We start from the raw sequence: 144,179 nt of genomic DNA on the forward strand, positions 1-144,179 counted from the left end.
TATGCAGCACAGCGTTGCTCCGGAGTGGCTTCCTTCTCAGTGCGGTGCTGGTTCAGCACGCAGCTCTACAGAGATACTCCAGATACTTTACTCTATGAGTGATGGATAGATTTGGTGCTGTGTCTTGTGTGGTGCGCGCAGCGTGCGGTGTGGACTGATTCGGAAAAGCAGTAGAGATTTACTCGCACGCATGGTCACATGTGCGAGTGAGTGAGCGAGTGAAGAAACTTTATTGCAGGTCCAGCAAGGACGCGAACTCGTCACGCACCCGGCTGGTCCCACGTCGTGACCGGCAGGTCTAGCCCATGCACCGGCCAAGTCGCGGGCACGCCGGACAGCCAGGATTTGTTTTTCTAGAGCGGGGCTACGCAGAAGCGAGTCCCATTCTTCCTTGATGAACTTCGGGTATGTCGACCCTCGCTCCCAGAGTCTCGCATGCCATGTGGCTTCAACAGGCGCGACAGGGCATGTCCACCCCGAATTAATCGATATAAGCGTGGCAAACACCCGGTATGTCTTATAAAAATCAAATGGTTAACATCCCCACTGTACCCTGCGTGCAAAGGGTGGGGATATACAGCCCACGTAACATACGCTTGCAGGCAGTATACTCTACAAAGAATGGCTCTGCTATATATCCGCTGTCAACATTCGCCGCCTGTCGTCTTTTGAACACTTAAATTACACGTCCTTGGTCCACCCATTTCACTGCCTTCGCATATCGCGCAACGAAGGCGCGTTGATGTTTCCTTCGAGGCACTGGCCTCAATGAGACGCTTCTGCCGATTGTTAAGGGCGTGTTTTGTTTAAGTTGTGTATAGTTGTTGCGAACTTTGAGCATTATTTAATTTTCAGTCTTCTTCGTCGGGAGTAGCATGTTAGGCATGCCGCCAGGCAAACCACTCATCATCAACACCTCTCTCTCTCTCTCTCTTTACTCCCGTCTCCCTTCCACAATGTTGACTAGCAGGTGAGAACTTTGATTCAGGCCGATCTCTCAGCTTCTCTACCGTTTTAAATGTCTCTCTCTCTGGAGAGAGAGTCACTTAGATATATCTCTCTCTATAGATACTTTATTTTTTTCTATCCTATATTATATCATTTAAACGAAACAGGTGTAGCTGTCTTCAGAAAGCGTCAAAAACCACTCCTCTGTTTATATTCATCTATAAAAAAGGAAGCTTTAGGGGCGTGTGAGCGGCGAACTAATTAAGGTATCACATTCGCATAAGTATTGTGTAAGCATACCAAAATTTTTATATAGTAGTGTCTGAATCCCACCCCGAAATCTTGAGATCCGTGTTCTGTCGTATATTGCGGGTGCTCGGCAGTATGCTCGGGGCAGTTACTATTGTAATAAGGAGAAATCCGACAGTGACGACGAGTGATGTTTGGCTCACCATGGCTGTGATGCTATATACTTTATTTTTTTTTCAATTGAGAATATATTGCTTATTCGCTCTCTCCCGGCGAAAATTTGGTGAGATAGCAATGAACGGCATTGCATTTGGAATTTCTAAAATTAAGAAAATATGTGTGCCTGTTACAATCGAGGGTGCGCTCGAACTGTGTAAATACGGTATGTAGCAGAAAGCAATGGTTAGAACAAGATTGAAGCAAAATACTATAGAAAGGTGTACACTAGATATGGTCCGAAAGACTGAACAACAACAACAAAAAAGAAAAGTTGCAGAAGACGCAGAAATTCCACATAACTGCACGGTCATGCACTACGATGGTTATAACGTGACGTTACAGAAATAATTTCTTCCTGCAAGCTAAGCTGCGGTATATTGGGTGATCGGAGCATTCGTATTTTTCTTCTTTAATTTCTTGTCCTCGACTGCTCCGGGCTCGTGGAAAGTGCACGGGAGGGGACGCGATGGCAACATTGTGAGTCTGAGAGCGAAAAAAAAAAGTAATAAAGAAAGAGAGGAAACTGCCGTCATGCTCTAGTTTGTCATACGAGCTTTGCACACACGAGTGTTGTGCGAACGCTGCTGCTTGGGAGGTGGCGGATAACGACGCATTCCCGGCTGTACACTTCCACTTGTCCAAGTCGAGGAGGAAGGCGGGGATGTTCTTCCCTCCTCTTCCTCTCGGTCGCGCTGATCTTCGCCGAGACACTCACACGGCCGTCCGACTCAGCTGGCTTTTCGACTGCTCGGTGACCTTGTCGGCAGCTCTCCCGTGTTCCCAATTCGTTGGACAACGCCTCCCTTGGCCGCGTGCCCTCTGCGCCCGTTTTATTGTTGCCTGTGGCTTTTGCAGCGCGCTTTCCTTTTACAACCTTCTGCGGCCTTTTTAACGAGTTCTCCGCGTTTCCCTTTTCTGTACTGCCGTTTTGTTTTCGGCATTGGTGGGTCGTTCAGTACGAGCTTTTTACCGGCCTTCCTCGCCGTTTTCAACTTGTGTTTCTTCGCTTAGTTTGTTCGCGCTCTCCTGTTCCCGTGTAGAAGCGCGCGTTGCTTTCGGCATGGTGGGATTCGGCCGGCAACAGAAATTAGTCGAAAATTTTTCTTGCGCAGCCACCCCACCTTCCACCCCCGCAGCTTCTACCGCTCGCTCTTTCCTCCTCACCCTGAGCAATCACGTGCAGAAAGGTCTTGTCGCGGCCATTGAATGCTATTCGCGCGTCGAAAAGCCCGCCTTCTTTGGCCGAGAGACCACGCCGGCGCCTGCGGCGAAACATTTGTGCGGTCTCCTTGAGTGGTGGTAGCCGCCTTGTTTCTCTCTTTTTTTCTTCGGCCGGCTTCCGTCGATTCTTGCAGCCCCTCTTAGCCCTAATTTCTATACTTAGAGCCTTAAGCAGGGCTCGTGATCGCTTTCTGGGGCCCGATTTTGGCTCGGACTATCAGCGTTGCTTAGCACTCACGGCTCAGTTTAAAATGTGAGGGAAGCATTTGCGAAGTTTGTGTGACTATCGGCATCAGCCTCGGGCGTGCTTTTCTTGTGGATCAAGTGGTTTAGGGTACAGAAAACAGCTGTAGCGTAATGCAACAGCCTAAGACACCTTGTACATTAGATTTAATGTACATTGCGTTCACTTGTGTTTTTTTAATGAAGTAGAAAGCGATGCCGTAAAATGATAATCCCGGGCATGATGTCAGATATTTAGCGGAACTGCATGAAAATTTTTAATCGTGATCTTGCAGTTGACTTTCGAGAAAATTGACCCTAATTTGTTCTAGACATTTCTGTCGTCACAAGTGGCGAAAAGCCACCGTAAAGTCTGAGAAGAATACCGCGAGATGGCACGAAAGCCCAGGATGCGGCGCCAACGTGCCGCCCCGGCAAACTATGACATTTATTTCTCTGTTTATGCAAAGAGGCCTTAAATAACAATAATACCTGGATTTGGGTGAGTTAGTTCATTTTGCTGGCAACGTTCATAACAGTGAAAATAACAAGGACGAAGCGGAACACATGGGACACGATGGGGGCTAAGTAACAGCAACAAATAATGTAATAACAAACAAGAGGTGTCGGCTTAGAGCTTGCCCGCCTATAGATATCGAGATGATGTGTTCAGAACCTAACCATGGTATTTAAATAAAGAAAAAAAGATTGTTTTCCCGTTCCAAGCGTATTGGTAGGTAATAGAAACCAAATTGAAAAGCGATTATATTACTAAGCTGTAGCCTTTGCGAGTTGGTGGTGGATAAAGCTTCAACAGCAGGGAATGGCTTTGTACACGTTTATTCCGCTACGCCTTATAACTGTCTGCATGTATTTGTGGATGCGCGATGTCAAAGGTTTGGACGGATGAATGACGCTGCATTGAATGATGGGATGGTAGCTGCATGCTACAACGCAAAACAAGCTAGTCGGTGTGATGCTGCGCAGAAAGTACGCCGGAAATTTATTCCGTGTCGCTTTCGAATTACGAGTCGTACTCTTGCAGAAGTCGGATATTAAAGACAAGTAGAGAGAACGCGTTGTTGGACACGCAGGGCGTTAGGATATGGCAGATGGTTTCCGAGACGCTGTTTGTTGTTACCGTTATTATTAGTATTATTAACGTTATTGACTAACGGTTAGCGCGCGTATCGTAACTGAAATTCCACCCAGTGAATGCGCACGTCGTATTCTGTTCAATACAAATTTGGACATTATAGCAGAAGTTCGGCAATATTTCTGCCCCGAACTGCGGAAATACATTGGCGTTCCACGATTCCTTGCCCGCAACAGGTAAGGACGGTTTGTGCGATGGTTCCGGGAATCGGAAAAGCCTCAAACTGCTTTGGAAATGTGCAGGTAAGCGGCTACTGATTTCGGAGCTGTTAGTCCGTGAAAGCCCCAATAACTTGCAGCGCATGCCCATGGGGCAAAGAGGAAGGCGCACACGTGTACACATGCAACAGTTTATACCGTTTTCGTTCAGTGCAAGTCACTGATCATGAAACAACTTGCTCGGCAGTCTATTCTGGCGAAAGAGTTATGTTGGTGTCTGTACTCCGTAAATTACGTTCCCATGACGCGCGTTCTTAGGGTTGCGTAACAATGTGTACTTCCGCTATTGGATAGATGTCGTACTAATATGACTACGCGAGTGTTTTGCTGAGTGATTTTGTGCGTGATGTGATATGAATAGCGCGCTTTGTCGCTGTGAAATGGCGGCGCATTTGTTTTTTTAATAACTTAAACCAAGTGAATAAAGCCAAATATTGCCAGCAACAACTCTGTAATCAGCTACTCAGAACTGACTCAGGCTCTCATCTTGCGGACGTTTCGTTGATGTGTTGCTATTCAGAAGCGAAGACACGTTGGTTTTCTTTTTATTCGAAGAGACATTGGCTGGGGCATAAGTATTAAGGAGGAAACGATGTGAAAAATCACAACTTTATGCGTGCATGCGCTCACTCTGCGTGGAACTAGTTGCGTCACTGTCAGCTGTCTAAACGATTTGGCTAGTTCATAGCTTTACTGTTACAAATAAGCGAAATGCCCGACGCAATATTGAGGTGCACGGTATACAATGTAAGGGTAGACCACATTTTCTCATTTTGCGTGGCACCTGTTATCTACTGCACGATGGCACTCGCATTGGCAGGTACGTAGAAATATCGATGCTGTTTTTCTCTAAATATCGCGGCTTCTGTTTCCACATTATTAATATGTATAGCCTTTGTCAGAAATTTACGGCATGCCTTGTCTGTGACCGCCAGGCTTTGGTGTGCCATTAGTTGCGACGCTGTTGGGAATAAAAAATTCTCATGTTTTTATAACCCAGAGGCATGGAATGCCAGGAGCGCCGCGAGAACCACACCACACAGCCGAACGACGTATAGACGGTCAAGACGCGAAGTAGCCCGTTTACTTTGGACAAGGCCAGTACATCGCAGAATAAGACAGGAGTACCGAGCAAAATGCAGGAAGAGGGCTACCGGCATGGAACCATGCGCTGTCTTTTCCCATCTTCATGTGTATTTAGTGTTATTTATTGCGGGCTTCCCTATAGATCGCGCAATGCTAAAGGGAGCACACCGTTGCACATCGTCCTACACTAAAACGAAATACTATTAGGAAGTCGAACGCCCGAAAGCAACACACTGGATACCGCGGTCGCCGTAGTGGGTGGCTCCGGATAAACTTCCGTTCCTTGCTGTTCTTTGAAATGTAGAGTAAATGTAAGTACACACAAGCTTTGTTGCGTTTAGCCCCCGTCAGAACGCGGCCGCGATTCTCATCAATACCATTGAGACAAAGCACAAAGATCTGCATACTATTTTTTTTAAAACATAATCATTCATGATCATCATCGTTTATGTTCTCTTCGCCGAACGGAGGCCCGTCTCAGTAATCTTCAACCCCCCTCCCCTTCCCCCTTGTCTTGTGTCGGACCCACTCAACCCTATTCAGGCAAATGTCTTGATCTCGCCCATCACGGACAGGTAATCTACCTAAAGCATTAAATGCATTCCTTTTTCTCGATAAATCTAAAGTAAACAAATGCAAGACCAGTATTTACTATTGTGGGCTCAGGGGCGCCACGTTGGGCGCCAAATGTGGGCTCAGGGCCGCGGCTTCAGAAGTAGTGGCCAACTGAGGCTCTCAGGGGTGTCACAGAGTGCGGGAGACATGCAAAGGACAACCTCCATTGTCCGGAGCGCAGACCAACTGAGACCCAAAACCCAGCTTCGTGATCGAGCCTTGCTTCCGTGCTAGGCTCGCTGCGCGTGGCCGGGGCGCATGAGCCCCACTCTGACGATGATGATTGCGGCACCGCTGAGCCGCCATGCGGCCTGTGTCGCCATACTATATAATGTACATTTGATCTATACTGCTGTTATGAACATAGATCTACATTACTACATAATGTATCACCATATAATGTATGTTTGCAAGGCGTATATACATGGAAGGAATTCTGTGTATGGCACCAGTTTCAAGATCTGCGCTGTCAAACTTGTGGTAAAGTTAAGGGGTGTGCGAATAGTGATTTTCGAGATTGAATTAATTACGACTCTAACAGTACCAGAAACGAATCAAATCGAATATCGAGTGCTCTTCGAGTACGTTTTGAGTAATAAATAGCCGTTATCTTAATAGGAAACGATATTCACTTCCCAGAGTTCTCAAATTTAGCAAGTTTCTGTCATTACACGGTGCAATATGAAGCGTTGTGTATTAAAAAGCGACAAGCTGGAGCTGCTATAACTGTAATGCCCTCTTTATGACAGCTGTCATTGTAATAATATGTAGTAAAAAACAGCAACAACGACATTAGAATGCTTTTGCGGATGTAGGTTTTGCTTTCGATATTTGTTGGCTCGAACATCATGGAAAAGGATGCTGTGATTCGTATCCACGAATTACTGTATAGTTACGAGTTCAGCCGCCGTGGTGGCTGAGCGTTGGTAACGCTGCGCTTTTGAGCACGAGATCGCGGGTTCGCCTTCTGACCGTGATGGCCGCAATCCAATGGGATAAAGGGCATAAAAAAAAAGAGGCAGCAAGAACAACAGAAGACTAACTACAATGATTGGGTGCGCCTAGGGAGCGTTTAACGAACAACAGTCAGTCTTTATTCGAAGCCGTCATACAGCGCTCCTCGCAGCTCTGGTGGTGATTTATGTTTGTTTTAAGTGCTTCTGGCAATTAATCAGCTAGCCAGTCTTTTCCCTCTTTTTTATGTTTTAAGTTTTTAACATCCTTCACGTTCACGGCTACAACGCCTTTAAAACGTCATTTCTTTCCCCTATAGGAAGATAATGTAGCAGTGGTGCGCAATGACGATGATTGCGACCGCGAATGGAGATAAGAAGGGACGTTACATATAAATAATAGAAATTAACAACGTCACATATTTGACAGCAGCTTATCTCAGGGATGCCTCGTGGACACCGACTGAGAAACAAGGCATTCTCCGAGGGCAATATTTAAGTGCATCACATGTATTCGAGAGCTATGAGAGAGAGAAAAAAAAAGAATCCTTTCTGATTCTTTGCTGAACGCGTGGTTGCTGCTTCCATTCCTTGCGCCGATGGCCACAACATGCAAAAGCGCTGGGTGTATGGAGATTTCGGTGCGCATTCTCGATACGTCACTTCTGTGCATTTCGGTTTTGGATCAACGGGCATAAATAACTGCACGCAGCCGAAATTAATCAGAGACCACACACTACGATGTTGCTTCTGAAAAAAAAAGCGATAAAGAACACGGTTGTTTTGACACGTCAGATGTCATCAATTATTTAGAAACGCCGCTGGTGGCTGCTCAAGTACACACGTGCGTGCCATGTTTCACCTTTCAAATCTTCAATCGTTGGCTGCTTTCCGCAGTGTATGCGAAGCCAGCCTGAAGGCGGTTACGCAAGACAAATTGCTCGTGACTGAACGATGCTACGAAAAGCCACAGCAGTCGCGTGAGGATTAATTTCAAAGTGTGCCGAGCTCTATGGTCGCTCCGAGACCCCACGTGCACGGTGGGATGTCCGTCGAGCGGAACGAAAGAAGAGGCCACTCTTGGAGACGCACTCTTTCGCCGTCCAGCCAGGCTGGACCTTCGGACTGACCGCAACTTGGACACCTGCCGCGGGCTCTCAAAAAACCTTAACAAGGACCTGTGTGCAATACAAGGCGACTTCGTGGGAACGAGAGCATAGCCCCGTGCCACGGACTGAGGGAAGGAGAAGGGGAGACAGACCAGAGAAGAGCGGGCGGCAGCGAAGAAAGAAAAAAATAAATAGTGGAAAATTTTCGAAAGATGGTACAGATCGCGAGCAAGGCTTGCACAAACGACAACGAGAAAGGGCGGAACGAGGGAGGGTTTTACAGCGGAAAACCACACGAGCGGCGTCCCCCTGTGCGACTCCGGCGACGCGCTGCTACCGCCGAACAAGGCCGTCGCCGCCGCGCTGGTCGGGAGGGACTGGGTGAAATAGATAAAATTGCGTGGCAGTTTTCTTTCATTTCTTTTTTGTGTCTCCTCGAGGTCCCTTCTAAAAGAAACCAATTAGTGCGGTTTCGGGACTGAAGGGACACGGGGCGAAAGAAACGACTTTCTCGTACCGTTGGCACCCTGAGCGATGGAAGGGGAGGGGGGGTGGGGGAGGGAGCGCGGAGGGGTGGAGCGGGAGGTGCACTCAGAGGGGTGCCGCTTTCCAAAGAGACGAGACGGCAATTATTGGGCAATTCGGAAGCGCCACCCCGGGGCCACTTGAGACCCCCGGTGCGTGTTGTTGACGATTGTTCCGTCGATGGGTGCCGTCGACGCCGGTGACGGCTTTCTTTTCGGCGCCGCCGATGCGGGTCCGCGCTCTCCTCAATGGCTGCTCGCTTTCTCCTCCTTGGCACAGGCGCGATCGGGGAGCTATGCGGCTCGCTGCCATTTTTTTTTCTTTTTTCTCTCTTTCCTCGTTTGTGTACGGCGCTGGTTGTGACTACTGTTTGGTTTCTTAACTGAAGGTGTTCTGGCTGGTGCTGAAGGCTCAACGCAGATATTGGAAGAAATCTCAGGTTTTGTGGATTTCCGGCGCGCGATTCGGCTTCCCAATGTGCCTCTTCACCTTCTTTTTCAGCGCTCAGTGTCGTTAGTGTTTCAGATATATTAAGCTATTATTCGTGTATTACTTATGCTCGCGGTCTCTACGACTGTCTCGTGGGTGTCACTCTACGCGGCCGGACCAGACAATACTTAAAGCAACTTCGGTGAGGGAGAGACTGAGACACAGATGTCGATTGCAGCTGTAGGTGTCAGCCCTGCACATGCAAAAATTGTTGTTGGAATGGGAGGCGAATGGAACGATAAGAAAGGTCACACACACAAAAAAAAATGCGAGGAAAAGAAATTAGAAAAACGATTCTGGGCTTTCTCAAGATGCTCGTAGTGGCTTTCACATATATCGTTTTCATTTTTATTGAGAGAAAATTAGGGATTTATAGCTTTGAGGGCGTATAGACACACAGCCCTCGTTTACTCCTTGCGTTCTTAAACTAGAGTTATTCTGCTGATTCAGTAACAAACTGGCGGAACGCGTACGTCAGGTTCTTTAACGCCCATTTCTTTCATTGCTTTAAATGTTGAAAAAAAAAATGGACAGGTGCCGGCAACTCCAAAATGAGAGAAAAGTAAGGATAAGAGAATAAAAATAAAGCTAGAACAACATGTCATGAAGTGCTGCACACACAAAGACAAATTAAGGCACAAGCGTGCAAATTTTGCAATTGAATACAGCAGCAAAAGCAACAACAAGATATTAAATAAAGCTAACCAAGAAGTCATGTTTGTAAATCTGTCGAGACGCGCACAGTGCTTGCTTGGGTTAGTGTTCCTGTATATGCTCCCGCAGGGAGCATATCCGGGAGCAGATACAGGAACACTAGTTTGGGTATAGTGCTTTTCGGTGTTTGCTTCTTTCTTTGCCTTTTCTCTAGTCGCTTGAGTAACGAATTTGGGATTTGGGGATTGCCAGATCTTACATAGTTTACCTTCTATGTTTCTACATCAAAAAAAGAAGAAAAAAAGGAGAAGAAAGGAAATACTCGCATAGTCAGCGTGGCGCAGGCACCCAGAGCGCCCAGAGTGAGTAGAGAACCCTCATGAGGAGACGCCATGTGCCACGTCTAATGGAAATGGTGTTGAGAACGGTGAGAATGAACCGGGCTAGTTGAGCGCGGAGGATGGGATAATGAAAAATGCATTAAGGGAACGGCACGGTGCGTTGAGCGAAAGCGAGAGTCAAAGACGAGGGGACGAAACGGATACTTAACCAGAAACTGCTGCGGGGTTAGAAGGGTGAATGGGAAAGTAAGGGAGTTGGTGATGTTCAAAGAGCTAGAAGTACTGGGCGAAAAAAAAAGTTGCCGGCGAGCGGACAAGTGATTGGGGCTGGGAAAGCTGACAACGCGGTGTCAAAAAAAAGAAAAAAGAAAAAAGAAGGGAAGTGTAAAGAGAAAGATGCAGAGAGAGGACGATGGGGAAATAAGTGAGAAACTGGAAAGCAAAGACGGGAGAAGTAGAGAAAAACTACGACAGACAGACAGCGCAGCGGTGGCTGTGGCAGTTGAATGTTGCATCTCTTAATCAGGGAGGTTGGCAGGAGCAGCATAGAGGAGTCTTTATTTATGCCGAGGTTGGCCACTGAGTGCCACTGAAAGGACGGAAGAGGGAGTAGCGTAACAGTGCTCGTCTCAAAGCAAGGAGTTAATATTATTAGCGTGAGTGCTTGCTTCAGGAAAGGCTTGCAGTTTCCGTGACTTATCCCTCTCATTACGGGGCGTATATGAGAAGAACATGATTCGAGTAAGAACTTGCTCGATATTCAACGTGTATCCTGTGAAAAGTTTCGGTTTTATAAAGCATACAAAATGTTATCGCCAAATTTTAAATATATATAGAACAAGAGAACTAAGTCAATATGAACCGCAAGACATTTCGAGTGGTCTTACTATAAATTCTTTTGAACGGCTCGAAAAGGGAACATTCCACAGAGAACATGACACACGCAAGCGTCACTACCAATTTTTAATGAAGGAAAGGCGTCAGAAAAACGAATGCTTTTTGCGCACGTGCAATACATCGACAGTTTGAACATCGTGTCATGTTCTTCTTTGCGACTTGTTATGTTCATCAGGCGCCTAGGTAAAAGAAAAAAAAACCTAAAAAAACCCATCTCTGTAGAATGCAAGGTGACTGACGTGTTGGCTAACACAACCACCCCCTTTATTTTTTACTGAGCGTGCATGTAACAGCTCGCGAGTGGTGTTCGCGAGCTGTTCGCGAGGTTAAAGAGTATGCATGGTAAATCGTACCAACTTGCCCAGCAACAAGTTCATTTATCAACGTCGTTTAAGGCTGACTTGACAAAACTAACGCTAACTTTTTTTGTTTTTGATTAAGCGTGCTCTGGTGCTTAGGTCAATTAAAGTGAGACGATGCTCAAACACTTGCGTTAGATCGACTGCGCTTGGCCGATGACATTTCTTGGAAAGCGAACTGGTGACGTCAATCTGTGTGTGCTCCGAAGGACGTGGATCAACAACGAATCGGGGACGAGGCAGAAAAGTGGCGCTCACTTTTAATCCCTGAAACTTTATCCTGGCGCTTTTCTTTTTTACTTCGAAGGCTAAAACTTTGTTTTCTGGGTACGCCGCCCTTCTCTGTGGTGTTGGGCTGCTAAGCACGCCGTCGCGGGATTAAATCCCGGCCACGGCGGCTGCATTTCGATGAGGGCGAAATGCGAGAGCACCCGTGTACTTAGATTTAGGTGCACCAGAAAGATCCCCATGGTGGTACTAATTATTCCAGAGTCGCCCAATACGGCGTGCCTCATAATCAGATCGTGGATATGGTGGGTAAAACCCCATAATTGAATTTAACTCCACCTTTTTCGTTAAGCCGGTGTCGTCATGATGGTGTGGTGGCTATCCTTCAATAAATAAATAAATAAATAAATAAATAAATAAATAAATAAATAAATAAATAAATAAATAAATTTACTTTTATCAGTTTCTTTAAACAGATAGAAGAGTGGCGGATAAAAGCTGTTATTCGCAAGCTAGGCGAGCCCACAGCCCTCTTTAAAGGGGTCCAAGTAGCACAATGACATGAATACAGTGAAGGCCAAATAACGTACCAGAATAACAAATATATAATAAGATATTGCAGGAAAAGTTCTGCGTAATCACATTATGGTGTCACGTTTGCAGTATTCAAGCGTACTTTGCTTGAAGCACCGGTGAATAAATCAAAATTCACAGATTCATAGTTCAAAACACGTGGCAACAGGCGCTGCATTCCTGAATTCAAACGCCTGTTTGTACTTTCCACGCTTCGTTTCTTCTCGTCTCATAGCTCTGATCTTTCCTTTCTAAGCAAGGAAGCATTGTCAGAAAGCTGAATTTTTCTACAATTTCGAGTTTAATGTCACACACTTCATCGATACAACACTTCATCGGTGCAACTGGTGGATCTTATACGGGATCATTGCTTGAGAAATCAGCGGTTGGTCTTCCGGAAAGGTATTAATTAATCCAGCTGGTATTACGTGCGATGTGAATTGTTTTTACGTTAATGCATTTTCTTGCAAGTTAGAAAACATCCCTAGGTCAACCCTTAATGTTCATTTTCCCTCACACCATATGGCGAATAGGAGAAAAGCTTCGCAAGCTTCCGTCGCCGATCGCCGAATTCGTGTCCCTCCTGCAATGTCGATTCAGGGGCCAGACGCGCTAACCGTGCATCGATACTGATGTGCAACTAACTTTTACACTGAGCAATATCTGCGTGGTTTCGTGCACCACGCGGACTTAGAGAATCTTGGTTTGTGTGCGTCTATCTCAGAGACCACAGCCGGTGTATGCGGTAGAGGACGTAGACGACATTGTGGGCATCGCAATGTAGTTCGCTGCAACTGAATGGCGTCCTCAAGTGCGCAATAAAAATGCTTCAGAAAAACCGCTACTCTTGGGCCAAAGTCATAAAGCCTCCTTTTTTGAAAAAAAGAAAGAAAAATGTTTGGCGTTCACTGACGTGTTTTATATCGTGGTCGTTACACCCTTGGCCAGTTACACCATTAGCAGGCCGTACGTGAACGTCGCTCGAACTACAGGTACAAGTAACATGTTCGCACAGAACAGGCTTGCGCGAACACACTTCGCACTTTCACTTTCACGTCCCGCATGTGCTAGAGCTGGGCATCCAAACTTGCATCCCACAGAAATTCAAGAAAAAAAAAAGAAGGATCGGTGTGGTCGATGTCTCGCTTATAACCCAAAATCCTCCTATCCTCCCCTCAGAAAAGGAATGGGAGCCAAGGCGATCAACGGTAGCAGGCTGTGCCTTCCGCTGGGCCGCATTCATATATGAAACACGCAGTGTACGACGAATTATTTCGGTATAGTGGAGAAGGTGCAGTCATCAGAAGTTTCTACATGCATTTCCAATGATGTGAAGTATATCGGTAAGTTCAGCTGCAACACCGAAGCGTATAGTCTAGGAAGTACACTGTCTCTTCGTCTCTAGGGTATGGAGGCAAAGGAGAAAACCTGGAGCGCTGGCCAGAGTCGTCTTCAAAGGCACTCTCGTGGATGCTTGGGGTCATTTCAGAGATGTTCCATAGATATCTTGATGGTACTGAACAGCGAGGTAATTACGTCGTAGCGAAGAGAATGATACTTGCTTATAACGCTTTCATCCTTGTGTACTATATCCGCATCTGCGTCAGTCTTCTCGTTGACAATTATGCAGTTGTGACTAGGAATTCACTTAAGCTGGAGGGTGCGCCGAGAGCGACGCGTCTCAGCAAGCGGGGTGATATTATTGCGATAGCAATTATATGGACAATCCAGGCGAGTACTGTATGTGCCGTCGTCGCCACCGATGGCGTCGCCGTCGGCGCTGTCGTGACGTTCCGCAAATATTTAGGTATACATATGCTATATGTTTATGCAAGCCGTATATCCAAGGTAGATGCTATGCTGTTGTACTACCTAAGTAGCTCAAACTCGCCATGGTGAGGTAGTGGCTTCGGCGTTGCACTGCTAAGCGCGAGGTCGCGGGATCGAATCCCGGATGCTGCAGCAGAATTTCAATGGCGGCGAAGTGTAAAAAACGCCTGTGTATCGTGCATTGGGTGCACGTTAAAGAGCCTCAGGTGGTCAAAATTATTTCTGGGGTACTAGGGTGCGCCTTATAATCATATACTGGTTTTAGCATGTTAAACCCTAGAAGAAGAAGAGCTTTATTGAAAGGTCCGGCGAGTGAGTCAGGGATTAGGCGAATATCCCCACCTAGAATTTAATTTTTTAAGCTTTCTCAAACCTGGTATTACGTTCTTGACTGAGCATTCCTCTGAATATTTCTAAGAATGGCAGCCCGCAAACAAATATCACCAAACATGACGTTCACAGCGCATGACTTTTATCATAAACCGTCTAAGACTATTGGTTAAATCAGCAAAAGTGAAAATCAATATTAGTGATCAAACTTGAAGGAGATGTCATGTTACTGGCGTGGCTCCTTAAGGGGTGCGCAGTGTCGCCAGTGCGATGCCATTGGATGCCCTACACGGCGTGTTAAGTCTTGTAAGGGTGCCAGAAATTTTCGCGCAGCCGCGTACGTCGCGTCCACGCTTGTCGGATTCACGTATAGAATAGGAACACCGTGCGAGAAACTTCAAGCGCAACGCTTCACCATGTTATCGATGTCAGTGCTTTGCCCTTTTATCATAAACCAGTGCACTAAGCGCTTGTTCCATACCGTTTCTCATCAGCTGCAAGGGCCCCTGCTGAGTACTCACAAAATATTCACGAGAATCGCACAACAGTTCGTTGAACTTTTGTTACATAGAATTTTGTTACATGTGTAGCGGACAGCCTCCTGCACTGATAAACTCGGAGTGTTCTCGAAATTAGGAGTCTTAGTGATTCGAAATGCTGCCGATTCCAGGTGCAAATGGTGGTGAAAGCTGTCACGGAAGGGGTCTGCATAACGGAGCCACCTGCAAAAAAAAAAAAAAAAAAAAAAACATGTTCCATGTGTCCGTATACACTTAAGCAATGCAGGATAGCACGAACCGGTGCTGTCCGGCATTGCAGGGGCAGTGTGTTCCATTTGTTTGTTACGCAAGGAAGGCGAAAGTGGCGCCGTCGCTCTTATCACTATACCTACAGGGGAACTTCCGTGGTATAGCGCGGTACATGGTACTACGGCGGCAGATCTGGTCACGACGTAACGACTTCATCGACTGTTCATGAATGCTGGCGGTATTTCGCACTATACTCCACGCACTATCGAATATACAGCAATTTTTACAACCAAATGATTTCACGTATGCTTCCATCTAGACCGCAAACACGTTGCGCTCGATCCCTAACCAGAAATTTTCGTGTTTGTTGAGCCACTTTTTTCTTTGATTGAAGAGGTTGGGTGGAGGGTACGTTGCAAGGAGCTTTTTGCTGTGAGCGTCGGTGATTGGGAGCGCTTTGATACATAACATGGTAGGACGTGACGCTTGGATGGGCTTTCTCTGCCTTGCTGAGGAGAAGGAGTGCATTGAGGCAAGCCCTTTCCCGGACAGGAAGGCCTTATCTCCCCTGCTTATACATGGAAACGGAGCAATCATTTTTCTCGGCAACGACTGCATCACATTTCAACAACAACAACAACAACAACAACAACAACAACAACAACAACAACAACAACAACAACAACAACAACAACAACAACAACAACAACAACAACAGAAGTCTCTCTTGAAGCGCAAACGATACATATATATATATATATATATATATATATATATATATATAGCCACACTATAACAGGCATTTACAGGAGCCCTTGCGAATGGCGCAGAAATAGTAACATCTATAAATTAAAAGCAGAAATTAAGCGACGTGCAATAAGTGCACTCGTGCAACAAATACATCTGGCGTTCCTTTCATCCTTTCAAAAGCGGCTTCTTTAAAAACACCAACGTAATCGAAAAGTCCTCACGCAGAAACTCCACTGGAGTTGTCGAAGTATGTGTAAGCATTGTGCCACCTGCTCATCTCCACGCAGCCCGGTGTCATTATCAATCATATTATACTTGATACGACCAGCATAAACGCTTACCTATCTTTATCACTCGCTATCAGCCTTATCTCAATCTATACGATTGTTATCAACCCAGATTTGTTCTTTCCAACCTTATGGGACATGATCCGACCTTCATAAACTTTTATCGTTCCCTGTAAACGTTATTGGACTTGATCCGACCCTTATCAACCCTTTTCGGTCCTTAAACGTTATCAGATTTGCTCCGACCATTATAAGCCCGTATCGCTATTTCGTATCTCATCCATCCGCGTCGATCCATTATCAACAACAACAACAACAACAACAACAACAACAACAACAACAACAACAACAACAACAACAACAACAACAACAACAACAACAACAACAACAACAACAACAACAACAACAACAATAATAATAATAATAATAATCCTGGTTACGCCCACTGCAGGGCAAAGGCCTCTCCCATACTTCTCCAACTACCCCGGTCATGTAGTAATTGTGGCCATGTTGTTCCGGCAAGCGTCTTAATCTCATCCGTCCACCTAACTTTCTGCCGTCCCCTGCTACGCTTCCCTTCTCTTGGAATCCAGTCCATAACCCTTAATGACCATCGGTTATCTTCCCTCCTCATTACATGTCATGCCCATGCCCTTTTTTTTTCTTGATTTAAACTAAGATGTCATTAACTCGCGTTTGTTCCCTCATCCAATGTGCTCTTTTCTTATCCCTTAACGTTACACCTATCATTCTTCTTTCCATAGCTCGTTGCGTCGTCGTCAAATTAAGTAGAACCCTTTTCGTAAGCCTTCAGGTTTCTGCCCCGTACGTGAGTACTGGTAAGACACAGCTGGTTATACACTTTTCTCTTGAGGGATAATGGCAACCTGCTGTTCATGATCTGAGAATGCCTGCGAAACGCACCCCAGCCCATTCTTATTCTTCGGATTATTTCAGCCTCATGATCCGGATCTGAAGTTGCTACCTGTCCTAAGTACTAGATGTACTCCCTTACCATTGCCAGTGCCTCGCTACCTATCGTAAACTGCTGTTCTCTTCCGAGACTGTTAAACATTAGTTTTCTGCAGATTAATTTTTAGACCCACCTTCCGGCTTTGCTTCTCCAGGTCAGTGAGCATGCATTGCAGTTGGTCCCCTGAGTTACTAAGCAAGGCAATATCATCAGCGAATCGGAAATTACTAAGGTATTCTCCATTAACTCTTATCCCCAATTCTTCCCAATCCAGGTCTGTGAATACCTCCTGTAAACACGCTGTGAACAGCATTGGAGAGATCGTATCTCCCTTCCTGACGCATTTCTTTATTGGGATTTTGTTGCTTCCTTTATGGAGGACTACGGTGGCTGTGGAGCCGCTATCGATATCCTTCAGTATTGTTACATACGGCTAGTCTACACCCTCATTCCGCAATGCCTCCATGACTGCTGAGGTTTCGGCTGAATCAAACGCTTTCTCGTAATCAATGAAAGCTATATATAATTAGGGCTGGTTATTTTCCGTACATTTCTCTATCACCTGGTTAATAGTGTGAATATGGTCTATTGTTGAGTAGCCTTTACGGAATTCTGCCTGGTCCTTTGCTTCACAGAAGTCTAAGGTGTTCCTGATTCTATTTGCTATTACCTCAGTAAATAGTCTGTAGGCAACTGACAGTAAGCTGATCGGTCTATAATTTTTCAAGTCTTTGGCGTCCCCTTTTTTATGGATTAGCATTATGTTAGCGTTCTTCCAAGATTCCGGTACGATCGAGGTCATGATGCATTGCGTATACAGGGTGGCCAGTTTCTCTAGAACAATCTGGCCACCATCCTTCAACAAATCTGCTGTTACCTGATCCTCACCAGCGGCCTTCCCCCTTTGCATAGCTCCCAAGGCTTTCTTTTCTTCTTCCGGCGTTACCTGTGGGATTTCGAATTCCTCTAGACTATTCTCTCTTCCATTGTCGTCGTGGGTGGCACTGGTACTGTATAGATCTCTGTAGAACTCCTCAGCTACTTGAACGATCTCATCTATATTAGTAATGATATTGCCGGCTTTGTCTCTTAGCGCGTAAGTCTGATCCTTGCCTGTTCCTAGTTTCTTCTTCACTGCTTTTAGGCATCCTCCGTTCCTGAGAGCATGTTCAATTCTATCCATATTATACTTCCTTATGTCAGCTGTCTTACGCTTGTTGATTAACTTCGAGAGTTCTACCAGTTCTATTCTGGCTGTAGGGCTAGAGGCTTTCATACATTGGCGTTTCTTGATCAGATCTTTCGTCTCCTGCGATAGCTTACTGACATCCTGTCTAACGGAGTTACCACCGACTTTTGTTGCACATTCCTTAATAATGCCCATAAGATTGTTGTTCATATCTTCGACACTAAGGTCCTCTTCCTGAGATAAGGCCGAAGGTTCTGTAGCTTGATCCGGAATTCCTCTATTTTCCCTCTTACCGCTAACTAATTTATGAACCATGATGATACCCATATAACCCCTAGTCTTTCGTTAGCAACATTGTCAACTCATTGATTGGTTACCTGTCTGTGCTGCGCGACGCGAAGCGTATGGGCCCTCAAGGCTCTGTTATACTCCGACGTTCTCGGCGCGCGGGCGAGCGGCGATTGCGGTCGGATACGTCACGTCGGCGACGCCGCGCCAGGCGCAAGTCCGGCGCTCTACACTGCAACCACTTCCGACGCGGCGCAGCGGCCGCAGCTGGAAAAGCGCATGCGCAGTTCCGGACTGTTGCACGGCGTTGGCACGGATGCAGACACATTCCGCAAGACGAAATTAAGCAGGAGACACACGGTACGATTCGGCGTCCGATCCGACGTGCGGCATACTACGATTCGGGGCAAACGGTGCGTGCATCCGAAAGATTAGCTCCGCCCAGGTACAGCCCCCCAGCTTCACTTCATATCCACACCGAAAAACACAATACAAACAACTCTGCACAACACTGCTTCGCTTTACGCGAATACTGTCAATAAAATTATGCCCCTGCGAGTGACGGAACACTTCACGACGGCGCGTTGTCTACTGACGGCTCCGCCAACAACCAGTGATAGGGCCGGTAGGCCTAGCTAGGCGGACGCTGCGGCCGACGGCGCTGGCGATCCAACGCGAGCTCGTCAAAGAGCGCTTATTTTTGCCAAAACAATTAACACTTTACATTTAGGTCGCCCGTAATTAAATACAATGGTTTACTCGACGCAGTCGTGGCGAAGGGCAAACGTGCAAGCGAAGCGAGCAGCCTCGCTCAGACGGTAGGTGCGTGCTGTCTGCCCGTGAAATGCCCACACGTCACGGCTCCCGATCTCGCCAGTAGCTTGGTGCTAGTGTATTAGGCGCTGCTTTGCATAACAGGCACACGTTCGAGATAATTTTACTGAACTGGTACCTATTTCGAGTCGGAAACAAACTGCAGCAGGCAAGGAAAAAAAAAAAAGACTGCGAGAAACCGGCCAGCCAGTGCCACCTCCGTGAGGGAACGTCAGAGAACGTCACATGCCAGCCACGCTGTCATTGGCTGCGGCCGAGTAGTGAGTCTCTACCTCGACGAGAGAGGGCGCTAGGCGCTAACTTGCTCGGCGCGGTCGGCGCGAAAAGCAGTCGGTTGCATTCGGCGCCGGACGACGTCCGAGCGCGCCGAATGCCGCCGGTCACGTCGGCGCCAGATGCCGCCGGACTGTAGAGGGTCGTGTTTTCGCCAACGTAACGTCGCCATGACGAGCGCGCGCGCGCGCGCGCGTTACGTCGGAGTGTATTGGCGCCTTCAGAGTTCAGTGGCATTTCGGTCGGTAAAGAAACGCGCCTACTGAAGACCACGTTATAACTGAAACACATCGGGGATGTGGCATGCTTAGCATTAAATGTTCATAAAAACGGAGTTTTCCTAATGTCTACAATGCTCCAAACTGGTTTACGTGTGGTCCTAGGGATGGCTTTTATTCCACGATCCCCACGTTTTTCAAGAAAGCCCTCATAGAAACTGTACTCCTTCGGTATTTGTTTCGTACCCCCGGTACAACGCATTCATATGGTTCAGACATATTCATACTCGGAAAGCGTGGATGTTTAGCCCAGTGGGCAAAACACTCGGCTTCTGAGCGTGGGGTTGTAGGTTCTAAACTCACCACCGCCAACGTTTTTCCTATTTTTGTTTTGAAATGCGCAAGTATTTCCAAGCCTATCCGATGAGGAAATCCGTCCATCCGTCACGTAAGACCATCGTCTCCCAAGTTAGGGCCCGTAGGAGCGAGTGAATTGATGTTCGTTCTGCCCTTCGCCTCAACGCGAACAAAACAGGGAGGCACAGCGCGCACGAAGCTATCATCGCTCGGCGCACTGTGTCTCAATCCCAGATCGCCCTCAAGATAGCGGCTGCGCCATACGCAGCCATCGCCGGAGTACGGCTGATCACGGCTGATAATGGCTCGCACCTAGAGGAGGCAGTGTCATCGACCGCGCGTACGTACAATGTCTACCAAACGTGACACAACTCAATTACGTCCGTCATATACTACAGCACGCCTCAGCCAGTGCTCATCTTCCACGAAGCAGCGGCACCGTCTAAACGCACCATCATTTAATTTGAAGATATAGAAGAAATGCAACAAGAACGAATAAAAACAAGCGTCTACTCTTCAATTTTCTTCGTAGTAGCAAAATACCTCCGCGTTCGAGTAGCATTGACTCGATGGTTTTCACCGGTGAAGAAATGATGCAGAGGTTAGAAGAAATTGCAAATGGCTCAGGAAGTCGGTTATCAGTTTGCTGGTAACTGCAGATACCAAGCTATGGATCCGGTCAGATAATTTTACTGGGATCACAATGTTGGAACTTACTACGGCAGTGGAAGGTATGCCATATTCCGCCCTAGATGCTGACGGAACCACAAACATGTTCAAAATCGCGTTCAAGGAGCCCCCGATTATCTGTTAGACGTAGTAAACTATTCCACTGAATTTTTATGCATACGTTCCAGTTGGAAAGTTGATAAAATTATTCCGGTTCTTGAAAATATAGGTGACGAATTCATGCCTGACAGTATTCGACCAATAGCTCCAATTTCTAATTAAATTACAATAATAGAAATGATCCTAAGTGTTCGTCTTACGAAATTGGTAAATTACGAAGATGCATTCAGCCCTTCACAAGTAGTTTTTAGATCTGGATGTTCCATCTGGCAAGTTCATGTGGACATGGAAAGCCGGATAAAACTAGCACGACGCTAGAAACAAATTGCAGCTCTAGTCACTTTAGATATATCAAGAGCATATGACAGTGTAGAACACGAAGGCTTGTTAAATCGATTAACAAACCTTGATTTCACAATATATATATATAATAAGATGGTTTAGTGAGCTTCTATCTTATAGTGAATTTATTGCTCTCTGAAAGGATTTTTTTTTCAGACAGACACCGACAGCCGCGTCTATAGGTTTCCACAAGAAGCTGTCCCTTCACTTTCATTTTTTAATATATTGCTGAGCTCTATACCTCGTCATAACGGCATATACACATATGTATACGCAGATGACATTGCGTTTTTGTTTGCGTCAGACAATGACATACGCTCTCTATATAGCCGATGGCAAACATACCTGTGCGCCACAGAAAACTGGTTACAAAATGCTCCGCCTCTTCCTTAACGTCAAAAAATGCTCAGTTATAGCTTTTCCTTTATTGGACACAATACATACAAACCTTTCCTACCTCCTGCAGAATATACCTCAGGTAGAATCGGTAAAATACCTTCGTTGGCGCACGCACATTCAACATATACATAAAAAAGAAAACAAGAGTGCATGCGGTTCGAATAAGAAGGCTTTGCAAAATTCCATCGGGGATGCGGAGAGACTCTCTTGTGATAGTTAATAAAATGTACGCACAGCCTATTTTGGAGTTAGGATGTGTTCTATATTAAGGTGCGATGGCATACAAATTACATTCCCTTGTTCTTCTGGAACGGGATGCTTGACGCCTGTGCCCTGGTTTACCAAAGTTCGTTGCCAACAATAGATGCCTAGAAGCGCGTTAACCGTCTCTTTTGTATATGTTTTAGTTATTAACGGTCCAGAAATTCTTAAAAATGTATGATTCCTCTGAGAAATTACAAATCATTTTTCATTTGTCAGCCTTTAATATTTTTTTCACTCTTCCCGGCTTCTGTTCCACGCTCCTGAGGTCGTCTTTGTAAAGGCACTTGTTGGTACTTCAGATGAACGATTATCCGAGATCCCCCCTATTGGCAGCGAGAGAGAGAGAGAGTCTCCAGATTATGTTTTACGATATCTATCCAAAGAAAGCTAAACGCCTTTCTTACAATATATCATGCGGGCTATCACAAAATCTCTTATTGGAAGCAAAATAAACGCCGTAATATTGACAGATGCATCGCAAACAGAAGAAAACTTTGGTATTAAAATTTTATCTTCCGATTTTGATTAGTCGTTCTCTTTAAAAGTTCCTGACTACATACCAATATCTTTCGTTCAGTTTCTGGTGTTACATTGGCTCTGCGAAAAGTGAACTCATCAATCTAGGAAGTGGTGACAGTTACGAATTTTTCATCTTTATCTTCAGCTCTTAGTGCAAATGGTGGCTCACATATTTCACGTACATTTCATTGTTTAATGCCCTCTCACTTAACAATAATTAGATTGGTATGGGTACGTGGTAACGAAGGATTAGTCATAAATGAATTAACAGTCAGCTTGGCGTGAGCTGCTCTTACTGGTCCAATTCCCCCGATCATTCCTGTATCAGCTTTCATAACTGCTGCTAGGCTCAGGAGACGGGCCGCCATGGAAGTCTCTTGACACCTATCATTAACAAATTTAACTGATCACCGACAACCCCTATTTCCTTGTAGCAAAAATTTCTGCCGCAATAGAAAAATTGCACTCCTATTTACCAAATTCCGAAGTCGAATACTCATGTTAAACTATAATCTACATCGATCCGGTCTTGCGCCTTCTTGTAGGATGAGGACGAAACAAGAGAACACCTCTTCCGGTCGTTTCACCGTTTTTTATCATCAAGAGAACATAATTTAGAACGAAAATTTCATGGTGCGGGATTGAACATAACGATTCCCGATATTCTTTCTTTCGGAGCCTCTTCTCTGGGACATTATCATAGCGACGTTGGTGCAGCTGTTGTGAGATATATAATGGAATCAGGACAATTTCCTTGCTAGATTATTAAATTTTTTTTATTCTTTTCAGCTATTCAAAATTTCTCAATGGTGTTTCTTTTAAGGCTGGATCATATAATCATTTTTAATAAATCACCCGATTCTTGGTTAATCCCCCATAGTGGCTGTTAGCCACTCTCGAAAGCAAAGCAAGCAAAGCAAAGCAAGCAAGCACATAAGCAAGCAAGCAAGCACCAAACAATAGACAGTGCACATAATAAATGCTTTGAATTGTTTGTGATTGTTTGCAATTGTTCGTAATTGAACAGCTTAAAAGTTGCGCCTCGACACCTCCGTCGTCATCTTCCCTGAAAGAGCCGAGTTCGTTACGAAACGTCGGGAAAATATATATTTTTTTGGTCGGAGCCACTTGAAAGTCCTAAATAATAATATATATGCATCTACTTCATCTACAAAATCTCTTTCGTCATTTCATCCCGCTACCACATCATCTGGGAGTTAACTGTAGCATGAGTGAACATTGCTGCTACTCGCCTCTTATTCATCGTCTCCATGCTAGTCTCAGTTTCTCGCAATTATACCAAACACGGTATCATACGACGACGAAACAGCAGGTGATTAGTAGCAAATTCTGTCGCATCATTTAGATAATTCCCACAGGAGATTCTGAGTGTAATCCTTCTCTTACAATAATTTTTTATAGCGATTCGTCTTGCGTGACTGACAGCTTTCCTTGTTGGGTAGGCACAGGAATGCATACGCATTCAAAAGTAAAAATCTAGTGACTGAATGAATAAATTAATAATTTATGCCATCAATTCTGAAAGGGCCTTTCGCTAGGTCTGGTCATTTTGAGCTCACAAGCGCAGATCATACAACGCGCGATAACAATCGTGTCTGCAAAGTATTACATCGCTACGCGCCGCGGAGTGATCTGAAATTTCAAACCGAACGGCGTTTTTACTTCTCCTCGCGGTCACCCGCGCTACAAGCCGGAGAATGACGTATACGTATAGTGCGCCTACATACACGCATTTGCGCTGGGACGTCGCTCGTAGTTTATTTATTTATTTAGCAATACTATAGGCCTTGGCAGGCCCATACAGGGGCGTGTTACACGGGTGTTCACAATTTCGATCACTAAATACAGGACATTTGCACATCAATGTACTGTTCCGCAACACATCATTCTGGCCAAGTTTCAAAAGAGCACATACAACTTCCGCGTTATGGCACCAGGATGAAAGAAAGATTCTAATTTGGTTACAAAGCTGGACACACAATCGCTGTCAACAACACCCCGTGGCAAAGGATTCCATAACTTGACGGATGACGTTAAAAAAGAGAACTTAAATGTATTGCAACGGGTGACGTATGGTCTGATGTGCTTATCGTGATTTATTCGTTTAGTGTGGCGACGTGGTGGCTGCAGGTACTGATCTTTGTTGATATTCACAGACCCATGATAGAGCATGAAAAGGAACTTCATGCGGCAACGTGACGCCGACTGGCATGTTTGGGAATGCCTGCTTGCTTTCTAAGTGCACTGACGCTTTCGTACCGAGAATACTTTGACTATATAAATCGTAATGCTCTATTTTTCTCCATTTCCAGCCTATCTGCTAAGTAGTGTTGATGAGGGTTCTATACTATGCTACCATACTCTAAGATGGGTCAGACTAAGGTTTTGTAGGCGTGCAACTTTACTTCAGCAGGTGTCATGGCTAATTTCCTTCGTAAAAAATCATAGTGTTTTAAACGCTTTTGCACAAGTATTATTAATGTGCACATCCTATTTCCAATTACGCGTAAGTGTTGCTCCTAGATATTTAACGGTGTCTGTCTGTTTGAGCTCTAACCCATTTAATGTGTAGTTAAACTTCAGTTGCGATTTTTATGGCTGACACTCATACATTTAGTTTTCGATTAATTTATTTTCATGCCCCACTTATCGCATCACAGAGCAATATTATTTAATGACATGTTCAGTTTCAGTTGATCATCTGGTCCCCGCATAACTGTGCAAATCACGCAATCGTCAGCGAGAAGACGGATTTTCACCCCATCATCGACACAAGAGCTGATATTATTAATATATATAAGGAATGATAGTGGTCCAAGCACGGATCCCTGTGGTACACCGGAAACCCCTTCGAGGTTCTCTGATTCACTATTATTTATCATGACATATTGTGCGCGGTTCGATAGGTAAGCTTCTATCCATGCTATTACTGTCAAATTAATGCCGATGAGCTTTAACTTGTCAACTAATTGGCAGTGTACCACACGGTCATAAGCCTTAGAAAAATCAATAAATATACTGTCAATTTGTTCTCTGCTATTTATTACACGTGACCTCGAGAATTATTCAAGGCAACATATCTTATTTCTGTAATCTGTTGCTTGAATAGACGAATTAAAGTTTAGATAACTAATAAAACACACAAACGGAATGTCCGCGTGCTTTTTGTTTTAGTTCGCACCGAAGCAAGAGACATGCACTTCCGCTTCCTCTGCTTGTTCCCACGTCGTGCAGTCGCGCGCGCATACACCGAAACTATGTCATTTTCAAAGGTGTTGCAGCGTGGAATCATGCTCTCTGATCCGCTTGTGTTTCCCTCAGTATTCGTGTATCACTGACTTATACCGCTAATCAGGCATCCTCGTGCACTGCGCGAAAAATCGTGCGCTGCGCGAAACCAGACAATGACAACAACTCGCGTGCGAAGCCGCCAGCGGAAGTGCGCCGCGCCTAAAAAAAAAAAAAAGAGCCAGGAGAAAAAAAGTGAAGGCGGCGCCCGTGATGTCTGCGCCACGCGATCCTCGAAGTGCGGTATGGGAGAACGCAGGGAAGGAATTTCGCTTGCGGAGGCTTGACAGGGCAAGTGGAGAGAGCGTCTCTTCTGGCAGGGGAGCTCGCCTCCTGAAATCATGGGTTCGCGGTACTGACATATCTATATCTCGACTAATAATGAGCCGATTGGAAAAATTTTTGAGGGCAGGACGCTCCCTAGGGGACACGTAACAACTTCCAGCGTATAACCAAAATTTGCTATGGGGCCTAGTGAGGGGCCCTTTAAAAGAAACATTGAACATCATTAAGAAGCTTTAGCTCGGGCACAACTCTGGCGCGGCATATTAAAATACATGAACGCTTTTCTGAGATAAACCCTGAACCGATTTAAATGAAATTTGTTGAACTTGAGAGAGAAAGTTTAATTCTAGTCACTATTGGAAGCAGAATTTCGATTTAGGGCTTGAATTTTGTTCAAAGAACTTTCAGAAATGTGAAAGTTTGGAAAAAATAGAAGCACAAAGTTTACAAATTAATAGCCCTGTATCAAGAACAGACATCGCTGTTCTGTAAACGGCATCCGATAGATAATTCAAAGTGGACAAATTCTGTATGTCAATTTATATCTTACTTGAATTTGTTACGTTGTGTACAAGGGTTCTGCGAAAGCTGCATTTTAAAATATTATTAAACTTTTTTTCAGATTAATTTGTAACATACCAATTTCGTCCGCTTTAGATGTATTCTTAGATGCAATTCACAGAACTGTGATATCACCTTTCATTGGTGAGTAACAGAGTTGTAAACTTGATAGTTTCGTTTGCTGAAAATTTGCGATATCTGCTAATTTTTAATAAAACACTGACGACCTAAATAAAGAATTCGAAACAAACAGTCATTATATATTAAAATTTTCTTTTAAATGCAACAAACCTCGTCAAATTTGGTGTAGTGATTGCCGAGAAAAACGAATTTTCCTTTACACGTATTTAGATTGAAACATCCGAGCTAAAGCTTCCTTTTAAGAGAAGACGTAGTTGTTTGGTTGCTTCCTTACGGGTGGTCTCCTCAGTCCAGCAAGTGGTGTGACTTGGCCCCCTGCCTTGCTCTGTTCACCAGCTGACGCTGCTCATCAGGGTTGAGACTGGCGAGATAGCAGTTTTTCCCACTGCTTCGATTTAGGAGTGGGCAGTTGTAGAGATGTCGGTATTTCGGTCGCACTTCAATAGCATGTGGTAGAGGGTGTTCGGCTTGTGACTGAATTAGCGGTCATATTCTTAAAACGGCAAAATAAAAAAAAATCAAGCATTCAATGTACTACCGAGAAGAGCGAAATCACCAATGAATTCAAACACACGCTATCGCAATTCTGTAAACCGCACCTTAAATCTAAAGTGCATATTATTGATGAATCGTACGCCGATATTTATTATACCAAGACCTTCTGAGTAGGACTTTTGAAAAACCCTCGTAAATATTGCGAAAATTTCTGGAAAGGTTCAAATTTAAATATAAAATTTGTCTATTTTAGATGATTTAACCGATGTCGTTTACAAAACTTCGATGATCTGTTTTGGTGCAGAGTTATGGATTTGTAAACTTGATACTTCAATTTTATAAACAGGCACCAGTTTGCGGGAATTTTCGCAGAAATTTCTTGGCCCTGGTTACCATTTTCGCTTTTGTAGTCCCTAGAATATAACTTTCTCTGTCGAATTCAACAAGCTTAATTCAAATCGGTAAACGAATTGCATCATAATATCATTTCTGCGTTTTACATGTATTCGAAAAGCGAAAGCAGAGTCGACCGAAGCAAAAAATTGAGGGCGGTTTCACTCTGTGAAGGTTGTCGACAAGCGGATCTGTATATAACTTTAAATAAAACAAAATAAAACAACAGAACAATATAACACAAATACGCACGTTGTTATGTTTACTTGTATTTCATTTATCTCGTGATCACAGTAATTATGGCTTTATTGTCGCTATGATAGACGGCCATGGTATCTGTGACGACACTGGAGATGTTCTTAGCGAACGTTAGGTTTATGCACGACCGATGGCGCGTCGTGGTGTAACGTTGAAGGCCGAATCATTCCAAGACAAACACCGAGGACCACTTTCCGTCAGGACGAGACACATCGACGTTAAAGTCACCCACAACGATGATGAGATTGGCGTCCACCGGGAGGATCCACCCAAATGTGTCGATCGTAAAGTCTTCAGGTACCTCTTTGACGTCCCGACATGAACGTGTATGGTGGCGACGATTCCGTCGCCAGTCTGTACGGCGCATGCGTCGGCACATTCCACGGCAAGGCTCTCGCCCGTCGTCGTTAAGGCATAGGGTTTAACTTGCGGCCATGATGTTCTTAAGTAGATCGCAACGCACGAAACCATCATCCATCATCCATCACCGGTTTTGACACATCTGGCCTCAAACGCGGCTGCATGGGACACACACGCTGATACGATTTTGCCTTACGCTTAACCTATTTTTTATCTCTATAGACGCCGCCATCGTTTTTGCCTACGCACATCATGAAGCGCTCGAAACTATCGCCTAGGACAGCTCCGCTGTAAAACGTCCTCTTAACAGATGTCGCTGCAAAGCAGCTACATTGCGGTCGCGTTGCCGGTGTACTTAGTGTTTCGTATACGATGTAAGACCACTTCATTGCCTATGAGTATCTTCATGAACCAGGTGTTCAAGAGCCAGTTTCTAGAATGTATGTAAGGTTGAACCCCCCCCCCCCCCTCGCCCCCCAATTCTGTGATTTTCAATAAACTTCAGTAGCGAGTCAGTGCTTGTGATGTCCGCTCATTTTGTCGTCCTTGTGTTTTTCGCGCTGTACCCGTTAGTGTGAAAGTTTGAGCTATAGTTGGGAACCGATCTTGACAACAAGTACAGGAATAATGACGCACGGCACGAAAAACGCACGCTTTGAGGGATGTTTTATGCGGCAGGGCAAACTTCGAAAAAAAAAAAAAAGAAGTTGTGATGGAGCTTATGGCCGCCAGAAAGGGTGGTTATCCATGCCACGTGCGCTATTAATAAATATATAGAGGCGTGAGATGCGAAAATGACTGCTGACGTTGCGGAGTGTTTTGGTGGAACGGCAGATGTGAGCGTATATAATTTCTGTTGGCTGTATAGCCATTTTAATATGATTTATTTTGTTTTTATAGTTTCTTTGGCTAGGGTCATTGTCACATTGCCGACACGGTACTGAGAACATTGAGCTACACTTCGCTGCCTTCGTGGCCATGATGATACCTATAGTTCGCTTGCAGAAGGCACATAGAACGCGCCGCACGAGGAGAAGAAGCAGAAGAAGAAGAAGAAGAGCGTCAGGCGAACAGTGGCGATGTACGACCACCGGGCGTCCCTCCTGGCGCCAGCGGCCCCGGGAGGCCGCAGCCCCCGAAAGACCAGCGACTCGAAGCCCGAAGTCCAGCGCCCGTCGGTCGACGCCGGCCCCCAGGCCAGCGATGGGCAGGGCGCTCCGACAGCGGTCGGCCCCGGCGGAGGCATCCCACGCCGCCCCTCCTTCAGTAGCACCGGCTTCAGGGAGCGCAGCGAGGCGGACACCCTCGTGAGTGTTGACGCGGCACTTTTGATGCGCACTGTTTCGTACTAGAGAGGTTTTAGCTGAACGTTTGCGGTCTTCTCCGCCTCCGACAGATGTCATAACAATCTGCACGCAGTCGCTCAGTGGAAACGCCACTAAGCGACGGTTTATAGCGCTCATTCCTGCAACGAAACGCCGCTTTCACTCCGCTGCATAGCCGATTAGCGGGACAATGTGTCCACAGTGCCGTTATACAGCGAATATGACTGTGTTTATCGGAAATGCGAAATCAACGAAGGTGTGTGTACTGCCTGTTCACTCGAAGCGTGGGCGGACCGGATCGTGTATGTAGGCAACGCGTTGTTGCTAGCTGTCTATAAACACCACCAGACGAAAATGTTGCTCGGCAGTCATCCAACCATCTTGAAGAACGTGGCAAAGGACACTGTCCGGTCTTTACCTCGGGGCCAACTTCGATTTTCCAGTCAAAGTAAATGTGAAACAGCAGAAATGTTCGCAATAGAGAAACCGCTCAAATGATATATGAATGCAGTTTGTTGCACTTAAGACCGAAATATAAATTCTGCAGACTGTAGAAGCAAGAGCTTCATTCCGCTCCAAAGCCGGGAAAAAATTGTCGGAAATTGATAAGTCGAAACAATAAAAAATAAACTCAAAGTTCACACATCGGAGATTTTACACCCCAGAACATACATTGCAGTTAGTTGAACTGCGTCTGTTAAAAGATATAAAACGGTTAAAAGTGATACATAAGTTTATAACTTAGAGGAAATTGTTACATTGCATACAAGAGTTTTGTAAAAGTTCAACTCAAAAATTGGTTGTACATATCACAGCGGCATATAATGCATAAATTTTGTCCGCGTTAGATGTCTCAATAGGTGCAAGCCATAGAATTTATATCATTGTTTATCGCCAAGCTACAAAATTGTAACTAACCCTTCAGCTTTAAGAATGTTGCTATTTCAAACAAGCTTTGAGAAAAAACAATGACGGCCGAAATAAAAAATTTCCGACAGAACACAAATCCCACGATGAATGTCGGCGAAGGAAGCCGTTAGAATAAAGGATATGCGAAATTCTTCAAGTGCGCTTCTCCACACACCTTGTCTTGCCTAGCCAAGAAGGCGGGCTTCGTGCTACAATCGAAAATAATGTTTCGGCGTGCTGGCCGGTAACATTATTCCTGCCGCCTTGCATCCACGCACCACCCAAGCTTTCAGAAAGCGCATCTGGTTTTTAACTGGAAAGCCTGCTCACGCGATTTCACGTATCGCCTACTGGATCAATGTGGAGACACGCCGTACTGCCACCGCAGAGACGCGTCACATGCAGCCGGATTACTCTATCGCGTTTCCGTCTTGACGTACTGCGCCATCTAGCGGCAGACCGCGAATTTCACGCGTGGCGTGTTTGTAAACTTATATTAGGACAAGATGGCCTGAATATATAGGACGCAAGTTCGGTTGTGTCATCATCGTATAAATTCCAAATTATTTTTTTTTTCATTGAAGAGCAGCAAATACCCATGCAGTGACACACACAACCAATGACCCAAGTGGGCATCAGATAGGTTCATTGATGAGTGGCCCATGCCTACTGGCACATATCAAAGTTGGCGTCCAAGGAGTTCATCGAAGACCAGCACGTGCGCAGAGAGCCAAAGCCTCGCAAACTGCTCACATTGTAGAGGGCAGCTCTTGAGTGCCTGTTCCTGCGTTGAGCTCCTGCGTGCCTCGGCGGCGTTAAAAAAGCGTCGCGGTAGCTGAAAAAGGACTGCGCGAGGAGGAAGGTGGAGGAGGAGTGAAGTGGGAACGGCCTGCGCATGCGCTGAGTTGCCGGCGGCCACTACATCCGCCACCACGTGGGCGATCTCACCTGTGCTTTTGAAAGGGGGGGTGGGTGAAAGGGGGCGTGATATGACGAGGGCCAGTGGTGTAGCAACGGGGGGCCGTGGGCCTCGGGTGCAAGGGGCCAGGGGGGTGGTGTCATGCAAGTCTGAGGACACCCGCAAATTGTCGATATCCTCGCCTTCCTCGACTACACCCGGTGGGTAGGGGGTGCGGGAGGGGGTCACAGAAGACCTATGGGCCCCGGGTGCCAGACGACCTAGCTACGCCACTGGGGAGGGCTACGCTCGTCAGAGGCGTCGGCTGCTGAGGTCAGTCTGCTGTATCAGTGTGTGTGAGGTGAATCATTGCTCCTGCGAGGGCTGATGGCGAGCGGCTACGAGTAAAGCTCGATGCGACGCTCCATTGAGTGTTACCGCTGACACTGGTCGCACGATTCCCACGCGACGAAGGGCCGCTCTCGTCATTGGTGGAACAAAAGCGTGAGAAGCAAAACATAGTGCCGTGCGACGAAGGCTACGATATAGCGCCTTCGAAAATAGAATTCGTTGCTTGTCGCCCGGAAGTGCTATGCGACTAGCCAATAGCGCGAAGCTGGAGCTGGATGTAGTACATCACTCAAGTGCTACCGATTGTCGCACGGAACGAGCAAACGGTTGAACTTTTGTACGTGCAAGGATTAGAACCTACTGAAAGACCTTCAGAAATATTTTACGCTGCTTTTTACAGTGAAACACATCAACTCAAATTAACAAAGCACACGTCACGCCAGTTCCGACGCCTATTTGCTGCCCTCATACCGGTAACACCGGAGAGAGGTCGCTCGAAGTCGTCGCTCGCATGGTGTACAACTTGTAAGGGAGGAGCGAGCGTGACAGTCATCTCCATCGCGTCGCTTGTCGCTGTCACGCGCAATATTGCTTGCATGGGGGTTTATATTTTATGATACGCCCACATTTTTAGACAACATTATTTCCGGGATCGGCCCATATTTTAAGTGCAATGGGTGGATATCTATAGACAGAAAAAAAAAGAACAAAAATTGCTTTGAGTGTGCACAGAATGGTATTGGCATGAACTAAAAAGGTCTCACCAGCCTGGCCTCACCAGGTCTGGCCATTTTGAGCTGACAAGCGCAGAGCATACACTGCACAATAACAATCGTGTCGGCAAAGTATTACATCGCTACGCCCCGCGGAAAGATATGAAATTTCAATCCCAACGCCGATTCCCACTTCACTCGCTGCCGACGTAATCGTGCCCATGCGCCTACGTAATCGTGTCCACAGTGTGACGTCGCTCATGGTGGCACGGTACTCAGAGAATTATTCAATACAACATCTGTTATCTGTGCGATCTGTTCCTTGAATTGACAAATTGAAGTTTAGAAAAATAACAAAATATACAAACGGAATGTCTGCCTGTTTTTTGCTTTACTTCGCACCGAAGCAAGAGAGATCACCTTCGCTTCGTCTGCTTGTTTCTACGGTCGTGCGGTCGCGTGCGCAGGTACCGAAACTATGCCATTTTCTACCGTGTTCCAGCGCGTGATCGCGCTCTGCGATCCGCTTGTTCTGTTGCAGTATTCGTGTAGCACTGAATTATACTGCTAGTCATGTTTCCTTGTGCACAGCGCGCAAACAACCGCTCACGCGTGACGCCGTCGGCGGAACTGCGTAACACCGAAAAAAAAAGCGAAGAGCAAAAAAAAAAAAATGAAGGCGGGACTTGTGACGTTTGCATCACGCGATCCTTGAGGTCCGGCATGGGAGAGCGCAGGGAAGGAATTTCGCTTGCGTAGGCTAGACGGGGCGAGTGGAGAGAGCGTCTTGCTTGGTAGTGGAGCCCGCCTGCTGAAATTATGGGTTTGCGGCACTGAAATATTTCAATCTCGGCTATTAATGAGCCGACTTGAAAAATTTTTGCGGCAGAATGCTCCCTAGAGGACACGTAACAACTTCCAGCATATAACCAAAATTTGCTATGGGCCCTGGTGAGGGGCCCTTTAAGAGAATTTGCACTTGCGCACATAAGGCGAAGCAGTGACGCCATAGCTGGCGCAATATTATGCGCAGCAGGCCTTGTCGGGTTTGGTACGTTGTCGACTAAACACTCGTAGATGCGCGCGAGCAATCCCGTTTCGCTTTAGTCGACACTCATAAATAGTTAATGGAACCAACTCTCGAGGAAAAGCTCCCCATAGCGCCCGTGCATTGAAAACGGTGACCGCAAGGGCGCTACCATGTTGCTACTGTGCTCAGGCACGCAGACGCTGAGAATGCGATTCAAACGACACGCGCCATCAAGGTGATCCCGAGCCTCCACAGTATGGTGGCGACATCTGTTTGTGGGTGCCTGCAAGCACGTACTTTCACTCGCCGAAATTTCATCATTCGCCATTGGCTCTTTCTGAAGAACATGCGGAACAAACTTTAGACGTTGTTCATACCAACGTGCAACGGGTAAATGCTTAATTTTTTGCATCGTATGTCTAATATGTTTAGCATTATGAAAATGAAAGGTAGCAACGTGGCGGTGCCGTTTTGATTGGCTTTTTTTCTTGCCCAGCTTTTCCCCTGTAGAGACAACAAACTAACCGGAGTAGTGAAGTGGAAAACTCCGGAGTTGGAATGATTCCGGAATCATTTCACATTCTGAAGCACCCGAAATGCAATGTGAATGGAATGAGGGCGCAAGTAGGACAGGCGAAATGGGAATTGTTTGATAGCCCGAAATTTTGGTACGGAGTTCGGATGGAACGGGCCACCGATTTCGACTACGGACACATAGGCCTTGAGCGCTAAATGTTCATTATAAGCGAAATATACAAAACTACCAAACGTGTAAATTTGCCATTTGTACTAAAATCAGACTTGATTGATATATTGTATTTCTCTTACTGGTACTTTCAGTATCCACCTATAGGTGACTGCTTCTGGCGCCCTAATTACAAACAGCATGGTATTCTGCGTGCCTGTTCTACATTTCTAAAGACCTAGACGCCTTTCTGCGCTACGAGGTTGAAGTGCATCTGAAGAGATGAACTTGTAGTTATCAAAGTTTCTTCGTTTAACAAGAACACGCATGACGAACGATACAAGGACAGAGGTCAATAACGACGTCGCAAATGGTTGCACTCAGCTCGAGTCCGTGTAAATTTCGAAGGCGCGTCATCCTTTTTTCTCACAGTGTCGAACTTCCATAACGAACGAGAACAGGTGGTCAGAGATGTCCTGGAAAAAATGGTGGCCATTAATGTGCAAGTATAGATATGAAGCAAAATCAATCGCCTTGCAAAACATATCAATGCATTTCTCTTATATGTTATTCATCAAAGTGACAGACTAAGCTGGATGCATGACATGCACAACGGTGTAAGGTTATCTTGTCGTTTGCTTTATTTCTATAACAATATTTCTAAAAAATTTCACGTTTTTGGAGATTGTGGATTATTCAAAAGACGAGCCTTGCTTGTATCACAACGTGCGGTGTCGGTCGTGAATTATGCACCGAACACTTCAGTGCAGTTAAGGTCTAGCCAACTTCAACAATCACGGGCGGGTAGCTGCACTCTGGTACCTGAAAAATGGGTTCACCATGATGTCACAATTTAACGCTGTGTTTGACGTAATGGTACACTGAAGGAAATCCGCGTAAACACGGCGAAGCGCAATTTGACTTCTGAAAGCATCAATCATTATGAACCATTTCTTAAATTAAGGTTTTGAAGAAGCCTGGAGAGAGAAAGAATACTTGCTTTTTTTCTTCACTTTTTCCCAATTATCAAAAATTAAAGGACTGCGGAAGAGGGTACCGCGTTACAGGCTGTCACCACAAAGTGGAATTTTTGGGATATATTTTATTCACAAGAACTGAGCATACCCTAAATTACGTCACATATTCGTACGTTCTAAATCCTTGCAGCTAAGATATGTTAGCGGACGCTATTTGGTAAGCAAGATAATAACATTTATGTAATAAAGTTCTATGTGTTTCTCGGCCTAGTTTTATTACACGTGCAATTGTCTTAAATTTTCATCTCGTATGTTTGGAAAATAAGGTCCGCTCAGTATGGGTGCTGCGTTGACCAGGTATGTGATCTACCCGCAATTGACAGCCATGTGCTCCGCCGTACGAGTATTTGTGCAATTCTTTTTAAAGCCTCTTGGTCGTTTTCGCAGCACACAGGCATATATAGTTCTCGATACCAATATGACAGAATGCCTCTTTTGAAACAGTAGATATTATGAATTACAGGCAACAACGCGCTGAAGAGATAACAAGCCGCTAGGCATGTTTCTTCTGCGAGAAAATTCGACGTAACAGTGGTAACATTGAAACGTTCTTAATAGTTGCTATAGGCAGGCAAGAGCAAGTGTAGTCTACAATTACAGAAAGCGTTTATTTACTGCAATTGGAGGAATAGATCAGCCCGGCCACTCCAGGATTGGGAATCGTCCAAGACTCACCACTCCGAGGAGTTGAAAGGAGTGAAATTACGGAGGATATTCACTCCCCGGAATGGGAGTGGGAATGAAATGGAGGGCTCCACTCCACAACGCGGACACTAACTCTATAGCCAAGTTAGAGTCGCCTTCGTTTATGTAGGCGTTGCTCCCCAGTGTAAAAGCGGACAGACGTTGCTATTTATTTTCTCCTTTTGACAGTTCTGCAACAAATTAGAAGCAATTGGCTGCTACTTTCCGTACTGCCGGTGTTTCTCCTCCTTATGGAAAATGATTCTGAAAATTGATCCGACAGTTTGGTCTGCCATTGGACTCTCCTGTGCTGGTGCGCCTTTCTGGGCTTTTCTGCTGGGGCACTATCGCAGGAGGGGTATATGCATCGCCATGGGGAAGTGCATTCGCGAATCCAATTATAATTTTTGACCTCATCGATCATTTGTTTCTTCGCTGATCGTCTCTTTCATACTTTTTTGTTATTCGATAAGAATGGTTGTTTACTATTTTGATATTCTATGCATGTTCACTTACTCGCCGTATAATTAGATTATTCTAAATTCGTATCTCTACCACATTCATGAAACTCGCCCAATTCTTGGCCGATACCCCCGAGTCATGGAGTTATTATCAGCTCTAGAGAAAAAGCTCCCTATAGGGTGTACGCATGAATGGCGGCGACCGGGCAGCGTGCGCCGCCATGTTGGTGCACTGAATAGCGGGGACAAGCGCGCGTGTAGGCTGCAGCAAGTGCGCGTCAAATAATTGGTGTGATGCGCTGATGTGTGTCGCAGCAACTGTCCCAAAGTAAAAGGAGATAAGATAAAGACGTAGTGGATGGAAATTCGTGTTTTTTCCAGCATTTTACAAGGCGTGCACACGCCTGTGCGACAAAAATAGGGAACTTCCCGGACAGCGACGACGCGATCGATCTCCCGTATCAACACGCACGGATCAACTCGCTCTGAATCCTTACAGATGTTGTGTTTGCTCTCAGCACTTTTGAGCAAGCACGTGCGCCATCGGCTGTTAGACAATGCGTATTTGTCCCGTGCAAGCTGGACGCCGACTCACCGGATCACAGTCAAACATATGTATTTCACTGTGGTTTTCCAAGCGGTGCCGTATGCGCAGACGTATAGCACCTCGTTTACATAAAATTGGCATTAATATCACTTGTTGTTTACACGTGTCCTTGCATGGTCATTACTTTGAAAGCGGGGCGCTCGCAAACGAGGCTCCTCTTTACTACGCTTTCGTGCTGTACGCCACCGGTCAGAACTCTTCAACGAAACAACCCCCTCCCCCTCGCCCCTCCCCCCCCCCCCCAGGGCTCAGTAGCAACATGTGTCGCCAGCGCTGGCGTACTAGAATTATACCATGTTTGCAGATCCTGCCGATTACCCAACAATATATATTTTTTTTGAATTCAGGTTGTTAACAACTTCCAAACATTCGTTGAGCGCTGCATGGTGGATGCATTCAGCGTATACCCCATGTACTGTGACGGAGTACAGTGGGGATTGCTGTCATCAAACAGTTCCGACGGACGGCCTACAGCACGGAAACGTAGAAATTAAAGTCTGCAGCGGCGCCTGCAAGCTAGGGGTGCATATGAGCGCCGATTTTATGTAAACAAAGGGATACATGGCGCAGACGGCCGCGCGGGGGTAAAACTATAGTAAACTATGTGGTTGACCGCGATCCGACCCGTTTGTACGGGACAGATACGCATAGTCTAACAACTGATGGTTCACGTACGCACCTGCTAAAAAGTGCCGACAACAAACTGATTCGCGCATATTGATACAGGGGATGCATCACGTCGTAGCAGTTCAAAAAGTTCCATATCTTTATTGCACACGCATGTGCACACCTTAGAGCATACTAAAAATAAGCGGTCATTTCCATTACTTTGTCTTCAGCTTATTTGGGGTTACTACGGAGTGGTTGCTGCAACACACGACAGCGCATCACGCCACTTATTTGACGCACACTCGCGGCAGTGCGTGCGTACTTCTCCCCGTTGCGGATTGCGCTCCAACATGGCGCGTTGCCCGGTCGCCGCCGTTTGTGCATACACTCTATAGCGCCCATGCATTGACATACGTAACCGCATAGGTGCCGCCATGGTGGTCATGATAAAACAGATGTCTTTACACAACATTATTGTATATCGAGCAGGAAAAATAAAGTTTCACTGTATATAACAAAGCCGTGTTTGTCACAACTAGTGCAGATAAAGTTCAGTTCTCAGTACGAGTCATCAGCAAACGCAGAATACGCGATATTTTAAGGCGAAAACGTTAGGTGTCCATGTTGGTGACGCCCTTGGCGAAATTGCACCGTGACGAACAATGGCCGACGCCGCAAAGAGTAAAAACGAGTAAAAAGAAACGCTAGGATTGACGTCAAATTTCTCAGGAAGGTTCCTGTAAACAAAGTAAGTTAGTGACTTCGAAAACAAAATTTTGTAAATTTCACTCTGGGTAGCAAAACAAGCCAGGCCTCCGGTGTGAGAGACGCGCACGCTTCCCTGAAGCCACGGCTGCTTCACGGTTGTGGCTTACTGAAGGTGTGCCTAGTGCGTGCCTGATTGCACACGTCACCTCACAGCCATCGCCCAGACTAGTGCGTGCTTCATTTGGCGGCGCACGTGGCGGTGCGGAGGAGGTGGCTTCACGTCATGAGTGTATAAAATGAGCCCGTTAATGACGTTCCGAGATCTACAAACGTGTGGGAATGCTTTCGCATTCCCACACGTAAGCAGCTTTAAAGGGTTCCTCACCAGGCCTGGCCATTTTTAACTGACAAGCGCCGAGCATACATCGCGCGATAACGATCGCGTCTGTAAAGTATTACACCGCTACGCGCCGCGGAAAGGTCTGAAATTTCACACCGAACGCCGTTTTCCCTTCTCCTAGCGTCCGCCGCACTCCTAGCCGGACGATGACGTGCACGTGCTAGTGCGCCTATGTACACGTGTTCTCATTGTGACGTCGCTCGTCATGACACGGGACTTAGAGAATTATTCTAGGCAACATTTGTTATTTGTGTAATATGTTACTTGAATAGACGAATTAAAGCGTGGAGAAATAATAAAACACACAAACCGAATGCCTGCATGTTTTTGTTTGACTTCGCACCGCAGCAAGAGAGAGGTGCTTCCGTTGCGTCTGCTTGTTCCCCTGTCGTGCAGTCTGTTGGAATCTCAGCGCTGACACCCGTTGTTGCACCTGGGTCGCAAGCCCCAAGGGTAGCGTTGGCCTGGCGGCCTGGGGCACAACTGGAAGCATCCGAAGGTCCCGGCAAAGCATGAGTCGACTGGTAACAGAACAACTTGTTTATTCTAGCATCGCAAAAGAGCGGGCGGTCAGGTCGACCGAAGTGGAGAGACGGGAGAGCACGTAACTCAACTGAAGAAATCGGAGCCTCCCTCGGCGTCCGGGAGCAGCTGCTCTTATACTCTCGGAGTCGAGGGGAAGAAGGAACGCCTCGATAGACGCGCACGTGACGGCGCCGCTCGGGCACGTTGAGACGAGTAGGTGACGCATCCGCCGGGCCGGCGCCGGTCAGACCTCCTCGCTTCACAGTTGGGGGAGCTCCTCTCCCCGGCTGCCGCGGTTTGACAAGCGTGGGCACCAACATGCACACACACACACACGCAGACTTGAAGACACGTGGCATTGAAACATGCCTGGACGCGCTTGGCAGGAAGCGTTACGGCAGCGCTGAACGGGCCAAAATGTCCGCCGCTTTGAACGAAGCCCCGGCGTCCGCTGCATCCGCGCCGGCTATACCGCGCGTCGTAGGCGAAACGTAACAGACCGCCCCGCCGGGGGAAGGAGATCCCGATGGTCAGGGGACTGCATCCGCTGTCCGGAGGGATGTCGCTCGATGATGCTCATAACCGAAGTCGGGCGTCCTTCGGCGTTTCTTGAGCGCAGCGCACAGAGAAGGCCTCGTTCTATCGTTCAGGTTCACACAGGACACTGCAAAGGGACTTCGGGAGAGTTGACATTTTTGTTCTCGTTCCCGGCAAGCGTTAGAACTACGCCGAAACTCAACCGCTCAGTCAGCAAGCACGGCACAACCCTCACTAAGCCCTGCCAGGCTCTTTCCCCTTTTATACCACTGCCTAGTTCCTGACAGTAGTCTAGCAGCACTCAGAACGCGTCCACAAATTGGAAAATTGCACTAGAAAGCACGTCATCACTTTGAAACACTAAACAAAAGCAATATGTTAAAAATCCTGCCTCAGGAAGAAAAACATCAGTAACAAATAACTCTGAGGCTGATTCCTACGTTAGGGGCTTCGACTTAAGCCATCGGCGTTACCGTTGAGAATCCCCTTTTTGTAACGCACCTCAAAGGAATATTGTTGCAAAGCGAGGCTCCAGCGCAGGAGGCGGCCATTTGTGAAAGAGATGGTCTGCAGCCATTGGAGAGGGCAGTGATCCGTCTCGAAGCATGCGAAGCGGAGATCGCAGCGAGCGACCATACACTAGCTCAGCTGGCGAAAACCCCGTAGCCGCAGGCGGCGCGGTCCTCAGTGCAAACATCACCCCAGGCAGACACAGCTCCCAGTCAGTTTGTTGTTCAAACCACAAAGCTCTCAACACACGCTTCATGACGGAGTGGAGCTTCTCTACGGAATTCGACTGTGGGTGGTACACCGAGCTGTGTAACAGCTTTACCCCACACCTTTCGAGAAAAGTTGTCGTCAAAGCGCTAGTAAACACTGTGCCCTGATCTGATTGGATTTCCGCAGGAAAACCAACTCGCGCAAATATTGACAGTAGTGCATTGACTATCTCAACTGAGCTGAGGTCTTTAAGCGGCACTGCTTCAGGGAACTTTGTCGCTGGGCAGATCACAGTCAAAATGTGTCTGTACCCCGTGGCTGTTACCGGCAGAGGTCCCACTGTATCAATAACGAGCCGTCTAAAAGGCTCCGTAATGATAGGTACAAACTTCAACGGCGCCCTCGATTTGTCCCCTGGTTTGCCCACCCGCTGACAGGTGTCACATGTCCTCACAAAGTGGTCTGCGTCCCGAAAACACCCTGGCCAATAGTACTCTTGCAAGAGACGGTCCTTAGTTTTCTTAACTCCTAGGTGTCCGGACCACGAACCCCCGTGCGAGAAGCGCAACAGATCCTGACGGTAGCACTGAGGCACGATCAGCTCATCGAACTACACTCCCCTGCGGTCTAGATACTTCCGGTACAGGACCCCACCTCTTTCCACAAAGCGAGCATTTTTCTTGGCGATACCTTCCTTGACAATGCAGCGTATGTTTTCTAGGCTGCCATCCTTCTTTTGCTCGGCTATCAAAGCCGACCGGCTGACTTTTAGCAACCTATTAAGTCCGTCTGACGTAGGCGCGATGAGCAAATCTGCAGATAGCTCTTCTAACTTTCCCGCATCGGGAATTTCCTCTCCAGTATCTGGTGCCTTTTACGCAGGCAGTATGAGGCAGTATACGTAGTGCGGGGCTCTCGATTCGTTTTGAGCTGTTGCGGTACTTGAAATCGCATCAAATTATAAGTACACCAGCTGTTTCAACATTTCGCTCGTGTCGAAATGCGGCTGCTGCGGCCTGGATTGAAACTCAAGTTCAACAGCTTGAACACCATAGCGACTAAACCCCGTATGCAGAAATGCGCCTTCACTTGAAGCCCGCGCTAAACTTGACCGATACTACGCCACGCGTGATATTGCCGCAAGATGCTCATTGCATTTCCTTCGGCGCGTTCGCGTCAGGCGTCACTGAAATCAAGTGAAGCATGGCATTGTTAAGGTGCCATTCTGAATACGGCGATAAGCCACCGCGGCAGATTTAACACACTGTGGTTTCGACAGAGCCTGCAGACGGAACAGCGAAAAGTGAAAACGGGAGTTTCATTTGTTGAAGTATTGATGGATTAGTTTGAAAAATTGTCTATGTCACCATGAAAAAGTTTTTCGCCGACAGTCTTGAGCGTCAGTGAGCTTGGACCAATTAGATGGCCTTTTGTATGGTTTCTCATGTCAGCTCACAGTAGTGCTGCTTCTGAACTAAAAAAATAAATAAAGGGAAATCACAGATAATGTGCACTTTAATAAGCTAACATAAGACGACCAGGCATGGCTCCCACGTAAGCGTAAACGCGTTGAACTGCACCTACAGTCATCGTGATAAACCAAGGGCTTATCCCTACCCTTGTAAACATGTGTCCGATCGAATGTTCTGGCAAGTACAGTAGTTGAAGAGATGCTGTCTTTCTATACAAATCAATTTCGCTGAACAGCACTTCAAGCATAACGAGCGCCCAGAAGACGTAAGTTTTTGACGAAGCAGGAAACTCCAAGGTGGCTCTGACGCAAAACTTGACATAGATTTAGTCTTTTCTTGGAGAGGATAACAAAATCGTGACCGATAAACTAATAAAATGGCATAACTCAGTGCACACGCCTCCTCGTGTATAGAGCTTTGGCTATGTACTCGGTGCGTACGTGTTTGAAAGTCCTTCATGCTCAGAAGAACCGATTGTGGCAACTAGGCATGCACATGTTGTCCCAACTAATTTCGGCCAAGCTCTAAATTGTGTGCTTGCACTTAAGCAGTAGGCGAACGTTCGTCACTACTCAACGGAGCAAATCACTTTTTGCAATCAGATTAGTTCAAATTATTCACTACTTTATTAATTTCACAACTCTTAAAGGGACCATGAAACGATTTTGATGATTTTCTACAAACGTACTGAGTCTGATCATTCATTGACGCATCTATGTGCTCCTCGTAAAGCGTGTAATTTATTATAAGGTTTTGAAAATCTACATCGCTGCCGATTGCAGCACACCGCTCGGCGGAATATTCAGCCGCCTCTACCCATTTGACGTAAATCACCCAATTGACGTCATGTGGGCGAGCTATACGATTCTCGGCCCAGGGAACGTCATCGATAATTTTTCCACCTTTACGGTGAACATATGATGTTCGTAATAGTTGGAATGTTAGTTAATTTGTTTCTATAAAAAGAAAGTAACAGAAAAAGAATGCACAAAAACAATTTCTCACCACACTTAAGCACTTCCGGCACACAGCAAGCGTCGTCTGCTTGTGTTACAACGTACTCTATTTTGGCGAGAGTTCCGCGGTCAGAGTCAGTCTCAGTCTTTTCCCGAGCACTATGATTCGATTTCGTTGCGTTGTGGACTGCAACCGTAGCGGCTGGTGATATGTCAAGCTGCGACATCGTGTCACTCTGCAAGGCAGCAGGCGAGCGGACTGGCTGAGCGCATCGGACTGCTGCTATCCGATCGGCGCCAGGACTTGCGCGTTTGCAGCCGTCACTTTACACTTAAACGCAATCGCGTTTCGCGAGTCCGGTATTAGGCTAAAGGCAAGCGCTAGGGGACAGAACCTGGCTGTGTCCCCTTGCGTGTCATTTAACGGATGAGCAGAAGCGCAAATGTGAATGGATGGATGGATGGATGTTATGAGCGTCCCCTTTGGAACGGGACGGTGGATTGCGCCACCAAGCTCTTGCTTCTGTACTGCCTGATATGCTACCTAGGTTAAACAATGAAAAAAGAAACAAAACACTATGAACTACCACGCCCGAATTTTATGATTCCCTATTGCGAACTGTGCTTTTGTACGTCTCCGTCTTTTTCTACTTTTCTTCCACCAATCCTCCAATCGCCTATTACTAATGTCTATTGCGGACATGTTTGCTTTACCACTTGTTCCCGCGAATGTGAGTGGTCTGCACGGTGCAGCCACCTGGTGGCATAGACCTCAACCACACACAGTAGCAGTAACAAAATGTATTATTCTTTGCTGCTGGTGTAAATTTTTCGCAGGAGTTTAATCGTTAACACGTTGTTTTTGTAAATGTTAGAAATGTTTTACACTTGGTTAGAGCAATATTAGCTTAATGTTTGGCTGATTAAGCTCTGCGCCAACGGGTGGCTGGACTGTGGAGACCGATCAGGCAGCACACGTACGTCTACGCTAAAGTTAATTCATCAGCTGGAGTTTATGCCTCCACCGTTCCGTCGAAACGCCCAGCTAGTCTGTGGTTACCGGAATACCAGACACGTTCTGCGCTGCGACAGAATACTCGCAACGCACGCTGATTCGATAGCTCTTGCTTGGGGTCGACTGCCAAGCAGATGGCGGAGAGTTTGGAGAGGCTTCGCGCGCTCGCTCCTAGAGAATCGGGAAGTCGACGGCACAACGTGCCATCATGACGCAGAGCCAATGAAGGCGGAGCTTAGCCCCGATCACTCGGCGAACGAGTTGAGGAGAAAATGCATTAGTATGGAGGAGGGTAACCAGTAATGATCCGTAACTCTCTTAATATGAGATGTTTCACACAAATTGTGGTGTGAATGATTAACTTTAACTGTACTCTACGCTTCTACAAAATTTGACTGAACCGTTTCAGGGGCCTCTTAAAAATAAGAAAACGCACTCGAAGCAAAAGTTAGAGAGATTTCGGCGAATCATCAAATTAAGCAGCATCAGGCTTAATTTCCACTAAGCAGCATCAGACTTAATTTCCACTGCGTAATATTTCTTTCGCGTCACTGCGAAGCAAAAAAAAAAAAAAAATCGGGCCGGACCATTTATATGGTGGTGGATTATCCAGCGAAGCTGTTAGTTGCAGGCCGAGCAACAATGGCCAAACTCCGCGTCCAGAAACATTCTCTTGAATTTGGAATTTGAAATTTGGAACAGCTCATTCATACAGGTCCATCAAATAAATAGCTTCTCTGCAAAATATCACGTGACTGTGTTCGCCCGCCGCGATCGCAGTGCTCTCAAAGTGGCATGCATGACCGAGAAAGTGACCGATGGACCGGCAAACGTCCATCGATGACGCCGTTTATCGGTTTGGCGTCCATCGGCTTTTGGCGTTTGGCGTTTATCGGTTTGGCGTTTAACGGTTTGGCGTCCAAAGTGGCAAAATGCATGGCATTTTGCCACTTTGCACTTTGCCAGGGTCATGCATGCGCATGGCACTTTGCCACTGTCATGCATGCCACCAACACGCTGACTGGTGACTGGTCAACCTTTGTACTTGAATCGTTGTACTTGAAGAGGAGGCCTATCGCTGGAAGTTAACCCTTGAAAGACTTGCGCTGTCACAAACCCGGCAATTTTTCTGCGGGCTGCCCTGGCGATTAGCCTGATTAGCCACTTACAGGGTGCAGGCAGTAACCCCACAACTCATCAGCTGCAAAGCGTGACCCGTATAGTATTTGGGTGGCCCACACGCAGCCCGTCGAAGGCCCGGGTCCCAGGGGAGGCGGCGGTCACGGCGTCACCGCAGCCGAGATGGACACGGCGATCGCCGAGGAAGGCTTCTCGTCCGTGTATCCGACCAGGCTGGCCCCGTTCACGCTGCTCATGCAGAGCGCGAAAAGCCGGCTGTACACCGGGGTGGCGTGCGTCGTGCTCTACCACGCGTTCCTGCTGTTCGCCATCGCCCGCCACTGGTCCGAGGGTCCCGACATGTGCCATCCCGTGTGGCTGCTGGCCCTGGCCACGCTCCTGGTGCTCCTGTTCGCGGCCGGCCGGGCGCTGCTGAAGCGCTACGCGACCACCATCATGGCCTCGGCGGACGCGCTGCGATACCGCGAGAGGTAAGCACAGCGCCACGGAACATGTATGCGGGACAAATCATGACGGCCTACTGAAATAGCAAATTACGGTGTCCGAAAACACGATCTCGTTATGAGGCCGGCGATGGGGGGGGGGGGAGGAGGGGGGGGACTTCGGATCAATTTCGTGCACCCGTGGTTGTTTCACATGCGCTTAAATTTAACTGCACGAGAATTATTGCCTTTCGCATCCATCAAAATGTCGCCACCACGGCTGGGATCTAACCAGAGACCTCGAGCTTAGCAGCGCAAGGACATAGCCATGCACTGAGCTGCCGCTGCGGATAGATGTTATACATTGAAACGGGACCGTCGGTAGACCTGGGGTGAATATTGCACTAAAAGAAGACTGCACGTATGGAGATTCTGTACGAGCGTTTGGAGTAGGCAGCAGTGCTGCATCAGCTTTTAAACATTTTACACAGAAATATTGAAAAAAAGTGCATTGTTATTCTGCTTGATGGCTCAAGTATAGACTCACCATCGGACACGCGCCAACTGCTCTGGTAATTTGGAAAAATTTAAAGGAATATTTATATATTGTGGAAGATATTGTGGAAGACATTGGCCACTGCCGTTGAAGCTCTGTATGTCGATGTGCTCTTCCGCGTTGCAGACTATGTAAGCAGCTCGGACTATCTCTCCCCACCCTGCGACGGTTACTTAGTGCGAAGGCTGATCTCTAAATGCCCAAGTACGGCAAAACACCTTATGCAAAATACTGCAAGTGCAACCTTGCAGACGGCGCTCTCGACACAGCCAACGTCTGCGGCTTTGAGCTAACGTATACCTGTTCTTTGGCTCTATAAACGGTTTCCCAGCTAAGATAAAAAAAAGACTGCCACATTATACATTTATGAGAGCGATGGTGTCAGTCATCTGTCCTCTTGCACAACCAGAATAATTCGTGCAAGACATCCAGAAAGTTATTGCACAGTTACTTAATTATATTTTTTAATTGTGTGTGTGTGACTTACGATGGAAACCTGTTATTCGAACATTGGTGATGAATGAACACCGTAGGTCCCATAATGATATATTGTACCCGTTTGTTTTAACAGCTTGTCTAAATTTAGTCTGAACACACTGTATGCGGTCTTCGACACATGGGGTAAGGGCATTTTCCTCATGTTTATTGCGACCTGACTTCAAGTTGGCCATGTGGCGCCTGTATGTTCCGTCGATGTGCTTTAAACTCGTAAATGAATCATTTAGAGGACGCGCCTACTAACGTGGTGCAAAACCAGCCATACATGTACAACCATACGCATCCAAAGACGGCACGCTGCTTCTCTCTAAACTGAACCTGTCGTTATTGCACAAGTCATGTGTATTTTCAAACTAATTCTCTATCATGCACAACTACGTAATCGTAACTATTATAGTTAGCGGTTAGTATTAGCAGAAATATTTAGTTTACAACCAAGTGCTGTCCCAACTTTCGTTGTGTCTTCCCCCGTTTTGGGGGTGTTTTGCGCACCAGGTGTACAGCGATTTCCAAGTCCTTCAACGATGAGCATCGACCAACTATACCGACGGGTCAATCTCATCTCGAACCGTCCAAACGCGATAGCCGAGTGGATATGGCATGGCGCTGTCGAGCTTCGAAGCTGCCGGTTCGATCCCCACGGCGCCCGCATTCCGATCGGGACGAAATGCAAAAAGAAAAAAAAAGAAAGCTCATGTACCGTGCACAGGGTATACGTAAAGAACCCCAGGTAGCTAGAATTAATTCGGAGTCCCACACTACAGCGTGCCTATATATAATCAGATAGCGGTGTTTGCTCGCAAGACCTCAGGATTCTTTTTTGAATCCCACCTTGCTGCTTTGTGTACGTATATAAAACCGGGTGCCGTGCAGCGTCGCTTGACACGGGTGCTGTCGCGTGCGCAGGATGCCCATGGTGTGGCTGACCATCCTGGTGGTCGGCGTCTGCCTGCTGGTGTTCGACGCGCGCGAGCGCCTCTCCCGGCTGACCTCCCTGGGCGGCATCGCGGTGCTCCTCGCCGTCGCCTACGCACTCTCCAGCAGCCGGAAAACCGTGCGTGCCCATGCATGCGCACAAACCCGCGCACATCGCGCCCGCAGCCAGTGTGTGTGTGTCGAGCTAGGCTCGCGCTGTGAATTTTTATGCGCGAACTATCGCGTGCATATAAAGAAGGCTGCTCATAAAAGGCGGAACTCTTACTTCAACAACGTATCATTTTCTGTTCCAGCCGTCGTAATGGGAGGGGCTATATTCGGCGCATATAGCTAATTACTGGCCGATGAAAACGTAAGTTTATGACAACGGTGGCAAATGGGCCGAACTGAAATTACAGTCAGTGCTTAGAAACATGTAGTTCTCATAGAACTGTTAAAAAATATATAGCACTGTATAGTTTCGAGAGACCCACCGTTAAACTAAACTGCGAAATATATTACGTGCATGGTTATGGGAGCGCTTATAGTCAAAGCAAGGTAAGGACAATTACATTTTACGATATAGTAATAATTAAAAATAAGACATCTATCGCTTTACAAAGATTTCTCGCGCGTTGTACAAATGCGCGTTGGAATTTCCGTAACGAATGGCCTCCGCCTGCAGTTCCAAAAACAAAATATTGCGAGCTGGAATTAGCGCCTTCCCTTTGTGTGTATTTCCTTCTCATTGTCGTACAAATAGGCACTGTTTATTGTTTCGCCACTGCATCGCTAATTTGAGTACCTTAAAGTGGTTATAACGAAGGAATAAGTATCCCACGACTTGTGGACCAGGTATTGGACAGATCCGGAATGCACTCAAATAGTGATCTTAGGTTTTTTTTCCCGAGGTTGTATACGTCCCTTGTGGGAGAACATATTGTAATGTTACTGAAAGCTCACCGCGGATGGTAAAAAACGCGCGACAAATGAATTTATCTTCCATTCGTGCGCAGTACGAAATGGAAAGAGCCCGAATAAAACGTGGAAAATAAGTCCTTTTAAGCGGGTTCGAGCCCCCTTAACAAAGCAGTGCAGTGGGAGATACATTGAGACAATTTTTCATGTTCGGCATCATTCGGATTGGAGCCCTACCCCCCCCCCCCCCCCCCCTAACAAAGCAAAGCGAAGGGAAAAGGACTCACATACGCTCCTCACTTATAACACAGTGTTTCGTGTTCACACATTTTCATGCACTTACGCGAAAAATAGTTTGTCTCCGACTGCCTCCGGCAGCCCCGTTTACGCTGGCGTCTGCCACGCCCAGATCCCGTGGCTGGTGCTGGCGCGCGCTCTGGTGCTCCAGTACGTGGCGGCGGCGCTGATGCTGCGCTGGCCGGCGGGCCGGATCCTGGTCGTGTGCCTGTCGCAGCACATCAGGCGTTTCTTCAAGCACGCGTCCGGAGGGAGCGAATTCCTGTTCGGGTACCTGGCCGCCGGCGCCAACCTGTCCGTGTCCGGAGGAGGCGGCGTTCTGCTGCTCGCCAACGGGCGCAACGACACGTCCACGCTCCTGCCCGTGCTGGCGTTCAGCGTAAGACGCGCACGGTCGATTTTTTTTCCTCGAACGGCGGATCGCGATCCGCCGAAAAACGCGCTGCCCCACCTGGGAGGCTCGACCGTAAATTCGCAGAGCGAAGACGATACCGCGAAACGTCTAACGCGAAGCACCCCCGAACACTGGCCACACCAAGCTGACGCGGCAACTCTGAAGAAGTTCAAGTATTGGGCCACACTTTTTCGCGCGATGGCAACAAGCGACGCGGCAGAGATCGCTATCGCTGAATCCCGTAGCCTGCTTTTGTTAGTATCTCGACGTTGCCATTAAGGTGGGTTCGCACTTCCCACTGGAATATTTTTCCCCCGAGAGTGGCAACTATACTATCGACAGTTGTACACTTCTTTGCGCCCGTTGCTCGAACACCGCGATTTCTGTGATCGAGCATGCCCATATGCATCGCCCGCCAACGCACCGAGCCTCGTGCAGCTAACCGCACGCAGTGTTGTCGTGTCAGCGCTTCTACTGGAACACCGCATCGAAAACGTTTTGGTGACACTTCGACCACGCATACGATCTACGGAAAGCATTGCCTGTGCGTTACGAGCCACGAAAGTGCTGCTGACCTTCCTGCGGGCCACGAGCCTTCAGGGAACTTTGTAAATATATCTATAGATGTATATACATATATATGTGTGTGCGACTATATGTGCTGTTAAGTGTTTTTCGCTGTATATATCACAATCATCACCCTGCACCGGGAGTAGCATGTCTGGCGAACAGCCAGGTTAACATCTCCAGCATATCATTGAACCATCTTGTTTCTATCTCTCTCCACAGAAATGGCAAACGTTTGTTTATATTTAGTCTCGTGTTTAGTTTACGCTCCCATAACTGTGCCAACCGAGGAGCGGACGCAGTCTATACAGATGGAGCGCGAACTCGTCCAGCAGGGCCAGGCATTCGAAGCACTTCCGTGCGATGAACGACGAATTCTAGAATTTGAGGACCGAGCTACGATGGCCTATCCGAGTGATCGAGCGACTATAGAACGAGCAATCAGGCCGCACGATAGCCCGTTTCGTCGAGGTAGCGCTCAAAATCTCTCAAATAGGGTTTGGAATCAAGGTTTGGTAGCACGAGTGCGACGGGTTGTTTGTCCCATATAAATGGCACGTGTTCATGTGGAAAGGTCTCGAACGTGACTCGCTGCTTCCGTGGGAAGCAAGCGAATGACCTCCGGAATCGGGCAGCGTGAAGCTCCGTGCCAACAAATCTCGAACGCGATTGCACACTGTCTTGTTACGCACCGTTTGAAAAGAAGTCAATGCCGCAAATCCTTCTGCAGTAAAGTAAATCTGCCATCATGTACCAAGACCTCGTGAAACTGCGAGTTCCGTGCACAACTCTAAGCTAAACCTTGTTTCGCTGTAGTTTGGTGCGGAAACGGGCTCGATGACAACGTTGAAAAATTTACCTGTGTGTGTGTGTTTTTAATGTTTTTCAATTGAGTTTAGTTTGTTCAGTAGCCTGAACGAAAGTGGGCCGCTGCAGCCAGCGCTGTAAACGGCTTGCAGGCGATGCCGGTGATCTTCTACGTGGGCTTCTGCGTGAACGTGCTCTACTACTGGGGCATCATGCAAGCCATCGTCTCCCGGCTGGGCGGATTCCTGAACCAAGTAGTCGGCTCCACCGCCTGCGAGTCCATATGCGCCGCCGGGAACCTGCTACTCGGACCGGTAATTAAGACTTGAAATTGGACTCGCTTGAAAACGGGGTCATTGTTAGAAACGCCGCTCATGCAGAGGCTGGGCGAAGGAAATGAATGCTGACTGGTAAGTCAGCTTTAAAGGGAGCACCCATGAGAAACGTTAAATCAGTATCGAGTGATGAGATATTTTTGCAAAACTCTATTTTCGGTGATTTAGTGCTAATAGGTTGATTATTACCAGAAAAGAAAAAAAAACTGTCCAGTGTTCTATTTTTCGAATTTCGCGCTGAAACCTTAGTGTCGGTACGTCAGCGTGACGTCATGAACGTGGGCGTATGCATTCATATTTGGGTCGGTTTAGCTCAGTAAATCTTGTCGAGTCCTTGGTTCTTTCAGAATGCAATGTAGTCCTTGTCTAAACATAGAAACGAAACTATAGGCCTGATCAGACGCATGGCACTACGACGTGCCAGTTCGGCAACTTAAAGACGGCGTTGTCACTCCCTTTTCCGTTCTTGCGTCTTTTCTCAGTTAACACGATTCCTACTCATGGTAATAGTGAATTTGTCGGTATTATAGTGATGTATCTTACAAATGCAGTTCAAATAACCTTTTTCTTTAGTATTCCTTTAAATACAAACTTGCATTTAGTGGCGGAGCGCTGACAGCTGCTCTGGGCATGTCAGCTACCACAGCCAATACCCGGTCAGCGCACAAGCCCGCTACCTGAAAACGACTTCACCACATGCAGACTATAACTATGTTAAAGAGACATTAAAGAAAAAATATTAGTGAAGTTGAAAGTTAAATTAAAAGTTAAATTGAAAGATTAGGCTTCTATAATGACGAATTTGTCACTCGTAGCGAAAATAGGTTCTGTAAGCGCGACTACGACAAAAATGGAAAATCAGTGCTGCGCCACATGTCGTGGAGTACGGTATCTGTCTTGTGTGACGCGCGCTGTGACATACGGCTGGCGCCATCCTCTAGCAGGGAGACTGAGCCGAGGCAGGAGGCGGGCGGTTCGAGGAACGCCGCCGACGCGAGTTGATAGAGGAGTGGCTAATTCACAGAAAGTGGCAGAGATCATGACGTAGAGATTACGGCATGACCTCAGTTTTAGAGAGGGCGATTCAAATTAAGGAGCGGCAGCAGGACATTTGGTGGCAGTTTATACGCGACAAACTCGTATATCGGCGCCCGGAAAGCCATGGTAGACTTCTAGATAGATAAGCTGTCGAATTACCTCAGCTTAATATTTTCCGTTTGTGTACCTTTAACGCAAGAACGGCGTCAGCGAGCAGCACGTCGACGTCGCTTGCTAAGAGTTAGCTATAGGAAACATTGCGTTATGCGTGACGATGCTATGTTTCATAGGCAAGCGCTTGCAGTATTTATAACATGTGCATGCCACCACAAAATATGACCATAGCTCATGCGTCGGCAATTAAGTTGTAATGACCAAAGTTGGAACGTTTTTTCGTTTCTTGAAAATAAACACAAGAAATCGGGTAGGCCTGTATCATGGACGTAGCCGCAATGGAGTACGTGAAACGTTTTGTGCGCGCTGAGGAGGATGTATGGGCGCTAGGGCACAAAAGGGACGTAACCAAAAGGGGGAGTGGGCAAGAAAAGTGGCAATTCATTGACATGTCTTTTCTGTTTTCGTCCGCTTCTTTTCAAATTTTTGTTCTGTAGTTTCAATAGATTTTCAACTGATCGCTTTTCCCGTCATTTTACAAGAAAAAAAGATGTCTTGCATAATTGACTCCTTCCTTGGAGAAACAATCACTGCCTCCATGGCTGAAGCTTTCAGGTAGCATGAAACACTAAAAATGCTGCGCTGATGCTTTGAAAGGAGGAGGAAGAGGAGGAAAAAAACTTTATTTGGACAGGCAATTTGGGACCTGCCTGGCCCCCTGGGTCCCCGCATTGTCCCACTGCACTCAAACGTTCATGTTTAACATATCTGGCAGCCCGACAAGCGGCCATCTTCTGCCTTGCCGGGTCCGTGGAACGCGGTGAGATCTCCCGGTCCTCCCAGGTTTGGAGTGGTGCCGGCCTGCGGGGAGGGGGGGGGGCAGGACAAGTCGAATAGGCCAGGAGCATATGGGTTAGGTTTACTTTCGGCGCATTGCACAGAGGGCGGGAAAGCTTTAACATATCATGCAAGCACAGATAACCATATATGCGACACATCCAAGCATAACTCCGCCAGCAACATACGGCCATGTTCCGAGTGTCATTACTGGCCCGATGAATAGCTGCATTTCTTTCTTTCTCAGAAATGTGGACTAATTGGCTCGCGTTCGTGGGATATGTATGCCGACACTTGGGCTGGTGGTGAAGATGCACACAAAATGTTAATTGAGGATAGTAAGGAAACGAACAAAATTGATTTCGGTTACAGGATTGATGACAAATGTTTTTCACTTAATTTTAAATGTCCAAATTCTTTTACAAAAGAAAGCACTGCCCACAGCGTAAACAATAAAAATGACATATAAAAGAACGTGAAGTACTTGTGCAATAAATATAAAAAAATCTTGTTTTCCCCTGTGTTTTCAATGTTATCTTGGAAGTGGTATTTCCCTTTGTACCAGACGAAGCAGGACCAGTGAATGATCTACTTGGGGCCAAATTGCTCCTATGTCGGCCCACGTTGGTTTTTCGTAGTAGTGCTTACGTTGGTATGCCCTTCAGATGCTGCTTAAGTACATCTTTGACACGAGCAGCGCACTGCGCAGGAGAGACAGATTTGATTTTCGATTTTGCTTAACGCGAAACTTTGCATCACAATTAGGTTCTTCTGCCACGTGAGTTTGAATGTAGAGTTTTCATATGAATGTTGACTTTCAAGTCTACTTTAGTATTGAGTGCAGTGGCGTCTTGTTTCTTTTTATCCTCCATCTTCAGTGTGCTGTTGAAGTAGACGCGGAAGTTTATTATGTGATGAACGATTCATATCATGAAGAGTGAGAGAAAAGGCTGCTTTTAGGTAGAAGTTCTAATTCCCTGTAACTTGAACAGAGGCCAGCGTCAGGTCACGTAGCCGTGCAACGGCAAAGTGACATACAACTCACATTTACCAGATATAATCACATTGAAAACGAAGAGGGGAAATATAATTTACAGTGAATATCTCATACATATAGTAGTAGCAGTCGTAGAAGCCAATGATGAATCGTTAGCAGCCAGTCCGAACCTTGGTCCTGCTACTTGGGTTCCTCTCGACCTACAAACTGAGTTGAAATTATTTGGCGTGTTTGAGATAACGGGTACCATTTCTGAACTTTCCAGTACGGCCACTCTAAAGGACGTAATAACGATGATCGATGACATTCACCGTCTCAGAGCAACACAGGCGCTATGAGAGACACCACAACACATTGCTAGGGATCAGTTTTGATCCCTCGGAGTTCTCTAAATTACACTCGAAGTGTGATAGACGAGTTTCTTGCGCTCCACCCTCATCAAAATGCCACAGCAGGCGCCGGGAATCGAAACACCAAGCACGTGTTCAGGAACAGAAGGCCATCGGATAGCCCACATCGCATTGACGAAAGTCGGCAGCTAGGCTCTTTACAAATGACCGAGTCTCGTCGGCCCTAAAAGATGGTTTCGATGTCTAGACGGGTGTACTATTAGGCACAGTGATCGCGCACACGCATCGCCATATGCATCGCAACCACCGCAGGAGCAGTCGACGCTGATGCTGCACCCGTACCTGCCGCACGTCACCAAAGCCGAGCTCCACTGCTTCCTGACGTCGGGCTTCGCCAGCATGTCATCCGTCATGCTCGGATCGTACATCACGCTCGGAGTACGTGCGCACGGGAACATGTGCTAACTGCGGTCACCGCCATATACGGGGTGTTTCAGCTAACTTGGGCCAAGTATTAATAGAACACATAGGCACTGCGCGTGTCGAATTGCCGCTTTATTGTTCTGGGCTATATGGAGACGTCCTGAAATATTCTTGAAATCCACCAAGCTCGGTAATTAACAAAGATAGCTTAATTAACATTTTAAATATTAACTTTAGCGAAAGTTCTTCAATACAAAAGTTGTAGCGCTTGTTCATAAATATCGGGTTATTTCATTTGTCTGTGAGGTGATTGCCCTGTTTAATTTGTTTCGCAGCCTTTCGTTAAAGTGCGCGAAATTAAAAAAATATAACACGGGACTGCCGGCTAACGCGCAGCGCTTTTAGTGCCCTCAAATGTAAGTTGAACGAATTAGCAAAGGCTGCTCCGCGCACAGAGCGATTGAACGGGCTGTCGGTGACTGCGATGGACAGCGATGGACCGGAGGCAGCATGGTTTTTATCTCTGTCTTTCGTCATACTGTCAGCCTCGCTCCCTCCATCACGTTCCTTCATTGGTTGGAAAAGAAAAGAAAAACAAAATGCGTGGGCTGCGTCAAAAGCTGCCTCCGGTCCCATTCCCAATCGCGCGTTGCGGCCGCTTTTTCGTTGAAGGATTTGCGAAAACGGTACGCCCTTTTTGTCACTTAACGTCTATCGCAGTCACCGACAGCCTGTTCAATCGATCTGTGCGCACGGAGCAGCCTTTGCTAATTCGTTCAACTTAACATCGACATTTGAGGGCACTAAAAGCTCGGCGCGTCAGCCGGCAGTCACGTGGTATTTTTCAAATTGCGCGCACTTTAGAAGAAAGGCCCGGAAAAAAAAATTAAACAGGGCAGTTATCTTAGCATACAGGAAATGTACCGACGTTTCAGAGCGAGTGTTACAACTTTTGTGTTGAAGATTTTTCGCTAGAGCTAATATTTAAAAACGTTAATTCAGCAATCAGTGTTAATTACCCCGCTTCGCAGATCGACAAAATTATGAGGACGTGCTCCATATGGCTCCGAACAATAAACTGCGGCAATTGGACACACGTAGCGCCTATGTTTCCTTTTTTAAATATTTGGCCCGAGTTAACTGAAACACGCTGTATAATGATGCAAAATACATTCTTATGAATGTTATTATGAACTATTGTAAGAGTTCACTGTACTGAAAAATGCGGCACCGTCAGACGAGGTTATCGTTTTTTATCTGCGGTCATATCCCTGTTGTGGAGCCGTAAACGGCGCTACAGGGGCAGGTTGCTTGCAAGGCAAGCAGCTGCGTGGTTGTTGGACATTAATGCGTAGCAATCTCAATTTCTCGCTAATCTTTTTCTTCGCCGATATACTGACAGCACTGATGGAACATGAAAACCGAGTTGCAATGAAGTGTACGCGACAGTATCATAAGTAGATCGTAAAGGAAAGACAGGAACGCGTTAGAAAAGGTGGTAAAAGACGTTTCGGGTATCCCGAAGAAAGCTTGCCGAAACTTAAATTGGCGTCGACATACAGCTCTAGACGTGGCCGCACTGTCATCGCGCTATAGTGTGGATGGGCGGTCTGCCACACACGTCGAAATGTAAGCGGCGGTGCTTCGCTGCGAGTGAAGTCAATCCGCCTTTTGCGATAAAACCCCTTAAACTTCGTAAAGTAGCGACACATACCTCCTCCGCCTTCACTCCTAGTTTCTCCTCTCTTTCACGCTCCCTCCTCGACCGTGGCGCCGCCTACACTGCTGGAGCGTAGCAACGGCGCCAACATGCGCTTCTCGCCACTCCGTAGACACTTCTCAAGCAAGAATGGCGCTGATGCATGGCGCGAGGGCCTACGCGATGCTATTAGGCCAATAGCGACGCGACGTCGGCCTCGGCCAGAGCGCGTGAGGAGAAGGTGGCATTTTTCAAAGTGTGGCACCACTTTACGGAGTTTAAGGGGTTTTATTTTGCGATGCATTGTGGCGCCATCGCGCGGTGGCCACGAGAAACAGTTGGGTAGGCACCCCGGCGCTCCGCGACGGCCGCCCAACGTGCGACTCTCGACCAAACAAGCAGCGTGTGAGACAAGACCGAAACAACGTGTACGCGCCGTCATATTTTTTCATCGTGAGCTAGCCATCGAGCCCCCTGGAGAATGCTTTGTACTCGGAGGTTTCTTCAGCGTGACGAGCGGCTGGAGGGACAACTTCGGCAGCGCTTTAAAAGCTCATCCTTGGCCTGAAACAGCTGCACCTGTGGCGTAAAGTGAATAAGTAATAAAACAGTATGAGTACGCACAAAAGCGTGTGACTTGAATAGTGCATGAGGTGTAGTTCTTAGAGCAAATATCACGTTTCACCCCTGCATGTCTTGCTTTATGTTGTGCAACTGTGCTAGGCGTACACATGTACACAGGCAGTGGGGAGGCCAACAGAATGCCAGGCTGAATGCGTTATTTACCCACATAAAGTGTGTGTACATCTACAAAAAATGCCAAAATTGTCAGATTGACCAAAATAGATGATGCCTCCTATTTATAGGGCGTCTGCCATCCTCTTAGAACTCGCCGCGGTACGAACATAGCGGTCGACCGCATCCTTTTTTTTTAACTGTGTGTGCGCACAAACAGCGTCGCTATTGTCACGTGGTAGTGACGGCAAAGAATACAGTAGCAATACTGTGATACTACAATACTACAGCCAAACCTGAGCCAAAAAAGACAGGCTGCAAAGCACAACGATAGCGGCGAACACGGCGATCGTCGAAATCTGAGCAGCGGGTCAAGCGCGTAAGCTTTTATACATGAGGCGGTTCTCCGCAGCCCTCTTCTGGCTGACCAACTGGGGGCTGTCCAGCAGGCCCACGATGCGGCCGAGAGGCTCGGCCTTCCGGTTCCCACGTGGGAGCGGCCCGCGTCGTGAAGACTCACGAACAGCAGGACTTCAATAAAATTTTACCCTACCATACCATCGAACGTTCGAGAGTAATCGCTGGTGCACGCGTGTCTTCCAGAAAGTTGTACACCACTCGCGTCGCTCACACATGCAATCAGATTACACTAGGTTCGGCGACGACAGACCGCGCACAGAACGATCGATAACATTCGAGAAAGTTCCGATACATGCGGGGAGCGTCCCGCGCTGAGCGATATTTGTTTGACGGTGAAAAACGGTCACCTGAAAAAGATAAAAAAGTACACGTGTCAGTATGAAATCCAGATGTGTGGGCGACAGCGAAGGCGCCCCTGAAATGCGTCAGTTACTCAATAAGACGTGCCACTCGACCCTAGAAGATGCCGCAGAGGAAAATGAGCCTTTGTACATAGCGTACTACATCCAGATTCGCTAAACGAGCATAAAAGCCTTCTGCAAGTAATTATTACTTGGTGAGGACAAGAATGACGAAACGACAACTAGCAACGATTGCTAACTAGCACTACCAGCTACTTCCACAGTGCACGCTGTTTCCCACGTCAGCCTGGCAGTGCAGGTGAACTAGGCCCACATCACGAGCATTCGCTGAGCGTTTATAAAGCTGCAAATGTGCATGGTGGGAGGTCGCGAAATTACGGCGTTCTAGCGACGGACGCACGGAAACGATAAAAAAAAAAAAAACACTTCGCGTTTCACTCAACTAGGTCACGCGAACTCAGCGATCGTTTGTTTCGCTAGCTCAAACACATTTGCGTCTTCGTCGAGATTATTCGTATGAGTCAGTAATAGCAAAAACAGAGAGGTAAACTGCATATGCGAATACATACCTGTCACAAAGTGCAGCCCTAATCCAGGCTTCGCGACGCTGTCGATCGCGTTTGACCGACGGAAATCGGAAAATCCGCATTGCCCTGCTGGGATGATCACGGAAGGTGCAGCCGTATACGAGACACGACATTGGCATCGCGCTAAATTTTGATGGCAATAGTGTTCGAAAGGCGTTCCGTGCGCGCTGCAGCGCGAATGGCAAGGCTGACAAGTGAGTGAAAGAACTTTATGAGTTCAGGTGAGGACCCGAACTCGTCGCTCACCCGGATAGTGCCACGTCGAGACTAGCACGTCTAGCCCACTGGCCCGACGACGGGCACATCGGACAGCTAGGATTTGATTGGCTACAGCGGGGCCACGCAAACGCGAGTCCCACTCCTCCTTGCTGAACTTGGGGAATCTCGACCTGCACTCCTGGAGCATGTGTGCTAGAGTGAAGGTCTGCCCGCTGAGCGGGCAGGCGTCGTCGCGATATACGTCGGGGTAAACCGTGTAGAACGGCAAGACACGGATATGTGCCGGTCTGTAAGAGTCTAAGAGAAACGGCTGGCGCCTTATTCCACTGACAAGTGCAGCGCCTGCCACGGCCGTACTTCACTCACTGTGGAGAGAGTCGACTCCGGCGTTGCTCCTGCCAAATTGCTCCGGTGCTCAGCCGCTATGGCACTGCGCATGCACAGTTCGGCACCGCAGAAGTCGGATTTTATGTATTGATTTCGCATGTGGTACCTTGTCAAACGCCTTGTTAAAGTCAATAAAAATGCATGTGTTTGCCCTGAGTGGTCCTTTGTCCTTATAAAGTCATGTGCAGTGGTGAGTAGTTGAGTCGTAGCAGATCTTCCCTTGGGGTAAATCCGTGTTGATAACGAGGCAAAACTTTATAGTTACACAAGAAAGACCTTATATAGTCAGCTATGACGTGTTTCATAAGTTTATAACAAGTAGATATAATCTACGCGGACCTTTAATTTGTTATCTTAAGCTTGTCGCCTTTCTTAAAAATCGGCACAACGCGCGCTATCTTCCAGTCATCAGGAAGCTCACTAGTGGTTAAAGAAAGCTGAAAAGGATTTGCCAAGTAGTCGGCAATCAGCGCTGCAAAGCGTTTCGCGAACGCAGTAGGGTTGCCATCTTTACCTGCGCTTTCTTTTCTCTTTCAATTTACGTAGCATGGATAGAACCCCCTCCCTAGTTGTCACTGGTACGTTTAACATGAAAAGTTTCTTGCGTAGGCTGTGGTTGTAATTAGGGGAAATACACTGAAAATATGCATTAAATGCATGAGCTATATCTATAATTCATGAGCTATATAGCTGAAAATTTTTTTAATAGACTCATTTGTCTTTCCGAGGAAACGCCAAATATTTGATGGATCAGTTCTAACAAATGCTGGAAGAGAAAATGTGAAGTAATTATGGTTTGCTTGTTACACCATAGTTGCCAATTCATTCCTCAGTTCCATGAGAGTATTCTTATACTTATTTTGTTTCTTTCTGATTCGTTTTAGTTTACATTTAATGTGGATGATTTCACGACTAAGCCACAGATTTTTGTGATCTTTCGTAACCCCTCCCATAGGTACAAAGTTTTCAATACAGAATGACACTACCTGTTTAGGGTGACACCATGGGTCATGAAAATTCTTAGAATGAGCATCAATAACTAGTGTTTTCTTTAAGTAACTAATATTTGAGATATTCTGGACCTTGTTCAAAATCTCTACGATTTGTCGCACTATACGGACTGCATCTTGCGTCCCTGGGACACGAACAGGTGAAAAACAGCAACTTATGGTCTGAAATACCCGGTTCAACAGTAATCGTACATTTAGAATATGATTCACCAAGAAAAGAAAGGTCTAGAAGTGCTTGCTCTAATAAAATCACATGCAATTGGTTTAACATTCAAGGCAAGCTTCATATCAAGAATAGCATCCGCATTAGCGCATTTACCATACGAAAAATGGCTCCAGTGAATGGATGGTGGGTTCAAATATCCTGTTATTATGATATTACGTTTGAAAATCTTAACAAAATGATCCCATAATCTAGGAAGAAAAGACATCAGCATCTGGTGCCCTGTAAACCACACAGAGTACAAACGACCACTAATTTGTTGTGATGTTTAGAAACAAGCTCTCGTGATCTTCGATCTGTTGCATAACGGAGACATTTGTCCAATACCTAGCAATTGCTGCAATTCCCCCACCACATGAACCACGATCGCCTCAATAAATGCAAAAACCAGTCGAAATAATTTCACTATCACAAATGTTCTCACTTAACCAGGTCTCGCTCGAAACCACTAAGTGAGGGCCGTAAGTAAGTAATAAAGTTTGTCGATTTTGTTGACAATGCTACTGGCATTCAAAAAAAGGATATGAAAAAATTTGTCTGATATCTGTGATTGCTATGATTCGGATGCCTTGCTGTCAGTAGCCACAACTGGAACACGTGTGGAAGATGCATCATCCCATACGTAAAGCGTTCTTCCAATGCGAAGTTTATCATTTGCGAGTGACACTTTTTCCCGTTTTATCATGTTTCGTAGTTTGCCGTAGCTGTTTTCTTTTTCTTAGGGCTTCCAAAGACTAATCATTTTGGATAAAAATCTTCATCCCTGTTAACCTTGCAGATCTGCTAAGCACCTTCTGTTTCTCAAGATAGTCCTGAAAATAAAGAATAACCGGGCGGCTTGACGAAGATTTCCCAAGCCGGTGTATTCTAGCTACCGATTCGCAATTTATTCCAAGTTTATCACAAAAAAACTTCATTTATAACTTTGCGATGAGACGGAGTACCTCTTCAGTTTGATTCGACCCCTCCGCAATTCCAAAGACAGGGAAGTTATTTCGATGACTTCGGTCCTCCAGTGTCGTAAGCTTAACTTTGTTGCTGCATTTATCATTTAGATAATTTATCATTATCATTTAGACTGTTGATAGTACCAGCTTTTCGCTCACTTCCTTCAGTGTATTCTCGACTTTGTCTAAACGCGCACCGAATTTGTTCATAATTTTTTCAGTTCTAGTAAGTTTCAATTTCACTTGTTTCAAGTCGCTACGGATCGCCTTTTGACCTGCTAACAGCTTTTCGAATATCTCAGTATTGCTAGGACCGGGATTTTCTTCGACATCCCCACACAGTAATAACGTGCAGACATGAATACAATCCCATACGATGGAGAGCAGTATGCGTGAGCTTGGCAGAGCAAGTAGACACCTATCATCGTCTCTGCAGACGCAAGGATAACTATAACTATACGTAAGCTAAGCGCATTGTCAACGTACCGCAATTGGTGGTCCCACCAGGCCCACTGCACTTTTTGCATTTGAACTACACTTTTTGCAGTTGAACTGCGCTTGCGCATTTGAATTTTCCAAATAGTAGAACAGCGCAAGCCTCTACATTGGCCATGACCAAAAAGCTGCGCGTTTTTGTCATTGAAGCTTAAGGTATAATGCACACCACGAGAGGCTAGCAAATTAATTATCTTCCCCGCAAGGTGTGCCCCCGCAGGGCAACAGGCAAAGAGTGCCACACGAATAACGAGCGCTGTAGTTTTTCGCGTGGCGCCGGCGACGCTTTCGTCTCCGCCACCTGGACTCAACGGACGGTCGCGCGACGCCTGCAGGTGGACACCCAGCACCTGGTCACTGCGGCTGTGCTGGCTGCGCCGTCGTCGCTGCTTTTCTCCAAGCTGCTGTTCCCAGAAACGGAGGAGCTGCGCGTTGTCACCGTGCGCATTTACACGCACAGCAGGTATGTGCGCACGAGCGCGAATGAACACTGACGAATGAGCAGGCTCAGGAAGGAAACAAGAACTCTTGTTTTTAAAAAAAAAACATAATTAGGTATTTCACTTCGAAGGCTTTTTTTTTTGTTTTCATCGTTTACTGTTTTCTAGCATGACACCGGGATGCAGCTGAAGTAAGCAGTCGTAAAGGAGAATACCAGTGCATTGCTCGTTTTGCAATGCGCTGCGTAACGTAGTAAATGTAATTGCTGTCTTCAAGGTACGCTCTCGTTCAGCATGTTCTATTGTTATAGGTTATACGCAAACACAGCTCGTAGAGAGAAAATAAATGAAGGTGGTGTACGGTGCATACCTTTCAGCTATGACACAGTTTTGGTGTAATGGCTCACGTTGGCCACCATGGCAAATGTAACCTTAAAACAAATCTTCGAATGTAGCGATGTAGTTTTAAGATAAGATTCCTCGATAAAATAAATCAACGTGTAATCTTATTACCGAGAAATTCTTAATGTATCTTGTGACTGACGGTACTTTCATAGGGCTGTCCTGTAAACAAATAGTATTCACATGGTCTCGCAGCCTAGAAACAGTCATGGCTTGATTGTTGATGATTAAGGTGGTTGCACAAACGGCTCTTTTATGTAGCAAACGTGGCGGTCCAAGAATTAGTGTATTTACTGCATGGTTTTTCTGTATATTGTATCCATGTGTGTTAGCATCCTCCAGCCTGATAACGCCCCTTAAATTGACAGTATTATTAAATGAAACGATCGCGTTTCACTTATTTCGTGCAGCAGAATTCAAGCTATGGTGCACCAAATATTTCGGGAAGAAAATATTGTTGAGCCACTGCTTTCCATCTACACGGGATTTCGCGCGTATAAAACAACAAAAAACAAAAACAAATGACAGGTATATTCTCAGCCGGCCTAAAAGAAGTGGCTAACCGGATGATGCGTGATGCCACAAGAATCGCAAGAAAGAGCAGCTATGGCATTTCATCTTTTTCAAGGTACGGGTCACCGTCGCTAAAACAGTGGCAGGACGATGCCTGAACACACGTTCCCTAACAATACCCGCCGTTATAGCGCCAAAATTCTTAGCTTAGCGAATTTGTCCGAAAAAGAAGGCTGGATCATCATACCTTGCTGGTGAAGCAGCGCACTGACACGGGCACAGACACAGAGAAAACACACAAGACGACACTCGCAGCGAGTGTCGTATTGTGTGTCTTCTCTGTGCGTCTTGTCTGTGTCCGTGTCAGTGTGCTGATTCACCAGCAAGGTATGATGATCAATCACCAACTAGCCCAACTTTCCACATTACTGAACTTCATTGCTGTCGCGTACGCATAGAGCGTAGACGACACGCGGAAATAGTGCACACATTGCGTTTCTCTGCGATGACATAATAAAGTGCTTTCTCTCTCTCTCCCTGCGCTGGAATTACTGAAGCTTGGTTATGTCATCATCGTTAGCGCGCTCATTCTTATAAGCTGCTGGACCAGCCTACATTAACTGCGTCATGACTTGCAACAACAAAGTCGACACTTTCATCAACAGCACGGACACCAGCATGCTGGAGGCGGGCGCCAAGGGCGCCATAGCGTGCCTGGCCCTGGTCGGCGGCATCCTCGCCAACATCGTGGCCTTCATGGCGTTCATCCACTTTCTCAACGCCATCTTCCGGTGGGCCGCCGAAATTATGGGCCTGAGGGACGTCACGTTCGAGGTACCACCAGAGGAATGAACGTCACTGTACTGTTCCGCTCACATTCCCAGCAGCCGCGTTTACGTACATGCGGCAGAAGCGTATTGTATTAAATAACCACATCGAATTTACTCCTAAATCCCCGTTTACACGAATGCGCATTTTGCCGTCTCGTGTCACACTTGGAAAGTTTGCGATCTGGTGTCTTATTTGAGAATTCAAGCTCGCAATTTCCGATAAGTGTGCTTTTGCTGTTGCGCTATAGGAAATGCAGCACCTGCAGGTTGTCGGATACATTCTGTCAGGTTCTCCTTCCTTTGTCCGAGGCAGACAAATTTAGGCATATATTTTTGCGAAACCACACCGTATTGTATCACGATATTAAAATTTCGCAGCGTGTCCGCAACTGTTGCCATGTCCAGTGGTAGGCGAGCACATCTCCTCAAAGTGGACTTGACTACGTTAACGCCGCGAATCAAATAACTCCCTGACGTTGATGTCCTCTATTATTGACAAGGAAGACGCCGTTTCAATCCACGTAAAGTGCTCTAGTAACATACTCGCGAGTGAAAAAAAAGAAAAAAATCGCGTGCGGCCTGCTCTGTAATCCGCCATTTTTGTTTTGCAGTCCGGCAGTGCAGCAGCAGTCGTCGCCTGTTGGTTAGACGATTGTCATCTCGCAGGAAGTGCGTTACCATATTTCCTGACAGTTTACGTGGGCCGCTGAAATGCGCATTCTTCATCCGAAGCCTCTGCTTGGCGCATTTGATGCGTTAAGCCTTCCTAGCGAATTGACTCGTTTACATGAAATGCGATAGGCTTGAAAGTTAATCCGATGCGCTTCAGTAACATTAATGTAAACGCGGCTATCGACACATGAGTGCAATGCTGTTCGGAGAAGATGGCTGCCGCAAAGGTGGCGGCACATAAATCCTATCGTGCGACACCAGCTCGACTTGTACAATGCGAAACCAAAGCAGTGCTTGCCGAAATTCAAATGCAATTTTGCCGCTAATCCGCACTCGAGTACGAAGGCTTCTTTAAGTGGTCTATAATGAACCTTCTCTCATGTTAGCCGACTCCATTGTGTGCGTGCAACGTTTCATATTTTCTTGATCTGTAAAAGAAGCAGAGGAATATGTGCACTTCAAATATTGTGTTGACTGAATGAAGATTGTTGTGCACGTTTTGCTTTGTTTCAATGTTCCGCATACGAAGTTTGTAAGGTTTCGTACCAGCTAGCTAGTTTTACAAGAGCTGTTATTGCTCAAACTACATAATAACCGAGATGTTACCTAAATATTCCTCCACGATGCCGAACAATCGTAATGTCAATAGCTACGAATAATTCTGGCGCAAGCGCAATTATTTTAACATAAATCGTCACCTTTGCTCAAAGGAGCATTCTTCATTATCTATTTTGAGTTGGGTCACCATGGTAGAAGCGGCCTTTAAAGAGGCTCCAATGAACGAATTCAAGGTAATGACAACCACAAGCTGTTTCAACGCACACAAACGTACGCGCATCTTCGATACAATGTGATTCTACTTCAGAGAACTGCACCACGTAGATGCATTGTTTAGAGCCAGTTTGGAAAAATAAATGCTCTAGTGTGTTACCGAAGCACGACCTCAAAGCTACCGCAAACGAGTGCGAAGTACTTCATCACCTGCATTCGAATTACGCACGAGTGCTACCCAGTGGGCGACATGATAATCATAGCGACAAATCAAATTATTCGCAAAGGTCACGTGGGGAAACCGGCTGCCGCTGATAGCGATGGCGCTGATGTCCTTCCCTGGTGACAATTTATAGTTCAGCTGCCTTGAATCGGACTAGTATGTATCAGAATTGTGCGCAGCGTTTTCGTGCTGTTTCGAGAACAACGCGATGTACTCTGTGCAGTTAAAATAGGTGCTACAAGCACAAAGGAACGTTGCACCAACGCATGCCCTGCCGTAAGCGCTTCACGGCGTTTGCACTGGTGCTCCGCAGAAGCTGCTGGGCCGGGCGTTCACCCCGCTGGCACTGAGCATGGGCGTGCCATGGCAAGACTGCGCCGACGTGGGCGAAGTTATCGGCATCAAGGTGGTGGCCAACGAGTTCATCGCCTACCAATCGCTGCTCGCCAAAAAGCTCGACGTGCGTGCTGCATTACGGGCGTGTGACTGTGTTGATGCTTGAGCAGCTGGATGCGCAGAAATGTCGCCCTCGATGAAACCTGTTCGTAAGCAATCGAGCGAGAAAGGCACAAGAACGCGCGTGGTGCATTGTTTACCTATAGCTCTCCAACAAAAGTTTTACGCGCCTAAAGGTACAAATGCCGTCTTTCACGCAGCGAAGCATGAAAGACGGCGACAGCGAAGAGAGCGCAAGAAGGGAAACGGAAGAGGAGGGTGCAGCGGAACCATGAGGCGGAAATAGGAGGAGGGTATGGCGAAAGGGTCAGCGAGTAGGCATGCGGCCAGCGAGGAAGCAAAGCGCTGGCTGAAGAAACTAAAGTAAATGACGTAAAACAGAGAAGCTGTTTAATATTATATTTCGCCATTTCAATAGCACATCGGTGTGATTTAGAGATGCGCCTGAGCCGACATTATAAAATGTGGAACGCGATAGACTTCAAAGATCCATAACTGGTTGTCACGCTTCCTAGCAGCATTTTTTACAATTGCTAGTAGGTACAGCGGGTCGTGGCGTTCTGACGGCGCTCGACGTTTCTGCGCAGGCGCAAGTAAGAGCGGGCGCGAGAGAGAAAATCTGGGGGCTTTTGCTCCTTGATATATATATATGACTCAGCCTAGGCACTACGGAGGAGGTTTCTTAGCGCGCATTGTATTGATTTGTCCTCTAGACGTGCCGGCATTGCGGAGTGCTGTTGAACGCTCCGCCGCTGGCTGCGCGCGCTGTGAGGCAGTGGGCGCGGACGCCGCTTGGTGATCGCTGTGTCTGAAGGGGCAATGTTCTGACTGGTGTTGCATAAGTCGCGGGCCGCTTTTTTCGTCGCGACGATAGATCGTATTTTTTACAAGCACTGCTCCAGGAGGCCACGTGTAACCGGCAAACGGAGGTCCCAGGAAAGCACCTGAGGTTATATTAAAGCAGGCGGCGCAGGATCTCCGGGGCACCCAAGTGGTAGCGGGGGGATCAAAGCTGGAAGCAGGGCGGCCCGTGGGTTGGGGCCGCGGAAGGTGGAGCGTGCCAGGGGGTGTTCGCATCAAAAATCGGCTGTCCGGATCTTATACTCCCCTGGCACGCGCAGGCCTCTGCGAGCCCCAACCCCCGGACCAGTCCGGGTTCTAGCGTTGATGTCCCCGTTGCCGCTTGTGTGTCCTGGAGGCGCCGCCAATAATGCTAAATAGTGACACGTTGTTTTCATTACTAAAAACATGAATGAATAAATATAATTGCGGCGAGCCGTCAACTTGCAATGCTAAATTCAGCCCTACCGCGCCCCTCAACTTCTGCCGCCACGCCTAGGGACAAACGCATACAGCGCGCGCCAAGAAAGTCCTCCGTCGTACCTAGGCAGAGTCGTATTTCCAAGGAGCAAAAGTCCCCACATTTCCTCTCTCGCAACCGCTCTCACTCGCGCATGCGAGCAAACGTCCGTCGTCTGCGCAAGTGCCACGCCCCGCTGTGCCTCCTAGCAATCTGAAATACGCTTCCCGGCAACCGCAGCTTTCTTGCGGATGCGTGGAGCCGAGCACGATGGTGGTGTTGCAAGGAACCAAGCCAGCCCCCCGCTCGGGAAAGGGGTGTGTGTTTGAGTTTCCACGTAAAAGAATTACGTTTTCTGGTTTATTCAGATTAAACTCCGACGTTATCATGTCTGTAGGTTGTGTTTAGGTCGTACTTTACAGTTTTTCTGACGTATTTTACTTTGAGGAGTTCACTCAATTCAGTTGCGCATCTGTGTACCGCGGAGGGCTTGCGTGGTTGTGGTACGGAATGACTTTTCACCGAGTGACGTCACCAACGTCGGATTTTTTGCGATAAGGTTCATGCGTTATGTCAAGTTATTTGTTTGTTACACAGAACAGAAGTGGGTATATTCGGTCAGCATAAAATGGATATATAAGGCGGTTCGCCGGTACTTTTATTCGGCGCCTCTCTCTCTCTCTCTCTCTCTCTCTCTCTCTCTCTCTATATATATATATATATATATATATATATATATATATATATATATATATATATATATATGCCCACAACCAACTTTAGGTTGGGTCACTCTGAATTTAAAGTTGGCCCACCCACCAATTTCGGTTCACCGACCCTAAGTTTGTTGGTCCACCCCTAAATTTCAATTTCGCCCCAAACGTTCCACCGCTGTCCATTACGAGCACCATGAATGCCGCGCGCCTTGGTTGACCCACAGTGCGCTCACCTGCGCTCACATATCGGCAGGCCCGCTCCGCGATGCTGGCCACGTACGCGCTGTCTGGCTTCGGCAACCTGTGTTCAATGGGCGTCATGCTGGGAAGCCTGGCCGCGCTGTGTCCGCGTCGCCTGTCTGACGCCTCCGAGTTGGCCTTCCGAGCGCTGTGGGCCGGCTGCTCGGCAAGCATACTCAGTGCCTGCGTAGCCGGTGAGTGCGAAAGGGCTCCAGCCTCAGCTTCCACCTACGGTTGCTCGAACATACTAAGAGATCAATCGCAAATGCTTGCGGTGTTATGTTGTACTATCGAACACCGATGTAACGAACGCGGAGATTGCGAATCATCGGATACAACAAAGTAAATAGAAATATTTTCTCGAGGATGTTCGCATGTAACAGAGATGTGCTTGTAACCAATTCGGGGGTTTTGCTCGTTGAAACAACGACCTCATTATGGGGCATGTCATAGTGGAGGAATCCGGAATAATTTTGACCACCTAGGATTCTTTAACGCGCACGAAATGCACGGCACACAAGTTTTTTTTTTGTATTCCGCCGGCATCGGAAGTCGCCACCGCGGCCGGGATCGAACGCGCGACCTGCAGCTCAACGCCACAACCACTGGGCTACCGCGGCGGATTTCTCCAATCGGAGGCGATTTCGTTATAGCGAGGCTCGACGAGACTATCGTATGACGCCTCTTTCATAATGAAGACGGAAAGGCAGAGCATTTGCGCGTTGATTTCTTAGAAAATTTATTATATAGACATTTGATTGTAATTTCGGAAGGGATGGAAAACCAATAGGCGACATCGGTGCGTTGTTTGCCTTAGGCACTGTCCACGGGTGAATGTGTGGAGTACATGGCCGGGTAGAGGAGGGGCAGAGGGTGAGGCATGTAGATTGTGCTGCTGGTCATTAATACTTAATATTGAACAGGAAATCTCTATTTCACACTGCTATTGTATTTCATAAGGAATAATATAAGGCCACTGCGTGCCACATTTCATTCCAGTCACTTTTATTATCCTATAGCTATCATTCGTAAAAGTCTTGTATCGGCTTTAATGTGTCCCTCAACGTAGAAATAAAGGTCAAAGGTGCTTCTAGAGAGCGATTTTAACTATTGCCAAATCATCAACTTATCAAGGCAAATTAAGAGTCGAGAAAAGGTCAGGATATGCTGAAAACATTGGAACGAAATCTGCGATGTGTTCTTAAACGTTTACATTCAATGTCATTTGTAGTCTACAGCCTCGAAAATGCATCAATGCACGAAGATCGCAAAACAAAAAAGAAAAAAAGGAGTGACAATGCACTTCTCTAACTATGCTAGATTTATTTGTTTTTATAATACATCAATCAATACATAGCTTTAACACTAAATGAAATCGCCAGCGTTGAATTCAAAACTAATACTTCTATAAAAGAGCGGAGAACATGCTACGAAAAACAATTATCATGTACTGTGCAGTCGAACCCGCTCACAAAAACCCTCTTACAAATTAGCACGTGGCATGCAAAGTACAGGCGTGATAGACGAAAGTGAAGGACAGATAGAGGGAGAGAAAAGGCAGGAAACACCATCTGCTGAGATTCCGGAAAATGCAAAAAAAAAAATCCGGATGTGGACAGAGAACTAGATGTTACATAACGAAAAATTCACGATGGACTGCAGGAGAGAGAGAAAACGCGAGGAAAGACAAGAAACCTACTACGGACAGGGTTAGACGCTGTGGGAATCAGATTTCGAATTTATTTCTGGGGTTCTACGCGACAAAACCATTATTTGATTATGAAACGCCGTATTGAGGAACTCCTGATTAGTATTGACCACCAGAGGATCACCAGGGGATCGCGATTCACTAAATAAATTAAATACTTCATTAACTTCTTAGTTACCAACTTCACGGCACATGTTTAGCACGAAACTGCAAGGGAATCGGTATCTGGTGCAATATTTGGTAGAGCGCAGTCAAACATGCGCACAAGAAGAAATGACAAATGGACACAAGCTCCTATGTCCATGCGTCGTTTCTTCTTGTGTCCGCGTTTTGCTGCCCTGTGCCAGACGCCATTCCATGACGACCAATCAACAAACACACATGTCCACCCTCGCCGACTTCGAGGGAAGTCGTCTTAGTAGTCAAGTTACAGGTTTATACATTTCAAGGTGGCCACGTAGGCTGAAATAACTGTTGTCAAATTAAGCGTACAGTTTACCTGACTACGCGTGCGGCAACGCGAAGCGCGGCTCTCCACTGAACCCTACTGTGACGTTGAAGTGTAGCGTAAGCATTGTCACCAGGCCTCTGCTATGTTTAGTACATTGTAAATATAATTGCTGTTATTTTGATTGTTTTCTGTATTAGACAAAGTGTACACGATGATTTGACATGTGAGAAGTCACGTCAGTAAACTCCTCTGTGCGTAGCGTAAACCGAAGCTGCCGCCTCACTTGGCTAATTGCAAAAGATGGTTGCGATTCTCTGCTTATGCAACTCGCGATTGGACGAAGAGCCACTTCAGCAGCTGGGGCGAGGCAAACCACTTGATCTCGCTGTATAGGGAAGCTTTGTTTCACGCCACCTAAATTGCATAATAGGGGGTTTCCACCACCGCGTGTGTAATCAAGCAAGAGGAACGAAGAATTTTACGCCAGGTATTTTGGGTCTACATAGACTATGGCAATGTTAGTGATCAGGCTGGTTGGTCCAGCACATACATGGCCATCTTGAAATGAAGGAACCTGTAATTAAACTTTCAGGACAATTTCCTTCATCTGCCCCACATAGCTGGGGACCGTAAGGTTTGTAACTCAGAAGTTATTGAATGCAATTAGTTTAATTAGTCACTAGATTGTTATGCCTGGGTATGGCATCCACCTGGGCAGATAATTAATCTGTAGTCCCGTTATATCAGTAAATTTTGTGGCCTTTCTTTTAAAATGGTCGAAGTAAGAAATATAAGACACCCTATTTCTTTTAGTTTTTGGTATGCCACAATGAGGTTTCCTTCTTTTCATGGGCTTTAGGATGCAGATGAGCTTGCGTTTCTCCCGGCAATAATTTCTTCATACGCTGTAGAAATTGGTAATAAAACGAATTAAAAAACGCCAGGGCTGGTGATCGTCCAGGTAAGTGGAACTGCCTTGAGCACCAACTGTCTTCACTTCGTGTTTAAATGCTATACCTAAATATTCGGTTTCAAGGTGATTAGTGGTATTTTAAGTATTAACATAGTTATTACGCTGTCACTGCACAGTATTTCCAGCGATGGGCAATAGCTACGAAAACAAATCTATCTCTGCGGCACTGTTTCGAGAAATTACCAGGATTTTAGCTCAAATACACAATGTAACAGAGGAAACGTGTTAGCCAGCGTACGAAAAGTTCTACGTGCAAAGTCTCCCGACACTCATTGACTGCATGTGAAATTTCTTGTCTTTTGCGGACTAGGCAGCCTCACCGACACATGAGACCTGGAGGAACGCTTCCTTAGATAGATGTTTGTTAAACGGTGAGTAAAGCCCTTTGCAGCTATCGTTTGCAACAACGTAACTAGTTCAGCCGTAAGTATAGGAACTAGCTTTACCATCTAGTAATAACATAGAGTGTCTTGGCGGGCTCTTTAGCAATACGTGCATACAGTAGTCGCTACACGCAAGAAAAAGAAGTTCCTACATAAAACAGGCATCACGAAGCAAGAAAAAAAAGGTTGATCATGTCTGTCTCAGTTTCTTTCTTTCTTGTAAACCCAGGCTGCATAGAATAGGGGTCTGCCTTTGAAGCAGCGCTGATGAAAGCAGAAACGTTCCGATAACATTGTAGAAAGGAAGCAACGAAGCAGCGCATGTGGTCTGAATATTCTTGCGGCGATTACAACGTAATGAGCGAAGCAATACCTTCAGGATGACTGCCTTCGTTGAAAAATGTGTATTGGAGTATCGCCTCTAGTTTCAATTATATTTCAGCGCGCATTGCCTCAACGCACCGTCATGAGAAGTCTCCAAGGCTCCACCAAATTTGCTATTATCATCCATGTATCGGATATTACGGTACATGTGAAAGTAAAGGTCTACACTTTTTCCCGAGTTACAGGCGCAACGACAGTCACAGTATGTCGCAGTGATACACACGCCTTCGCTTAATTAGTAAAGCCACTGATTGAGCGGAGTCGTCGACAGGCAGCGTCCGGCACTGCACAGCTCGAAGAGTATGTGGTGCAAGACTTGAGCAACTCACATGAGGCGATGTGCTCAGTATTCAGCACAAGCGGTATATAGGTGTCGCAGCAAGTAGCCACAATATGTCGCTGAAAGGTGCTATTGTGCAAGCGCTGCCCTCCATTAACACGCACTATTTGACTCGAGCATGCAGCTTTTATAGAATTAAAATTCTATTTATAATTGAAGCTTGAAGTGATTTTATTCAAAAGCCTTAGAAATCAGTGTTGAAAGAGACAATGTAAAGACATTTGCAATTAATATTTCGATTTTCTTGGCAGAAATATTGTTACTATTCTTAAAGTCGTCATTTTGTCATCAAATACCTCACACATGCGCAGACGCCGGAAATGCGCTCCAGGGGCCTCATAGGTCACTTGCTTTTGTTATGGCTCGAGGTGGTGTTTGGGCCAAGAATCTCCACCAAGCTAACTGACGTGTACATCCGACAGTAGGAATGAAGGAAGAATGGTTTATTTTACACTCTCTTACACTAGCTCCAAATACGGGAGCCCACTTCATGCAGGAGCATATTAAACGTCTCAGTTCACGTCAGGACACCTCAGTCCCCACCGCACCAAAGGTCTCCATTTTCAATACCGTCGCCTTCCATTAGGTGTCTAGACTAGGGAATCCGATGACTGTACCGCGGCCATTCACAATCGTCGAATTGGTCGCAATATCCCAACCGTGACATCGCACCGTTCCGCACGTTCCGCCGGACTCCGCCTCCGATGTTGCACCTTCATCACCGCATATTTAGCAATCTGGGAATCCGAGCTCGAAGCCGTTCCCACGGTAGCATTCGACGTTAGCCCTATTCATCAATTAGTTCACGTTGTCAGGTCGAGGTAGAGCGGTCATTTGTTGATCCGTCAACTGTCAGCGTCAACGCTGCGTTGACTTCTGCATGGGTGCTGATGAATGAGGTGGTTGCCTCGTGGTGAACATCTAATTAATACCCTTGGCCGTACTGACACTAAGCACTATGAACTTTCATTTTAAACAGCGCCAAAAAAAAAAAAAACACAAACACACGGACAAGGAAGAGCACAGGACCAGCGCTGTCCTGTGCTGTCCTGTTGCGGGATTTCGTGCTGTGCACCTTGCAACTTTGCTGATGTCACCTGGGCTGTATTTTCGATCGACCATTTTCAATGATAGTTTCATTGCTGTTTATTGGCTGGGCCAAGGGTAGTCGATGTGAAGGAGGGAATGGTGCTTGGTCCATCCGCGTTACGTTCACGTTGCATAGTTTCCGAGCACATTGATCGAACGAATGGTCTTGGTCCGGTCACGTGCCACACTTAGCGTTGCGTCACGCCAAAGGGAATCATCTTGGGAAGCAATCGATATAAAATACGGCCTCCGTAAGGGAGCTTCTAGAAGCTGCTTTCTGTAAATCTTTGCGAAGGCCAAGATTGCATAAGTGAGTGAATATGAACATCATATTAAATTTTTTTTAATTCTTTAATTTATTCAGACATGCATACATAGTGCTCGAGGTATTTGAAGATATAGTGAGGACTTCAAGAATAGCCACCATATTTCAGTCCAATAATTAAAATACGCGTGTTCGTAGCAAATTGTTGTTGCCTGTTTCGTTCATCACTGTTTTCTATGGTTGTGCAAAAAGTACTTCAGCTTCAATTACTGACTGAATTCGACTTCGATAATGGCTCCATGCTCGGATCGCATAGTGTGTGGTAATAATGTTGGGAAGTGCTAGCACAAATGCAGCTTCTCGCGAGTTTTTATTATCGTGGCTGCTTGTAAGCCTCCCTCTCATACATAGCAGCCTAGCAGGCTTATGTTGGTATCTAGGGGCGCCAAATTCGGAGTGACGCAATGTTGACAACCAGCCACTTTTGGGTCATACAGGCTCTTTGGGAGCAAAGAACCCTGAGTGGTTTAATTTACTCGGGAGCGGGCGTGTCATATGATTGTGCACAGAAGGCTTGGCTGTTGATGCGGCCACTTAAGGCCGCTTGTCAATGGCCTTGGCCTTCCAGGTTTCACAGTCGTCGTGACCTCCAGCTGCTGGAGAAACTCAACCGCCTGTATGGTGCCTGACCACTGGAAGTGCTTATTGCTGTTTGTCTTAGATAATTCGCCATAAGCTCTCACCCCAAAATGAAATAATTTGCGGCGTTCGAAGAGGTGGCGATCTCCAAGCCATTGTGGTTTTTGTTTAAGGCGACTAAGACGGCGTACGGATTGATCTCCTGTGTCAGACTGGAAGTTGACACACTGCAATAAGCGTGCCACATAAGGGACAGAGGGATTGGTAAAGACGGAGTTAGGCGCCTAGACCACATGGAATGAGAATGCTTATGTTTAGGGTGATTCGAAGCCGTGCGCTGAAATAAGGCGCCCACCGATGGGGCCTGCTTCGCCGCGATGCTTCGTTAGCTAAACTTTTCGTACCCAATAGTATGTTCCCACGAAGTGTAAAAAATAACGAAACGAACTACATGTCTCTTGACAAAGGTCAAAATTCTGGATTGCATGGTACAGTCAGTAAGGTCATCCGCCCGAATATGAAGAACATTGGTGTAGCACTATAAATAACTACAATACTATGTCAGTGACGCAATAAAACTAGGCGAGAGTCATTTAGATGGAATTCAAAAAAAAAAAAAAACTAATGCAGAATGAAAGCCGCATCTAAGTTTCTTTTTTTCTTTTTCAGCTTTTCACCAATCTCATCACAGAAGACGAAGACCATCACATTCACTTCGCGAAGCATTCTCGTGCATAATTGTTTATTGCGATTTTTGCTCGACACCGTTCTTAACGGAAAAGGGTTCGGTGTACTTATTTGCCACGTCCAAAGTATAAGACATGGCACTGTACAGAAGGGCTATCATTATATAACGAATGAATCACGAAGTTCGCATGACGTCTCTTCCTTTTGTCGTTTTTTACATGTATTGGCGCGCTTTTCGTTAGCGAGAAGCAGGGGTAGCTTACAGGAGTATGGTGCATCCTACCCAGATTCCCATGCATTAACTTCTCGGCGTGGCCTTGCTAACCCACTATTACATGGGAGTCTTGACGCAAGTCTTCGCTTGCGGGTGGGCTTCCTATCAGCTTGGTTACCTATTTTCCTTTTATTCGTTAATACGTCTACTTCCACTGCTGCGGCGACTCATTACTGTGCTTGTTGCAGTGGTGGATGCTGAATATCATCGAATCATCGTAACCCTATCAAGTCTTTCCGAGCTCAGTTCATAAATTAGTGTGTTTGACCTACCATTCTCGCGAAAATAATGTATTTGGCTAAATTTCTATAATAAAGGTACCGAAAACGCAAGAAAAAAGCATATGGAATATTGTTACTGAAGAGCATACACCATGAAGCGTTTCAGCGATGCGTAGTGGATTTTCAGTGAAAATATGTATCAAGGAATAAACCAGGGAACCACTGAGCCTCGTCACTGCATCCGACGAACCTAAGTTATCGCGGATGGTGCATGTCGCAGAATGTCGACAATAAAGTTGGCAATCGTAAACAATCGCGAAATGCTCCGCCGTTGCATGTATCTTGTCGACTTTCCTGCATGCGGCGATGGTATGCGTGACTAGATTACCACAAATTCTAGTGGCTAAGTAGAACAAGACACCGTGCGTTATTAGCTGAGAGCTTATCTGGATAAGGGTGCAGGAGTGTGCTGAGTGTTGGGGTTGTGCCCGGCATCATTGCGGCACCTGACTGGTGAAACGGGTCGGGCGAACAGTTACTACTGAGCAGCGTCTCGAGTCGGGGTTGCTGACATTTCATCGCTACTCCTTCGAGAAACGCGAGAATATTTGCAGAAGTAAATCAGCGCAGACCAGAGAGGTTGTCGATGTCGTGGATATAGCACGTACCATTCTAAGATGTGTACGCTGTGCCGCTCTTGGTTTGTGTAAAGAAGAGCCGTCGTTTCTAAAGAACGGCAGTCAGTGGGCGATAATTAAGAGGTAATGGGAGTGTCATCAATCGCTTGGTTTTTGTTGTTGTTCGTAGACGTCAATACAAATGATGTCTGCCGGCTAAGTAAAGGTTTGTTATTTGAAAGCATATATCGCCTTGTGTATGCGTGTCTTTGTGCCTGAGTTCGTATTCATGCGCTGTTCCCCAGTAGAAATTTGACTGAATTGTTTGATACATTCGATTTTTTATACCTTGTGTATACAGTTAACCGGCAACTGTTGCTAGGGCAGCATCAGACTTAGTGCAGTCGACGCACGTTGAACGAGCGGGATAACTTTTGCTGTTGTTGTAGCAGTAGTGTGTGCCTCTTTCCTAGCCTAATACGTAGTCTTGTTTCTTCGTAATTGCCATCAATGCCTTTTGTTCGGGCTTATGAAAACGTCATCATCGTTAATGTTAAATCATTTTTTGGGCTTTGTCAAAAACCCTCTTTGTCATGTCCTTCGGGACATGATGACGGGACATGAGGACTTGGGCAGATGACGTCAGTCAAATTTCAGTGAGCACCAGCCAGCTTAAAAAAAGAGTAAAACATACGCTTCACTCAGCCTTTTTCTTTCGCAGGTAAGCTCGCTATCACTGCTTAAGAGGAAGCTTTAGCTCGGGCCCAACTCCGGCGCGGCCTATTCAAATACATGTAAAACGCAAAAACGTTTTTCTGAGATAACCCCTGGACCGATTTTAATGAAGTTTGTTGCAATTGAGAGAGAAAGTTCAATTCTAGTGACTGTTTAAAGCGGAATTTCGATTTATGTCCTGGATCTTGTTAAAAGAATTTTCAAAAATACGGAAGTTCGAAAAAAAAATAGAAGAACGAAATTTGCAAATTCATAACTCTACATCAAAAACAAATATCACGGTTCTGTAAACGGCATTCATTAGATCATTGAAAGCGGACAAATTTGATATGTCATTTTATATCTTACGTGAATTTGTTACGTTTTTTACAAATGTTCTGCAAAAGCTGTGTTTACATATTGCTAAATTTTTAAAATTCATGTATAGCATATCAATTTTGTCCGCTTTAGATGTACTATTAGATGCAATTCAAAGAATTGTATTATCGTTTTTCGTTTTAGAGTTACAGTGTTGTAAACTTGATAATTTCTTTTTTTGAAAATTTGCGATATTTGGTGAAATTTTAATAAAACATCAAGGACCTGAATCAAATTCGAAACCAACAGTCACTGGATTTTAAGTTTTTCTTTTAAAAGCAAGAAACCTCGTCAAATTAGGTGCAGTGGTTGCCGAGCAAAACGAATTCTCCTTTTACATGTATTTAGATAGGAGCACCCGAGCTAAAGCTTCCTCTTAATAAGCAGGAATACCTTGCAGTCATGACATCGAATAGTGAGTTCTGGATCGTTTTAGGTCCAACTGTGTTACGTAAGAGCGAGATACTGAGGCTTAGTGGAGAATAACATGGCTGGTATGATTGTTGTTTTTGGTGATAGTGTTTAATTTAATGGGATAGAAACGTTCATTTTCTGCCCGCCTTCCAGTTACATGTTAATAAGTAAAAAGGAATAACGCCCAATCGGCGGATTCCTTGTGGACCCCTACAAGGCAAACATTCACACCAGAAGCGGACACAAAACAAGACGACCTTTGCCTCGTGTGTCTCGCCCTCGCGTCTCTGGGAAAGGGCAGTGAATCCTAATTACTCTACGGTGCACGTTTTATAGCGGATGAAATTACTCATTAGCTGGTTTACTCTTTTGATTAGTCAGTAACTCAGAAGATCCTCTTATGCAATGCAGGCAGAAAGGGCGTTAGTGAAGAAGGCTTCCCAAATTGAGGTCGCAAGTAGCAAGCAGCACGAGGAGCCTAGCGGAGCTATTGTGATATCTCAGCTGCGGAAAGCCACAAGAGCGCTGGTGCGATTTCTGAAGACTGCCTGACTGAGCGACCACCTGTGACACAGAGCAAATAATGGGCTTCTAAAACTTTCGCAACATCGAACACCGAACACCGAACGCTCTCTAAACACCAACGCCGAACTTTCTCCCTTTCTCTTGACCTTTTCCTCCTTTTTCCACTTTCCCAATGGAAGGATAGCCATCCGGGCTCAGTCCCTAGTTAAGCTCACTGCGTTTGACTTGACCTTCTCTCTCCCCCTCTTTGATACATTGCCTAGCTCACTCTTAGGATGATGGCTAAATGCTTGTTAAGAACTTGACCATTAAATCTCAACGTCGTTTCTCATTCTGCAATGGTGCGAGCGGAGACAGTTCCCTACTGACGAAAAGTGCGCTGCCCGCGTACCATAGCCGCGTACCACAGCCAACGAGCGCGGCGGGGAACCAGTAGTGTTTCTTCAGCCTCAGGCTACGAATTTCATCACGGCTTTCCAGGCCGGGTTACAGATCTGGCCAACTTCTAAGGAGGTTGACTTTAGGCTCAACAGTGAGGACTCTGGAATACTGCGAAATCGAGCGAGTCAGCATGCGCATGATCATGCCTAAACATAGAGGAAATTAAAAAGAAAATAGAGCACTAATTGCGACCGATAAAACTTGGGAAAGCTACGCCTTTAAGAGTAGAACGCGATAGCATTAAAGGGTTCCCAACTACTGCTCACGTTTCTCGGCAACTGTAGCTTATGTGACCATAAAAAATTGGAGGACGCTTAAGCTTCGCCTTCAAGAGTGGAACGCGACAGCGTTCCCGTCGACCCGCCAATGGGTGTAAGACAATGGGCTACGGCGCAGCGACTACGCGCCCCGCATCGGACGCGGTGAGCGTCGAGCAACGCAGCGTTCCGCGCGACAACAAAATGTGCGCCTGAGCAAGCGACGCACGCCTGAGCCTTAGAAACAGCTCGTTTCTAAGGCAACACCGCGTTCACTAGAGGCGCTTTTGCACCGCTTTGAAGCATCGAACTCGTGGCTCAGTGGTAACGTCTCCGTCTCACACTCTGGAGACCCTGGTTCGATTCCCACCCAGCCTATCTTGGAAGTTGCTTTTTATTTATGAAGTGCCTGCCGTGATTTATCGCTCACGGCCAACGCCGCGGACGCCGACGCCGACGACACCGGCTTTTCTGCGACACGAGCTCCTTAACGCTATCGCGTTAATATTTACCGGGAAACCCTTGTGGGGAACGCTATGCACGAGCACGGGCTCTCTGGTTCTTCTTTTTCTTTACCCCGCTCGGCCGGCGCCGCCGCTGCCACGCATGGTAGAAACGCTGCGCGATGCGCAACGCTGCGATTGGTAGAAAGCAGGTGGCGCACGCCGCTCTGTGATTGGCAGAAATGCGGCGCGTGCCGCGCTGTGATTGGTAGACACGTTTCGCTCAACGTTTCGTCTCAACTCGTGCTCAACACCGCTTACGCCGTGCTCACTGCGCGACGGTGCCTGTAAAGTTACAGCTTTAAAAACTGCTAAGCATTGCACGTGGTGTTACATCGAATTCTCAACCAACAGGTTTTCTGTACCAATAAGAAAGAAGGAGCCATTGAACAGTGTGCCGACTGTTGTCAGTGTGCCGACACGAGTGGCTCTTAACTCTAAGGCGAGCCTTGGAACAGCGCAGGGTTGACTAAAATGAGCGTTAACCATCATAAGAGCACGTTAACTCGGGAACAGCTTATTAGGGCGACAGAATGCTCCAAAAATATCTCTTTGCTGTCACTATAAGGCAGTGACCGTAGACTGAAGTTGTGGCTTCTAGGCTATTTTAGTTTGCGTGGGAGACAGTCATTCGGGGCCTGCGGAAGGCGCCTATCTAAATCACTGACCCTGCACAGTTGTTCAGCGGGAACGAAGTTCGCTGGCGACCTCCAACGGCATGAAAACAACGACAAGTAAATTCAGTTAACACACATGTGACGCAAGCGACATCCCTCGTGTCGCATAATTATTGCGGAGGCGTCAGGGGCGTTGCGGCTCGGCGTGTCGATGTTGTTTTTGCCGCAACACATGGATCATGTTTACCGCGCCAGGCAGTCCTCGTCTTAACCTGCACCGCTGCTATCGATACTAGAGCTGCCGCTGAGGCAATATGCAATAAATAAATAAAAAGATCAGGGCTAGTTGCATTTGAATTAATCTTTCTGCTTGCGGCTGTTTGTTTTTTTAAGCGAGTGACCATCACTTATCGTGGGCCGATATGTTCTGTTGGGACCTCGCACGCGCACGCACGCACACACACGCAGACAGACGCACACACTGAAATTGTCAGACGGCAGGAATCGAACAGAGACGCTTGGCACAGCAACCCCATCATTTAACCATTACACGACGGGGACGTGCTCCAGCAGGCGGAATAGAACACGCTTAAGCATTTCCCACTTGCAAGTCAGCACGTTGACGCGCTTGGCGCGTTGTACTGCAATATCGCACAAACTGGCATACGGAAGGCACTGTACTACAGGACCTCGGATTAAACAGCTTTGCTTGCTGGAATAAACTGTAACACAGCTATGCAAGCCCTATCAGCTTTTGCCATCGTTTTCCTACACGTGGTGGCAATGATAGTACCTGTCGGTTCGGTGTTTCTGCAGCCAAGCACTGCGTTCCTCACGTCGCGCAAAGATGCCTCCGCGTGAGCCGAAAAATCCATGAAACACAAATCGCACTGAAGCAAGGAGAGCCCGCATACGCAACAACACAACTACGTGGTCCAAACGCAGGGACAACTTGCTGCCGAGTGTAGCGCGCACGCGGCAGCCCAACGCCGGGGGCGACCTGACGCGGCGCTGCGGCAATCGGAGGCCGAGGCTAAGCTGCAACGCCGACAAAACCCTCCAGTTCAGTGGACGAAGGAACGACTTTATTTGTCAGGATTAGAAGTCTGCAGTACCTACCGGGGTGGCAAGTGACAGACACGTCTACTCGCGGTAGAGCTCCATCACCTCCGCGGCCCAGCGCAGGACGTCGTCTTGCGGACTCGGCTCGGAGCCCCCACACCTCCACATTCTTAACGCAGGGGGGAGGGGGATGGTCGAGGAATTCTAGAAGTAGGTCGTTATAGTTAGCGTAAAGGTCTACGCTACGATAACAGCCGGGATTGGGAAATTGATCAAGGTATAGTTTATTGAGAAGTGACGGAATAGTAATGGTGTGGGTTTGCAATTGTCTCCACAGGACTTATAGTTCCTTCGAGTGGGGAACGGTGAAAGGGGTAAAGTGCGTCGAGATGATTTGTAGTGTGGGCACATGCCATAGTATGTAATGAGACTATCACGCGAGGCGCCGGCCTCAGCCTCCCCTTGTGTTGTCCGTGTCCGGTTCGTGAAACCTCGGGCGCAGGCATGGGCAGCTTCGTTGCCCATGTCAGGCCCTCGTGGGCAGGGGCCCAAACGAGGGTAACTTATGATTGAACTACGTATTTGCGTGCGATGATTTCAGCCAGTCTGCTGATATACTCGTCTCCATAGCCGTGCACGGCTGACTTATAACCGCTGAAGACAGTGGTGCATCAGGCGATAGTGAGAGCCAGCGCTATGGCTGCCTCTTCTGCCTCCTCCGAGAAGCGGGTGCACAAAGAGGCCACATCCACCTGCTGGCCTTGAGCCTTGAGCGCGAATTTGTGTGATTGTGAGAGGTATTCTGCGGCGTCTACGTATAGTGTGCCGGGTATTTTATCGTAGTGACGGCACAATGCTCGCACCAGAGCCACCCTCCGCAAGCGGGTATACGTGTACTGTGGGTGCATGTTCCGAATAAGTGGTGGTAGATACAGTTTTGCTCGGAGCCTACTCCGCAGAGTATGTTTGCGCGTAGGTAGGAAGGGAGGGTTAATTTAAAGACTGCCAAGCATGCATCTTCCGGCCGCGGATTTTGCGAGTCTAATATTGTGCGATGACGTGGACTTCAATTAACCTTGCGACTATTTTGTGGGCCCCGGTGGCAAGAAATCGTTCCCCAGATGTTCTCACGGGTAGACCGAGGGCGAATTTGAGAAACTTGCGGATAAGTGTATTGATCTCCTCCTCCTCCTGTTTAGTGAGAATGAGGTAGGGCTAAGTATATGTAATGTGAGAGCTAACGAAGGCTTGAAGAGTTGGAGAAGATCTTGTACTCGCAGGCGCCTTCTCTTGTGTGATACTGTGCCAATTAGCTTAATTGTATCATCTGCGGATTGCCTAAGCCTCTGAATTGTAATTGCGCTTTGCATATGTTTCTGTATGGTGAGGCCTAAGATTTGAATATTGTCAACGATAGGAGTGAAAGTGCCATCTAAGGTGATATGAATTGGAGTCGTATGTTTTGCGACTCCTTTGTGTGCGACGAGACGCAGGTGCTCTGATTTGGTTGAAGCGCACGTCAGATTGAGCTGCCATGTGACCGGGTTGACCCGGTCCGCGGCGTTCTGCAGAAGTTCCTGCAGCTCCGTCTCCGAACCGCCGCCCCTGTTCCATTTGGTGATGTCGTCCGCATACAGGGCAACGCAGATACCTGGGATTACTTGAAGTTCGCGTGCGATGTTTAGCATTACGACGGTAAAGAGGAAGGGTAGATACGCACCGACCTTGGGGCGTTTCAAAGTAACCCACGTCGAATTCCGGCGATTGCTCTACACCCATGTGAATGGTGGCCGTTCTATCTGTGAGGAAGTAGGATATATACTTACAAAAACGCTCTCCAATGCCCAGTCTATTAGGTTCCAATAGTATGGTTAAATGGATAACATTATGAAAGGCCACATGAAGGTCAAGTTCTAGCAAAGCTCTGGTGCCGAGATCGAGACTCTGCTTAATTATTTCCATCTGAACTTGGAGCATGACATCGTGGGTAGATAAGTCCTTACGAAAGCCATACATTTCCTTTGGAAATATCCCTGCCCCCTCCACGTATGCCGTCAGTCGGTTGAAAATAACGTGTTCTAGCAATTTTCCTAGGCATGACTCAAGGGCATGACTGTGAGGTTTGCCTGGTTTTCGAGTAAAGATTACCCTGGCGACTCGCCACTGCTGGCGGAGAGTTCCCGTCTGCAATAATTCATTAAAGGACTCTGTGAGTGCAGCAACCACTTGCTTGTCAAGGTCACGAAGCATTATATTAGAGACGCGATACGGCCCCGATGCCGACGTCGTCTTGAGGTTGGCCGTAGCATGGGCAACCACCGCCTCCGCAATGGGGCGTACTGTTCCAGGTTGGGAGAATCCCGTGTAATTTACGTGGGCAGCTTTTGTCTTTGAGGGGAGATGTTTATCGCGTAACTCTCGGAAAAAACTTGCACGATCTACTTTTTTGCTCATGCAGTAATTTATTCAGCCTGTAAGTATGCACAGTTTTAGATTCAGAAGGATCAAGCTTGCAGTTCGAAAGCGCGAAGCGGGCGCACATCGTGGCCCCCGTGAGCGTACCGCAGGCGAAGTTGACTCAAGGCGACAACGCCGCCAGTATCTTATAGTTTTAGCTAGTGCCGGTCGCGGTCATCGAGCTTTCTTTCTGCCCATGCTTGTCTACGCACTTCATGCCACGCGTGCTCATTTAGGCAGCTTATGCTTACTGCAATTCATAACTACCACTAAAGCGAGGATCCTTACTTCCTGTAATATTCTAACATGTCGCTATCGCATTAACTGCTCGGAACTTCAGGCGAAATTTAGATTTTTTTACATAAATAAATCAATAAAATTGTACAACGGTAGGTTTCGAACGGGGGACATCTAGCACAGAAGCCTGATACTGCATCAATTACGCCTCCATTGATTTCCCCTATAACAGGGCACATCGTAATCAGATCATAGTTTTGGCATGTTCAGTCCTGGAAAAAGATTTAAAGTTAACACCTTATCATACCGCAAAATGTGGAACGATTTCGAAGATAGTATAGTGTGGTATGGTAAAACTTTATTCTGGTCCTTCGGAACACGTGTCAACAAGTAGCGGGCCCCTCCCATGTCGGTACAGAAAGGCCGAGACTCTCTGCTGCGTCGCGGGCCCGATGGACAGCCCATAGTTGGGCTTCAAGGTCGGGGCTGCTTAGGGCAGCCTCCCATTTGGACGACATGACACCATCCCTGTCGCGTAACGGGGGGCACCGCCACAGCATGTGTTCGAAGTTACCTACGTCTGAGCATAGCTGGCAAATATTGGTCGATTTTGTGTCTGGATAGATTCTGTGTAACAGTGCGGGGTTAGGGTATGCCTCGACCTGGAGTAACCTGCTAAAGCCTGTGGTCTGCCTCGTTTCCTATGTGGCGGTGGATATCATCTCGTCCCATGTAGACATGTTTGATAACTTCGTTATATGAGGAGGGAGGGCCCGATTGTCCGCCTCAGTGCCGCGTCACCCGGTAGATTCGCGGTCGACGACTCCTCGCGCAGCTCTATGTGCCGACTCGTCGAGGTTTGGCGGGGCGCCCTCGATCTGCCCCATGTGTGCGGGGAACCACATAATCCTGTGTGGCTTGATGTCCTTGTCCCGCACACTCCGCAGGACCTGCTCCGAAACGGTGCTTTTGGTGAACGCTCGGACAGCCGTCCTCGAGTCGCTGTAGATCGTGGTCCCTCAGTCGAAGATGGTGCATCAAAAAAAAAAAAATTTGCTTCCGACGCTGCACCTAATGCCCTCACGCGGGGAGTGACTCTACAAAGGGCTGTGCGCAGAGACTCCATCTCGCCCACAACTAAGATTCAAGATTCAAGATTCAAGATGCATTTATTTCTCCAAGGGAAAAAGGCCCGGGACAAAAAGCTGCCTTGGAGCAGCTTGACGGGGTCCGGGGCCCATTTGTTCAGGAAGACTGATTTTCACCGACTTCAACTGGAGGCTGAAACGCCTGCCAACTTTTACTTTTGTTGCGTTTCGCCTGCGACACGTGGTTTTGCCGGCGCGTCTGCGGCGGGGCGGCAGACATTTTGGCCCGATCGTCGTCGCCGCAACACTCATCGCCAGGTGTTTCCAGGCGCGTCTGCGGCGATGCGACCGCCTAGGGATCCTCCTCGCATTCCAGTCATTGTGCCCGAAACAGGCGATGCCAAAGCAGGGATCTCATTCCAGTTATTGGGCCCGAAACAGGCGATGCCAAAGCAGGGATCTCGTTCCAGTCATTGTGTCCGACCGGCAGCGCCACGACAGGGTGCTACGAGATCGTGCGCAGCGCCACGACCAGGTGCTACGAGATCGTGCGCAGCGCCACGACCGGGTGCTACGAGATCGTGCGCAGCGCCACGACAGGGTGCTACGAGATCGTGTGCAGCGCTACGACAGTGTGCGTCACCATTAGCCCATTGTACATTCACGTGCTCGTCTTTTGAGGGGTTCCTTCTTGCCCTCAACTGCGAGAGTATAAAAACAGCTGCCCCCGGACGCCAAAAGGAGGGCTCCGATTTCTTCAGTTGAGTGAAGTGCTCTCCCGTCTCTCTACTTCGGTCAAACCTGACCGCCAACTCTTTGCGATGTTAAAATAAACAAGTTGTTTCGTTGTTACCAGTCGACTCATGCTTTGCTGGGACCTTCGGATGCTTCCAGTTGTACCCCAGGCCGCCAGGCCAACGCTACCCTTGGGGCTTGCGACCCAGGTACAACCACGGGCGTCAGCGCCGAGTTCCCAACAGATCGTACCAGCAGTCAGATCCAAACATCTGGTTGGCAGCGGTGAGATCGCCTACGACTTCAAACATCTGGTTGCCAGCGGTGAGATCGCGACAACGGAGGCCAGCAGCGAAGAGATGCAGTTGACTGTATGCTGAGCAGCTCAACGACGATCCGGGAGCAGTGCAACGAGCCCTGTGTGACGACTGGTTGCCTGCAGCGGAACGACTGCGCGGATTTCCTGCCTGCGAGGTTTGGTGAGTGCGGGACTTTCTTCTTCTGAGCTTTGCCAGGCTTTTGTTAGTGTCAGAAACAGAGCTGGTAATTGTGGTTGTCGTTGCTGCCGGGTTAGTTTGCGGCAAGACAATAGTAAGCAGTAGAGAAAGCAGCATTCAGAGCAGCCATGGATTTGAAGTCGTTGCGCAAACCGAAATTGTTGGAGCTTGCAAGAGAGTTGGGTCTGGATGTCTCAGACAAACTAAGAAAACCTGAACTGCTAAAGGCTATTCTTGAGTTAGAGGCTGAGGATGACGAGCTGTCGGAATGCCTTGAGACTATTGAGGAGAGGTCAAAAAGACAGGAGCGCGAACTTAAAGAGCAAAAAGAGAAATATGAGCGCGAACTTAAAGAGCAAAAAGAGAAACAGGAGCGCGAACTTAAAGAGCAGAAAGAAAAAGAAGAGCGCGAACACGCTTTGGAAATGAAGCGTCTCGAGGTAGAGATGGAACGCGCTCGTAATGGAAGTCAGGCACACGGTGCAGGAGAACGAGTATTGTTCAAAATGACTGACCTGATGCGGCCGTTTAAGCTTGGAGAGGACATTGGTTTGTTCCTGGTTAACTTTGAGCGAACGTGCGAGAAGCAGGGGTTCTCTCGGGAAACGTGGCCACAGCGCTTGCTCACTTTGTTACCCGGCGAGGCGGCCGACGTAGTCGCTCGCTTGGATAGAGAGGAGGCAGAGGATTTCGACAAAGTAAAATCGAGTCTGCTAAAAAAGTACCGGCTGTCTGCGGAGGCGTTCCGTCGGAAGTTTCGGGAGAGTGAGAAAGGCAAGAGTGAGTCATATACAGAGTTTGCCTACAAGCTTATGTCGAACATGCAGGAGTGGCTCAAAGAAGAGAAAGCGTTTGGTGACCACGATAAAGTTCTGCAGTGCTTCGGGCTAGAACAGTTTTATAGTCGGTTACCGGAGAACGTGCGATACTGGGTCTTGGATAGGCCAGACGTGAGTACGGTGGCTAGAGCCGCTGAGCTAGCCGAGGAGTTTGTGACGCGTCGAGCTCGCGGAGCTAAGGACGGTCAAAAGGGTGAATTTGGCTCGAAGTTTGAGAGGCCGAAGTTCACGCCCATGAGATTAAAGGGGGACACGCGTAGTGCGGATGCGAGCGAAAGCAGTCCGACCAAACGTAAAGAGACAGCCGAAGCCGAACGCAGAAAGCGGTTCGAGATGAGGCGAGCGGGCGTTTGTTATACGTGCCAGAAGCCGGGTCACTTTTCGGCGCAGTGTCCGGAAACAACACCAAAAGTTGTGTTTTTTTCAATAGGCAGCACTGACGAGAACATGAAGCTTCTCGAGCCTTACATGCGAGACCTCCTCGTGAACGGGAAAGAGTGCCGAGTGCTTCGCGATTCCGCAGCTACGATGGATGTAGTTCACCCGTCTTACGTAGAACCCCATATGTTCACGGGCGAGTGCGCATGGATCAAGCAAGCCGTGGAAGCTCATAGCGTGTGTCTGCCGGTAGCAAAAGTGCTTATTGAAGGACCTTTCGGAGCGCTTGAGACGGAGGCGGCAGTGTCATCTATGCTGCCACCCCAGTACCCGTACCTATTTTCAAACAGGTCCGATCACCTCCTGCGCGAGAAGGGGCTTTTGTTTGGTGAAGCTAGTGTTCAGGCCTTAACCAGATCGAAGGTTCGGGAGCTCGCTGCAAAGGCGGTAGTTGCGGGGCCGACGTTATCAAACAACGAAAAAGGGTCAGAGGCGCAGCAAGCTGATATTCCGAGCACGCCCGAACTGAATAAACTTGAGTCTGTAACGTTAAAGGCGCCAGATACTGGAGAGGAAATGCCCGACACGGGAAAGTTAGAAGAGCTATCTACTGATTTGCTCATCGCGCCTACGTCAGACGGACTTGATAGGTTGCTAAAAGTCAGCCGGTCGGCTTTGATAGCCGAGCAAAAAAAGGATGGCAGCCTGGAAAACGTGCGCTGCAATGTCAAAGAAGGTATCGCCAGGAAAACTGCGCGTTTTGTGGAAAGGGGTGGAGTCCTGTACCGGAAGTATCTAGACCGAAGAGGAGTGGAGTTCGATCAGCTGGTCGTGCCTCAATGCTATCGTCAGGATCTGTTGCGCTTGTCACACGGGGGTTCGTGGTCCGGACACCTAGGAGTTAAGAAAACTAAGGACCGTCTCTTGCAAGAGTACTATTGGCCAGGGTGTTTTCGGGACGCAGACCATTTCGTGAGGACATGTGACACTTGTCAGCGGGTGGGCAAACCAGGGGACAAATCAAGGGCGCCGTTGAAATTGGTACCTATCATAACGGAGCCTTTTAGACGGCTCGTTATTGATACTGTGGGACCTCTGCCGGTAACAGCCACGGGGTACAGACACATTTTGACTGTGATCTGCCCAGCGACAAAGTTCCCTGAAGCAGTGCCGCTTAAAGAACTCAGCTCAGTTGAGATAGTCAATGCACTACTGTCCATATTTGCGCGAGTTGGTTTTCCTGCGGAAATCCAATCAGATCAGGGCACAGTGTTTACTAGCGCTTTGACGACAACTTTTCTCGAAAGGTGTGGGGTAAAGCTGTTACACAGCTCAGTGTACCACCCACAGTCGAATTCCGTTGAGAAGCTCCACTCCGTCATGAAGCGCGTGTTGAGAGCGTTGTGTTTTGAACATCGAACTGACTGGGAGCTGTGTCTGCCTGGGGTGATGTTTGCTTTAAGGACCGCGCCGCATGCGGCTACGGGGTTTTCGCCAGCTGAACTGGTGTACGGTCGCTCGCTTCGATCTCCGCTTCGCATGCTTCGAGAATCATGGGAAGGTAGGGGCGACGACCCAGTCGTGGTGGAGTACGTGCTTAAGCTCCTCGAACGCTTAAGAAGGGCACAGGAGTTGTCAGGTGAAGCAATGGCAAAGGCCCAGCAGAGGGCCAAGGTTTATTATGATCGGACAGCCAGGGCCCGTCGTTTTGAGGTGGGCGATGAGGTCATGATATTGCGTACATCGCTAAACAACAAACTAGACGTGCAGTGGGAGGGCCCAGCACGAATTGTTCAGAAACTGTCGGACGTTAACTACGTGGTAAGTCTGCCAGGAAAGCGGAAAGCACAGCAAGTTTACCACTGTAATCTGCTCAAACCTTATAGACAAAGGGAAGCAGTGGTGTGCATGATGGTAAACGTTCCTGAAGAGCTTCCGGTCGAACTTCCGGGACTAGGCTCAGTGACGAACAGGGAAGACACCGGTCAAGTCATTAGTGACCTTATCAGTAAAGCACCGCTGTCGCCCGAGCAGAAAACCGAACTACACCAGCTATTACAAGAGTTTCAAGGTCTGTTCTCTGAGAGGCCTGGTAGGACTTCTGTACTTACTCATGATATAGAACTTACCTCCACAGAGCCAGTACGATCCAAGGCGTATCGGGTGTCACCCCGCCAGAGCGATATTATGGAGGCTGAGGTAAAGAAAATGCTACAGCTCGGTGTTATTGAGGCAGGTGAGAGTGATTATACCTCCCCTTTGATTTTAGTTGAGGTACCGGGCAAGGAACCTCGTCCTTGCGTCGACTACCGCAGGCTTAATTCCATCACTAAGGATCAAATTTATCCGATCCCTAACATCGAGGAGCGCCTTGAGAAAGTTAGTAGCGCTCAGTTTATTTCCACCCTAGATCTTGTCAGGGGTTATTGGCAGGTTCCACTTACAGAAGAGGCTAGTAGGTATGCGGCGTTCATTTCACCAATGGGAACATTCCGTCCTAAAGTGTTGAGTTTTGGTTTGAAGAACGCGCCATACTGTTTTTCAAGCCTCATGGATAAAGTGTTGCGGGGACAGCAAGAATTCGCTTTACCGTATCTAGACGACGTAGCGATATTCTCCGCATCCTGGTCTGAGCATATGACACACTTGCGGGCAGTGCTAACCCGCCTGCGCGAAGCGGGCTTGACAGTCAAGGCTCCTAAGTGCCAGATAGCACAGGCCGAGGTTGTCTACCTCGGTCACGTGATTGGTCAGGGTCGTCGCCGCCCCTCTGAAATAAAAGTGGCCGCTGTGCGAGACTTTCCGCAACCGCGCACCAAGACCGATATTCGGTCGTCCTTAGGTGTCGCCGGCTACTATCAGAGGTACATCCCTAGATACTCTGATATCGCGGCTCCCCTGACGGATGCTCTAAGAAAGACAGAGCCTCAAACAGTCGTCTGGGACGAGACCAAGGAAAGAGCTTTTAACGCCCTAAAGAGTGCCCTAACAAGCCAGCCTGTGCTACGATCGCCAGACTATACAAAAGGGTTCATTGTTCAGTGCGATGCTAGTGAGCGAGGCATGGGCGTTGTACTGTGCCAACGGGAAAATGGAGAGGTAGAACACCCCGTCCTGTATGCTAGTCGTAAGCTGACCAGTCGTGAGCAGGCGTATAGCGCCACCGAGAAAGAGTGTGCGTGTCTCGTGTGGGCCGTTCAGAAATTGTCATGCTATCTAGCCGGCTCGAGGTTTATCATTGAGACGGATCACTGCCCTCTCCAATGGCTGCAGACCATCTCTCCCAAAAATGGCCGCCTCCTGCGCTGGAGCCTCGCTTTACAACAATATTCCTTTGAGGTGCGTTACAAAAAGGGGAGTCTCAACGGTAACGCCGATGGCTTAAGTCGAAGCCCCTAACGTAGGAATCAGCCTCAAAATTGTTTGTTACTGATGTTTTTCTTCCTGAGGCAGGATTTTTTTTTAACATATTGCTTTTGTTTAGTGTTTCAAAGTGATGATATGCTTTCTAGTGCAATTTTTCAATTTGTGGACGCGTTCTGAGTGATGCTAGACTACTGTAAGGAACTAGGCAGTGGTATAAACAGGGGAAAGAGCCTGGCAGGGCTTAGTGAGGGTTGTGCCGTGCTTGCTGACTGAGCGGTTGAGTTTTCAGCGTAGTTCTAACGCTTGCCGGGAACGAGAACAAAAATGTGAACTCTCCCGAAGTCACTTTGCAGTGTCCCGTGCGAACCTGAACGAGAGAACGAGGCCTTCTCTGTGCGCTGCGCTCAAGAAACGTCAAGGGACGCCCGACTTCGGTTATGAGCATCATCGAGCGACATCCCTCCGGACAGCGGATGCAGTCCCCTGTCCATCGGGATCTCCTTCCCCCGGCGGGGCGGTCTGTTGCGTTTCGCCTGCGACACGTGGTTTTGCCGGCGCGTCTGCGGCGGGGCGGCAGACATTTTGGCCCGATCGTCGTCGCCGCAACACTCATCGCCAGGTGTTTCCAGGCGCGTCTGCGGCGATGCGACCGCCTAGGGATCCTCCTCGCATTCCAGTCATTGTGCCCGAAACAGGCGATGCCAAAGCAGGGATCTCATTCCAGTTATTGGGCCCGAAACAGGCGATGCCAAAGCAGGGATCTCGTTCCAGTCATTGTGTCCGACCGGCAGCGCCACGACAGGGTGCTACGAGATCGTGCGCAGCGCCACGACCAGGTGCTACGAGATCGTGCGCAGCGCCACGACCGGGTGCTACGAGATCGTGCGCAGCGCCACGACAGGGTGCTACGAGATCGTGTGCAGCGCTACGACAGTGTGCGTCACCATTAGCCCATTGTACATTCACGTGCTCGTCTTTTGAGGGGTTCCTTCTTGCCCTCAACTGCGAGAGTATAAAAACAGCTGCCCCCGGACGCCAAAAGGAGGGCTCCGATTTCTTCAGTTGAGTGAAGTGCTCTCCCGTCTCTCTACTTCGGTCAAACCTGACCGCCAACTCTTTGCGATGTTAAAATAAACAAGTTGTTTCGTTGTTACCAGTCGACTCATGCTTTGCCGGGACCTTCGGATGCTTCCAGTTGTACCCCAGGCCGCCAGGCCAACGCTACCCTTGGGGCTTGCGACCCAGGTACAACCACGGGCGTCAGCGCCGAGTTCCCAACAGATCGTACCAGCAGTCAGATCCAAACACTTTGTATATCGTTGGGCATGAAGAGGCGTGTTTGCCTTCGCTGGGTATAATTACATGAATTTGTTATTTGGTCACTGATTACATTTTAAGCAAACATTGCAATATAGCATTTGCAAGCGGTCATTTTAAAAGGAAGCTTAGTTCGGGACCAAATCCGATTTTCCTGTTTAAATGCATACGAAACACAAAAATGCTCCCATAGAACAACTGGTTGACTGATTTGGATGAAATTTGTTTCATTTCAGAGAAAAAGTGATTTTCTAGCAGCTTTATAAAGTGGAAAATTAAGTTATACATCATATGTTTTTATCAATGTTACCGTGAGTAGGTAGATAAAAAATGCAAGCGCGAAATTTAGGGATATATAACTGCCAAAAAAGAACCTATATTGCAGTTATGTGAGCGGCATCTGTTAGAGCATCTGAAGCGGACAAAGTTGATATATGAACTTATGGCTTGCGTCAAACTGCTATGGTTACGAGGATTAGCGAAATCCCTACTCACGAATCGCTGCTGTATTTGAGACTGGTGCATGATACATCAAATTTGACCACTTCAGATGTCTTAACATGCGCTGTTTACAAAAGTGTCGTATCACTGTTTATTACAGAGCTAAATTTTAAGTCAGAAACATGATACCTCACTTAAAATTTTGCGATTCGTAAAAGTTATCGTAAAAAAAAACGGATGGCCTAAAAATAATTTTCAAAAAATCTGCTTCGCACATTAGCACGACTTTATCTTTTAAATGCAACGAAGCTCATCAATTTTGTCACTGTGGACCCCGAACAAGATTTCCTCCGTATTTAAATATTTCTTGCGATTTCCTGCGTTCCTTCGTGTTTAGACAGGAGCTGTCAAGCTAAACGTTCCTCCCAAAGCGAATGACATTCTTTGGCTATTTCACCCGTTTTCATGGTCGGCGAACTGGCTTTCTCCGCCAATGCAAAGGCGCCGATGCGAAGGGCAGCGCTTATTAGCGCAGCAGAATTGCGGGGCGCGCTCATTGACAATTAATTCCAAAACTAGCTACGAAACACACATGCTATCACGCGAGAGCTTTGTGGTGTCCGAAGGTCTAGACGTTGTGTTCGGCACTCCGGCTGTGTCGTGTCTTCCCCACGGCCTGGGCGCATCGCACCCAAAGTCTGCTGAGTGTGTCTTACCGCGATGCGCAATTTCAGCTCACGGACCACAGGTTAATTTGGACCGACTCCCACAGATCGCGAGATCGGCATGAATTTGAAGCGAGTGTTCGGAGGGGTATCTACAGCCTCCGCGGAACGGGCGAGCGGAGGATAAAGCGCGGCCGCGCAATCTCCGTGGTGCCTCCGTCGTCTGGTGTGGCCGTCACGCTGTCGGCATTCCGTTGTCGTCGTTGCGTTTTGGTCCCGCTGCGTCGTCGTCCCGTCATCATCTCCATCGTTGTCGCACATTCGCCGTCACGCCGCCGCCGCCGCCGCCGCCGTAGTCGTCGTCGTCGTCACGTTCTCGTACACCGTCGACTAAAAGATTTGGAAGATAACTTGTGCTGCCCTCCTCAGAGAGTTATTATCGATGTCAGCAGTATATGCTTCGGAAGAAGAAGAAGGAGAACAACCTTATTAAAGAATAAAACGCACAATGGGTGGAGCCCCTAGACAAGGGCCCCACTGGCTTCCACGCGCCGTCTTGCTTGTCGGATGATGGCCCTTTGGACCTCTTCGTGTGAGCTGGACAGTGCCGCCTCCCATTGTGTATGCTCCGTAATTTCTGTGTTTGTCTTTTGCGGATATTCCGTAAATGCCCATGGGATGTCGTCTAAGGTTGGCGTGGTTCCGCGCCATGGGCATGTGTCCGTATATCTTTCGGGATGAATTTTAGGGAGAATGTGCAGGTTGTTATATGCATAGGTTTGCAGCTTTCTCCATATAACCTGTTCTTTCTTACTGAGATTCTAATCTCGGTGTGGTAGCTTCATTCTGTTTCCTCTGTGATAGTTTAAAATTGCAGAGTAATTCTGGTCAATCGGAAGTATTATTGCTAGTGTGCCCGTGACTTTGACCATCATCTGCGATGGCTTCTGCCGCGTTTTTTTTCTCACGGCTTGATTCCTTCCGAATTCTCCGACCTATGCCGTAAAGTGGCTGCAGGGAGAGAGAGAGAGAGAGGGAATCAAAGGCAGGGAGGTTAACCAGGTTGTACCTCGTTTGCTTTATCTTACACTGAGTAACGGAGAAAGGGGAAGACGAGGAAAATGGAAAGGAAAAAGAAATAAGAAGTCATGTGTACGTACACAGATAATCAAAGCTGATCGTAGAGCCCAGGTGTCTTTAACAAATGCATCAGTGACCTATATATGTAGGCTTTGTGTGAGGGTGATGGTCGACTCCACTTCTTGGAAAGACCTAGCAATTGCTTTGCTAGCTTTTGCAGAAAAGAAACGCAACCTGTGGACTGTGTGTTCGATTGTTCCGAATATTTCTACTCTGTGGCATCTTTATTCGTGCCCTGTGCCCGTAGTCTGAGGCCCCCTCAGACTACGGGCGCAGGGCACAAGAGTTAAACAAAAAACAGCATGCGTTGCGCTGGAAGAAGCCAGAGCGTCATATCGCCCTTTTGTTCGGGGCCTCTTCGAGCTCTCTATTGTGTTGCACAATGCCTGACGTCTGTGTTTTGCCAAGACTCAAGAAAGAAGCGCGTAAGAGAAGAATAGCGCGTGCGTTATCGTTGCGTATCGGCACGCATGCGGCATAGCTTGACAGCTGCGATCTCAGTACGCAGCAATACGTTTCAAAAGAAAGGGATGTGCGGGGCGCTTGTGTGCCAGGCTAGCGGACTCCGCTTTCATGCGCGACCTGCAAAACGCAGAGCCACACGGCAACAGAGGGAGTGATGAACACCAGCCTCCAGGTAGTTATTGCTGTGGCCATTGTAGCGATGACTATAGCCTGTAAGTGCGATTGTGCATTCCATGTAGACATTCTGCATGCAATTACCCGACCAGAAAACGCATGTTGCGAATATATAGATTGGTAAAGCTCCTCTCATGCCTGGTGTACTGGCTTTTCAGCGACCCTGATGACACATAAATTCAGCAGGACGTGCACATAAGCACTTCGCCGAAATTTGACAAACGGGCGAAGTGTTATTTGGAAGCATTAGTGATAGATACTCGTCTCATGTTAAGCACTGTGCTCGGATGAATGTATCACTGGGGAACTAGAGCGGTCACAATGACGGAACCTAATGAAGGAATGAAGAAAGAGGGCACATACCAGCGAAACAACACTAGCCCAATCATTAACTCAATTCTGGTAAACGTAAGTGAAGTGATGGCGATAGCTGCGGTGGCAGTATAACATGTGTTACTAGCTAGAACACATGTGAGACCCTTATGCTGTGCTGCTCCTCGCAAGGCCGCATTGCTGCGGCACCTGTTTTTTCTGAATCCCTAATCAATGCACAGTCGTGTGTTACTGCAGGTAAGAAATACAATTACTGTGAGCGTTTCCCAACTCTGTCGCCAACTCAAGATAGGCTTCATAGTATATCCTTGAACTTGTATTCATGACAACTGGCAACGCAGTTTGATTGAGAAGCGACGTTCCAAGTACGATACATGACGTGAAATTAAAGCTGAAACAAAACACAAAGTATACGCCGAAATCATTCGCATTCACTAAGATTATAAGCAGGAAGCGACAACCACATCATGGGGTTATTATCTACGGCGTTCTGCTTCTGAGCTAGAGGTAGCAGGTTTAATTGGCATCGGCCGCGGTCAGGTCCATGTGCGGGCGAAATGTGGAAACGCTCGCGTACTTAGATTTTGGTGCAAATTGAAGAAACACAGGTCGTTAAAATTACTTCAAAACCTTCCATTACAGTGTCTCCCCTTTAAGGTGCGTGTGTTTCTTTCGGATGGTAAGCCCGATTTTATGTTAACGCGATAGCGATAAGGGCCCCGTGTCGCAGGAAATCCGGCGCCGGCAGCGAGGTCTGTATGAGAAAAACCATCCGGAACCACGCATACCGATCCACGGAGGCTCTCCGCGTGACGCACTGGCATTATTACACTAATTGAATTTCTCCGATTAAAATGCGTCAGAAAATTTATGTAGTGCGATATACTCACAACCTACAGACACGATAACGTCGGATTGCGATTTGAATATACAAAAAAACACAATTATGCTAGGCGGACACTAGAACACAAACCCCTTTCCCAGCTGCCGTTTGAGGTCTGTCTTAGTAGGAGCGGGGCGCCCCACTCGTTTCCTTGCAATACCATCCAGATGGCGCTCGCATTCACGGCAGTGGCGACGCCCGTCATGGGGGGTGGGGCAATAAAGAAAGAACCAGAAAGCTCGCCTTCGTGCATAGTCTTCACCACCAGTGTCTCCAGAAAAAAACATTGCGGTTACCTAAGCTGCAGTCGCCGGGAAGCACGAGAATCAGTCAGGGATCTTTGAATGCTATCGTGTTCCACTTTTAACGGCGAAGCTAAAGCGTCCTCCAAATTTTTTTCAGCGGAATCGGAGTTGAAGAGGCGTTCATCCCGAATGCGAGATAATATGACGCTTTCCATTTTGTATTTTATAATTACCTGTGTTTTCACTTGTAACCGGCAGTGCAGAAACATTCGTCTGTGTGATTTTAGAGGCTGTTGCCCGTTATCGCATCGAACCATAGTCGGCTTTGTCGCTGTATGGAGTGTTCAGGAAAGATTTAAAAATACTTTCTTTGTTTACCCTCCCGGGTTTAACGCGGGGGTTCTTGTTGCTGTCTGCTGCTGTGTTGGTAGGTGTCTCCGCGGGTATATTTGGGGATATCATGCTGTAAACGTTATATGTGCGCCAAATGCAAGGAGCAGTAAACGAACTTAGATACCTCCTGTATTCATCAAGTGCTCTACTTATTTTATCAAGAATGTGTCTATGGTTCGAATTAAAATTATTCAGCAGCAAAAGTATTTTTTTTTTATTTTGAGGGAACAATACAATATGTCCACCTGACAAAAGAGAGAACCGCGTACTGCATCTTGAAATTCATGCTTTGCTTTTCAGCAGGTCATTTCTTTCGTGCGCGTATTTTTTGTAGTTCTCTTCTGTGTTGAACAAACATGTCCAGGCCCTTTGACGAAGATAGGTCCTCCTATCGAAACATTGGCCAGCCTTTCTGAGGCACCTTATCCCTGTTTATAACCTTTATACTACAGTGTGCTATTCCATCTGTCAGCCCGTTTCTTGATTTGGGAAGTCCAGTCTATGTGCCTCATGAACGCCTAACTCTAGTGCAGTTAAAATGTTTCTTTATTGGAGAAAGTTGTCTAATTATCCGAAAGAAAAGAAAGTGTAGCAACAAATTTTTTAGCTAACAATAAATCATGTATTGCAGGCAATAGAGGAAGAATTGAGGAAACCGCCACGAGGAAAAAAATAACTCTTAGGATTGCAATACAATTAAAAGAATTACAATGAAAACTTTGTGCAAACCCTTGATGATTATTGTCAAAGTGAACGAATAGCCGAACTCTGTTAAAAAGCTTTTCGATTTATTAAAGAAACGATGCACTGGATGACGTATATTACTACGACGATTATTTCTTCTTAACGTTCGAAATCAAGTTATCGCTGCCTAAGGACAAAAACAAAAGCAAAAGTATTTATGATTTCAAACATGCAAACTTTGACGCAATCAACCGAGAAGTGTGCGGGTTTATTGATACTTTTCTGACTCACTTTGACAGTGGTAGCTTTCAAGACAATTGGGATTTACTTATGAACGAAGTAACAGCCTTACTTGAGAAATATGTGCACGTTCGCTTGATAATTTCAAACAAATGGGCGCCATGGAGGAACAGCCGCATAAAACGCCTACCAAACAAGAAGAGACGTTCTTGAGATCAACAGAACCTTGTCCTTGTGATTGGGTCATAGGGTAACTCATAAATTCGCGTCTGATGAATATGTATGTGTACTTCGTTGCGCAAAACGGCATTTCTTTGAAAGCGCTCTCCCATCCCTGCTCGCTACGGACAGTAAAAAGTTCTGGCTCGTCATAAACCCAAGAGACGATAACTCTATAAGCCTCGCGGATAATGCGGGAGACCGCATACCTTCTGAACAGTGCGCATGTGTCCTTAACGATGCTTATGTGTCCAACTTTCCAGCAGTGACAAGTGTTTCGCCACCGCTTTTACACGGTCAGTATTCCCTTTCCATGTGTCTGATTACAGTAGGCCCGTGTGGCGAAGAACATCTAATTAATAAATTGAAACTTTCTTCTTCCCCTGGTTGCGGTGCGGTGCGTCCGAAGTTTTTGAAAAGCACCAGGGGGTATTGGGTAACACTGAGCTTAGTGTCACACATTACTTCCCTTCTTTCCTTTGGCTTCTGGATTGGATTGGCGCGGCTCGCTACGTGCTTGCGCGCGCTTTTCCGAGCGCAGATTAATGTGCGCCTGGTTTCTGCACTAGGCTGTTACACGATCGCTTTTCCGAGCGCAGATTGGTGTGCGTCGGGTTTTTACACTAGGCTTTTATACGATCGCTTGTCGCTGCTTTCAGTTCCTGCGGTTTGATTCGGCGCGGCTTGGTGAAGGCGCACAGACTTGGTGTGCGCCTGCTTTTTGCACTGGCCTTTGAACACATCGCTCGCTGCTCGCGCTTATGTATAAGGAAGTGCTGTGCCGCGGGCGTACCGTGTGTGTAAGCGCGCAGAAATGCCGGGAAACATTCATACAAAAGCAAAGGGTCAGAAAACTGCGCTTTGTTTTCCATTACTTTGTCGTGTACCTTCACACTGGGTAGCGCCGAGCGATCGCTTCTAACACACGCAGAAATGAGTCATTGCAGCGCGTGTGGCCATTAATTCACTCCCACCACAGCCATGTGAGGTGCGACTCCAGCAGCGGTGCAGTTACTCTGCAGACGGCGGGGAGGAGGTGGCGCTTCACTTTCTGCATGCCAATAACTTTCCATTTTTTGCGTGTGAACGCCCGTGATCGGGTCCACAAAATTCACGCTGTTGTTTAGTTTCCTATTGCAGATTGAGGCTCGCTCCGTTAGCATCCACTAAGTTCGGGATGCAGTTGTATGCGGCCCATTCATCACTGTGGATGGTGGTCCCCGGTTCAACGTTGGCTGCAATAATGGGGCCTAGCCTCGCCGCGTCTCGTCTGTCGACCTTGAATAGTCGGAGCTGCCCGGTGGTCAAGCAGATCGTGCCGAATACCGACGGTCCGTCCACGATATGCAATGCCGCCGTGATTTTGGCGGCTCGGCGGAACGCTGTCGCCCAATTTGCACAATCCTCCCGGGGCCACCGAGTGGGGGTCGCGCCAGCAGCTCGTCGCGCACGACTTCACGAGCTATCACGTGCGTTCACACGCAAAAAATAGAAAGTTATTGGCAGAAAGTGAAGCGCAACCTCCTCTCCGCCGGCTGCAGGGTAACTGCACCGTTGCTGGAGTCGCACCGCACATGGCTGTGGTGGGAGTCAATTAATGGCCACACGCGCTGCAAAGACTCATTTCTGCGTTTGTTAGAAGCGATCGCTCGGCGCTACCCAGTGTGAAGGTACATGACAAAGTAATGGAAAGCAAAGCGCAGCTTTCTGACCCTTTGCTTTTGTATGAATGTTTCCCGGCATCGCTGCGCGCTGACATACACGGTACGCCCGCGGCGCAGCACTTTCGCGCTAAGGGACGCTCACCTTGCTCACTTCGTATTTATATATAAGCGCGAGCAGCGACCGATGAGTTCAAAGACCAGTGCAAAAAGCAGGCGCACACCAAGTCTGTGCGCCTGCACGAAGCCGCACCGAATCAAACCACAGGAACTGAAAGCAGCGACAAGCGAGCGTATCAAAGCCTAGTGCAAAAACCAGACGCACACCAATCTGCGCTCGGAAAAGCGATCGTGTAAAAGCCTAGTGCGGTACCAGGCGCACATCAATCTGCACTCGGAAAAGCGCGCGCAAGCACGTAGCGAGCCGCACGAATCCAATCCAGAAGCCAGAGGAGTGTGGGGGGGGTGGGAGTAATGTGTGACACTAAGCCTAGTGTTACCGGGGTATAGTTCCGTTATACAAACCACAAATTTTTAGATTCACTCGATACGGATTCTATTAAAGTCCCTGAACAAAACTAAAAGGTAGCGACATTCCTTCTCGCCCCACCTCTCCTTCTCCTGGCCTTTTCGCAGTTCGCTCTTTCTGTCGTAGCTCGCCCTCGCAGTTTGGTCGTTCGCTGAAGAAGCCACTCTTAGAGTTACACGAGGTGAGACATAAAAAATTATTGTTTGGTGTTTGCGCATGAATGTTTACCGCATTCAAGGCTTGATTATTCTGTGCTGTGCTAGGAGCGATGATGAAACGTTGTTAAACTGGCAGAAGCACATGTTTTTTGTGCTTTTTCGGCGCGTAGCTGCGCGCTTGTTTCGTGGACTCGGGTTGGCTGCCTGCTTCCAGCTAGAGGATTGTTCTTGTGCCTAGTTTGGTGGACAAATTCCTTTTAGCGTCGAGTACTAGCGCAAAAATCAGAATGCTTTGTCTCGCCAAAATTGTGTACGTAATGTACACGATGTTTATATACATGCCACAGCTTTGTTTGAGTGTTATGTCGGCCAAGGCCATGCATTGTATTTGTAGGCAAAAACACTGTCGTGGCTTGCACAGATCAACCCGATTCAAAAGTTATTTCTATTGCATTGATCAGCTTCTTTATTTGACTTTCTAAAGACACTTGTCCGGTGTGAAAGGGCTGCGACGAAGGTTTCACCGGTACGCACCAAAGGCGATATGCTCGCGTGTGTGTAGCACTATGTAGCTGCCACACGCGAGTGTGTATTTTAGGAGGTAGTCAACAGCCTGTCCTCGCAAAATATATTGTCAGTGCTAAGAAAAGCATGTACTGATCAACCTACGTACTCTCAGTACTACAACAGCTCGAACGCGTTTGCGGTGTTAGAAGTGCGTACATGTGTGTACCCTATCGACTGCCGGCTGTCCAGCTTTTGCAGCTTCATAATTTAATCATCTCAGTGTCATGATGACCAAACGCAAGCCGCGCGACATATTCGCCTGAATAACGCGAGCGTCATGTAGCATCATGCGCAATCAGCGCAGAGCGTCTCAGCTATTCCCGTCGTTTAGTTATGACGCTGGCATTTCTTTATGCAGTAAAACTTGTCTTACGCTTTTAAGACAAACTGGTGCCGTTGGTTCTCAAGCGCAAACATCACAGTGTAACCTGTACTTCATTTGTGAACAAAGCGTATGCAAGGACGAAAGTAACACATAGAAATGGTTTCCATCAACGAGAACTTTCCCCCTTTGCGCAGTTTAAGGTCAAAATGAGCCGGAAAGCTCGTGCACCATTTTATCTTGCCGATACGGTGAAGCGGAGAAAGACTACTCTCAATAGTCAAAATAATTTGCACAGGTAGTGAACAGCCTGTTCTCGCAAAATATATTTACAGGGCCTAACAAAAGCATGGAATGACAAACCTACGCGATCTCAGAACTACAACAATAAAACATGTTAAATTTCTAGCCCAATATATGGCAGAGCACAGCCTACACACTGCATAGCTGCATACACCCGTTGACGATAGCACGATCAGAAAAACGAATCTGAACGAGCACCGAGAATAGCACCCGTGCATAAGCTTACCCATGCCTGAGCTCCGTACCCTGTCAAGAACAACAACAACAAGAAAAAAAAAGCCCCATTCGTACACATTTGCACCCCCAGTACTCTTAAAAATCAATCCCTAGCATGAAACACAACAAAAACAGAGTTCTTCAATGACGCGTTTAGCCATGAAACTTATCCAAATCATGCGAAATCATCCGAAAAATCCGGCTGAGCCCTCTTCGCAACCGCCACACGGGGAGTTGCTGGAAGGAGGAGAGGAGGGCTTTTCGGCCCCAAATGCTCCACCGCAACATCTCAACGTGCACACTCCCCAAGCTCACGCGCAACAGCACGCTCGTCTTAAACCAGCTAGTTGGCGTTCCCCGACGAAGGCGCCCTGCATCTCGGTCACTCAGATGCGCGGGGTCGCGCGGCCTTTGTATCAGCACATTTGTATCGGTGGTCCACCGTCCACCGTTGTGTCTACCACGAAAACGGCTGAAAAAGCCACACAAAGTTATTCGCTTTAAAGAAGAAAAAAGCAACGACCATGTTCTTTCTGAATAATATATCCCTGGTACACCGGGTAGCATGGAGACTGTTGGCTAAATCGGCATCGCAGGAAAGCAAGACACAACAGGATGAAGAGCCGTGAGTGCAGAGCTGGAGCATGGAGTAGGGCTAGCCGCTGATTCACTCCGCCCAGCCGCTCACGACGTGCCAGCTGTTGCTCAAGTAGATTATTAAACCTTTAGCGGCAACATCGTGGCCGCGAAATCCCCATTGTCGTAACGGCAGATGCGCACGGGCTCGACCTGCTTGGGTCAGCGTTCACGGTGGCAGGAACTCCTGGAACCTGCTCCCGTAGCCAGAATGAGTTTAATTGTCACTTCGGCCCCGCTTACGCCTCTTGTCTGTCTGCGCACACACGCGCTAATTCTCAGACTGTGTTGATATTGTAGGACAGAATCGTTGCCGTTGAGGAGTTTGCTCCTGTGCAGCTGTGAAACGAGGTGCCAGGCGATACCTTTGGTGCGCTCAGTGAGTCTCTAGAAATGTTGCGAGAAACGACTGACCCTTCAATAACTGTATTAAAGGAACACCTTGTTACACGAAACGCAAGCGCGTTGCGGTGTTCTGTTGCTATAGGAAGCACGTTGTGGGACAGGTCACGCTGAACAAATGCTGCCGGGGTTGAGAAGAAGCCGTACCAATGCAGAGTGACCCTTTCCGAGCGCGCAAGCCCAAGCTGCGATTATTTCTAGCAAAAAGCGGATCTCGTGAACTGTGCAGTCTCGGAGCTCACACAGCGGGCATGAGTAACGGTCATCAGGAGATGGTTCTGCTACTCAAACGCATGTTGACAAAAGCATTGCCTCATAACTTCCATTGTGAACAGCAGTTATAACCGTGGTTGCTTGGTCGTGTTCATTCGCTGTGGTCGAGGCACGGCACAACGCAACGTCGCACCTGAGGCAAGCAACGTTCCTGTGCTCTCCGGCCCAACGTTTTAGCTGCAGCCTCTTCGTTATGGTCGCTTCGCGCACGCGGCGAGATAGACTAACCTTTGGGCATGCAGTTGGGCGAGATGTGCACCTGAATGTAGTGAGGTAAATCTTCTACTCACCCATACAACTTGTATTGGTGCTGCATCGTGATACTCTAAGCCAGTTGATGAACAGGCCTGAGCTATTCTTACATAAGCCCGCATTTTCTGCGAAAGTATGAAGCAATGGCCGCGGTGGTTAGTACATTATAACATACATCAAAGAGGGGTACGAGAGCGAAAGACAGGAGCTGCTTAGCTAGAAGCAGGAGACTCAATAGGCCTTGAAATGCGGTAACGCGATTGTGTATAGAATGAACACACGTAGCAAAACAAATGTTTTTTAAGTTGCGAAAGCTGGTTCTTAGCTTACGTAAACACTATGGGCGGTAAACATGCCAAAAGCATACGTTAGCATCTGGTATACGTAAGCATAAAAATGTATGGAACATACACAGCTAGGACAACGCGCACTCTTTAGGAACGTAAGGGCGGGACTATTGCTTGCGTGCGTTATTTTGAGCTAATGCCGGCAACAAGCACACACAGGCATTCCTAGAGACCCGTTATATTTCTCAGTCGTGTAGCCAGGTGCATTGCCCACCGCATAAACGTATAGTATGTCGTGTTATCGGATATTGTACTATTGTTCAGCGCAGTAATTGATTAGTCGCATGGGAAACTTATTAAAGAAGCAAGCAAGAAGGCGCCAGCCCAACCTGCTTCAGCCATAGTGCACTTGTGTTGGCCAGCTGACATCCGCGGTACGGATGCTAGTGCAAGGCTATGTGTCAGACGAACGTCCGACGCGAGTGCGGACAGCTGTTTTTGCGCGTCTATATTCATTATATGCGATGCAGCTACCGGAAACACGAAAGCCGTGGTATCGCTCTGCGGAGAGCCCCACCACCGGCGACTCATGAAGTCTGGCGGCGCATGCGCAATGAAAGCGAAGCCCCGCGAGTTGTCAACTATGAGGCGAGTCGTCTACCAAGACTTCATGAGGGGCAGTTGGTGGCACTAAGCGGAGGGCAGCCACGAGCTCCCGTGTTCTCGCTAGCAGTGACCATGCCTGTACAAGAGCATTGATCGGGGCTCTTACTATTACTAGGATGGGAATCGATTTCAGAGAAAGAGGGGACTGGAGAGGTCGATTTTACTGTAGGAAAAACATAGAGATCGGGCTGAGGTAGTCTGCCCTAGCTTGCGACTCTGCACAAAACGGAGAGGAGAAAAGGAACGAAAGAGGCTATGAGTGATGATGACAGATTAGAGGGAAGCTAGATGCACAATCTTGATTCAATGCTAATGAGAGGAGCCCACTTCGGTGCTGTGGTTAATGCTCTAGAACTTCTCGCAATGACGATCGCTGCATATCTTGTCAAACGACGAAGGACGCACGGGAACGTCCTTAAAGCCTGCCGGAGGCCGACACGCCTCAAAAGAATGAACTGCTGACTGGCACTCATTCACGGACGTACGGAAGGTGCGTAAAATTTGATTCTTCGCAAGCTGTTAAAGAAGAGCTGCAATGAGCTGCTCCAGTGCGGCAAACACCTGTAGCAGACAGCAGCCGGTGTTTGTAACTCAGAAGGAAGCACGCGCATGCAGATCAGTATATGTTTCAGTATGGTCTGAATCGTGTATTTATTCTTAGCTTTAGTTCCTTTCTGGTTTTCATCACTACCACACCCCATTCCACAAATAAGAGTCAACGCTGTGGAGGCTAGAGAGACTTTTTGCAGTGGCTTCATTCGCACTGGGATATAGTGGGCTCAGTATTGAATGAACAAGTTTTAACCCTTAGAAACAAACACTCTGTGGTATACGGCTGCTAATGCGTCGTCTTAGATAACTTTATTTTTCTTGTTGTTTTGGGGTTTTTTATTTGCAACCCGTCGCGAGGAGCCTCCCATGCGTGCTCGGGCGAGCGAACGCTGTTGGCGCGCAGCGAAGCATGGACGGAACGCGCGGAGCGGTAACTTGAACGAACTTCTTGCGCAGCTTCCACAGCGTTGACTGCTATGTATGGAATGAAGTATAGGCGTGTAGGTTCATCAGCTTGTTTGTTCTATAGTGTTTCTTACAATTATTCTTTGAAACTCTATGGTTTGTTCTTGTGCAGAACTGCGATGGGTAGAGGGGTGGTTTGCATGGGTGGAGACGCCAGCGAAGACTATTCAGCGTCACAAATGCCCGGTTGGGAAGAATTATCGCCTCGTGCTCTGATTTTATCGGGATGATAGGCTAATTTTTATAGGATGATGGACAATTTTTGATGAATTTAGAAGACTAAGTTAAAAGGCATGCTTTGTGAACGATGTTTCGAGGTTCTTGTTTTACGCAGCAATTATAGAAGAAATATTAACGAATACTTCATTAAAGACCAGAAAATGTGGCGAGATCAACATTGTTGACTGAAACTTTACGGTACACACATAAGCGCTAGAAATGGGCGACTTTGTCTTTAGATAGTCCGACCTTTCGATTATTATGGACCCTGTTCCGAAATATTAGGAAGAGGCAATTAGTGCGTCAAGAAGTAATCGAAAAAGAAATTCATGTTTTTCGACTAGCGTCGTTGGTCAACAAAATGATGCGCCGTATGTACATATTTAGAAAGAATAGCGGTAATATTGACGGAGAAGTGCGGGTGAAGATTTAATTGCAAATTGTGGGCATTAATTAGGACATAAACAAAAATGATTCAAAACGGGCTCATTGTCTGTTAGAGGCCTCATATGAAACGCGTATAAAGTTCTTCTAGCCTCCTCAGAGAACCAAGTATGGCATATACATTTTATTTGAACACAACGGGTGCATGTTATGGAGGAAGTCTATCGAAAATTTGAAGTGCGTACTTTAATTATTGGCTGAGAATATGATTGCTAAATCCTTATTTTCATTCTCTTTTGGAGATGTACACGTGCGATGTTTTCGCGTTTGCCCAGACGCGGAAGGAAAACGCCACAAAATAAGTGAACATTTACGCTCAGTGGTGCGTTGTGTCTTAATTAACTGTTGCTAATAAGGCATCTGCTTTCTCTCCCCCCCCCCCCCCCTACCTAAAGCTAACGTGAAATAAAACGCGGGACTCTTTCCAGAAGCGCCCTCCAAGTATATTTTGCTTGCCCCACGTCCTAGGAGAACTACATTTGGGTCCGTCGTTCAGTTTGCACGGGGATTGGTGCATATTACGGTTCATGTACGATAAATATTTCATTTGTGTGACGCGGTCAAGGGCTTCGCAGATAATTGATTTAATGACGTTCAGAAGCAGTAGAAGCGTGTTTTGCGAACTGTGTATGGAATTCACCGAGTTTCCTGAAAGGAATGAATATTACAATAGAAGGGGAGAATGTTATGCGATATGTGTGTGAAAAATTTGAAGTGTCAGTTATTCATGGGTGCAGTAAAAAGTTACCTAATGGGAACGCTCGAGAGCGTTATGAAACCCTTATGCGCACTGTTTACCAGTGTTCTTGGAGAATTGAGCCTGGCAACGTATTGCACGACTGATGGAAACGACGAGCGCGTCATCGGCGACGTGTACTGTTACATTAAGGTTTGCTGATTAGTTACGGCTTCGGATATGATTTATGGGTATTCATTCTTTTCTTCAAGCGTGATGCATTGCGCGGAAAACATGAAATGTTTCCCGGCGTCCTTGACGAACAGCATGTGGTTCCTTGCTTAAATATGTAGTGGAAGTTGGGGCCATGTTATCAGTGATGCGTTGGCAAAGAATTAGGCGCGTCGAATAATTAGGGCGTTTGTAGCAAATTATTTATTCAGGGGCTCGAAAGAGCTACGCAGCCGTTATCTGCAATGCTGCTTGGTTTTCTCGAACAACTAAATGTGGCAACACATTTACAATATAAGAGATCGAGGGACATACGTTATGGGGCACGAAATAGTTAAGTTATAGGTGCATGGAACAATTACAGTATTTGCAGCAAATTGTTTATAGAAGTGGTATAAATCATTGCTCTACGAACCACACCGACGAGGGTCCAGATGTACGAGGGTCCCAAAGTGTCTGTGTAACACCTGCTAATTGTAATCGACACACTATAAACTAGAACCGAAAAAACACACACACACACACACACCCTTGTCGGAGAATTGTGTGATGGAATAGTAAAAGAACGAAATAATAGCGTGAATCTGAACAATTCGAAATAACTAAGAGCTGCAAAAAATGGCTCCATCCCTCTCTCCTGCTCTCTTGAGACAACGGAGAGTCGCAGCGACTTCTCATTTGTAATCGCGAAATTCATAGTGCGTGCGTGCATGCGTGCTGCGTGCGTGCGTGCGTGTTTGTGTGTGTGTGTTAATTACTCCTTTTGCAATAATTGTCTGATGCACCGTTTGAAAGTGCCTATACGGAAGCTTGCCAGAGTCCTTTGAGAACGAAATGTGATACTAAGTTTAAATATTCGGAAAACGAGGCGATGTTACGGATAACATGTAGGCATAGTTTTAAGGTGTGCGGTCAATGTGGGTCCAGAAAAATCATTCATAGAACCGCTCGGTAAAAACCTCGGCGGAAATAGGACGGCGAGGTTTTACAAGTGCGCTGCGTATTCTTTTTTTTTTTTTTTTTGCCGAGCGTTATTGACCCTCGTGTGATGTAAGGAAGGAGGAGACGACGACAAAGGAGAGCAACAAACGTGCCGAGAAGAACTGTAAAAAACACCAATAGACATTACGATAGCTGATTCGTGTCTGGATGGAAATTATCGAAGATACAGTGATGGGGGTGTCCGCATATATTTTATAAATGCCTAGCAGTCAAAGGAATCACAGAGAGATGCAAATGAGAGGAAGGCAGGGAGGTTAACCAGACTTAAAACGTCCGGTTTGCTACCCTGCACTAGGGGAAGGGAAAGGGGAAGTAAAGACGGAAAGAAGAGCGTGACAAAAGTAAAAGCGAAAAAAAAACATGAGAAGGGACGAAATGGGGTCATTACAGTCTTTCTGATAGGCCACTGCCACGTAGAAAAGTCAACAGAGCCTTGACTGACTTTTGCTGCGACGACAGTTCACGTCGGCATTCCAAAACTGACTGTTCTGAAAGTGGCCTGTCGTCAAGGCGTGCCAACGCGGTCGCTAGTGACAGCCGGTGCGCGCTGTATCGAGGACAGTGGCAAAGCACGTGTTCGATAGTCTCTTCGCCGCCGCAGTGTCTGCAAGCCGCGCTGTCGTCCATACCGACTCGGAAGGCGAAGGATCTTGTGTAGGCGACACCAAGCCACAGTCGGCAAAGTACTGCTGTTTCGAGTCGAGAGAGTCCAGGTAGGGGTCGAAGTCGAAGGGATGGGTCCAGTCGGTGTAGACGTGTATGTTTTAAGCTGGGTGTGTTCCATAAAGTTTTGATGGCTTCATTTGCAAGCACACGAATTTTCGTTGCAGCGTCTGTTCTTGAGAATGGAATGGAGTATTGCAAGCCATCCTCGTGTGCAGATCGGGCTGCTGCGTCGGCATGTTCATTGCCCATTATGCCACAGTGGCTTGGAATCCACCGCAACGTGATGTCGTGTCCTTGCTCGACGAGGTGGTGAAGCAGCAGTCTGATTTCTATAACTAGTTGTTCGTGGGGTCCTCGGCGTAAGGCAGAAACCAAACAATGAAGAGCAGCCTTGGAGTCAGTGAACACGCTCCATTTCTTGGGTAGTTCTTCAGAAATTGCACGAAGTGCACAACGAATAGCAGCAAGCTCCGCGGCAGTCGATGTAGTCTGGTGAGATAGTCGAATTTTTATGGTGGAAGGTTTTGCAGGAAAGATCACCGATCCTGCAGACCCATTCACCGTGGTTGAAGCGTCAGTATAAAGATGATGATGCTAGTTGTACGTCTCGTACAGCAAGAGCAGTGAAAGCTGCTTGAGTGCTGGAGACGAGAGTTGGGCTTTTGTTCGTATTCCTGGTACCATTAGTCGAACATTTGCTTGAGCCAAGCACCATGGTGGAAACGGAACTTTCGCTGGAGCTGTATAACCTGATGGAAGGTAAGCACGATAAGGCAGGACAAAAAATCGCAAGAAAATAAGGCACTATACCAGCCGCGAAAAGAGAGGTCGGCCAGGTTATTTTACAACATATAAGAATATTCGCTTCATAGATCCCTGCCCCCTTTTACACAAGAGATGTGAAACATTGTGTCAGTTGTTATTATTCGCCTCGCAGACATGCCCTGATGATGCAGCAAGTGCGCCATGTTTGTTGCGTATCTGTTGCAAACGATGCGCATGTTCTTTTTCCCTGTCGTAAGTACTATTAGATAACTCCTGGAAGTATTTTTCAAAATTTGTACGAATTCTAGCAAGGGTTCTGCGCATTTCTATGTCGCTATTGTGCAGGAACCAGGTAATATTTCTGAAAATGTTAGGCACTTCTGCAATGACTCGCTCTTCATGAGTGCCTTGCTCCAGTTTTCGCTATTGTCGGCGCCGCCCATAACTACCGCATGCTTTCCGCGACGTCAGCTCTGCGAGCCTCCAGTGACATCTCTTCCGTGCGACTGCTGTCGTACCTACCGTGTCTCCTCCGTTCAAAGTTAAAACTACTGTAGTAGCGTTTGGCCCGAAAGGAGCGTTCAATATTTGTTTTTTTCGGGAATAAAACTTGAGGGATTGATCGATTTATTCAAGGCATCTTAGGGAATAAGTTCATGGGAAAGGGACTCTCACCACACGGACACCCGTTTCTCGTAGCGGCGCCGAGATATTATATCACAGCATGGCTGTGCGGCATGTCTGTCCATTCCGCCACTCGTGGCACGCGTGTATTATTTGCGCTGTATTCTGCTGCTGATGTCCCGTCGCAGGCAGCACTGAGAGCGGTAGAAATGTTGCTCCGGTGGTTAGCCAACATGACTCAATGTAGGGGCAGATATGGATTGTGCCTGCACTAGCGCCGCTTCCCTCTATTCCTAAGGATGGACCCCGCTATGCAGCTCCTATAGGACAGAACGTACATAACCTTCATTTTCACTTCTAATTACCTCTGCTCCTACGAGTCGCTTTCTAAAAGCCGCAGCACGTCTCAAAGATTAGGGCAACCGCCTGAAAAATATCAGCCCGGCACTGATTTTCTATTTGTGCGCATAGTCGGCACCAACCACTCAAAGGTAGGAAGCACTCTTTGCCACTGACCAGGAATTATCGCATAATTTGGGCAATAATTGTGTTCATCGTAATTGCTCCATCAATTTTTTTTCAAGAATGCCCTCCATCCGAATAACTCTACACCATCTTCTGAAGCCAAAGTTTCAGCCCAGTAGCGGAGATCCTTCGTCTGCAGAAAGTGTTTGAATACGATTGAGCAGGTCGTCCAGGGACTGTGGGATCACATCCATGGTGTGACAAACAAATATTGCGAAACTTACAAGAACTTGTGGTTATGCAAAACGAAGTAATTCAGCTAGATTCTTGAAACCAAGAGAAATTCCCAGTGCCTAAGCGCTTCAAAAGGATAGATTTGGAAGTGGTGCCTAATAAAACTTATCTGAGTGGCCCCAGACCGGGTTATTCCTCTACATTTCACATCGTGTTCATTGGGTTTTATTGATTAACAAACACCTTTATTGAGGCTGTTATTAAAAAGTGCCAGAGTGGTTACCTGATAATGCGCAAAGTACTCAGGTGGTCACTCACCCAAAGAAACGCTTTAAAACACAGTTATTACCCGCTCGAACGATTGTTAAATATCTTGCTCTTTTTGCCACGAGGCTATCGCTTTCTTTTCTTGTAGTGAATATCGACAAATATTTAAGCTCGTTGCTACTGATTTCAGACTCTGGTAACTCTGTTGATCTTAACGAGGCGTGAGAAAATAACTTGTTTTCCTTTCTCAAGAAAATCTTTGAGGCCCCTGGAGCACGTGGACTTCAAGTCAGTGAAGAAAAAAATGATGAAAAAAATATAATCAAGAGAAGCATTAGCGAGAACAAATTATTTTGTTCAGTACAACATGTGGGCCGCTGTAACCGTTGCTGGGTACCTTTCATTATTCAGCTGACATCTTGAACGCCGTCAACCGAATAATTTCTTCTAACATAGACGAGGTAATTGCCGCACTGTAGTGAAATCACTTAGTTTTTAAAATTTTGCTTAAAATGTTGACATCGAAGGTTTTCAGTTTTCGTTCCGAGAGATATGTATCTGGAAAGTGTGTCTCAGCAGACTGATTCCATATGCTGCATGAAAGCACGTGAATAATTAAAACCTCTTTTTTTTTTGGTTCGCGGCCTAGTAACCGATGTGGCAAACATGGACTGCTCACATATGCCTCGCAGAGTAGCTTTTTTAGCAACAGAAACGCCGCTTCGAACACTGTATAGCACTGAATCACAACGACGGAGTCTTGTCTAGTCGCTGTTTGCATCTTTGGGTCTATTGTCTACCGTCAGTTTTCTTTTGTTTGAATGGTGTACCATCTGGCGCATCTATCCTCATCGTCTAGCTTACGTCACGAAAGATTCACCATTAAAATGTGTCTTCCGTGTGGCCCCGTTGCGTGATTTCTTTCTCTTAATTCATCGCAGACCACGAGCCCCCCTGTTATCCAGAAAAGGGAGAGGTGTTGACACTTGTTGGAAGCAGCAACTGTGCCGAAAAAAAATGCCGAAGCACAAATTCAAGACGTCGTTGCAAGCGGGACACAGCAAGCCTATGTGTTTGTCCGGATGGCAAATGCCGGAGAGGTAAAGACGACATGTGCGTCACCCTGCACAAATGCAAGGGTACTTTACCCGGGAGCATAAGAGGACCCTCTTTACGTATCAAACAACAATAAATCACACTTTGAAATCCGCAGAACCTGAGACAAGCGCTCTCGCTTAATCTGTGAGGTATGCCAATGCAGAAGTCTAGCGACCTACTTCAAGAGAGAGGAAGCGTTGAGCGCAACATATTGCTATTTTACGTCTTTATTTGTGCTTAAAGTAGGCACAAGACTTGCAGTAGAATTTAAAGGAAGGGGGACTAGGGAGTTTGGGGAGAAGCGACTACTCTCCTCAAAGATGTCCGATTGGCCTGACACCTTTTCGTCAAAGACTCGGCCAGGCCCCTCTTGTTTCCGGAAGGTTTGTAGAAGGGCTTGCCAAAATTGCACCAGTCCGCAGTTCCTAAGTCCACAGGAAGATCGGTCCAGTCTCGTATTGTCGCGGATGGCTAACTTGCGAGGTTTGCCGAATAAGGACACCATTAGCAATATAGTTAGGCTTGTCACGTCACTTCATCTGTCCCCAGTGAGTCGCACAGTTTAATACATGTCTTTATTCCTACGAATGCGACAGTGGTGACGTTACACTTCCTACCCTCCACCCCCAGATTTCACCGACCTCATTATTGGAGCCATAGCAGCAAACAGTAAACATGCACAAGTGCAGCGTAACTCCATTGCAACATCTTTGCACTTTATTGTACTCAATACGGGATATTGAAAATGTAAAGAATCATTTGTCGACAACTCCGCCAGTGGCATCCGCCATCTTGCCTAAGGCGCAGAAAAACGAAACCAGTCGCAGCGCAACATATCAACTGCTGCTTTTCTTGCCTTCGTTCTGCCGTGCCTACACACTTCCGGGTGCCGCTGTGAACGCAACGAGGGAACTGTGACAACAGCAGAAACAAGGTAAAGCGGCTGTTAATACAATATACTGATCACTTAAGCGAAGAAGCAAATGCTGACACTAAATTGATTTCGTCAAAGAGTTCAGCATTGCGTTCTCTTCGGCAGCTTTAACAGGCTTGCGTGAAGGCGCCTTTTGGCCTCGGTTTTCGTTTTCCTCTGCATTTGAGCTGTCTTTGTTGCGACATAAACTGCACTTAACAAACAGCCAAAGACACATTCTCGATAGAAACATTTTTAAGACACGGAAACGCTGGCACGAGTGAGCGGTCAGCATTTGCTTGTCGGTGTTGCTCACCGACGATAGCAAAGTACAACAAGCGGTGGCTCGTACAGATAACGTGCATGGTTCTACGTGACTGGAATGAAATGAGCAAGATCTTTAGATTCTGCACCACATTTCACCGTGCTTTAATTGTTTCAAAGCAGCGTATATGCTACGTTGTTGAACACGGCCAAGTTTTCCGACACTGCTTCATAAACATGTATCACTGCACCACGCCCTTTTGAGCTGTCACTAGGGAAGTGCTTGTACTCGCCGGTGCTGTTCTTACCGTTTTCGTTTTTGATCTGCACATGTGATTAGGAGCCCTTAAACGATTCCGGGCGAGCTTCGGCCTTCAATCTGCGCGCGCTCTACTGGCCTAGCCGCAGCTCCGACGCCTCGCCCGGACCGTCTTCCTCAGTCGACAAGTATAATCAATTTTCTCGCACATGTGCAGTCAGGCATCGGACACCTCACCACTGGATGTGTGTTTTTTACCGCGGCCTTCGCTTAATAGCTGGCAAGGCCATGCGAACAAACACAAATTTAAACCCCCTTGGAGAGCTGATTAGTGCACTTACAACAAATGCCCCTTGACGTGATTCCTTTTGTCAACACAACACATCCCGCAATGTCCTTCCTGAAAACGAAACTGCGGAAAATATTTCGCCTTATTACACGCACATACGCACTGTCCATCCGCTGATGACCTGCTGACAGCACTGCACGCGCAGCAGCTGCGAAATGAAAAGACGGAGCTAGCTATAGCTTAGGGTCTAAACTCCAAAACTCGAGGGCAAATTTTTTGCAAGACGTCCCCATCGTTCGCTTGCAAATGCAAGCAAACAAAATATTTTAAAGGTATACACGCTAGATAAATGGAAATTAATCAAAGAAATGCACGTGTGACAGAAGTGTTTCCAATAACCATCCCAACATATATTAAATCAGGGCGATATGTACTATGCTCACCATAACGAAAGCAAGGAGCAGGCAGTAAAAAGGGTGTTACGTAATCGGGCTGATATTGTATATGGATAAAATGCGCACCAGTAGCTTTTTATTCCAATTTTTCTTGTTTGTCATTTAACGGCACGCCAGGTAATTCATTTATGAAATCCAAAATACACTGCGTTGTTTGAGAACAGATCAAGCACACCATTGCGAAGGCTACACAGATGCCTGTGGCTTAAGAAATAAACAGATTAATGAAGGAAAGCCGCAGAACATCTTGAAATAAAAAGAGAAACATTGTTGTTCCGACGCTTATAGGGCCGCACGGGATGCATATGCGACACACGTTTATAATCTCTGTGATAAGTAACATGGAGCATCGTATTGTAGCGAGAACGTATTTTATAGAAGTCTAAAACTCACATCTGCTCGACAATAAAAAAATTTTCCGAGCCCTTACCTCAGATCCGAAGTGCACGTCGCAACCAAAGGCTCGGCGTAATTTAGTTTCGATTGCGAAGCAATACACGTTTTGCAGCCACCGTCCGGATGGATCTTCAAGGACGATAAAGATCATTAGCGTGTTCTCGTCAATCCGTGGAAGCACAGTGACGTCCAATGACCACTCACCGCTCGTCTTCGAAGGCTACCGTGGCATCTTGTTGGCCCGAAAACTCCGGCAACTACTACCACTTAGTCCGACTCAGCCTCTGCTAACGCAGACGCTAGTAGACAGCGCACGAGTGCACCCACATTAACACTGGGCACTGGACGGGCCCAGTGTTGCCGGAGCACAGAGAAATATGAATGTATCCTGTTATGCCATCAAAGAGGAGCAAAAGGTGGCAGAACCTTATTTTTGGAATTTCGCGCGCTTGCTGTTGTGTCCGTTACGGCAGAGTGGCTTCCAGACTCAACATCGTTTTGGCATTTCTAGACCTTGACTGTGCAGGAAAATACCACAGGAGCTGTCAGGTTTGCGTTTTTTTTATTCAATACATAAGATCTTACCTTTTCGTCATTCAAATTATGGTGACTTGCACCTCTAAAATCTGGCCGCACTCTATTAGATCAGTGAAAGTGTAAATTTTGCTTAGTTGCACCATGATTATGATACCATATGAGGGAGGAACGTATCGATATTTCTCATGAGGGCATATGGAGTACCCCGTGTGCATGGTAGAGATTAGTTATAATTTTAAAGAACGACTTTGCTGTTCACGATACTACACATGCAATACAAGAACAGTTACGCGCTTTCAATAAGCAATAAAATAAAATAAAATAACATAAGAACCCTCGAATACTAAATATGCTGAGTTATTCAACTTAGAGAATTCACCGAAAAATCACTGAGCAATACAAGAACTGCACTACATAACAAAAGGTGCCCATGCTCAATGGTACAGGGACGCCACTTGAAGAAGGCCCTGCCAGCCGTTGTTACTTTTAAATCGTCTTCTGCATAAAAAGATGTTAGAATCAGTACGAGTCGTTTGTTTATTATTCCAAAGCTGTACTCTAGAAACTCCACTGAACTTGACAATTTGCATTATTCTCTCTCTTAGTTTCCGTGCCGGGTTTCAGGTACAATGCCCACTCAGACGCGTCCACCATTACATTGGCTAGCTGGATTTCAGTAAAGTATTCAAGGTAACTATGTAAAAGGTCGCATGGTAAATAGTATTTCTTTTTCGTTGTACGTGTCATACAATTAATACCTAATTACATGGTTCAGTGATGCTTCAAGCATAACGCATAAAAGATTGAACATTATCACTCAAGAGTCTGCACCAACACAAAACTGGTCCTTTTGTTTCAGCAAAACTCGATATTCATACAAATATGTTAAAACATTCTTCGAGATACAAAAAAAAACCTTTTTAGGGCTACTATGTGCGTTAATATGCTTAATAGAAAGGTTACAGTGAAAGCCAGACCGGGAGTGAGCAAGCTCCAGACGCGAGGTATTCTTCAGAGGTAAGTTTTGCAGAGAAAATTGGGATAGCTGAGAACAGGGAACTCTTTCGAAGACTCTTCAGAAGCATTCTGAGAATTGGAGGTGAGAGCGCTGTGGGAATAGGTAATTTACTTCACTTTTTCGGAGCGTGATTTACAAAATAGTTATTGCCTCTTCTGCCTATACATAATGATGGAAGAATGTATGGATTGGTCGATGAATCGATGGATTGAGAGAGGGATAGACGGACCGACGGATGGACGGTCGATCGGATAGATGGGAGAATGGAGGGATGCATTAGTGGATGGATGAACATATGGATGGACAGATGGATACAGATGGATACAGATGGACTTGTGGATCACATGGTGGAGGGGTGTATGGGTGGATGAATCATAGACGGAATGATGAATGGACGGATGGATGAATGGTAGGTTGGATGCATCGATGGGTCTATAAACTGACGGACATGTGGATGACTGGATGGATGAAGGGATGGAAGGATGATTAGACAAGGATCTAATCTTGGAACAGCGCGGGCACAAACAAAAGCTTGCTTGCATTTAAGCGATATGACACAATCTTTAGTTTTAACCTCTGGCACATGCCACCCACCATAGCGACGTAGTTTGCCCTACCATGACAACAAAGACTTGCTGTACATAGCGCCCAATTTCCTTTATGGTGAGGAAATAAAAAGAGAGCCATGCATTTTCATGTAAAAAGAGTTAGGCAGCATATTTACATTCCTGTAACACGTGAAGGAGAAAGTGATACGGTACGAGGGATCAGACTCTTTGCAGGAAATAACGAGTCGCAGTTTTTGCTGTAGGTCGACCTCCTCAACAACGCATTCAAGCACCTAATGCACTACCTAAAGGTTCTTTTGTTTAGTGTCGTTGAACGGAAATACGGACGGGAAGAAACGGAATGGACAGGACAGACTGTCTACTGTGAGCATCTGTCCTGTCCACTCCGTTTCTTCCCGCCCGTATTTCCGCTCGACTATACTACATGATGCACCAACTGGGCCAACAGTCTACGCTACTGTTCTTTTGTTGTCTTTGTTTCGTCCGTTCTTTTGTTCTTTTTTTCTTTCTCCTTTAATTCGTTCTTTTTTTGTTGCTTCTTTCGTTCTTTCTTTCTTTCATTTATTGATTCATATTCAGCCATTACACCTCTAATTGCTTACGGAAGTATGAGCCCTTCCAACGAGCCACGTAAGACTTTCGCCTTACTAACAAAACGAGTGTTTGACATAATGCAAACAGGACATAGTGGACAAAAAGAGCATACCGCAATTTAAGTTTGCAGCATTTTCTCATCTTAGGGCTTAAAGTAAGCCAACTGGTTGAAAGGATTTTGTGCGTTATACCTTTTACAAAAAAAAAATGCGGTTTGTGGCTAAGTGTCGGCGGGCTTCGGGCATCAGTAATGAACTGCATCGTAGTCCGGCGTGGTGGTGCCCAGAATTACGGCTTCAGTCCAAACGAGCAGCCATTCCTGACCCTTTCGACCACTTCAAGCGGAAGTGAATGCTGTTGCAGACTTTTGGTTCCCTTCATCTCACCTTTACAGCAAAGTTTGAGCGTCATCTCTGGAGTTTTTTGGGGATGGGTTATGTATATCGAAGGATGGTGGCCTAGCCTACAGTAACATAAAGGCAGCTGTCATTGACATTGGCTTGAGTTCAGGGGGTTTAAGTAACACACGCTCTCCTTCACTGGCGGCACCCCGCCCCTTGAAACAATTGAGACCCTCATCGACGTACGCAAACGCGCGAATGTGTTGAAATGGTTACCTTTAATTAAAGTGGAGCTAAAGGTTCAAGTCATTTGTTCTGCACGCCTTTTTCAACATAGATAGAAAGTACACTATAAATACCACAAGCTCTTGTAAGCAACACGTCATGTGCGTTTACGTCATTGTTTATTTCGTACAAATGCACCTGTTATATGTATGCATCAACTAGCCCAAGTCTGAGTACTAATGCCAGATATTTAGAGACGCTGGCAAGGAATGCTTGAACTGTCCTTGCCGTTCCGGCTCTCGTTTGCTTGCAGCAACTCGCGCCTTGAGACGATTGAATCGCTCTTAACGTTTCTAAACGCATGAACGCGTCAGAATATTTGTGTAAATATTCGCGATTCCTAAAGCAACCCATAATATTCGGCCATGATCACGAGGGGCCGGACATACCTCCGCTTCAGGCATTGTGGCTAGCTAGGGAGCGCACCTTTTCAGGATCATTACGCGTAAGCGTAGATGGCCCCTATGAAATCGGCGAGATTATGCATGAAGCTGCGAGGGAGGCGAGCGCCGGAGGAGGAAAGCGCCTGGAGGTGGAGACGAAAATTGCCCGTTGGCACCCTTTATGTTTGTGGTTAATATTCGTGGTGCTCGCTGTGTATGTTCGCGCCGTCTCTTCCTTGCATCTTAGCAAAAATTTGGAGGACGCTTAAGCTTCGGCTTTAAGAGTGGAATGCGATAGAATTAAAATATCCCTGACTGCTTTTCACGTTTCCCGGCAATTGCAGCTTATCTAACTCTAATGTTTACCGGGAAAAGCTGGCGGCACGAAGGCGAGCTTTCTGGTAGAAACGCGGCCTCTTGCGTCGGCCGCGGTTGCGCGGATGCGAGCGTAATCTGGATGGTGTTGCAAGGAACCGGGCGCGCCGCTTTATAATGGTACACAAACGCTGAAAAATGGGCTTGTGTTTGATTTTCCGCCTATCAGAATTGTGTTGTCTCGTATATTCAAGTTATAATCTGGCGCTATGATGCCTGTAGGTTGTGCGTAAGTCATATTTTACAACTTTTCTGACGCATTTTACTGCGAGAAATTCAATTAGTTAAGTATTGCATCTGCGCTACACGGAGGCCCTTCATGACACGGAGGCCCTGCTTACACGGAGGCCCTGCATGATTTTACACTGACAAGGCGCCCGCGCCGACGCCGGATTTTCTGCGACACTGAGGCCTTAACGCTATCACATTATTAGGCGCCTGGAAGTCGAGAAGAGAATCGTCGCCTTCGCGCCCATCCCTCTGTGCTTCGACGCCATGGTGTCCACGGTGCATGTTCGCAGCGTCTCTTATGCATGTGTAGCAATAGGCGCTTTCCCTGTGGCACATCAGGCGTTGCACTGTCGAGATCGATGAAGCGTCTGCGACCGCGTTAGCGCCCTTTCCGTTTGTGCTTCGACGCCCCGGTGCTTACGGTGCATGTTTGAGGCGTCTGAGTAGCAAAATTGCCTGTGGTTTAGCTCTGGTTAACCCTAGTTGTATTGCGAAAATAAGAGCTGCAAAAGAGGTCTTTTCCGCAGTTGAAGAGCCACCCCGGGACGTGGCACGACTTCTTCTAGCCGCATCTTCTTTACGACGCTTCTCGAGTCGTGCGGCGCGTTCTTCTGGCGTCTCTTGAGCGCGTTGTCTCTTTCTCGCTTGGTTCTCTCGTTGTTGCGTCTCTTTCGCGCTCTCCATAACGCCTAGATACACTGAGGCGAAACGCATATATATATATATATATATATATATATATATATATATATATATATATATCCCCCATCGATGCAACGCTCCTCTCCCTCTACCCCAGCATAGTACATCTGGTGGAGCGAGTGGCGACGGCAGCGGCGTTGACGGTGGTGCCGCGCGGCTGCGGCGTTGCTAGGCGACGGCGGCTCAAGGTAGGTCGTCGGCCATGGCATATGGCATACGGCATACGGCGCGACGAGCCGAAATGACTCGCTGGCTGGCGTGGTGAAGCTTTCGCTGTAATAGGCGCATTCCCTGTAGCACACCAAGCGTTGCACTGCCGAGATCGATGCAGCGTCCGCAACCGCGTTAGCGCCTTGCCTGTTTGTGCTCCGACGCTGTGGTGCCCGCTGTGCACGTTGGCGGCGTCCATATGCTTGCGCGTAACGGGCGTTCACCAAGGGAAACGTCAATGTAACTTTTTATTGGATTAGCATTCTATCTATCTATCTATCTATCTATCTATCTATCTATCTATCTATCTATCTATCTATCTATCTATCTATCTATCTATCTATCTATCTATCTATCTATCTATCTATCTATCTATCTATCTATCTGACAAAGCGACCCAAGTTGCCTACTAGCTTGGGCTACAACGTTTGTACAGGCTAATGTCTTGCAGAGCAGACATGGGTCACTACATAATAATGTGATGCAGGGATGGAATATAGCACAGAATTTTACTTCGTTTCTTTTGTTTACTTTGATTTTTTTGTCTGACTATTTGGACATGCGCCGCTGGTTATGTGCGCATTCTTGGCCAATGCTCCCGAATGGTTGTGTGGTAATGTGACACAAGAGGCATAGAATTCTTAACATTACGACTTCAAAAAACCGCTGGATAGCTTCCCTAGTAGTTAACACATGCAAGCTATAAGAAAGACTAATCGGCTGCCAAGCTGAAAGAACGGACCACTCATATATGAATTGGTAGGGAACCAGAATCAACGAAAATTTCAGAATGATCACCACGGATTTTAAATAAAGGTATCCGGAAATCCGGTGTGTCGCTACAAGGCTTGAACTTAATCACATTAGTAGCGACAATCATTCTGAGGTGGGTTCTCCTGAAATTTTTTTCGTCCTGAAGTACATTAGCACCGTGTATCAATTTCCAAATGGCGCACCATTTCAAGTTTAATGTACTTCAAGAGCATTGGTGCAGTGACTTTGGACTCTGTAGTCACGATCGGCAACAATTTTATCCAACTGTAATGGCCTGCGTGGTGCGATACCCAAAAGTATTTCATGGAAAGAAGCATACTCTATTTTAAAGCGAAGGTGTACATGGTTTGATTTCCATGTTGTTTTCGTGTCCCTGCGTCAACGATAGAAAAGGTTAGCGTGAGCCGATACCGGACAGAGTGCAATACCGAGCCGACCCGCGGCGGAGGTGAAGCAGACTGCAAGCAGTACGCCCCTACTACTACCGCCACCACTACTACTTCTACTACTACTATACTACTACTACTACTACTACTACTACTACTACTACTACTACTACTACTACTACTACTACTGCTACTACTACTACTACTAATAATAGATATTATGAAATGAGATAATTCAACGAAGATGCATTGTTTCTAGTCGATGGGCATGCTGAAAGGGTAAACTGGAGCAGGAGGCGTTGCCATATTGCAAAGCACAAATTCTATGTACAGCCATACACTCCTGACAAGGAAGGGAACAGTGCCACCGACTTTGTGGATGTACGTACCGTACAAACGAAAGGCGGAATGGCGATATCCACTGTGACTGGCTCTCTTTGGCCATCCCTGGCCTTTGGGCCAATAAGATCCTTAGATCATAATCATTATATCCATGATCAAAAATAACTTAAAGCGCAAAGTACAAGGACAGCGATAGACGACATACACAGCGCTGTACAAATTACACAGCGCTGTAGAAATTACAAATTACAGCGCTGTGTATGTCGTCTATCGCTGCCCTTGTCCTTTGCGCTGTAAGTTATTTTTGATCATGAATTACCAACTAGCCCAAGCAACCACCCTAGTTCATTATATCCACTGTGTATACACACCAGGCACACCTAAGTGTGGTACCGAGAAGCCCATGAACACGCACTTTGCATGGCTTAGCCGTGATGTAACTGACCCTGTGATCATATTTGGAGACGTCAATGTGGACATTTCAAAACCAGACAAGAAATGGTTAGCTCAGTTTGCGCTAGAAAAGTTGGATTTGAAGTGCCACAGGAATACAGATCACTCAACTACTCAAGAGCGCTCGTGTGTAGATTTAACTTTGGCCAAGGATCTGTATAAGGCTTCAACCCAACCAATCAGTGTAAATCACAGTAATCGCAAAGCTAGCATCACTACCATTACCAAATTATGAAAATAAATCGTTGTGTAACCCTGTGTGACGTGCTACAGCTTCGCTGGTCATCATATTGAGTGTCGTCAGAGGCATCTGCTGAACTAAGTTAACCTCTTAAGGGGTTGCAGGCATAGCACATAGCATTTCTTGCGAGACAAGTTCATGTGGTGCTGGAGTTGAAGTGTTGCACTCCCTTATTTCAGTGTGACATAAAGCCGGAGGTGATGGTCATCTGGAGTGACAACCATGCTTGAACGAGAAGAAAGGGGGTTAACCGAGGGGCCCGATTTTTATTAGTCATATGATGAGAAGCCAACAAACACTGACACCAAGGACAACATAGGGGAAATTACTTGTGCTGAATAAATGAAATAAAGAAACGATAAATTAGTGGAAATTAAAGTGGATGAAAAAACAACTTGCCGCAGGTGGGAGCCGAACCCACAACCTTCGCATTTCGCGTGCGATGCTCTACCAATTGAACTACCGCGGCGGCGTTTCACCCTCCACTTTCTTGGGTATTTATTTGTACTAGTAGAACCCTGGGAGTGTTAGCCAGCGCCACCACTCATAGACCTTGGCGGCGGACGTGGAACGTCGTTTTTGCCGCAGGCGTCCAGGGTTCCCAGGGTTCTACTCCCAGGGTTCTACTAGTACACACCCAAGAAAGTGGAGGGGGAAACGCCGCCGCGGTAGCTCAATTGGTAGAGCATCGCACGCGAAATGCGAAGGTTGTGGGTTCGGCTCCCACCTGCGGCAAGTTGTTTTTTCATCCACTTTAATTTCCACTAATTCATCGTTTCTTTATTTCATTTATTCAGCACAAGTAATTTCCCCTATGTTGTCCTTGGTGTCAGTGTTTGTTGGCTTCTCATCATATGACTAATAAAAATCGGGCCCCTCGGTTAACCCCCTTTCTTCTCGTTTATTACATAACGAGGGTCTCGAATCCGGCAACATTGATGCCTTCAGGTAGCATATGTGGGTTTATTGACCAGTTGCCTTCACCCAAAAAGATCACGTTCTCGTGACGCCTGCGGCAAAAACGACGTTCCACGTCCGCCGCCAAGGTCTATGAGTGGTGGCGCTGGCTAACACTCCCAGGGTTCTACTAGTACACATAAATATCCAAGAAAATGGAGGGGGAAACACCGCCGCGGTAGCTCAATTGGTAGAGCATCGCACGCGAAATGCGAAGGTTGTGGGTTCGGCTCCCACCTGCGGCAAGTTGTTTTTTCATCCACTTTAATTTCCACTAATTTATCGTTTCTTTATTTCATTTATTCAGCACAAGTACTTTCCCCTATGTTGTCCTTGGTGTTAGTGTTTGTTGGCTTCTCAACCATGCTTGAAGGATCTTACATGGCTGATAATTCATAATTGTTGCTTGGTGTTTTGCATGAGGAGTTGGCGCAATATAGTAATACTCGTCCAGTTTTGCAGAGGTAGACGAATCAGGTGGCAATGATTCCAGCTTTGAAGCGCAGGGTACGGCTGCTAGCACCCACGAAAAGGAACAAAGAGAAGCCTATTCACACTGTGCGTTAGTCACCTGATAGGCTGATGAAGATGCTATTCCTCTTATGACTGTGAAGGTGTGTATGTGGACTTCGTCACACGAATGCAGTTCGCCTCTACTGTTTATCAAAGAGTGGAGTGTCACATGCGATTCAGAACATAAAAAAAGCACTACAAGTTACAGTTACAGCTTGTTTCCAAGCTTTCCTTGCCACAGACTTGCTCCTTTTTTGGAGAAGTATAAGGTCTGTGTCAACACCCTACACTCAGCAGCAGTGTAAGTTACACACGCCAGCTGTTTCAGGGCCAATGTGATTTTTTCTGAGGTTCTATAACTAAGGTGGTCCAAGTAAAAGACCAAAGTCTTATATAGAGACTAAAACACGTTTACTTCACTGCAAGCACCAGATGAAAAATGTGCGCACTACAAAGGTGCGTCATGGGCAGTACAGAGTGACGTTAAAGGACCGCATGGATGAATGAAACATGCAATGTCCAAGGCTTGTGTAAACGAGGAAAGAAAGGCGGTATTGCTAGCTTCCACCAAATTTACTGGTGGAGACATGCACAGCGGTCGCCCCAGGTAACAGCCTAACTTTGTCCGGCGGAAAAGTTGACACATTTTTGTTTTACTTTTCAGAGCAGAATCCTCTTGGCGCATGTTCACAGTTTTTTTATTGCAATTCAGGTTTGCGAGCGCAGTAAACTTGTACCCATGTAACATTCAAACAGTGTCGCTTTCGATTTCCGATTTCCAAACTGCAGGGTTTAACTTGGTTTAGCCTGCTTTAACGGTGTTTCACGATAACTAAACATGGATACATCGTAAGAAAGCGCTGCGTGAAGAATAGAGAACTCAATAAACTGACTATATATACTTATTTGTTTTTAAGGAAAAGTTTGAGACACATACATGTTCACTGGTACTTCGGCTGAAGTCCGACAATGACTGCAGCATTGAAAATACATTCCGACTCTGCTTGACAACACTAGAGGTAAAGCCATCAGGTAATGAATAAATTTGGCATAAATGCTTGTCTTCGTCCATAAATTTATTTTTTCATCTTTGTCCATAAATTTGTGTTTGAGCTGAATCACATGGGAGGAACAAAATTAATGGACGTGGAGTCGGTTTTACTCGAAAGTGATCTTTTACGTTGCCAAAATTATTTTGTAAAAAGCTCTGGTGACGTGATTCCGGATGTGCAAACAAAGCAAGATAACCACCATGACACTAGCGCATCAAAATAAGCATCATCGATTATTGAGCATGGTAGCAACAATATACCTGTGCCTCAACACTCTGGTGTCGTCGAGGAGAGAAAAACAGTAGTACTTATATTACTGTAGTGAATCACGACGTGTCAATTCTCGGTCTCTTTCAAAGTGCAAAAGTGCTTCGTCTTTCGTACGCTTGGTGTCTGTTGCGTCAGAAACGAATATGCATCAACATGAACGTGTCCGTTACTCAAGCCACGCACAGAATACTTGTTCTTCCGAGCGCTCAATTACGCCCCATGCCCCCAAGCCTCCCCTTTTCCCTTATTTTCTGTGTGTTTGTGTGTGTGTGCGTGCGCGCGCGCGCACGCACGCACGCACGCACGCACGCACGCACGCACGCACGCACGCACGCACAAAGCTATGTTTCTAAATCTTCAGTCAACATTTGTCCAATTGTGCAGTTCCCTATCATAACTTTGATGTAGCACGTGAAACCACAGGAACAACGGCTCAGAAAACAACCAACATTGCAACACAGAAAGACAAAGTGTCTCGGCCGAGACTGACTCTCGTCTTAACGACAGCTTGTGCCACATGCCTTGTGCAGTGATTGCTATGTCGTCCCAATCATTCTCCGCTACCATTTTGTGTACTTATATGTAATTTGTTATTTACACTTTGCTACTCAGCTAGTCATTTGTTCACGGACTGGCAGCAATAAAAATCGATGCGCGTAGATAAGAAAATAAAAAGAAAAAAAAGAAAAATAACAATTGCTGTTTACCCCTGACGAAAAAATAAATGCTGGCATTGTATGCCACCACCGGCGTTTACGCAATATATGAAAAAGTTGCATTGTCCGCCTCGTCTGATAGACCGCACACATTGGAAGTAGGGAGCGGAAAACCGGCGAACAAAACAAGTTTAGGGGGATGCATTTCGTCGACGTGATATGTCACAGGGTAGTGCCGTAAAGATGGAAAAGAGAACCCATAGGAAAATAAATATGGAGCAAAATGTATTTGTCGCACAAAGCGTCAGCTGCTAGGCGGCCAAGTGCCACAGTACATAGCATGCTGAAGCGAACGTTGTCATTTTTGGTTGCCGTGGGGACACTCGCTTTGACAGTGGATATTGGAAGCAGTGATTTCTTTCCGACTCCGTAACCGAAGTCTAGTAGCCTCGGTTTGATTGTGACGCTTTGCTAGCATTTTTGCACTCGTGCATTATTAAACGTTGGCAAAAGCAGACCAGAGCTTTTCAAATCCATTACCTTATCTGACAATATAAATAGGCTCCTTGTCCCTTCAAGTTCGTTTGGAGTGAGTGCGTGTGAGTGGGTGCAACAATTTATTTCGCCTTTGGACTTTCTCGCATTTAGAGATCTCATGCTGAATTTTGCCGGAAGTTTGAACGAATCTTCCTGTTGGTATTCAGTTATTTATATTTCCGAGAACTGAGACTGTTTATTCAGGGTCTGTCATGTGTTCACGTTATTTTATCAAAATGTCGATAGACATTTGTGGCCAGCAAAAAACGAACAAATAGCAATGCATAAGGATGAATTAGTAGTTAGCACCGTACGTCCAAGTTCCGAAGCAGGCCCTCAGCTAATTGGTCTACAAGGACGCATGAAGGTATACGTTGGTCCGGTTAATACCATACAGGCATTCTGTCTAGATTTATTGTTTCATGGCGTAAAACATGAAATGTGCCCCTGGCCCTGCTCCGTAAGTCGAAACACCATGGATATTTAAGCCGCTTAGCAGGTCTATAGTTATCGGTTGTCTTTGTATTGGTCATGCAAAATACCGATAAACAAACGCATGTGGACTCAATTCATGCGTTTTAACAGCAATAATTTTGGCAAGCGATGCAAAATACCCTTATCTACTGTCGAAATACTTGATACACTCGGACGCCTCTACAACAAATACGTACACAACGAAATGGACTGTACAACGAGGGGTGTTGCTTGTCCCGGCCGAATTCATATCTTTCATGTGTATTGTGCACGCCTTTACAGCGAAAACCACTACATTTGCCTGTACAACAAAGTAATGTAGGGGTACTCGTGGGTTGGTTGGTTGGTTTACAACTAACGCACGTAGCAGCACAGCCACTTCCCTCTGTAGTCATAAGAGAGCGCAGGTGCATATGGGAATTGGCGGTTGACACTGCAACAAAGTCCGAGCGGGAGGCTCCGGACACCGACGAAAGCGCGGACACTAAGCAAACCTAACCTAACCCAGCAGTTGGACGCGTAACGCAATCACGTGTCAGCAAGGCATTTCGGTGGAGCATGTCAACTTTTTGGTGCACATGTTAACTGCGTTGTGTGTCTTTGATGGCACAGGATACCGCACCATGCGCTGCCATAGCTTGGAAGGGCATCTGTGTCTAGTGCTCAGTGATGTGTACAGTGCGCTATTGGATCTTGCCGTTAAGTGCGGGAGTTGGCCGACGCTGAGGGAGACTTGGTGAAATGAAGGTTTATTCAAATTATGTAAAGAATTAGAAACAGGTAAAATAACATTAAAAGTTCATCGACGGCCGGCAGCAAACAGTGCGCTGTGGCCCGTGGCAAGAAGAGCGTCTCTCCTTTTCCGATGGTTCTCTAGCTTATAACCCCTTCAGTCTGTCGGGGTCACGTCATATTCAGCAAAATCGTCGAGCCCGCGCAGGTGTCGTCATTTTTATCCAATCGGCGAGCCCGTGCCAATGTCGTCATTTTCATCCATTCGTAGGTTCCGTGCAAATGGCGTCATGTTTGGACGATGGGGACACTCCATAGGCTCTATCCTCTGATGGCCGCATCCGTCCGGCGTTGATTCCTCGCGTGGTCGTCCTTGAACGACCTTCTAATGCTGCAAAGTTGCTTTTCCCGGGACTACGGTCAATTACCTCCAACCGTGCCGGACACTTTCGGGAAGTGGCAAACATGGGGGGAGACAAAAGCTTCACGCGCGGTAAATGAGGGCGGCATAGCCAGCCTGTCTGTCTGACGGGTCAGATAGCATGGTCGACGCGCATCTGCGTTCCACAATTGGAATGCGACGGTGAGCGGTTGTGTTCGGAAAACTAGATCGATGCTAATTAATGGTCCCTATCTAACAGTGTGAATGCCCATCGCTTCTTCTTAGCGCCTGGCTCAAGGAAAACGTCGCTAAGATTATGCAGGGGTGATTAGTGCTGTACGTCACGTGATTTTGGACCATCGATAGTTAAATGCGTCGCATTATAGAGGGAGTAGGTCCGAAAATTCTATCCGTCAGTCCATTGCCAAAGTATCTGGGCAGATGCCGGACATAATGCGATACCGGGCAGACCGTGGCCCGGTGTTCAACATCTTCACCATACTGCGAGAAAATGCGCAGTTTAAGCACATTGTGTGAGCTTTTTAGAGTGGCCGCAGGCGTTGCGTGATAATGACTCATTGTCTGTGCAAATATTACGCGCATTGGTGTGAAAAAGTGTACGGGTTCCTCTAACGCCCTCTGCGGACGACTACGTGCCTACCGCAAAAGAAGAAGTCACGTATGCGTACGTACGTGGTATCCACAACGTGAAAACACTAATGTACGTTTGATACTTCAGCACTCACAGAGCCGTGCTATGTATACTGGGACCAAACACGCCCCAGGGAAACATGACAAAGAAGACCAAGACACACACAAGACCGAAAAGCAAAACTTTACGTGTAATGAATATGAAATGCAAGACTACGTGAGTGTACATATATACTATGTCTTTAATTCCATACACATACCCAAACAATACTCTTCGCACAATCCCTGTAGAAAACAGCCGCAATAGTAGCAGAAGCAAGACGAGCCGAATATAACGCTACGGATGTCTAGGATAATTTTGTTCAGGGAGGTCCGCATTTATTTTTCTAAGTGACAGCGCCAAATGGTTCGTTGAGCGAAAACGCCGGCGTTTGTCATCTGTATGAGAGAAATGGCACCTAACTTCCCATTAGCAGCGACGCCACGTCACAGAGCGCGCCTCGACGGAGTTTCCATTGGCTGCGACGCCACGTCACGAGCTCGCCGCGACGAAGCGGATCGGGCGAAAGGGAACACCTGCTGCGTGTGCGTGTCTTCCACGTGCTGCTCGCGCTGTCATTCGCCGAGCGCTGTCACATGGTTCAAAAAGCAACTATAAAGTGTGGAGGAGCCACCACTAGGACACACATAAACAAAGCTGTTGATGGTTGTGCCACTGCGTTACCACAGTTAGGCGCCTTATTTAATGATGAACATCCAGACTATTGCTTCCGAAATTTATCTTGTACTTGTTTTTCTCATAGCAGAAATCGGATGATAAACAGACTTTTTCTTTGTATTTTTTAACTTGTTCAGGCTTGCTGCTTGGCAAGTGCTTCGACAGATGGCTCCATAGGTCGAGATACTCACTGACAGTACACAGACTCTTACTCGCTCCACATTGGTTTTAAAAGCAAGATATTCAGTATTAGTTAGTGATGAAGAATATGAATGAACATTAGTATGTACGGGAGTGAGTGTCGATGCATCTGAATGGACATGAATGTGATGAGTATAAATATGAGTGAGAGCCGGTCAACGTGAGTAGGAACGAAAGTCAATGACGTAGAGTTTGAGTGGACCTGAGTGTGTGTAACAGTGCGTGTCGGTGAGTGGGACGGGACGCGAGCATTAGAGTGAGTGGGTGTCGGAAGGTATCAATAGAAGCGAATATGAACACAGGTGAGTGTTGTTGAATAGGAGAGGGCGAGAATAGAAACGTGAGGGAATGCCGACAACCGTGAGCGCACGTGAGAGTTAGCGGGCACGTAGCCTCCGAAAATATTGGCGAGTGAGTATGAGTGAGTATCCGTTTATTCTGCCAAACTATGGCTGGCGCCACGATGCTGTGCGCCACGGTATCCAGCGCGAGGCTACGTCTGAGCAAGTGAAACAGGGCATTGAATTTAGTTTCAGGGTATTATGTGCCAAAACCGCAATCTGATTATGAGGCCCGCCATAGTGAGGGAGTCCGGATTGATTTGTTTGGGTGCACGTTCTGTAACGTGCACCCAAACAGGATGTGTTTTGGATGAGATAGAGCTACCCTAGCTTATATGCGTTCAATGTTTAAAAATGTACTCTTCGAGTGACCCATATAAATCGGATAGGCCACGGAGCTAAGGTCGACCACGATCTCTGATGTCGCGATGAGTTCAGCTCCTGTCAACGTGACGTGTGGCTTTCCCTCACAACCTTCATTCGTCTCGCGCGAAAAATCTCTGTTACCGTAGGGAGCAGATATAGTAACTCTATTTTCGAGCAGCCTTTATCGACATATATCAGTCGCGTGAGTACTATGTTTTTTGTCGTTCTGAGCTTATCCAGGTGGCACGTTGTTTGCGTCGGTTCAATGCCTGTTCTTGCTAGTGTGTCTTACTATACGCTAACGAAATCTTAGCGAGGCTGTTTTTCTTTTTTACAAATATCAGTAACGTACACTGTGCTTACAATGCGGACTTTGTTTCCCAGCTGAAAATCAGCGCATGTTGTGAACCCAATTGCATCCTACCGCTTCGCTTGCCTTGCGCGCTCTATGTTGGTTTTGCAAGGAACCGTTCCTCAAATGTATGAGAGAGGAAGACTACTCCATTGAAAGACAAATCCAGGAGACAACGCCGACACAAGGGTAACTACTTTTTCTTCGAGTGATAGCGCCTCAGACGAACTGCATGATGTTTGATGTGCAGTACTTTGTAACTCTCGATGATAGATACCCGATGTGGATCTCCATTTGCTCCATCTCTGGGAGGCCCGTAGAGGCCTGACCTGGCGGTGGCGGCGGCAAAAACATAATCGGAAACTTCGTCTGCGTATTGCCCACCTAACTGCGGAGGCAGATGACTACGCGAACACCCTCACTAATAACAATTGGCATAGCCTTTGCGATCGCCTCAGTGGCACGCTAAACACACCTCGGACCTGGTCGCTACTCCGCGCATTATTAAACCATACGCAAACCAAAATACACACTAGCAACAGAGTCCGCACCATCCTCCACAAATCAGGCCTCGATGACACTACTCTACTTCACACTCTACAGCAACGCTACATTGCTACAGGCACCCGCCCCACCTACAGAGACTACCCACACATAGACGCCACCTCCCTAGACGCCGATATTACAGAAGCCGAGGTTAGGGGGCCTTACAGGGTATTAGGCGCAACACTGCACCCGGGGCTGATGGGATTCAATACACACTCCTGCGTAACCTAGATGATGCGGCCATTAAATACTTAACTGCATTCTACAATGATCACTGGAGGAATGGCACGCTTCCACAGGAATGGCGCCATGCGGACATCATGCTGAGCGACGGAATTCGCTGTGTCGCTAACTGAAAATCGCGCCATGTGAACCAGCCTTCAGTGCATTTAAGCGCCTTCAGCAAGTGACCGAAACGCTGCGAATATGCGAATTTATTCGTACACTTCTCGTATTGCATGTTTTTGAACAGATGTGCTACAGTCCGTGTTTATTGGCCAGGCACATGGCCAGGACAGCTGTAAAAGAAATTCGAACACTCTTGATCACTTGAAGTGTCCATCTTCCTGAGAACTCCTGTCTTATTTAGATAGGTGTGATGTAGCTTATGGGCCTTTACAGTGAATGTTTGTTGGGAAATTGCGCAGCTGTCTCCGTGTAGTGGCGGCAGTGCTCTGGCTGGCTTGCCGGAGATCTAGGTCTTCTGGTTTCTATGGCACACACACTGCGAAGAGTGGAGCCTGTGTACTGTAGAGGAGCATTGCATAAAGCGTACACTATAGAAGGGCTAAGCTTGCTTACACTCAAGCGTTTAGAGAGGCATCAGGTATAGTGACGGAGTTTCAGCACACATAGAGAAGTGTGTGCAATTATTTGTGCACGCAGCTGTTTCAAGCTTGCAAAGAGAGTAGGGTATTTACAAAACACACCAGTACAGAGCTTTGCTATACGCTCCTCTCCTACACGTAACCTTTCGTTGTTTTTACAGCGTAAGCTGTTAGGGGCTCAATGCAATAATTGTTTCGGCTGGTGCTGTCGCCCGCCGCCGCCAGTGTCTATCGCAGCTATAGCCAGGAACGAGAAAAAAATACCCAGAACGCACCGGTATTGACCCTGGGCCCTCTACCCGGTGTTAGCTACTCTACAACTGCGCCGCGCTAGCGATTGCCAGCTGCTGCGGAACCATGCCCTATGCTGGCGTACAAGCGAGCGAGGAGTCACGCGGTAGTATGAGATGCGCGTCGCGCAGCGTCGATGCCTGCACGCTTTGCATTGCAGTAGCTTGTATTCCACGAGGGGTCACGACGTGTAGCAGTTGCATCGCATCGTGCCACGTGTGAAGGGATGTGGTATATGCACCGTGAAGTCTCGATACCACTGTTTACGCGTCGATAGACGTTATGGCGCCTCCTCGCAAGCTGCGAACCGCTGAGGAAGAAGCGAATCGCAGAGGTACACGCGCGGCTGCAAGCAGGCTACGTCGGGCTCAGCAGACCTCTGTGCAGGGAGCAGCATAAGCCGCCGTTTGCCGTCGACGCAGGGCGGACAATTCGTTATCGTGAAAAGACGCTTCGAGTCTTGAAGCAGTTTAGACGGTCTCCTAGGGAGACTCCTACAGCTTACGCTGTGTCTGTGCTGCTTCTGCCGCGTGGACCTGTAACTTTTTTATGTATTAGTTGCTGTATTTGTACAGCTATACGAAGGTCTTTTGAAAAGTTTTCAAAAAAGCACAATTACTAATTTTCAGGTAGGAGGTGATCGTGTTTGCATAATTGCGAAAATGCGTTGCCCCGTGATCGACCAGCAAAGAAAGCCAAATGACTGCCATAGTTTGTTGGCAATACTGACCTCTGGTTGTAATAAATCAAGAAAATGTAGCGGGATGGGTGCGCAAAATTAATGGAATGATCATAAAGCGAAGTTTTGATAGACCCAGTAGCTCAAGGATCCCTAATTATAAAAGAAATGGTACGAAAGAAGAGAGTGCGGCAATAATGAGCGTAAAAGGTGACGCAGTCCCATTTAGTGTAAAGGTATTTTTTCTTACTTTATCAGGCCGTCAGCTCATTTTTAGAAATAAAGTTTATACCTCCTCCTCCTCATCCTTTGACGAGGAAAGAGTAAACAATGTATGTTGGTCACTTTTCGTCTGGTACCACTATGTCTTTTGGATGGAGCCTAGTTTATTGGTAATTAATTCGTAATGATGTCTTTGCACAGTTCTTAAGGGTGATAAAGGAATAAAGACGTTCGTGGTTCTCATATGCATAAGGTTAGAATTCAAGGTCCCCAGCTGAATGAGTCCAGTAGGTTGGCTTATGGACACATTGGGCTTATTACGCGCTGCTTACCTCATGGAAAATATATGAGACAGATGCAAGGAACAACGTAAGCCGGATCTATAAACAGTCAGCTTGTAGCGCAATGATGCCGCAGGAAATAGAAATATATTTTTTTACATTTTAGAAATAAGAAAATGAATACTGAATGAAAAATAAAATGACAACAATGAAATGAATAATCTTAGATGACCAGTAAAAAGTACTAAAGGTTTAGGAAAAGCAAGGATTTCGCTATGCGCAACACGTCGCAAAACAGTGGAGACATCTACGGTGCCTTAATAGGATGTTCAGGGAAAGACGGCATCATTTCCTGTGTGTGGTCCTTGATTTCCCAAATGCATTAAAAGCGTAGCGTGTACACTGTTTGATGGCTTGTTGTTGATACAGTTCATCAAAAAAACGCCCAAAAAACATCAGAATAGAAGCAATGGAGTGGTGGTAGGGAAGCAGGCGGTTTTGTTTGTTTCGGCCGCTAGAAGTTCAGCCAACGCGAAGATCGATGATGCTTGAAGCGCCACAGTACACCGCGGAACGTAGCGCGGGTCGATTATTTCGCCGGATTAACGCGTCGTGGCACCACGGTACTGCTTTCTCCGTCTGCACCTCCGTTGTCTTGCACCGTGGTCGGTGAGTTTGGAGAATAACCTCCGTATTCAGAAATGTGTCTTAACTTGAAGCTCATGCTTGACTTGATATAAATTACGCCTGGTGGGAACGCGCCCAAAATCCTCATTACGTTCCTTTTGATGCGTTCACGACAGGTGTCATTTAAATCAAATCAAGAATGAGCTTCAAGTTAAGATGCATTTCTGAATACAGGGGTAAGACATAGCGTGGAGAGACAGACACAGAGATACATACATCAACTTTTATGCTAAGCTGGAGACGTTAGCCTGGATGATCGCCTGGCATGCCACTTCATGTGTTTTGTGATAAATATGGTACATACAATGATCACATAAACCAAAATAGCACTTGCATTCACAGATATATAGGCATACACAATTAAGATGTACACAAAGTTCCGTTTAGCCTCGTGGACCTTAGAAACACCACCAGCGCTTTCGTAGCGGGCAATGCTCTGGTGGTGCTTTTACATGGGCGGAAAATGTGCCGAATCTTGGAGCTCAAGTGAGGCTGCAAGCGTAGTGTGGCCTTCAAAAGCTATCTCTCACTTTCGAAGGAGTGGCGGCAGCCGTAACGAAGTACATTTTGCAAGTCCCCAGGAACAATATACAGACAACACGTAGGTAAGTCAGACGTAGTAGACGAGAAATAGTAGATGGTTATTGGGAGTAAAGGGAAGGCAAAGAACCGCATGTTTGGAATCGCCACCGAAGATATTTGACGAGTTTCAGCGGGCAACGAGGAAACAGGTTGCGTTAACACCCGATTTCATTGGCAACGTCTGAGCCTAATTTTAACGTGCAACTTCTTCATCTGGACGCGTGATGTTCCTCGCTCGCGTGTAGCAGCCTAACTGATTCGGTTGCCTACTGTTGGACCTATTTAGCCGCCCTCTCGCAGCAAGTGTGCTACCGACTCCAGAATCCGTTACTTTTGTTGGCAACACTGTACAAATAAACAAAGGTGACTACGAAATTTAGGTTCACAGCGGCGCTTACGCTTCGTGCTTAACTAAAGTTTCTTGTTTGTGGCATAGAATTGAGGTGCTTCGTCGGTGCCGAATGGGTCCTTGCTGCCGATTACTTTGTTTTTATAGGTTTTAAGGATATCAGCGACAAAACAGCCGAAATAGTGGCGCTGTACACGCGAATGTCCGGCCTGCCTAGTAAGCCACATCAGTATTTTCTAAAGACAGAAAGCCTTTCAAGCGAGCCGGAGGTTAAAAAAAGGGAGCACGCCTAGGAAATATGCAAGCATGTGTTCGCGGTGTTCCTCCACATATACTTGACTGTTTTCGACCTTCATAGGCAACTACACACTGTGACTCGTACAGCTGTATATCCCGTAGTATTCTAAAATGTATATACAGCAACGTTTGCCGTGATTTCCGAACGCAAATGTGGATATTGTGCACTGATAGAACGAGGCTAAAGACCGTGAAGTTACCTGGTCAGTGTGTCTTGCTTGGGATAAAGACAAATGAGAGTTGCGTTTGTGAGTCGGTCTGCACCTTTCCCAATATAGTTAGCCAATCTGTGTGATAAGGTTTGTGCTCGCACTACGTAGTGTTCGAGCTAGGGTCTAGGCTTGGCAACACAGGAGACGCTCGCCACCCGTAGGAATGCTAAAACCCCGGTGAAACATGAGAAGTAAACGATGGCCATTTGGGACCCAGTTATGTTTCTTCCAATAGGTGTCCGAAATTTAGCGAGCTTTTCTCTTGGGGAATCTCACTTTCATTAGTGTAAATGGATGACTTGGAAGAGAATTGAACCAGTTGTGACAGAATTTGGCTCTGTGCACAGGGTCGAAAAGCAAGCTACCGGGGACGTGCGCCGGTCTAACGCTCCAAAGCTGGAACGAGCGCAGTTTGCAGTTGCTTCTAAATTTCTTGCGACCTAATGAACTGACAACGCATCTAGCTGAATGAGAGAACATCATCATCTGCTTACACCGCTAAACTAAAGCGGGCTACTAAAACGATTTGTCACCTCGCGGCATAATATGTGTGTCATTATCAACTTAAAACCTTCCGAGCTAGTTACGCTTCTTGCTAACGGTACCTGTGAACAAAAGTACATTAGTGAGAATATTCCTCTTCCTTAAGACACTACTAATGCTAATTCTGGGGTACAACACTAAACTAACCAAATTTAACAGAGCTTAAACGTAAATCGCCAACTTATTACTACAACTACGAGACAAGGCTTGGCCGCACGCTGTAATGTGAGAACCTGCGACTGAACCTAGATCGGTCGGTTGTCGACGCGGCCGCTAGGGGGCGAGCCTTTGGATGGAGTCGCGAATAGTTCACGCCATCTCCCTTTCCTTTACACAGGAAGTGCACTTCCACGTGACCGCTATTTCAAGCTGCGCGGGTGTTCAATATGCCGTTACAATGTCCAAAATACTGTTGTAAAAGTGGTAAAGTGGAACGAAAAAAATGCATATTTTCTGATAACAAGTAACGAAATTGTTTACTTTGAACAGTGTTTGACTTGAAATCAGGAATGAGGCGAAATGTATTGTCAATAAGAAAGTCAGGAAAGCTTAAAGCAAGGCCCTGGATACACCGCAGGAAGAACGAACATCTTTTTTGTTGTTTTCTTCTCGGGATCAAATCCAGGACACTGCTGAAAGCCGTGGCGAGGACTCGATACTACTAAATACTCAGCCCTAGGCCAAGTGTCGCGCTGGGCAGTTTATTCTGTTTCTGGAGCGAGCGCGACGCAATACCTAGTTAGCTTACTTTGGCCACTTACATACACACATAAAAGCAAAATGCGCACTTCGCAGACGTAGCCCACACCACGAAGCTTGTAAAAGAAATATTACTGGTTTCAGCGTGCCGCTCACTACTGCAATAATCCAAACAACCAGCCTCTGGCACTACTGAAAGCACGCTGGAGTTTCCTGGGACCTGAGCTTCGAATGCGGGACGACAACTTCGATATGGATGCACAGAAAGCTGTAGCGGCAACTTGGATATTTTTATACAGTAAAATGAAGATATTGTGCCAGGTGGCGATCAGTGTTTTGCAAAGTATTTGGCAGAAAGCTGATTATCAAGCACCGTTCGGGGTTTAGTGGAGCGTTATCAGATGGATGAACATGTGTAAGGCGAGCTAATGATTGTGTTATACGATCATGTGCGAGACGGCAGAAACAAGGTTACGAGGACGACGGCGGCGACGATGATGCTGTGGTGGCAATGGCATGATAGATGATTTGTCGCACTCCGGTGAACATCTGTTAGGCTTAAGCAGTGCACCATTTACAAGCAACGCCGAAACACGCACCAAATCAGGCGGGTGCTCAGCGTGAGGCATCGACGCCGCGATGTTCTGAGGACGAAAGGGAGATATGGTGCTTCTCAGGTGAAAGAATGCTGATGTGAGGTGCATGCACACAGAAGTACGGCACTTAACTAAACACATTTAGGCATTATGTGCCCCATTGTTTCACAGAGACACGTACGCATCTAGGATGATGGATCAAATATAGGCACATACCCTGTGGCCCAAAAATGGGGTTGCCCAAATATAACAAAATTAAGGAAATCATAGATACCGCTAAATCTCATGCGCTATCACAAGAACACCGTCTATTTGTTGTTTAGATTCCCATGAGCGGACATTATGCTATTCACACGTTTTATGTACTGAGTTATTGTTTATTTACGCAGCAGAGCGTCCTTATTAATTTAATTTGATCTGTACATTTGTATAAGCTCTATGCAAACTGAGTATTTCATTTCAGCACTACTAGAAAAATGAAATTCGTGTGTTGCGCGTATGGCAGTGTTTTTATTATTCAGTGTACATGAACTTTTACTTAACGCCGTTGCATATGGGTCATTTCTCTTGGGTTTATCTTGTGTTTTTTCTTGTTTACATTTACTTTTTGTAGAATTAGTATGCTTGTTTGTGACATGTTGTATGTGTATGAGCATTTCTGGGAGAATTAGTAGCTGCAATTTCTCCACTGCGCATTGGGATATCCGACTATAATGTAGGTATACCTCCTTTTGTGTGCGATTAGTCAACGACAACAACGGCTAATAAACTTGAAGCTAAAAACGAAAGACAGTGACGACAGGATGGACACGGACAAGCGCTTGTTTGTGTCCTTCCCATTGTCATTGCTCTCTCTTTTGTGCTTCAACATTATTAGCTGTCGAATAACAACTAGACCATCTCAAGTTTTGCTTTACAACTACAAATAGGACAGAAAATCTGCCTGCACAGAGCCAGCTGCTCGATAGGATATGAGTCTGAGATCCATTTTCGTTAATAACAGCTAATAAGACAAAATTTATGGCAAATATAGAATTTATTATCCAATTTGCAATTGTAATTGTGGTTTCTTGATATCTTATCTGTTTATATTGCTGTGTTTCGTGAAGGAGGGCAAAGTATGGTTCTTGCGCATGTTGTGGGCTTCACCACAGGCCTACGAGAGTGTTATAGAACACTATTTATTGCTTTATATAACTAAATTACTGCTAGTCGCAGTGAAAAATATACATTCCCCAAAACGCCCACATCCAATATTCCGATATGAAACTTACAGAATCCTCTACGAAAACACATCTTTCCTATATGTGATATGATGTTATTGTATATATGAGTCCTGGGGAATACGGTTTTTGTTTCAGTAAGTAAGCTTGAAGATTACTTTCTTTTAGCTTTATCATTTCGAGAAATAAACTTGATCTGGATTGTAGTTACCGAAAACATTGGTGATTGGTTTCCTAAAATGTGAGTTACCAAATTTGCTGCCGAGCACAATAAAAGCATAAATACTTGCTTTTTGCACATCATTGTGCGTGCAAACTTTGGCCCATGTTGAGGGACATTAAAGAACTAAATTTCTGACCCCAAGCAACAATGAAAAACGCAAAAGGTTGAAAACAAAAGAACAGTGAGGTTGAATGTTTCTAAACGTTCTATTAATACTATGGCACAAGAACAATTTGCATAAAATTAAGCCAGAATTCAGACGACCGTATCTAGAAGAAGTGGAGACTTCAGAGAGAGAGAGAGAATGAAGAGGAAAGGCAGGGAGGTTAACCAGATATGAGTCTCCAGTTTGCTACCCTACACTGGGGATGGGGGATAGGGGTTAGAAAGATGACAGAGAGGAAAACGCAAAAAAAGAAAAAACAACAACACGCACACATGGAGACACACACACAAAAGGCGTTCCAGTTAAAGTCGTTCACACAGACAAGGCTAAGCAGGCCCAGAGCCTTACTTTAGCCCAAACCCTCAGCCACGTCCCTCTTTACCCTTCCCCCTTTCAATAAAGTTTATCACCACCACCAGACCGGTAGATCGCAAAAAGCGCAATAGCGCTTGCACGGCCTTCTTCTGTGACGGTAGGTCCTTTCGATGTTTTAGAATTCTTTGACCAACTGGACGACCAATGGAGACTTCAAAATTCCCCTGCTGCACAGGGGGTGACCGTAGAACCGTTGAGAGCTTCCTCATCCGGCCGGGCGTTATTTTATACATTGCAATAACGTGATTTAGTTTCGTGTGTATGTGTTTCAGAGAATCTTTTGATTCTTCTCCGCTAAACTTATATTTCTATGAGCTGAGCGTCCTTCAAACTCCCAAGTTTAAAAGACGCTCAAGCCATGAAATATTTCTTCAGATCTTTGTTCACTTTGTTGAACCACAGCACAGCTCAGGATCACAACAGTGCGTGAAGAAGGTGTGGTTTTGTGTGCAGAGTAACTAATTGTTGCTGTTGGGAGACTCAGCCTTATTTTCGAGATTGTCCTGAATACGATGAAACTGTTTTTCCCTTGTCAGCCTCTCATATGTAAGAAGCATAGCATTCGCCTGAGAACTCGTGAAAAGGGGACAATAAGTTTGTGCCAATAAGATGGTGAGCATCGGCAAAGTTCACCATCTGTACAAAATTTGCAGTTGCATGCCTCACCAGTAAAGCCTGAATGGAAAAATGAAGCCCCTCCAGCTAGCATTATTTCCTTAGAATAATTTTTCGAAGACTTTTTCTTAAAGGAACAGCTGAATTCTTGCAAATCAAAATAACATGTTGAAGTGTTATTCCGCAATCAAAATCTACAAAAATATTAAAAAACATATAAGGGCTTTTCGACTCGCATCTACTGCTAAGAATGGCGTATCACCAATATAAGAAATAAAAAAAAAAGCTATTGGAAATCGTGCGTAATTCATTAAGGGCTCTGTGTTCTCGGGAGATACCTATGAGCCGATTATTATATGTGCAAATTTCATGTCATGAGTTGTTGCTTCATTAGGCAGAACCAATTTGCACTCACTCGCATCGTCAGAAATTAACTACCCTGACGCACGAAGAAACTCGGAAATAGATACAAAGAAACCTTTCACATTAAAAGCACGCATCGTAGTTCGCGGCATGGAACACGAAAGCAGTACCACAGTACGAGGGTTGAAGAACAGCTTGCCTATTCTGCGAATGTAGCGTGAACGCCCAACTGAGTGAGCTACCTGTGCAGTCGTAATAAGCACCCAAAAATTTACTCTTTCTGACGAGGTTTATTCACCATGACTTAGCATCCGCAGAAACCGCAACGGGAGCCATATTGTAATGAAATTTTAAACACTTTTCGGGCAAATATAGTGAAACCGAATGACAACTACGGCGAATCTAATTCAATCAATTCTAGGTTTCACGTGCGATAACCACGACCTGGTTATAAGGCCTGTCCTAGTTGTAACTCCGGACAAATTCCGTCCTCCCTGTTGGGGTTTCTTAACGAGCGCCTAAATCTAAGTACACGAGTGTTATTGCATTTTGCCAACATCAAAAGGCAGCTGCCGCGGAAGGAATCGAAGCCGTGATTTTGAGGTCAGCAGCGACACCATAGCCACTAGACCACTGCGGCGGGCGGGTTATGGTAAACCCAGTATTTTTCGAGTTCCGTTTACAGAAATCCGGTAAAGTGTGTTAAATACCTGAATTGCGGCTTCCACAAATTATGAATTTAAGAAAAGCGACCAGGTCTCAGACAAGGCAAAAAAACCTTGGAAGCCAACAATGTGCGCCTCATACAATGTCCGTCGTATGGCGTTCGTAGCTCAATCTTTCAGTCGGACTAGATCCCAAAACTAAAGCTGCTCGTATTTCGCAGCACAGAGTACCAGAATTCACCGCTATATACTCTAGCTGGCTGTCGTGCTTGGTGCGATTGCAGATGTTCACGGGACTGAAAAACGCTGGTGTTCCTCTCTATGTGGATCGGTTTCAGCAACGCGCCGCGTGTCAGTGAAGTTACCAGGCAAGTTGAAAAAAAAAAACCATTTCAAATAATGTAGCTACTTGAATTTCATTAAAGTGAACAAGGTTATATTTAATTACCTGATCGGCGCGCACCGTACACAAATGAAGCACCTCTTGTACTGAGATGCAAATAATAATAAAAAATATGCGACTGTTTGTTTATTTGTTTGTTAGTGAGGAGCCAGAAGTGAAGTTAGCTCCGAGTAATGCTTAGACTTGTGCGGTTGAATGAGCCGGCAAAGTATTCGCTTTACCAGCCCACGGCATTCGTTGCACTTCGCACTAAACCTCAGCGATAAACGGTGTGGGCAGAGCTTACTGTTTCCCCCTTGTAGCGGGAAGCACTACAGGTCCCACGTACAAGTGAAGTAACACATTTTGCTAAACCTCACCGAGCGCTACACAACCGGGCGCTCAAGAACTCTGGAGGCATGGAGGTCTCATCATACGTGGGAAGCAACAGAGCACTTCGTCGGTGTTCATTTTCTTCTAAATGATGTCGATTTCACGCATAGCATGTTTACTTCTGAAGATATGCAAATAGTCCCATGCCACGCCCTTTTGACCTCGTCCTTATATAGCCACACGCCGGCTGGGGATAGTGAGCACGACCCGAGTGCACGTGTCGAGCCCGGGCTGGCGCTACAACCGTTGCGTACGTAACAAAGTGGGCCGTACGCAACATTTGTGAGAAAGGGAGGGTTAAGAAAAGCGATCCGACGGCTATTTGCGAGGACACAGTTTCCGTAAAACGAGTGAGTGCGTCGTAGAGGACGGGACGAGCAATATCGAAAAAGAAAGAAAGAATGGGTTTTCAGCCTCCTCTATAAAAAAAAAAGAAAAGAAACCCACACTGACTGACGTCGCAATAACACCTCGCATGTTGATGCAGCATGTTTTGACCATGAGCTATAAAGAACCTATAAAGAATCTATAACCTGAACATATGACACTGTTTTGGACGCTTGCGCATGCCGTAGCAGGTCGCTCGATCACTCGACAGGGGTGAGGCACACTGTACGATGGGCACTTGTAGCCAAACCAATTAATTTGTGGCGCCAACTTCGCCCAATGTATCTGGAGATAACAATTTAAACTCTTGTCAAAGTAAACAGCACAACCGTTTCTGCAGAAGAACGATACCCACGCTGTTAGGATCGTGCTACGTTAGAACCATTTCCCCAGTTAGAAGACACCACGTCATAGTAAATAAATCACGCGAACGCTAAATGAACCACGTGAAACTCATCGTGACGGAACGCAAAACATGCAGACACGGACGCAAGAGAAGACAGAGACGTGCTTACGATTCGGGTTAGTAATAACCTATGATGGCGCTTCATGTGCACTGCTAGTGCCTGTGGAAGAACGGTTGTTATTGTGAGTGAGCGGAGCCGCGGCTGAATGAAGTTCGCAAACCAGGTCTGTAGGGGGGGGGGGGGGGGGGAGGGGGGTATTCCACTTAGCTTCTCCTATTTATTTGCAGTTTGTTAAAACGAAGGGTGTACTGGTTGGCCGCTATTCTTGCTGAATTCAATAAGTTTCTTTCGACGTTGACGTGTAGCTCGGCAAAAGCCCTCAGCGACAGATATGCATCCACCGCGAAATTTTTAACTCTGTGAAACGATGCATTCCTTCAGTTTCGAAGAACCAAATTTTACTATTATTGACCGTCTTTTACCCAAGACGTGCATGCCAGACGGTGTCCTCGCGAAATGCTGCCGCCAAGAAACGTAAGGTTTAAAATACGGGTGAGCGACTCACGAACATGGCACCCTGACTGCACCCAGGTTTACGCAGCACTATGAACAAGTCCGTAAACGATCGAGTTGTCATGTCGCGATCTGCCTTCAAGTTCAAGGTCATCGAATCGTGAATTCAGTATTGCAGTTTCATTCCTAACAACACTGCTCACAATACGAGGCAGGATTTCGTCATGCCGAGGTGAATCAAATGATTCCACAATGGATGCGAACGCGGAAAGTCTGATTGTTATGTTCGACACTTTGTGTCCTTTGATTTTGATTTCTGTTTTTGATTCCTTCTTACTTCGGTTAGCATTTGCATCATCTCACCATGACGTCCATCTACTTTTGTTGATAATGTGGCAATCGCAGCCAGGACGTCATTATCATTAGCAGGCCTTGGATTTGTTTCAACGTCGCCCGCCAGCAACAACATGCCTACATAAGTACACTCCCTTTCAACATCAAAAAGAACTATTGGTCTTAGGAGGAACAGTAGGCAAACATCATCTGACCGTTTAGCATGTAAAGAGGGGCACTTACTGACCTGCATAACGAAGCAGAAACGACTCAAAAGCGGCCGCATAGGTGCTGCTCCTCCATGCCAACTAAAAGGAAACGGTGCTGGCGATGCATCTATATCGGCGGTGGTGACAGATGCGGCAGCCGATGCCACTGTCCTGGTGAACCCCATCAATGTTACCGTGTCCTCCCTGAGTGGTGGAGAACCGTTTGGAAAAGGCAGCGCCAATATCCCGGACGATAACCGCGCGACAGCGACTAATCCGCCGGGCGGCAGGGGCCGGCCATGTTGCTAACAAGACAAGAATCAGCGCAAAGAAGCAGAAAGAATTCAACACCGGTCGCACAGCTGCTTCTTCTCCGGGACCATTCATGGAGGACCAGCAGCAATTATGAGAAGTTTCGCCAAGCTTTACTGAGTCAACGCGCACCAAAAAAAAAAAAAAGGGGGGGGGGCAGTTTCGCCCGAAAGACGAACAATCGATTGCGTTGGAAAATTAATAGACAGCTATAGGAACGAAGGATAGTGGCTTTAGCAGCCGTATAAACTTGGAAACATACGCTTACTACCTGAATTAACGAGCATGACATCAGCACACACAAGAAAACATGAACACACCACACTCGGTGAGCGCGGACACTCGCTGTCAAAACACTCGCGTGAGCGAGCGCGGCAGCAGTAGCGAGCGAAGTGACCTTTGTCTATAGCTTCAATGCAAGGGTGGCGAGAACAGAGCGCGCACAAAGGTATGAGCCGTCTGCTGATCACTTTCAAGATACGGCGTGCGGGACAACGCGCGGCCTTGCAAAGTGCGCACTTGTTGCTGGAGTCTAAGCTGCCCCCCCCCCCCTCTTCCCTCCCACACTGCCTTCCCGACTTTGAATATTATACGGAACCTCCCGGTGATGGCGACGCCGATGCCGACGGTAGAAACACGCCTGGAGTGTCTATATAGTTACTATCGCAATAAAAGCTTAAGTTGAAATCAGTGACGACACATTGACTTACTGG

At 46.8% G+C, this 144,179-nt stretch overlaps 1 protein-coding gene across 3 annotated transcripts; it reads left to right on the forward strand.

The window, feature by feature from the left end:
* Nucleotides 1–29,301: 29,301 nt before the first annotated feature.
* On the forward strand, nt 29,302–76,331 carry LOC142579894 (putative transporter YutK). Of its 3 annotated transcripts, XM_075690563.1 has the most exons (12): nt 29,302–29,562; nt 45,143–45,507; nt 47,420–47,567; nt 48,756–49,022; nt 50,564–50,725; nt 54,395–54,520; nt 61,925–62,052; nt 63,610–63,778; nt 65,754–65,900; nt 68,166–68,346; nt 71,595–71,655; nt 75,054–76,331. In XM_075690563.1, the coding sequence occupies exons 1-11, from the start codon at nt 29,335–29,337 to the stop codon at nt 71,612–71,614; spliced, it is 1,941 nt and encodes a 646-aa protein (XP_075546678.1). In that variant the 5' UTR covers nt 29,302–29,334; the 3' UTR covers nt 71,615–71,655; nt 75,054–76,331. The 3 variants fall into 3 exon arrangements, with proteins under 3 accessions (XP_075546678.1, XP_075546680.1, XP_075546679.1); XM_075690565.1 differs by lacking the exon at nt 65,754–65,900; XM_075690564.1 differs by lacking the exon at nt 54,395–54,520.
* Nucleotides 76,332–144,179: the final 67,848 nt, after the last annotated feature.

Source organism: Dermacentor variabilis, chromosome 4, assembly GCF_050947875.1.
Source record: "Dermacentor variabilis isolate Ectoservices chromosome 4, ASM5094787v1, whole genome shotgun sequence".
NCBI classification, from domain to species: Eukaryota; Metazoa; Arthropoda; class Arachnida; order Ixodida; family Ixodidae; genus Dermacentor; species Dermacentor variabilis.

Excerpts from the sequence above, each read along its gene's own strand:
- LOC142579894 (XM_075690563.1), top strand. The coding sequence starts at position 29,335 with ATGTACGACCACCGGGCGTCCCTCCTGGCGCCAGCGGCCCCGGGAGGC. Across the intron at positions 47,568-48,755 it reads TCTCCAGCAGCCGGAAAACC|ATCCCGTGGCTGGTGCTGGC; the intron begins GTGCGTGCCCAT and ends TGCCACGCCCAG. Across the intron at positions 54,521-61,924 it reads GATCGTACATCACGCTCGGA|GTGGACACCCAGCACCTGGT; the intron begins GTACGTGCGCAC and ends CGACGCCTGCAG.